This window comes from Grampus griseus (assembly GCF_964374135.1).
Source record: "Grampus griseus genome assembly, chromosome: 3".
NCBI lineage: Eukaryota > Metazoa > Chordata > Mammalia > Artiodactyla > Delphinidae > Grampus > Grampus griseus.
Window position 1 is genome coordinate 162,888,933 of NC_139019.1, and position 138,445 is coordinate 163,027,377.

Sequence of the window (138,445 nt, forward strand, 5' to 3'; positions counted from 1 at the left end):
ATGATGAAAAATCTGAAAGTGAAATTAAGAAAACGCTCCCATTTACCACTACAACAAAAAGAATAAAATATCTAGGAATAAACCTACCTAAGGAGACAAAAGAGCTGTATGCAGAAAATTATAAGACACTGATGAAAGAAATTAAAGATGATACAAATAGATGTAGAGATATACCATGTTCTTGGATTGGAAGAATCAACATTGTGAAAATGACTCTACTACCCAAAGCAATCTACAGATTCAATGCAATCCCTATCAAACTACCACTAGCATTTTTCACAGAGCTAGAGCAAATAATTTCACAATTTGTATGGAAACACAAAAGACCCCGAATAGACAAAGCAATCTTGAGAACGAAAAATGGAGCTGGAGGAATCAGGCTCTCTGACTTCAGTCTATACTACAAAGCTACAGTAATCAAGACGGTATGGTACTGGCACAAAAACAGAAATATAGATCAATGGAACAGGATAGAAACCCAGAGATAAACCCACGCACATATGGTCACCTTATCTTTGATAAAGGAGGCAAAAATATACAGTGGAGAAAAGACAGCCTCTTCAATAAGTGGTGCTGGGAAAACTGGACAGGTACATGTAAAAGTATGAGATTAGAACACTCCCTAACACCATATACAAAAATAAACTCAAAATGGATTAAAGACCTAAATGTAAGGCCAGACACTATCAAACTCTTAGTGGAAAACATAGGCAGAACATTCTATGACATTAATCACAGCAAGATCCTTTTTGACCCACCTCCTAGAGAAATGGAAATAAAAACAAAAATAAACAAATGGGACCTAATGAAACTTTAAAGCTTTTGCACAGCAAAGCAAACCATAAACAAGACTAAAAGACAACCCTCAGAATGGGAGAAAATATTTGCAAATGAAGCAACTGACAAAGGATTAATCTCCAAAATTTACAAGCAGCTCATGTAGCTCAATAACAAAAAGCAAACAACCCAATCCAAAAATGGGCAGAAGACCTAAATAGACATTTCTCCAAAGAAGATATACAGATTGCCAACAAACACATGAAAGAATGCTCAACATCATTAATCATTAGAGAAATGCAAATCAAAACTACAATGAGATATCATCTCACACCAGTCAGAATGGCCATCATCAAAATATCTACAAACAATAAATGCTGGAGAGGGTGTGGAGAAAAGAGAACACTCTTTGCACTGCTGGTGGGAATGTAAATTGATACAGCCACTATGGAGAACAGTATGGAGGTTCCTTAAAAAACTAAAAATAGAACTACCATAAGACCCAGCAATCCCACTGCTGGACATATACCCTGAGAAAACCGTAATTCAAAAAGAGTCATGTACCAAAACGTTCACTGCAGCTCTATTTACAATAGCCAGGACATGGAAGCAACCTAAGTGTCCAGCAAGAGATGAATGGATAAAGAAGATGTGGCACATATATGCAATGGAATATTACTCAGCCATAAAAGGAAATGAAATTGAGTTATTTGTAGTGAGGTGGATGGACCTAGATTCTTTCATACAGAGTGAAGTAAGTCAGAAAGAGAAAAACAAATACCATATGCTAACACAGATATGTGGAATCTAAGGGGAAAAAAAAGGTCATGAAGAACCTAGGGGTAAGATGGCAATAAAGACACAGACCTACTAGAGAATGGACTTGAGGATATGGGGAGGGGGAAGGGTAAGCTGTGACAAAGTGAGAAGTGGCATGGACATATATACACTACCAAACGTAAAATAAATAGCTAGTGGGAAGCAGCTGCATAGCACAGGGAGATCAGCTCGGTGGTTTGTGACCACCTAGACGGATGGGATAGGGAGGGTGGGAGGGAGGGAGACACAAGAGGGAAGAGATATGGAAACATATGTATATGTATAACTGATTCACTTTGTTATAAAGCAGAAACTAAAACACCATTGTAAAGCAATTATACTCCAATAAAAATGTTTTTTTAAAAAAAAGAACAGATTGGTAATGTAAACAGAGGTGAAAACCCTAAGAATCACAGGGGAATGCAATAAATAGAAAACACTGTAACAGAAATGAAGAGTGCCTTTGAGGGGTTCATCAGTAGACTGGAAATGTCTGAGGAAACAATCAGTGAGCTTGAAGAAATGCCAATAGAATCTTCTAATATGAAATGCAAAGGGAAAATAAAGATCAAAAAGAACAGACTCTGGAACAATTAACAAAAGGTGTAACATAAACATAATGGAAATATCTGAAGGAGAAGACAGAAAGGAACAGGAGAAATAACTGAAGATCTCAGTTAATTAATGAGATCTTCCCATAATTAATGATAGACACCAAAGGCACAGATTCAGGAAGCTCAGAGAATACCAAGCAGGATAAAACTTTTAAAGTGGGGACTTCCCTGGTGGTCCACTGGCTAAGACTCCACACTCCCAATGCAGGGGGCCTGGGTTCGATCCCTGGTCAGGGAACTAGATCCCACATGCATGCTGCAACTAAGAGTTCACATGCCACAACTAAAGATCCCTCATGCTGCAACTAAGACCTGGCGGAGCCAAAGTAAATAAAGAAATAGTAAGAAAATAGTAAAAAATATGGTAGATATTAATCCAACTGTATCAATCATTTTAAGCATCAGTGGTCTAAATACCACATGGAAAGACACAAACTGTCATAGTAGATAATAAAATAAGACCTAATTATATGTTGTCTACAAGAAGCACACTTTGAATATAAACACAGAGATAGATAAAAGTAAAAGGATGGAGAAACATATACCATGCCAACACCAAACAAAAGAAAACTGGCATGGCTATATTAATTTCAGACAAAGCAGACTGCAGAGCAATGAAAACTCACAGGAATGAGGAAGGGCAGTACATAATTATATAGGGGCCACGTCTCCAAGAAGACATAGCAATCCTTCACGTGTATGTGTGTAACAACAGAGGGGCAAAATATACAAGGCAAAAACGGACAGAGGGACTTCCCTGGTGGTCCACTGGGTAAGACTCTGCACTCTCAATGCAGGGGGCCCAGGTTCGATCCCTGGCTGGGGAACTAAGATCCCACATGCCACAACTAAAAGCCCTCATGCCGCAACTAATAGCCCAAATGCCGCAGCTAAGAAGTCTGTGTGCCACAACCACAAGATCCTGCATCCTGCAACCAAAAGATCCTGCATGCCTCAACAAAGATCCCACATGCCACAACTAAGATCTGGTGCAGCCAAAATAAATAAATCAATTATTTTTTTAAAAAACCGATAGACCTGCAAGGAGAAATGAATCCACTACTATAGCGGTAGACTTCAACACCCCCTTATCATGAATCATAAATTCCAGCAAGCAGAAAATCAGGAAGGACAAAGTTGAACTGAACAGCACGATGAAACAACTGGACTTAATTGTAATCTATGGAATACTTCAGGCAACAACAGCAGAATACACATTCTTCTCAAGTTCACATGGAACATTCACCAAGACAGACCACATTCTGGGACATAAAATGCACCTTAATAGATTTGAAAGAAAAAAAAAAGAAATCATACAAAATATGCTCAGACCACACTGGCATTAATCTAGAAATCAATCGCGGAAAGATAGTGGAAAACCCCCAAATACTTGGAGATTAAACAACACACTTCTAAATAACACATGAATCAAAGAAGTCTTGAGAACAATTAAACATTATTTTGAATTAAATAAAAATGAAAATACAACTTATCAAATTTTGTGGGATACAGCAAATTCAGTACCTAGAAGGAAATTTATACCACTGAATGCATACTGTAGAAAAGATCTATAATCAATAATGTAAGCGTCTAAATTATTAGAGAAATGCAAATCAAATCTACAGTGAGGTACCACCTCACACCAGTCAGAATGGCCATCATTAAAAAGTCTACAAATAACAAATGCTGGAGAGGGTGTAGAGAAAAGGGGACCCTCCTACACTGTTGGTGGGAATGTAAAGTGGTGCAGTCACTATGGAAAATAGTATGGAGGTTCCTCAAAAAACTAAAAATAGGGACTTCCCTGGTAGCCCAGTGGTTGGGACTCCGCGCTTCCACTGTGAGGGGCGAGGGTTCGATCCCTGGTTGTGTCACTAGGATCACGCATGCCGTGCGGCACTGCCAAAAAAAAACCCCAAAACTAAAAATAGAGTTGCTATATGACCAAGCAATCCTAATCCTGGGCATATAACCAGATAAAACTCTAATTCAAAAAGATACATGTACCCCTATGTTCATAGCAGCACTATTCACAATAGCCAAGACATGGAAACAACCTAAATGTCCAACGACAGATGAATAGATAAAGAAGATGTGGTACATATACACAGTGGAATACACTCAGGCATTAAAAAAGAATGAAATAATGCCATGTGCAGCTACATGGATGTACCTAGAGATTATCATACTAAGTGAAGTAAGTCAGAAAGAGAAAGACAAATACCATATGATATCACTTATATGTGGAATCTAAAATATGACACAAACTTATCTATGAAACAGAAACAAACTCACAGACATAGAGAACAGACTTGTGGTTGCCAAGCGGGAAGTGGGAGTAGAGGAGGGATGGATTGGGAGTTTGGGATTAGCAGATGCAAACTACTATATATAGAATGGATAAACAACGAAGTCCTACTGTATAGCACAGGGAACTATATTCAATATTCTGTGATAAACCATAATAGAAAATAATATGAAAAAGAATGTGTATATATATATATATATATATATATATGTATAACTAACTGCTGTACAGCAGAAATTAACACATTGTACATCAACTATACCTGAATAAAATAAATTTTAAAAATACAAGGTTGGATTTCCCTGGTGGCACAGTGGTTAAGAATCCACCTGACAGTGCAGGGGACACGGGTTCGAGCCCTGGTCCAGGAAGATCCCACATGCCGTGAAGCAACTAAGCCCATGTGCAACTACTGAGCCAGCGCTCTAGAGCCCGTGAGCCACAACTACTGAGCCCACGCACGTAGAGCCCATGCTCCGCAATGAGAGAAGCCACCGCAATGAGAAGCCTGTGCACCACAACAAAGAGTAGCCCCCACTCCCCACAACTAGAGAAAGCCCACGCTCAGCAACTAAGACCCAACACAGCCAAAAATAAATAAATGAATAAATTTATAAAAAAAAATGTAAGTGTCTACCTAAGGAAACTACAAAAAGAAAATGAATTAAATCTAAGTAAATGCAGGAAAAATAACAAAAATTGGAAAATGTAATTGTGGGAAACCAACAGAGATCATTTAAAACAGAAGCAACTTGCCAATTTATACATCTATTACAATATATCCTAACTTAATTTCAAATTTTTACACCTGTTTTAAGTAGAATAGTCTTTTGATTCATCCTCTTAGTTAACCTATGTAAGACTTTCCATTACATGTCAAGAATTAGAATAGAGTAAGGGTAAATATAGAGATAATAACAACATTTGAATAAAGTGCTTTCTTTCTCAAATATTTATTAACCCTTCTATTTTGTATATCAAGTGAATGCCAACAATATTTCTCAATTTTTCAAATTTATTCACATTGTTCACTTGTGAGTTCATTAATTACAGAAGGAATATACAGTTCTTTTTAGATCCCAATATAATTTATGAAGAATCCTATGTGGTATGATCCAAATTTCAATTAGAGACAAAATTAAGATTACCTAAGAGGTTTATAACTTCTTTGAAAATGGAGACAATCCAAAGAATCAATATGTTCTCTGGTTTACTCATCAGGAGCAGGAACATTAATTTAAATGACAGTCATATCATTTGTTAGTCTTCCTTTAATAAGATATATTGCATTTTTTTTTTATTATTTATGGCTGTGTTGGGTCTTCGTTGCAGTTTGCGGGCTTCTCATTGTGGTGGCTTCTCTTGTTGTGGAGCACGGCCTCTAGGTGCGCGGGCTTCAGTAGTTGTGGTTTGTGGAGTGCAGGCTCAGTACCTGTGGCACACAGGCTTGGTTGCTCCATGGCATGTGGGATCTTCCTGGACCAGGGCTCGAACCCGTATCCCCTGCATTTGCAGGCGGATTCTTAACCACTGCGCCACCAGGGAAGTCCCTATTGTATTATTATCTTAAGGAATCTTAATTATAAATAATAAAGGATGTGTATAAATACCACAATCATTTTCTTAGTATTAGACACAAACACCACCATGAATTTTAAATTCCAAACTACAATATGAATACTTAGATATTTTGTATATGTGTATCCATGTGTGTGTATCTATTAGTTAACCTGTGTAAAAATATATATACCCATATATATACTTGTTAGTATACTATATAGTATGTACATTATATAGATTATATGTATATATATATTAATACACATATACTCATTACTCTGGATATATACATATCTATATATACTTAGTATATCCATATATAGTATTGAATATATATATCCATATATAGTGAATATGGATAAATAATATGCCTTTATATTTGACATCTATCACATCAACTGCCTCCCCCCATGAACCTCCTCCATTCTTAAACCTACTCCATTCCTGGTCCCTTTGCTTGATTTTCACGTATACTCCTCAAGGTACACTAGGAAAATCATCACCTGGCAAGCCTTTGTGACCATCTCTCTCTGATTAAGGAATTCCTTTTAGATACTCTAGTATCTCCCTATGCTTAAGTATATCTGAGGACTGGCAGCTATGATATACATCAGTGACTTTCTGTCTCACCTCTTAGAGAAACACATTTCAAATATCATAGAACTGACAGCCCTGCTTTGTATCACTATTTGCCCATCTTGTAAAGCAGTGCTTCTCAAAGTTTAATGTTTACGCTGAACACTAGTGCCTTGTTAAAATGCAGATTCTGATTTAGTGGGTCTGGAATGTGGCTTGATATTCTGTATTTATCAAGTTTCCAAGTGATGGTGATGGTAATACTGATGACCCATGAACCACTCTTTGAGAAGCAAGGCTTTGAAGCTGTGATAACAGTGATTGGGATATTCACACCTATGGCCCCAGCATGTGTGCAGTATCTCCAACATGGTAGCACCTCAATAATGTTTGTTGGATGAATGGATAAATGAAATAGTAACAATATAACTAAAATAAGTATTTTTGATTCAATGAACCATATTAAATACTTCATACTCTGTGTTCTGATTTATTCTCACAACAGTCACATAAGGTAGGTTTCACTGTTTATAAATATTCAAGTGGTTTAGAGGGGTAAATTAAATATTTCATGGTATGTACAAAGAGCTAGGAAATGTGGGATTTCTTATCCTGAATGCACAATCAACCTTAGTTTTTTAATCTACAATATGTTACTACTGTACCTGCCTATTCTTCCTTCTTATAATCACCAAACAACATTTTCAGATAAATTTTTCAAAGAATATGTGTTCTGTGTATTTATATGTTGCTTTACCTTTCTACATGCCTCCGTTTCATCGTTTACCTAATTTTAATAATAATAATTCCATTTCATTGTGGTGGTGTAAGGATTCAGGTAGAAGGTCCATGTAAAGCTATGGGTAAAATGCCCAGAATGACATGCATTTAATAACTGTGTGACCTAATCACAGAGAGATGGGTCTGGATCCACAGGAGAATAGTCTCTGTTGAGGGGAGAAAATACAGCATAATTGAGATTTGGTTCTGTTTTTCTTTCATGGAAAATAGTAACTGGCATAAGATATAATGAAATATGACTGTGTTCAATTTATTGTGCAGTTTTTCTTAGAGTAGGTGTGTACAACCAAAGAATGGTGATTTATCTATGGAAAACAGTGCTCTCCATCTGCTAAAGAACTCAAAACATGTTGGCTGATAAAAGATAAACATGATGGCGTCTTTATATATATACTTTATATATATATATATATATACACACACATATATATATATAAAGTGGTTAAAAATATCATGAAACCCAAAGTAATAAAATTCATATACCAAAAAATTAGAAAACAGTGTAATTGAGGGAAATCAAAAAGCATAATTAATAAAACCAAAAGCTGGTTCTTTGAGGTTAATAATATTGATAAAAATCTAGTCAAGCTAACTGAGAAAAAAGAGGGAAGACAGAAATTACTAATCTTAGAAATGGAAGGGGGCGGTTAATGAAAATGAAAAAGTATTTTTAAAAACCAACATCCATTTATAAGAGCAAGGTAGGATAGAGGGGACTTTCTCTTCTTGAGGAGAAAGAAACATCCATAAGAAACTTGCAGCTAACATCATAGTTGATGAGAGACTAGAAGCTTTCTCCTGGTAGCATCAGAAAGAAGGCAAGGATGTGCCCCTTTTCCGAATATCTTTATGTTCTGAATGACTGTGAAACGAATGTCCTCAGAGGAGAACGTCATTAATGTAACATCACACCTCTGCTCCTGGAGCAGGTGTCTGCAGTTCAAGTCTTGCCTGCAGAGGCTATGTGCCGTCGTTGCAGTGGCGTTTAGGTTCCCTGAGGGTAACCAGATAAAGGTGTATCTAAGAGTCATTGAAATGGGCACTGAACAGAACACTGAGTCAAATCTGTGATAACAGGATATTTACCCGTTGCTGAGTGGATGGAGTCAGTAATTTCCATAATGCTGGGGACTGGGAATAGGGGCTTATTTGGTGAGATCAGAGCCTCGAGTTTGCAGCAATCCACTGCGAGGTGTCATTCATTCTTTCCAGGTTTAAGAAAAGGCCAAATCTGGCTGTTCAAAGGAGAAGCACTGGGGATAATGATAATTACTCCTTCACTAAGCAGATTTTGTACAATGGTTTCGTACTGTAAATAATTATAATTTCCTGTATATTATGATGTTTTGACATCAGTCTTTCTAGCTGGGGAGAGACTGACCCTTGGGGTCAGCCACTTCTTGAGATAGCAAAGGGTCCACCTGGAAGCATGCTTTTGATATGCAAGCCAACAAATCCAGAGCCAGACTTGGCTTTAACCCATCTTTATAAATACCCTACCTGGCCTTAACCCAACTTTATGAATTTTCAATCTTGCCCCCATTCCATAAGGCTGGAGGCCAGATCCAGGGCTCACATTCTCCTGGGACCCATCAACCATAAATTAACCAAGGGCCAGACAGTTACTCCTCTGGTATGGGAACCATTTGAGCCTAGACTTCACAAACAAACACAAAAAACCCTGTCAGGTGCAGCTGCACACCATTCTATGGACTATTAGTCTTATTACTACTGGTCTGGGTGCTTTCTCACTGGTTTACAATCTGCAGGTCCAGAGCCTACAACTGAATGTGGCCATTGTTTCAACTAAACATGGCAAATGTCAAGATACATAACAACTGGTGGGGATCCACTTGGAAGGGATACTCCAGTCCCATATCCCACACAACATCACCATAGCCCAGGAGTTGTGAAAGGAAAATAAAAATGGAGTTGGTATTGCTCTCTAAAATGGAAGCGGGAGGCCATTAAGGCACTGTGACTTATGCACATCTCAGTCTGGATGAAATCTGACCTTTTGACCACTTACTGTCCTAATGAAGTCACCAGCACATCTGCCAGAAACTCAAGATATTTATCAGACCCCTACCCTAAAATAACTAGTGATTCCTGCTGAGTAATATATCAACAGGACAAATATATCCTGACTCAGAAATTTCAAGTCAGAGTCAATCACAGTTCTCACCAGGAACTTTTAACAACCTCATGGCTTTTTGTGTTTGCAAGTCCCTGACTCTTTCTATTCTCCAGAACATTGTTTTGGGGTTACCCAAATCTGTGCTTCCTGAACTGCTTTTTTTGTTTGTTTTTGTTTGTTTGTTTTCAGCTGCATTGGGTCTTTGTTGCTGCACGCGGGCTTTCTCTAGTTGTGGCAAGCAGGGGCTACTCTTTGTTGTGGTGCACGGGCTTCTCACTGCGGTCGGGGGCTTCTCTTGTTGCGGAGCACAGGCTCTAGGCGCACGGGCTTCAGTAGTTGTGACTCATGGGCTCTAGAGCGCAGGCTCAGTAATTGTGGTGCACGGGCTGAGCTGCTCCGCGGCATGTGGGATCTTCCCAGACCAGGGCTCGAACCCGTGTCCCCTGCGTTGGCAGGCAGATTCTTAACCACTGTGCCACCAGGGAAGTCCCTGAACTGCAATTCTTAAGACACCAAATAAACTCTTTTCTTATTTGCAGCCTCCTGCATTATTTTTTGGTTGACAGAGGTCACCACTGGAGAGGACACTGCCTCAAATGACATTGCCCCTGTCCAAGACTTGCCTTTGGAAATGACTTCACCCCCTGCACTGGAGACAACTTCATCCCGACACTAAAACCTCTGCCTCAGTGACCCTATATACTGCCTCTCCTAAAGCACAGATCGGACACAGGACATTTATTGCTTTTTTTTTCGTTTAAGAATTGTGTCATGTTTCTGGGCTCACTGTCTGCTTAGTCCATGATCCTGGTATATTCCTTGCTCTCTGCTAAAATGGACACCCCTTACACGCCCATGCCTAAAGGGAAATCTGGCAAAGGTTACTACTATCTGCACCATCCTGAAAATTAATGGAGACCACTGCTTTCCCCAGGAGGCACCTGCCTCTTATCAGTCAACCCCTGGACCCCCCTGGTAAGAGAACCACTCACTCCTCAGTGCTTTCCTGTACTCCTCTCCTCCAGCTTTCCACCATGATCTCCACAACCACTCCTTTCCTATAATTACATACAAATACCACTAATCTTTACAGAAGTTACACGTACTAACTTATTTCATATCCTCTAATGGAAGAAAGTTTCACATACTGAGGTATAGGGAAGTCATTCTGGCTTATACATGATTTAACTTGAACTTCTTGCTAACTAAAATACTCTTATGGCCTGTCAAACATACACTGTACATCTGCTCTAGCTATTAAAGAAACTATTAAAGAATAAAGGATGAAGCATTTTGTGCTTTGGATATATGGCCTCCTAGATAGTAAAGATATGTACTAAGGAAGAGTTTCAATGACCCCAGATTCTTGCATCTCCCCACAGATGGAAAAACACTAAAACCATTAACTTGAGATATCTGTTCCTTGTGATGAGCAGTAATCTTTCACCAAGATGTATGCTTGTCTACATGTATTTCCCAGCCAAAACAATTCACATATATCCGGGCTCCTCCACTACCTCTTTGGGGTAGTCCCCGCAGAGCTACTGAGAGATGTTTCCTAGGCTATAGTCCTCAGTTTGGATTGAGTAAAACTCTTTTCTTTCTTTTTTTTTAAATGGAGGTTCACTTTTTAAATAAATTTATTTATTTTATTTATTTATTTTTGGCTGCATTGGGTCTTTCTTGCCACACATGGGCTTTCTCTAGTTGCAGCGAGCAGAGGCCACTCTTCATAGTGGTGCACAGCTTCTCACTGTGGTGGCTTCTCTTGTGGAGCACGGGCTCTAGGCATGTGGGCTTCAGTAGTTGTGGCACATGGGCTCAGTAGTTGTGGCTCGCAGGCTCTGGAGCGCAGGCTCAGTAGTTGTGGTGCACGGGCTGAGTTGCTCCGCGGCATGTGGGATCTTCCCAGACCAGGGATCAAACCCGTGTCCCCTGCATTGGCACGCAGATTCTTAACCACTGCACCACCAGGGAAGCCGCTTTTCTATTCTTATTATAGATTATTTATTATTTCCATCGACACCTCCAACAACATAATTTGACCTGAGCATATTCCTAACACAGTTCACAACTCCACCAAGATATATTAGAGCTCCCCACACACAATTTCAGATTGATTTTAGCTAATGCCATACAATGGGAACCTTAATTATGGGTCGGCCTGAGGTCACTCCTTGTACTTCTGTTGTATTCCTCCTTTACTCTCATAATAAATTATTTTCTATGCTGTTTAGGGCAACTTATGCCCTACTCTCTTAAAATCTTTACCAATCTATCATCACCCCAAACTTTCCTTAATATGTCAAAACATCAGAGGACCAACTGTATTGTAAATATCTAAAATATTCTGTGTATTATGATGTTTTGACATCTTACAAAACCTTTCTGTCTGGGGAGAAACTGTCCGTTCCAAGGCGAGGCAATTTAAGAGGCAGCAAAGGGCCCAGCTGGGAGCATGCCTTTGATATGCAAACTAACGAATTCAGAGCCAGACCTCCTCTGCCTCGCCTGTACCCACCCCCTCACCCTGTCCCCAGCAATATTCCCTTGCCTGCATCATCCCAGGGCCAGGTACCAGGCAACTAGGCACCACCCCTGTAGTCCAAAGCCCACCAAAATTATTCAAACTAGCCAATCCTAAGCTGTTCACTCTGCCCTGCTTTGCTTTTGCTGGAGAAACCCCCAAGAAAGCCTGTAGCCTAAATTCTATCCATTCCCACCCTCCAGACTTCTGCCTCCTGACTGCCCTGGTATCTTTCCCACCTGGCCCCGCACGGGATGGTGTGGCACGCCATGCCTCCTGTCTCTAGGGTGGGTGTAGTGCAACTGCCCGACACTACGGCACATTTTAAGCTTTTGACTGCTGAGGCATCCATTTCAAAGACATCCATCTTGCCAACTACACAACTAGATGGAGCCAGGCTGCACCATCCATGAATTCCCTGTCTAGAAAACCCTGGGTGACCCAGGCAACTGACTACTTGAGTCACCCAGCTTTTCCCACCCTGGGTTTTTCTGTTTTGTTTCTTTTTTTTTCAATATACTCAAGGTTTGTATGTATGTATGTATTTATTTACTTTGGGCTGCGATGGGTCTTTGTTGCTGCGCACGGGCTTTCCCTAGTTGTGGCGAGCGGGGGCTACTCTTCGTTGTGGTGCACGGGCTTCTCATTGCAGGGCAGGGGCTTCTCTTGTTGCAGAGCATGGGCTCTAGGCGTGCGGGCTTCAGTTGTTGTGGCACATGGGCTTCAGTAGTTGTGGCTTGTGGGCTCTAGAGCTCAGGCTCAGTAGTTTTGGCGCACGGGCTTAGTTGCTCCACGGCATGGGGGATCTTCCCGGACCAGGGCTCGAACCTGTGTCCCCTACCTTGGCAGGCAGATTCTTAACCACTGTGCTGCCAGGGAAGTCCCCCCACCCTGGGCTTTAATTCTCGCTCTTATGTTTTAAGTTCTCCAATAATGGGTGAACCCCAGAAACCCTAGCTACCTTGCCCTTGGACCCCAATAAAGTCTGAGTCTCCTGGTGTGCTCCCCACTACCACCCACAACCCTTGGGCCCAGAACTTGTTAGTAATTAATCTTGTTTTTTCCAATAACCCTGATGGTTGTTGCTGAGATTCATCTTACCATCATGATAGAACCACAAGGGCCTGTCCAGCAACCACACTGACTCAGGTGGGGAATTGTCTATCAGGGCTCGCCACAAGCAGTACAAGCCTAGGTGAGTATCTCAGGCATTCCTGGCTGATCAAATTTTGGCATCACTACCATAGGCTGAGACCAACATGAACAGTGTGAGTATAATAAAATGCTTTTTTTTTTTTTCCTGAGCCTCTCCTGTCTCCACCTGTGGCTGCACTTTGACCATCTCAAAGAATATAAATCATTCAAGGCCCTGTCAACTGAAAGAAAAATGCATAATGTAAAAGTTATGAGTTAACTTTTATTCGGGGGCCTTACTGAAGACTATAGCCCAGGAGACAGCCTCTCAGAGAGCTCTGAGGAACTGCTCTGAAGAGTAAGGGCGGAGCCAGGATATATATGAATTTTTTTTTGCTGGAAAAAACATGCAGTCAAACATAAAAAAATTACCGCCGGGAATTCCCTGGCGGTCTAGTGGTTAGGACTCCGCGCTTCCACTGCAGGGGCATGGCTACAATCCCTGGTCGGGGAACTAAGATCCTGCAAGATGTGCTGTATGGCCAAAGAAAAAAAAAAGATTACTGCTAATCACAAAGAACAGACATCTCAAGTTACTGATTTTAGTGCTTTTCTATGTATGGGAAGACGTAAGACTCTGGGGTCACTGAAAGTTTTCTTAGATATGCAACCTAACTATCCCAGGGTCAATATATCCAAAGCACAGAATGCTTCCTGTTTTTCTCCATCCTGAATTCCCCTTAGGATGCACTGTTGGTGGGTGACTCAAGCTAATGGCTTGATCCTTGCAGAACTGGAATCATGGGAAACATTTTTTCTTTACAATGCCCCTTGGGCATAGATCTTATCGAGGTTTGAGAGGCATTTCATGACCAATTTGACCCCTCGTGCTAGGAAGGCTCATTGCTAGGTCAGGTGAGGATCTCGGTGATAGGCTATTCATGTGCTATATCTGGATTAGACCCTGTTAATAACCTAAAATTCTCTGGATCATCCGTCTTACAAGTCTATTATCAACGAGGAAATGTTTTCCCTTGTTGCTTCTTCCCATATCTACAGTTGCACTATTACAATTAATTTTTTTTTAATTTATTAATTTATTTATTTTTGGCTGCATTGGGTCTTCATTGCTGCGCACGGACTTTCTCTAGTTGCGGCGAGCGCGGGCTACTCTTCCTTGCAGCGCGTGGCTTCTCACTGCAGTGGCTTCTCGTTGCAGAGCACGGGCTCTAGGCGCATGGGCTTCAGTAGTTGTGGCACATGGGCTTAGCTGCTCCGTGGCACGTGGGATCTTCCCGGACCAGGGCTCGAACCCATGTCCCTTGCATTGGCAGGCAGATTCTTAACCACTGTGCCACCAGGGAAGCCCATACAATTAATTTTATATAGAGCTATAAATGTGATCAATTGCCTCAAGATGTTTAGTCATCATTAATTTTGTCAGAGGCCTGGTTACACATTGGGTAATGCAAGAGACAACCATCCTATAAAACAGACAGGATGTAAGTAATATAGCTAGTAACATTAATAAGGTCATAGTACAACAAAAAGAGATACAAAGCATAAACAGCTTGAAAACAACCAAGAGAGAACAAATTAAAACAATGATTAGTATAGTATAACTAGTTGTAATCTGGATCACAAGAAGTCATCAAGTCCAGAGGGGAGCCAGCTGGAGAAGGCAAATTCTGGAGGGATCAGGTAAAGAGAAAAAGATAAATGTTTCATCTTCTTTTACAAAGGTATACTTTATCAACTTGCTGCAGGTCATAGTTAGCATAAGAGGAAAGGTTTTCCAGCTTAGTAGTATGATCTACAACTCATCAGAAACCTATATTTGTCAAAAAGTTCTCTTATGAATCTTCCTGAAGATCTTCACTTTATAAAAGCATCAGAGTAAAACGATGATTGTAAGTGACAAAAGACTTAAAATGGCTGTCTTAGGTCAGTCTCCCAAGGCAATAGAAATAAAAGCAAAAATAAACAAATGGGACCTAATCAAACTTACAAGCTTTTGTACAGAAAAAGAAACCATAAACAAAATGAAAAGACAATCTATGGACTAGGAGAAAATATTTGCAAATGATATGACCAACAAGGGCTTAATTTCCAAAATATACAAACAGCTCATACAACTCACTAACAAAAACAAATAACCCAATCAAAAAATGGACAGAAAACCTAAATAGACATTTCTCCAAAGAAGACATACAGATGGCCAACAGGCACACAAAAAGATGCTCAACATCACTAATTATTAGAGAAATGAACATCAAAACTGCAATAGGGGGGGCCTCCCTGGTGGTGCAGTGGTTAAGAATCCGCCTGCCAATGCAGGGGACACGGGTTCGAGCCCTGACCCGGGAAGATCCACATGCCACGGAGCAACTAAGCCTGTGCACCAAAACTTCTAAGCCTGCACGCCACAACTACTGAGGCCTTGTGCCACAACTACTGAAGCCCATGTGCCTAGAGCCCGTGCTCCGCAACAAGAGAATCCACCGCAAAGAGAAACCCATGCACTGCAATGAAGAGTAGCCCCTGCTCACTGCAACTAAAGAAAGCCTGCGCAGCAATGAAGACTCAACGCAGCCATAAATAAATAAATAAAAATAAAGTTCCCTTTAAAATATAATAAATAAATAAATTTTGAAAAGTGATTTTAAAAAAAATCCTACAATGGGGATGGACTTCCTTGGTGGTGCAGTGGCTAAGACTCTGCGCTCCCAATGCAGGGGGCCCGGGTTCGATCCCTGGTCAGGGAACTAGATCCCACACACATGCCACAACTAAGAGTTCGCATGCCGCAATTAAGGAGTCCACGAGTCGCAACTAAGGAGCACACCTGCTGCAAACAAGACCTGGCACAACCAAATAAATAAATAAACATTTTTAAAAAACTACAATGTATCACCTCACACCAGTCAGAATGGCCATCATTAAAAAGTCTATAAATAACAAATACTGGAGAGGGTGTTGAGAAAACGGAACCTTCCTACACTGTTGGTGGGAATGTAAATTGGTGCAGCCACTATGGAAAACAGTAGAGGTTCCTCAAAAAAGTAAAAATAGAGTTGCCATATGATCCTGCAATCCCACTCCTGGGCATATATCCAGAGAAAACTATAATTCAAAAAGATACATGCATCCCACCCGCTTTCATTGCAGCACTACTTACAACAGCCAAGACATGGGAACAACCTAAATGTCCATCAACAGATGAATAAAGAAGATGTGGTACATATATACAGTGGAATACTACTCAGTCATAAAAAAGAATGAAATAATGCTATTTGCAGCAACATGGATGGACCTAGAGATTATCACACTAAGTGAAGTAAGTCAGAAAGAGAAAGCAAAATACCGTATGATATCACTTATATGTGGAATCTAAAATATGACAAAAATGGGACTTCCCTGGTGGTCCAGTGGTAAAAACTCCACGCTTCCACTGTGGGTTCGATCCCTGGTCAGGGAAGTTTCACACATCTCACAGTGTGGCCAAAAAATAAATTTTTAAGATAAAATAAACTATGACGAACTTATCTACAAAACAGAAACCAACTCACAGACATAGAGAACAGACTTGTGGTTGCCGAGGGGGAGGGGGAGTGGGGGGAGGGATGGATTGGGAGTTTGGGATTAGCAGATGCAAACTATTATATATAGGATGGATAAACAACAAGGTCCTACTGTACAGCACAGGGAATTATATTCAATATCCTGTGATAAGCCATAATGGAAAATAATATGAAAAAGAATGTATATATGTATAACTGAATCACTGTGTTGTACAGTAGAAATTAATACATTATAAATCAACTATACGTCAATAAAATAAAAAAAATTTTAAAGACTTAAAATGGCATAAAGATCTGATTACAATGCAATTGACAAAGAAATTTGGTTATTTCTGTGACATACATTTTAAGGTAATAACTAGAATTATGACTGATAATATTATACTAAGACATATCAGATTTTTAGGATTTCCATATAATTTCTAGAATATCTATATTAATGACATTTACCCACACAATATAACCTAAGAAGGTTTATCACCACTTACTTGACAATGTTTCTCAGTAATTTAACATACCAAATAAACGTAATTAGTTTAATATCTCTCTTTGGGATGTTTCAGGGGCCCTCAAAAGCAGCCCAAGTTAGCTAGAGGTCAAAAGAACTTCACTTAGAATTCGACATGGGGAATTTTATCAAGGATATGAAAAGGTTTTAAAACACTTAGTCAAATAGGCTCACAGGTCACTGTGAAACAATACTTATTCACTCAACCAAAGTGACAATAAAAGATTTTAACGGCAAATACAGAAAGTTACAACAGATTACTTAAAAGGTAAAGAGGGCTTCCCTGGTGGCGCAGTGGTTGAGAGTCCGCCTGCCGATGCAGGGCACACGGGCTCGTGCCCCGGTCCTGGAAGATCCCACATGCCACGGAGCGGCTGGGCCTGTGAGCCATAGCCGCTGAGCCTGCGCGTCCGGAGCCTGTGCTCCGCAATGGGAGAGGCCACAACAGTGAGAGGCCCGCGTACCGCAGAAAAAGAAAAAGGTAAAGAAACTTTACAATTTGTTATCAAAAGCAGATCAATATTCCAAGAAAACTGTGTTCTCTTAAAACGGAAAGAAAAACAAATTCTAGTTTTGCTGAATCACTTTGCTGTACACCTGAAATTAACACAACATTGTATCAATAAATCAACTATACTTCAATTTTTTTAAAATTCTTGCTTTATACCACCTTTTTTTTTCTTTTTTATTTGATGCATCGGGTCTTAGTTGTGGTATGCGGATCTTTGTTGCAGCGTGCGGGCTTCTCTCTAGCTGTGGCATACGGGTTTTCTCTCTCTAGTTGTGGCGTGCGGGCTCCAGGGCGCATGGGCTCCGTAGTTTGCAGCAGGCGGGCTCTCTAGTTGAGGCGCCCGGACTCAGTAGTTGTGGCACGCAGGCTTAGTTGCCCCATGACATGTGGGATCTTAGTTCCCCAACCAGGGATCGAATCCTCATCCCCTGCATTGGAAGGCAGATTCTTTACCACTGGACCACCAGGGAAGTCCCTATATCAGCTTACTTTTAATATAAAAATTTATTTACTCAAATAAATTTAATTCTAATCTTAGCAAGTCCTAACCATGCACAAAATTCTTTTTTCAGGGTTTGGCCAACTAAAAAATGTCACTCGCGGGGGGCTTCCCTGGTGGCACAGTGGTTAAGAATCCGTCTGCCAACACAGGGGACACGGGTTCGAGCCCTGGTCTGGGAAGACCCCACATGCCGCAGAGCAACTAAGCCCGTGCGCCACAACTACTGAGCCTGTGCTCTAGAGCCCACGAGCTACAACTACTGAGCCCATGTGCCACAACTACTGAAGCCCGTGCGCCTACAGCCCGTGCTCCACAACAAGTCACCGCAATAAGAAGCCTGCGTACCACAACGAAGAGTAGCCCCTGCTCACTGCAACTAGAGAAAGCCTGTGTGCAGCAACAAAGGCCCAATGCAGTCAAAAATAAATAAATAAATTTATTTTTTTTAAATGTCACTCGCCATCTGGTTCTACAAGAATTAAGTCACTACAGTCACTGACCTTCAACACACCCTGAAAGTAATTCAGGGTCAAGATCAGGAATAAGGCACTCTGTGCTCTGGGAAAAGTGGCAAAACAGGCCTTCAGGGCTTCCCTGGTGGCGCAGCGGTTGGGAGCCCGCCTGCCGATGCAGGGGACGCGGGTTCGTGCCCCGATCCGGGAGGATCCCACATGCCGCGGAGCGGCTGGGCCCGTGAGCCATGGCCGCTGAGCCTGCCCGTCCGGAGCCTGTGCTCCGCAACGGGAGAGGCCACAGCAGTGAGAGGCCCACGTACCGCAAAAAAAAAAAAAAAAAAAAGGAAAAAAAAAAAAAAAACAGGCCTTCAGATAGATGTTTTCAGGAAAAAAATTTATGAACCCCAATTTTTGCATCTTCCCATTCTTAGAAAAGCACTAAAACCATTAACTAAGATATCTGTTCCTCATGAACAGCAACAACCTTCTACCAAGATGTGTGCCTGACTGCATGGACCCTTCTCCAAATCACATATATACTGATATCCCCACCTACTCTTTGGAGCAGTTCCTCAGAGCTGGGAGGCTATCTCCCGGGCTACAGTCCTCAGTAAGTCTCCAAATAAAACTGAAACACAGTTCTCACATTGTGGGGTTTTATTTCAGGCAACAGTTTCTTTCCTACAAACCTTTTATAACTTCCTTTTTTTTTTTGGTACGTGGGCCTCTCACTGCTGTGGCCTCTCCCGTTGTGGAGCACAGGCTCCGGACGCACAGGCTCAGTGGCCATGGCTCATGGGCCTAGCCGCTCCGCGGCATGTGGGATCTTCCTGGACCGGGGCACAAACCCGTGTCCCCTGCATCAGCAGGCGGACTCTCAACCACTGCGCCACCAGGGAAGCCCTATAACTTACTTTTTTACCTTCAGATTTTGTTCTGTGCTTTCCCCTTCTTTCTATGTCCCCAGGATAAAATTACTTTCTTTTCCCTTAAGAAAATGTATTTCCACTCCTTATACCTTTTTTTCCTTACAAAGATGTCTTCCTTATTAATTTTAGTAGTTTTAATTACATATATTAACTAGAATTCTTAATCTTTAAAAACCTTAATTTCTAGTCTAAACTAAGAAGTAAACAATTATGAACTGTCTTTCTTAATAAATTTATTTTTTTTAATTTTTGGCTGTGTTGGGTCTTCGTTGCTGTGCGCGGGCTTTTCCCTAGTTGTGGAGAGTGGGGGCTACTCTTCATTGTGGTGCGCAGGCTTCTCATTGTGGTGGCTTCTCTTGTTGCAGAGCATGGGCTCTAGGCATGTGGGCTTCAGTAGTTGTGGCACATGGGCTCAGTAGTTGTGGCTCGTGGGTTCTAGAGCGCAGGCTCAGCAGTTGTGGCTCACGGGCTTAGCTGCTCTGCGGCATGTGGGATCTTCCCAGACCAGGGCTCAAACCCGTGTCCTCTGCATTAGCAGGCATATTCTTAACCACTGTGCCACCAGGAAGCCCACGAACTGTCTTTTACATTAGCACTCTGCAGACTGGCAAACTTATAAATACTATCTATCTATCTATTTACTTATGGCTGCATTGGGTCTTCGTTGCTGCGCACGGGCTTTCTCTAGTTGCGGCGAGCCATGTCTACTCTTCGTTGCGGTGCATGGGCTTCTCCTTGTGGCAGCTTCTCTTGTTGTGGAGCACGGGCTCTAGGCACGTGGGCTTCAGTAGTTGTAGTGCACGGGCTCAGCAGTTGTGGCTCGTGGACTCTAGAGCGCAGGCTTAGTAGTTGTGGCGCATGGGCTTAGTTGCTCCACAGCATGTGGGATCTTCCCGGGCCAGGGCTCGAACATGTGTCCTCTGCATTGGCAGGTGGATTCTTAACCACTGTGCCACCAGGGAAGCCCTATAAATACTATTTATGATTTCTAAAAACATGTACTTTTGTTAGAAAAATTCTGTGTGACACCAAACATTTTTATTAATAGTCCTAAATATCCTTAATTTTTCTGTAAAAGGAAGTCTTTGTTCAGTAATTAACATTTCAGTATCTTGTTTGGGAATGACCTAGATATTTAATAAACTTCTGTCACTTAACTTAGCAAAATTCTATGGTTTCAACTTACCAAAAATCTGGAGAAACCATTTTTAAGCAGACATATCATAAAACATATTACTTTAAAGAGTTCACCTAAAAGCTCTTACCCCATTTATATCTATTTGTTCTCAACAATTATATTTAGATGACCCAAAAAAACTTCATGAGACAAAGTCAGTCATCTTCCCAAGCTATTTTTATTTTTGCTAATAAATTTTGTAACGGAGATAATATGATCTTATTTGACTTTTAGTAGACCTAGGTGTAATAAACCTAAGACATGTCTGTATTAAGTAAGCTAAGAAATTTAAACTTTAATATCAAATATTAATTTGAGTATTTCCTAGATCACATGAACTTGAGATTCATTTGGGTTAGTTTCTATTACACTTTAGAAATACTTAATTTGTATGTGCTTACTTTTTATTTTTTATTTTTTGCGGTACGCGGGCCTCTCACTGTTGTGGCCTCTCCCGTTGTGGAGCACAGGCTCCGGACGCGCAGGCTCAGTGGCCATGGCTCACGGGCCCAGCCGCTCCGCGGCATGTGGGATCTCCCGGACCGGGGCACGAACCCGTGTCCCCTGCATCGGCAGGCGGACTCTCAACCACTGCGCCACCAGGGAAGCCCTCTGCCCTATGATTATCGGGAGTACCTTGCTTAAATTTAGTGTGACTCCCAGATATAACTATAATTTGAGACCTTGTATTAATTAATTGCATAAGGGTTTGTGACTTAGTGCAGTACAGCAGATGGTAAAGTTAATTTAAAAACCATGTTGTAGAGGCCTGAAAGCCAAGTCCTTTATCTTTTTGGTTGTACAAATTCTTTTAGAATATTTCAGATTTCCAATTGGGTCAAATTGTGGACCTTTGTTTTAGTATTTTTCCTTCTTTTCCTCCCTCTCTTCCTTCCCTATTCTGTTTCCTTCACCAGTGGATATGCTTCGGTGGAGCGGGGTGACCTCTCTACCCTGGTATTTATAAATTTTTTCCTCCAGAGAGCCTCACATTAGTGCCATCAGAGTTAGGGACCTCTCCAGTGGGAGTTGTAGGGTTTAAAGACCTCGGGATTAGATTGGCTTTGCTGTGCTACAGGGATGCCATGGGTGTTTCCCCTAGAGCCCCAAGAGCCAGAATCTTACCTCAGAGGCGGGGCAGTAGCAGCAGCAGAGGTACTGAAGAGGCCTGATGAGCCCTCTGGTGTTAAGAGTGTAGATTCAGCCTGCCGCCTAAGGGCTGCCATTCCCCGTCTCACCTCGGTTTTGCTTTCTCTTTTTAAGGAACTACTCTTTCAGGAGTGACCGGCCAATGGAGCCAGCTCTTGCCCAGAGCATACCCGACCCCCCCATACCCTGTACTTTGAAGCCAAACAAGCACCACACTCAACAGATTCACTCTAAACACATGGTTCACCCTAAACACATAGGTGCCCACCAAGACATCGACCCAGGACCACTTTAAGAAGGGCCCCAATCCCGTACTTGCTCCCAAACAACAAGAAATTACCTGAATCCAGAACTGGTGGGGTCAATAATACAACACAGGGCAGGCAGCACAGCTCACAGCACGAGCTCCCCGACACCCAGCAGCCCACGGCACCGGCCGCCATCAGACAGCAGAGCAGGTGAGCGAGTCAGAGCAGAAGACAGACCCACGGGTGGTGGTCATGTGTGGATGCAGTGTGCCCCCCACACACACACACCAAGGGGGAAGGAAAAGGCTTATGAATCACATAACTGAGGTCTCAGGGAAGGGGCAGCCTCTCAAGCAGCACTGAAATGGCTTCAGAAAGCAAGGAAAGGAGCCTGGCCTGGGTGTTCACTGCAGTTAGGGCTGGGGCAATAGTTCCTGCACTGGCAGGGCTTGTGTGGCCGGAACCTCCTGCTCTAAAGGAGAGACCACTCAGGCTTCCTCATCAGTTTGCCCAGGTGGCGGCACAAGGGGAAGGGAAGGGAGGCTTAAGCTAGGGGCTGTCAAACATCAAAAAAAAACAACAAAAAAAAAACCAACAAGGACTTACTGTATAGCACAGGGAACTCTACCCAATATTCTGTGCTAACCTATATGAAAAAAGAATCTAAAGAAGAATGAATATAGGTTTAACTGAATCACTTTGCTGTACACCTAAAACTAACACATTGTAAATCAACTGTACTCCAATAAAATTAAAATATTTTTAAAATAATAAAAGAATAAGATTTAACAATTCAAAATATATACAAAAACTTTTTTTCAAAATGGGAACGACTCGTCATTACAAGGACAAAGGTGGGTCAAAAGACATGCGTTTGCAACTGTCTCTTTTCATATAAAGAGACACTAACAGGATGCTCAAGAAATGATCGACACTGGTTATTTGGGGGTGGCTGAAGCAAGAGCACTGGAGGGACCAGGATTTTCCAGTGATGAGTCTACTTCAGACCTTCTTATCTTTCAGATTTTTGCTAACCTTCTATGCATTTTTTTCTTAAGATTTTTTTTTGATGGGGACCATCTTCAAAGTGTTTATTGAATTTGTTACAATATTGCTTCTGTTTTGGGTTTTTGGCCACAACGCATGTGGGATCTTAGCTCGCTGACCAGGGATTGAACCTGCACCCCCTGCACCGGAAGACGAAGTCTTAACCACTGAACAGCCAGGGAAGTCCCCATGCATTTTTAATTTAAAATAAACTGAGTAATTTATAGAAACCCTCTTACCATTAAATAGTTTTTATTTATCTTGCTTTTTAAATTTGATTTTAACTTAATTTAATCTTAACTCTTCTACATAGGAAAACATCCAAAGATTTCATCCTTTACACACTAACAGTTATAAAACTGCAAATCATACAAAATGTTCATGAAATAAAATTTATATTTTAATGCAGGACAAGAGAATTTAAACATATTCTCTCTGCCCATTTGGGCCACTCCCCCCCCTTTTATGTGCAGTGTGCCTCTACGTTCTACATTAACCAGATCTCCTCAAAGACAGGAATGCCTCCTTGACCATAAAGAACAATTTTCTTCTGATTCCAGTAAGGATATGCCTTAAAAGATAACATTCCTCTCTCAGTCCTGTAAGGGGTCATGATGACCCATCACCTTGTGCCTGCAGATCTGGACTATGTAAAATGTCAATATGTCATTCTGATGAATACTTCTTTGCCTCAAAAACGTAGATAACTGTGCTTGGACTTCTAATAGGCTGAACAGTCCTCTGAGCTTTCTGAAAGACTGTCTCCTGCATATGAATCCTTGGGTGGGCTTGAATAAAATTCTCTATTTCTTTCTTAGATTAAGTATTGATTAATTTTTCACCAACATTTGCTTGGTGTATTACACCAAGCAGGATATCCGAGACATCCACCAGGGGATACCTCGAGTCTACTCCAAACTGGCACCTGGTACCAGCCTGGACCCTTTGAGCCCCGCCAGCTTCTCAGTACTCCTCAGGTGCTCCGGCGAGTTCTGATATCCAGATCTCATTCCTTTAAGTGACAGTCCTAAAATTTTATTTGAGCTGTTTTTACTTGAGACTTGGTATCTTAAGGGGCACTGGTGCATTTTCATAGGTAGGGGTCTAGGGCAGCAGTCCCCAACCTTTTTGGCACCAGGGGCCGGTTTCGTGGAAGACAATTTTTCTGTGGATGGGGGGGGGGGGGATAGTTTGGGGATGATTCAAGCACATTACATTTATTGTGCAGTTTATTTCTATTATTATTACATTGTAACATGTAATGAAATAATTATACAAGTCACCGTAATGCTGACAGGAGGCGGAGCTCAGGCAGTAATGTGAGCAATGGGGAGTGGCTGTAAATACAGATGAGCTCACCTCCTGCTGTGCGGCCCGGTTCCTAACAGGCCACGGACAGGTACCGGTTCATGACCTGGGAGTTGGGGACCCCTGATCTAGGGGGATCAGGGTAGGAGACACAGGGAAACACAGGTGGCTAGTTTTTGTTAGTTTGGTTAAATTGAAAAACAAGCTGATATACGGTTTGAAGAAACTGCTAGTGAAATGAAAGACTGAATTACTCAGCTCTGAGGAACAGGGACACTTTCTCCCTCTGGCCAGAAGGTGTCCTCAGGCGTCTGAGAACCTAGGGGAAGTGTCTTGAGTATTAATCCTCATGACGTGCAGGGGTCCCAACCATTAAATAAATTTTGCTTATCCGGGGGACGCACGATATAAAGGCGGATCACCTAGTGCTCTAAGCACCTGTGGCAGTTTTAGACTGTTGGAGGGAGAAACCAAGACATGTAAGAGCTGAACCGAGTCAAGGGTAACGCTTTGGGGAGCTGGACTTAGAAGCAGCACACAGTTGATTCATCACACTGTCCTCACAGAGTTGTTCAGATCATATCTGAATTAGGCTACCAAATCAAGAATGGGGAACCATGCCTCAAAGGCCAAAGAGCTCCTTGACAGACAGCCACCCATGGGAACCCCAGATACATTTATGTATAACACCTATGGAACTGACACTTGCAAGTATTTAACTAAGCAGCAAGGTCTGACCAACGATAACTTCTCCCTGAGATGGCCCAAATGGGGCACTTTTGATTTACCTAAATTGGTTTATCTGTGCACTCAATTAGAAACAGCTAACTATAAGATCAAACAGCCAGAATGGGAAGCATATTTTAATTGGTACCTAGAAACCTCAAAATGAGGGAATGATAGAATGGCTTCATTACAAGACACAAACCAAAAATTACTAGAAACAGTAGTTAATTAGAAAAGACCTCAGAAGCCATTGCTTCTCCTCCTTTCCCTCCTTCCCTTTCAGATTCTTTGTATCCCCTTCTGAGTTCCTCTGTCCTGACCTCCCTACTCTTCCACCTCCGATTTCAAAGGAAGAACCTGCTGAGTCTAACAAAAAGGATAAAGACAGCCCTAAAATAACAGCTGCCCCCTTTAAGGAGAAACCCACAGATAGAGGGGAACCTGCTCTTATCCATATCCCTTAGACTAGGACAGAACATAACTAAGGAATTTCCAGATCCTGTATAAGATCCCTTGCTTGGGGGGCTTCCCTGGTGGCGCAGTGGTTGAGAATCTGCCTGCTAATGCAGGGGACACTGGTTCGAGCCCTGGTCTGGGAAGATCCCACATGCCGCAGAGCAACTAGGCCCGTGAGCCACAACTACTGAGCCTGCGCGTCTGGAGCCTGTGCTCCGCAACAAGAGAGGCCGCGACAGTGAGAGGCCCGCGCACCGCGATGAAGAGTGGCCCCCGCTTGCCACAACTGAAGAAAGCCCTCGCACAGAAACGAAGACCCAACACAGCCAAAAATAAATAAATAAATATTTTTAAAAAAGATCCTTTGCTTGGGTTTTGCCACAGAATTTGATCTTACAGTAAGAACTTACAAGCCTGAATATTCAAACTTGTACCAGCTTGTACATTTACTAGTCTCTGAAAGTAAAGCAAAAGAATGGCTTCAAGAAATAAACTGGAAAATGCCTGTGGAAGGTCTTCATAAACATGAGGTGGCAGATCACCAGAAATGTAGAGAAATTACCCACAATCTGTATCAGGCTACTATAAAAATCTTCCCAAAGAAAATAGGTTGGGCAAAAATCCATCAATGCAAAGGTCAAGAGACACTATTATTTCAAAAGATTTGAAAAGACATTTCAAACAACACTCTGGCATGACTCCAGAGAGTTTTCTGGACCATGAGAATGATTCAGTACTACATTCTATTTTTTTTTAAGAAGGATTAGATGAAGAATTGGTGTGACTGTTTAAAAGATATGAACTTTATCGGGCTACTCTGCATTCTAATGCGCTTGTCACCGTTGGTGACAAGCTCTCCAAAACCTTACAGAAATGAGAAAAAGAAAGCTTCCAAGGTTATGAACAGCAGTTCAGTGGTCCCTTGAAACCACCTGGACCAAATTTCAGTCAGTTTTGAAAAAAACCGCACCCGTTTTTATTGCCCAAACCTGGGCATTTTAAAAGAAACGGCCACAGGTTTAAATTAGATTTAGAACACGGTAAGATTAATAAGGAACAGGGCTGCTCTAAGGATCATGAGAGGGCATTCCTCCTCCTCCTCACAAACACCTTAGGGGAAACTGAAATAAAAATCGGAGGGGTGACTTCTAAGGCACTTGTAGACGCGGGGGCTACCTTATCCATTCTCAACCCTACCCTCGTTCATTGCCCTCTCCCCCCAGAGTAAGCAGTCAATTCAAATGACAGGTGTTTCTAGTTTACCTGTGCCAGTTTTAAAATCAGAAACTGTAACTTTTCAGTTAGGAACTAATCACAGGAAGACAGGTGTTCCTTTTGGTGAAATGTGCTCCAACTCATTTGACAGGATGAGACCTGTTAGAGGCATATAATGCCCATATTGCCTGAAGGGCAAGATGATTTTAGAGTTAGTAAACTTGGACGCAGACCAGAACATAATTACCGAGAAACTGATGGTTGCGAAAACAAAAGTTCAGACAGATAAGGGGAAATTAACGATTCACTGTTCCAAGTGCCTGAGGAATTATGCTCATCCTCCTCCTCAGACACAGGGAAAATCAAGTCAGCCACTCCCATTAACATAACTACTGACAGGGCTTCCCTGGTGGTCCGCCTGCCGATGCAGGGGACACGGGTTCGTGCCCCGGTCCGGGAAGATCCCACATGCCGCGGAGCGGCTGGGCCCGTGAGCCATGGCCGCTGAGCCTGCGCGTCCGGAGCCTGTGCTCCGCAGCGGGAGAGGCCACAACAGTGAGAGGTCCGCGTACCGCAGAAAAATAAAGTAACTATTGATAATCCCAAGCCTCTACGCAGTATTTGACAGTACCCATTTAGACCAGAGGCATTCCTGTTATTCAGGAATTCCTTGAGAACGGACTTTCGATTCCTCGTACCAGTCCTCGCAATACCCCCATTTTGTTGGTAAGAAAGCCAAATGTAAAAGGCTGAAGGTTTTTCAGGACCTGAGAGCTATAAATAACACCGTGATCCCTCGCCACTCTGTGGTTCCTAATCCTCACGCCCTGCTCTCAGCCATCCAGAAGACACCTATTATTTTTCAGTAATAGACCTATGCAGTGTGTTATTTAATACTGGAAAAGGAAGCCAAGCCCTTTTTGCCTTTACATGGGGAGATCATCAGTATACCTGGACTGTTATGCCACAATCCTATACTAAAAGCCTTACTTATTTTTCTCAAACACTTAAAGCTGATTTGGCTGATGTACCCTTTCCTAATGACTGTTTTAATTCAATATGTAGACGATTTGCTTTTGTGGTCTAGAGCTGGACAGAGACACTGTTCATCTGTTACAACAGTTAGCCTCTAAGGGGCATAAGGTGTCCAAAGAAGAACTGTTAATTGACTCTGAAAGAATCAAGGGAATCCCTGGCTTTCTCGCTTCCCAGAACAAAGAAACAGCTGAGAGGATTTCTAGGTCTGACCGGATATTGTAGGAATTGGGTATCTAATTTTTCCTTCATGGCCCAATCCCTCTATGTGTTACTTAAGTCTAACTGACCAGACCCAACTGAATGCACAACAGAAGAAAACGTTATAGATTCCTTAAGATCTGCACTGATGTAGGCTTTGGAATTAGGCCATCCGAATCAAAAATTACCATTTTTTTCGGTTTGTGCATGAAGATAAAGGAAACGCCGTAGGTGTGTTAACTCAGAGGCATGGTGACAGGCATCAACCCACAGGATATCATAGTCAGCAGCTAGATTCAGTGGTGAAAGGGCTCCCACCCTTCATGAGGGCTCTTTCAACGACAGCTCTCTTGTGCAAAGCTAGGAAGAACTTATAATGGGGTCTCCTTTGACTACCCATGTTCCACATTCAGTTGAAATGCTTTTGAATTCTCATCATGCTCAGTACTATGCTGTGAGTCAACTCTCCTCTTACAAGGTATTGTTGCTTTCTTCACCTAATATTACTTTGGCTCAATGTAGTTATCTTAACCCTGCAACTTTACTTCCAGCAACCCAGGAATGATAATGACCATGACTGCATTATGTTAACATTATCTTCTTATGCCTAGGAATGACTTACAAGAAATTCCTGTTGATAATGCTAACCTAATTTGGTTTACAGATGAATTTTACTTAAAGGATGTAAAGGGACATTACCTAGCTAGATATGCAGTAATATCCACTGTGGACATAATTGAAAGCTCTTATTTACCAGATGCAAAGTTGGCACAACAAGCTGAATTAATTGCTCTAACCAGAGCTTGCCAGCTAGCTTAGGATCAAGCAGCAAATATTTATACTGATAGCTACTATGCTTTAGGAGTATCTCATGATTTTGGAATGCTCTGGAAGTGAAGGGGATTTCTTACTTCCTCAGGCCAACCCATAAAGAATGGGAAGATAGTGTCATAATTATTAGACTCTATACAATCACCTAAACAATTGGCAATTATTAAAATACCTGGACATTTCAAATTCCGTTCAATAAAGGCAAAAGGGAATTAATTCACTGACATAGCAGCTAAATGAGGTACTTTAAGTTCTATTTCTGTCCAACTTCAAGGATGTCTGCTGCTCAAACCCAATGTAACTGTTAAGAAGCTTCTTCTCCAGGCTCAAAAATCAGTACCAGAAGACGAAAAACAAAAACGGAAAAAGAAAGGAGGGTTCTTTGATCCCACCTCACAAATATGGTTCGGACCAAATAAGAGACCTATAGTGCCTATAGGGGCCCAGTTACCCTTACTCCAGCATGTGCATTCCCTGACCCATTTGGCTCCTGAAAAAATAATTTTATGGCGGAACATAAAATTATTCCACGCCTAGAGGCCATGCTCCACAAGAGAAGTCACCACAATGAGAAGCCCGCTCACTGCAACCAAGAGTAGCCCCCGCTAGCGGCAACTAGAGAAGGCCCGCACACAGCAACGAAGGCCCAACGCAGCCAAAAATAAATTAATTAATTAAAAAAACACACTAAGTGGGACCCTCTTACATGGCCAATTAGTAACACCTGTTCTGAACCCAGCCATAAATATTCGTTTTCACTAGATGTTACTCAGTCCCAACCAGAACAACGTGCTAGAGTTAAACCTAAAAATGTAACTACCCATCTCTTTGGTGGTGTTATCCCCCAGTTAGGGGATGGATTTATTTGCCAATCCCAGGATATGGCCACATAAATATGAGGGCCCCTCTTTGCTGGGAGCAAGCCAAGTATACCAAAGATAATCAACCTAACGGCATTCATTCATTCATTCACCCTAATTTAGGGTGAATACCACCTGAAAATTATCAACATACTATAACTTTAAGAACCAGTAATTCAGGGGGGAGAAGAAGGGGGGATGAATTGGGAGACTGGGATTGATATATATACACTATCAATACTACGTATAAAATAGATAACTAATGAGAACCTACTGTATAGCACAGGGAACTCTACTCAGTACTCTGTGGTGACCTAAATGGGAAGGAAATCTAAAAAAGAGGGGATATATGTATACATATAGCTGATTCACTTTGCTGTACAGTATAAACTAATACAATATTGTAAAGCAACTATACTCTAATAAAAATTAATTTAAAAAAAAAAAGAACCAGTGATTTGGGACTTCCCTGGTGGTCCAGCAGTTGGGACTCCGAGCTTCCACTGCAAGGGGCGCAGGTTCGATCCCTGGTCGGGAACTAAGATCCTGCATGTTGCGTGGCGTGGCCAAAAAAGAAAAACAGTGGTTGGTTTGGAACTGACTGGTTCAGACAGCCTAGAATATATTGGGTGGCTCCTAATGAAACCCAGTGGATCTGTGGAAAAAATTTATGGTCTTGGCTTCCCCCAGGTTGGCTACAGAAACGCATAATTGGTTTCCCTTGGGCCCAGGGTCAACTACAGGTAACCTTGGAAACAACCCCTGCCAATCTGCCTTTAATGTGAGCACGCTGGATTCAATCAGTTTTCCATTGGTATGATCATTTGGCTGAAATATTTGTTCCTTCACTTGGAGAAGAAAATGTTATTACTTATCACATAAAGGCTTTAACAAAATTTACCCAGCAAGCCTTGAATAATAGTAATCAAGCTATTAGTGTGCTCAATTCAGAAGTTTCCACGATGAAAAAATTCCTACAGAATCGTATGGCTCTCGATATTTTAACTGCTTCCAAATGGGAAACTTGTGCTATAATACATCCTGAATGTTGTGTTTTTATACCTGACGAGTTTTCTAACATAACCCATCTTATAACACATATGAAGAATCAAATTTCTGCTCTGAATGATCCTCTGCCCAGTTTAGGGGAAATACTAGGAAATGGTTTGGTTCTGGAGGATCTTGGCTTAAATCTTTACTGATGACATTGTTACTCCTATTGGCGATTCTGATTACTGTTTGTGTAACTTAGAAAGTGATTGTTTCTTGCCTTTTGTGCTGTGTTATCACCTACTCCTACTAAGATAATGATATCTAAACAACTTGAAACTACTGATCACATCTTTAGTTCTCTATAAAATAATGGACGTGCAACAATGCACATGCATGATAAAATAGCCCAAGTCCTCCTGGACAACTTTTCAGTGTCACACAACCAGGGAGGGGAAGTGCTGACAGGACAGATTAGCCATGAAAGTTTCCCAAGAGGAACTTACAACCACAGGACTTCCCATAGGGAAGATCTCAGAGGGAGGGCACAAGGATTTCATGTAATGTAGTTCCACGTGGTTATTCTCAGCTTTCTCTCATGTAAAATATCCACAGACAACAAATAAATCTTCTAAAAAGCTGTCCTTGTCTCTGTGGTAAAATGATAATTAAAACACGGCATCTATGGGACTTCCCTGGTGGTGCAGTGGTTAGGAATTCACCTGCCAATGCAGGGGACACGGGTTTGATCCCCGGTCCAGGAAGATCCCACATGCTGCAGAGCAACTAAGCCCGTGCACCACAACTACTGAAGCCCGCGCACTCTAGGGCCCATATGCCGCAACTACTGAAGACCACACGCCTAGAGTCCAGCTCCGAAAACTGGACTCCAGAAAACTCAGGAGAAAACGGGACTGAGGACCCCTCCCCCAGACCACAGCTTCTCCCACGCACGAACCACGAAGGCTGAGTCAGGATTGTCCCTTGTTGACCATCCTCGTGGTCACCGCACAATCTGGGGCAAACGACGGGCTGTGGGCGCAGAGCTGCCCAGAAAGGCTCTGGTCCTGGAACCGAAGATGCCGCCCGCAGTGACGGGACCAGACGCCCGGGGTCCCGACTGCCGGCCCCGCCCCCAGGCTGCGAGCCAGAGGGGACTGAGGTCTGAGCTGCGCCGGAGGCGGACTCGGCTCCGCAAACTCTGGGGTTGACCGAGGGGAAGCCCAGGTTCCGCCATGGCCAGTTTCGTCCAGTGCTTGTCTCTGGACGCCCAGTCTCGCGCACTCACCATTTCCCGGCTTCCGGCGTCCCCCGGAGTCGCCACTACGGCTTTCATGGCGGCTCCCGCGGCTGGTGAAGGTAACAACGCGACAGGCGGCACGGCAGAGCCACACGGAGCCCTCCGGGGTAAAGGAGACGCCAAGCCACAACCTGCACGATCTGAGAGAGTAAGAACGTCCACGCCGTTTACAGAGCGTCACCCCACCCACCTTCCCCAGCGGCGTCCCTGATTGGACAGTTCTTAAGGCTCCGCCCCTACGTGCCGAAGTGTCTGTGGGCTTGTTTGTTGCCACCAGCGATATTGGTATTTAACCAGAACTGGTCCTGGACCCCTGGTCGGACACTGCAGCTCCTTCTCAAAGCGAGAAACAAGTGTGCACAGGGAATTCAGTGTCACTTTCCAGATGGAGAAACGCCCTTGGCCAGGGCAAGAGGAGCCCCCAGGCCAGGTAGACTAGAACAGGAGCGCCTGATATCCTACCAGAGTCAGGGTCTTGGGATAATGCTTCGAGGCCATTCATGGAACTGTGACCCCCGTTTACAAGCACACTTAAAATTTACCTGACGAGGGACTTCCCTCGTGGCGCACTGGTTAAGAATCCGCCTGCCAGTACAGGGGACACGGTTTCCATCCCTGGTCCAGAAAGATCCCACATGCTGCGGAGCAACTAAGCCCATGCACCACAAGTACCTAAGCTCTAGAGTCCATGCGCCACAACTACCAAGCCTGTGCACCACAATACTGAAGCCCGCACGCCTAGAGCCGGAGCTCCGCAACAAGAGAAGCCACCACAATGAGAAGCCCGCGCACCGCAATGAAGGGTAGCCCCTGATTGCTGCAACTAGAGAAAACCCACACGCAGCGACGAAGACCCAACGCATCCAAAAATAAATAAATTTTAAAAAAAAGAATAGTCAAGTTTTTTTTTAAAAAATTACCTGACCATATGTAATAGAGTCTGGCTCCATTTGCATCCTTGACTGTTGACAGCGCTGAGGCATCCACTCATTCCTTCCCCACTCCCACACATTTGTTACTTTAAAGATCCCGAGGTCTCGAGAGAAGGTGGCTCTGGTGGGAAGTTTGAGCACACAGCCCTAGCCTGAGCATAGGGACTCCTCTCAGACCAACCACAAGCTATGAGATGTGCTCGATAAAACTTTCAAGAGTACATTTTACACTGGAAGGAAATTTATATCTGTTTTTTAGTGTTTCTCTAGAGAACCTTGAAATGCAAACAGGTATAATATCCATAAGGCAATCGAATTCTTATTTTTACTGATATAAAAACATAAATAAATAAAAGGTTATTTAAATTGGGATGTAGCTGGAAACCTTTTTTTTAATTCATGTTTGGCTGTGTGGGGTCTTAGTTGCAGTGGGCTCTCTAGTTGAGGCGCCTGGGCTTAGTTGCCCCATGGCATGTGGATCTTAGTTCCCCAACGAGGAATCAAACCCATGTCCCCTGCAGTGGAAGGCAGATTCTTAACCACTGGACCACCAGGGAAGTCCCCTGGAAAGTCTTAATATGCTTAGCAGATTGGATCAAAACTAATGTATGCATGCATTTGTTTATTTACTCATACAGCTTTACTGAGATATAATACACATATTATACAATGGACTCCCTTAAAGTTTAAATTCAATGGTTTCAGGGGAATTCCCTGGGGGTCCAGTGGTTATGACTCGTGGCTTTTACTGCGGTGGGTCAGGGTTCAATCCCTGGTCAGGGAACTAAGATCCCGCAAGCCACATGGCGCACCAAAAAAAACAGAAACAAAAAAACACCCTGTGGTTTCAGTATATTCACAGATACATGCAATCATCACCACAGTCAATTTTAGAACATTTTCATCACCTCAAAAGAAATTCCTCTCCGCTTTAGCTATCAGTTTCCTAACTTCCCATCTTCCACCTCCAAGCCCCAGCCCTAGGCGATTGCTAATCTATCAATACTTTCTGTTTCTGTAGATTTCCCTATTCTGGACTTTCATGTGAATGGAATTATATAATATGCGGTCTACGGGATCAACTTAAGTCACTTAGCATAATTTTTAAGGGACATCCATGCTGTAGCATGTATCAATAACTGATTCGTTTTTTAAATTTTATTATGGTAAAATACACCTATAATATTTAGTCTTAAGCATTTTAAGTATACACTTCAGTGATACGAAGTACATTTACACTGCTGTGCAGCCATCACCACCTATCCATGCACAGACCTCTTCATCTTGCAAAACTGAAATTCTGTATCCATTAACCAGTAACTCCCCATTTCCCTCTTCCTCCACCTCTGGCAATCCCCCTTCTACCTTTTGTCTTTATGATTTTGACTACTCTAAGTACTGCATACAAGTGAAGTCACACAGTATTTGTCCTTTTGTTACTGGCTTATTTCATCTTGAGCATGATATCCTCAAGGCTGATGCACGGTGTAGCATATGTCAGAATTTCCTTACTTGTTAAAGGCTTACTAATAAGGAAGGACTTAACTGCTGTCATTTTGCTAATTGGTTTTTGTTTTTTTTTTTATTTTAACATCTTTATTGGAGTATAACTGCTTTACAATGGTGTGTTAGTTTCTGCTTTATAACAAAGTGAATCAATTATACACTGCTATTTGTTTTTTATATGCCTTATAGGTTTCCTGTGCCATATTTACTGCATTACTCTCTTCTTTGTGTTTGTTTGTTTGTTTGTTTTGTTTTGTTTTGGTAGTGAAATCTCATTGGTAGTTCCTCTCTCATTGCCTTTTGTGTATATTCTATAGCTATTTTCATTGTAGTTACCATAGAGATTACATTTAAAATCCTAAAGTTATGGGAATTCCCTGGTGGTCCAGTGGTTAGGGCTCGGCATTTCACTGCCAGGCCCGGGTTCAATCCCTGGTTGAGGAACTAAGACCCCACAAGCTGTGCAGTGTGGACAAAAAAAAAAAAAGTTCTTTTAAATCCTGAAGTTATAATAACACTCTAATTTGAATTTATACCAGTTTAAAAACGTACAAACACTCTTATCCTTTACATTTCCACCCCCAATCCTTTCAGTTGCTGATGTTCCAAAATTATATCTTTATACATTTTGTGTCTAAAAACATAAACTAATAATTTTTAAAACTCATTAGTTTCTTAGATTATGTAGAAACTAACACGTGGAGTTACAAACCAAAGCTACGATAACATTAGCTTTAATTTTTTTTCAAAAAAATTATTTATTCATGGTTTCACCAGCTATTTGCTAAAAACAAAAGTTAATCTCAGTGAATTCTCCTTGTTATTTATTAAACTACTCCCCTCTAGTGTCTTATGTCTACCAGATATATTAACCCCCTTCTCTAGACACTGCCAGGTATATATCAAAATGTTATTAATATTCAATTATTTATTTTTGTGTTCTTCATGCAGGTCAACTCCCTAGTTTATTTTATTTTATTATTTTTTAAAATAAATTTATTTATGTATTTATTTTTGGCTGTGCTGGGTCTTAGTTGCTGGCTTTCTTTAGTTGTAGCGAGTGGGGGCTACTCTTCATCTGGTGTGCGGGCTTCTCATTGCAGTGGCTTTTCTTGTTGTGGAGCCCAAGCTCTAGGCACATGGTCTTCAGTAGTTGTGGCACATGGGCTCAGTAGTTGTGGTACATGGGCTTAGTTGCTCTGTGGCCTGTGGGATCTTCCCAGACCCGTGTCTTCTGCATTGGCAGGCGGATTCTTAACCCCTGCGCCACCAGGGAAGTCCCTCAACTCCCTACTTTAACTCATCATCATATTAGCAGGTAACAACACAGCTTCCTTCTCCCATGGTTAAATTGTAGCCCTGAGACATTTTGGTCACCTTAACTAGATTGAGGCACTCTAGTCTTTATTAAACATAAGAGACGACTTGCTGGTTTTGCAAAAGGCTTTCTGAGTGCCTCATTAATATCCCTCTCAGATACTAACTGAAAGGCAGCTTGGTGGGGAAGCTTCCACCAAGAAGCACAAGAGATCTGAATGTCTATGCACAAGAGATCTGAATGTCTCATGATGAGGAAAAGTATTTTAAAATCAAAACACACAAACACAGTTTCTCATTCTGCCCATCTGGATGGCACCAAAGGTTTGCATTTCTGTCAAGCTCCCATATGATGCTGATGCTGCTGATATAAGCACCACATTCTAAGAACCACTGCTCTAGTCTAAAGGTTAAAAGTAATTAAATATGATCATCTACCAGTGCTGTAAGGATTAAAGGAAATACTATATATTAAAGTGCTTGATAATCTTAAACATGCAACTTTTTAAATGTTGGTTGTTACTACTCATTTGTTATGTGAATCTCAAGGTGAATAATTATATTAATCTTTGTTGAGGTTTCAAGAGAAAAATATAAAGAAAGGATGGAATATAAGTCTGATTAGTTTAAATGTTAACGTCACTGACTTCACAAATTTCCTAATGATCATCTAGGTTTTTGCTAATGACTGTTGTTGATTCTTACTAGAGCTTCCAGAAAGACTGTGTAATCATATATTTAACTCAGTGACAAGGTTGTATCAGAAAGCTCACTCGTTGAAATATAACCTAATAAAATCAATGTAAAATGGATAGGTTCAGCCATCTATAAGATGGCACATTAATTTTTTAATGTATTAGTCTCATAAATCATGTAGAAAATAAAAAGTGGATTTACAAAGTGTTGTTACAATAATACCAGCTTTTATCATTGTCCCTGTATTTACGTTTACTGAGATCCTTATTTCTTCATATGGCTTTAAGTTATGCTCTCGTGTCCTTTCATTTCAACCTGTAGGACTCCTTTTAGCATTTCTTGCTGGGCAGGTCTAATGATAATAAAGTCCCTCCACTTTTGTTTATCTGAGAATGTCAATCTCTCCCTCACGTTTGAAAGACAGTTTTGCTGGGTATAGGATTCTCGGTTGACAAGTTTTTTCTTTTAGCACTTTGAGTATATCAGCCCACTGACTCCTGGCCATAGTTTCTAATGAGAATCTGCTGATTATCTCATTGATGATGCCTTGTATATGATGTGTTGCTTTTCTCTTGCTGCTTTCAACATCCTTGCTTTCTCTTTGGCTTTTGACCATTGGATTATGTGTCTTAATGTGGGTCTCTTTGAGTTCATCCTACTTGGAGTTAATTGAGCTTCTTGGATGTTTATATACACAGGTTTCATCAAATTTGGGAAGTTTTCAATTATTTCATTATTTCTTCAAATATTCTTTGCCCCTTCTTCTTTCACTTTTCCTTTTCTGGGTCTTCCAAAATGTGTACATTTGTCCACTTGATAGTTTTGCACAAGTTCCTTACACTCTGTTTACTTTTCTTTAATCTTTTTTCTTACCCTTCTTCAGCCTCAATAATTTCCAATGTCCTATCCTACAACCTTGCTGAACTTGATGAAAAAACATTCTAGGGCTTCCCTGGTGGCACAGTGGTTAAGAATCCACCTGCCAATGCAGGGAACATGGGTTCGAGCCCTGGTCCGGGAAGATCCCACATGCCGTGGAGCAACTAAGTCCATGCACCACAACTACTGAGCCTGCGCTCTAGAGCCTGCGAGCCACAACTGCTGAGCTGATGTGCCACAACTACTGAAGCCCACGTGCCTAGAGCCCATGCTCCACAACAAGAAAAGCCACAGCAATGAGAAGCCCACACACCGCAATGAAGAGTAGCCCCTGCTTGCCGCAACTAGAGAAATCTCACATGCAGCAACAAAGACCCAACAAGCCCAAAAATAATTAATTAATTAATTATTTTTAAAAACCATTCTAGTAGGGTTTTTTAGTGGATTCCTTAGGGTTTTATTTATACAATACATGTTATCTGTGTGTAGAGATAGGGTTACTTCTTACTATCCAATCTAGATGCATTTTACTTCCTTCCTTAATTGTTCTGGCTAAAACCTCTAGTACATTGTTGAACAGAAGTGGCAAGAATAGACATCCTTATTTCACTTTTGATATTTGAAGGGAAAGCATCCAGTCTTTCACCATTAAATATAATATTATGGGCTTCCCTGGTGGCACAGTGGTTGAGGGTCCGTCTGCCGATGCAGGGGACGCGGGTTCATGCCCCGGTCCGGGAAGATCCCACGTGCCACGGAGCGGCTGGGCCTGTGAGCCATGGCCGCTGAGCCTGCGCGTCCGGAGCCTGTGCTCCGCAACGGGAGGGAGAGGCCACAACAGTGAGAGGCCCGCATACCGCAAAAAAAAAAAATATATATATATATATATAATATTTTATGTGGGTTTTTCATAGATGCTCGTTATCAGATTGAGGAAATTTCCTTCCATTCTAGGTTTGCTGAGTGTTTTTATCATGAAATGATGTTGGATTTCCCCCAGTAATTTCTCTGAGCCTATTGAGATGCTTGTGTCATTTGGTTCTTTATTTATTTATTTTTTAAACTGTCTTTTTTTTTAAATTTAATTTATTTATTTTTGGCTGCGTTGGGTCTTCGTTGCTGTGCACGGGCTTTCTCTAGTTGCAGCAAGCGGGGGATGCTTCTCATTGCGGTGGCTTCTCTTGTTGTCGAGCACGGGCTCTAGGTGCACGGGCTTCAGTAGTTGTGGCACATAGGCTCAGTAGTTGTGGTGCATGGGCTTAGTTGCTCCGCGGTATGTGGGATCTTCCCGGACCACGGCTTGAACCCAGGTCCCTTGCATTGGCAGGGGGATTCTTAAGCATTGCACCACCAGGGAAGTCCCTTGGCCCTTTATTGATGTGATCTTTTACTACATTATTGATTTGGGGATGTTAACCCAACCTTCCATATGGAATAAATCCCACTTGCTTATGGTGTGTAATTCTTTTTATATACTGCTGGATTCATTTTGCTAGTATTTATTGAGGATTTTTGCATATATTTTAAGAGATTTGGGTCTGCAGTTTTTCATGATATTTTTGTATGATCTTGGAGTAAGAGTAATTACTGGTCTCAGTGTTGTTCCCATTCTACTTTTTGGAAGTTTTTGTGAAGAATTGGTATTATCCATTCTTCAGATGTGTTGGTGAGGGTTTCCCTGGTGGCACAGTGGTTAGGAATCCGCCTGCCAATGCAGGGGACAGGGGTTCGAGCCCTGGTCCGGGAAGATCCCACATGCCACAGAGCAACTAAGCCCATGCGCCACAAAAAATGAGCCCGCATGCCTAGAGCCCACGCTCCACAACAAAGAGGAGCCACGCAATGAGAAGCCTACACACCGCAACGAAGAGTAGACCCCGCTCACTGCAACTAGAGAAAGCCCGTGTGCAGCAACGAAGATCCAACACAGCCTAAAATAAATTTATTAAAAAAAATTTTTTTTAAATGTGTTGGTGAAAACATTTGGGGCTGGGCTTTTCCTTATGGATAGTATTTTTCATTACTAATTCAACTACTTTGCTTGTTTTTTGTTGTTGTTGTTTAATATTTATGTATTTAGTTGCACTGGGTCTTAGTTGCAGCAGGTGGGTTCCTTAGTTGTGGCTCACTGGCTCCTTAGTTGTGGTATGCGAATTCTTAGTTGTGGCATGCATTTAGGATCTAGTTCCCTGACCAGGGATCGAACTCAGGCCCCCTGCATTGGGAGCACAGAGTCTTACCCACTGTGCCACCAGGGAAGTCGCTACTTTGCTTGTTATAGATATATATAAATAGACATAGATATTCACATTTTAAATTTCATCTTGAGTTAGTTTCAGTAGATTTTTGTCTTTCTAGGAATTTGTCCATTTCACATAAGAGTTCTAATTTGTTGTCTTATGATTGTTCATTGTATTCCTTTATAATCTTTTTAATTTCTGTAGCATTCGAAGTAATGCCTCCTCTTGCTTTCTGATTCAAGGAATTTGAGTCTTCTTTATTCCTAGGTCAATCCAGCTCAAGATTTGTCAATTATGTTGATCATTTTGTCCAATGACAGATGAATGGATAAAGATGTGATACATATATACAATGGAATACTACTCAGCCATAAAAAAGAACAAAATAATGCCATTTGCAGCAACATGGATGCAACTAGAGATTATCATACTAAGTGAAGTAAGTCAGAAACAGAAAGACAAATACCATATGATATCACTTATATGTAGAATCTAAAATATGACACAAGCAAACCTATCTACGAAACAGAAACAGACTCACGGACATAGAGAATAGACTTGTGGTTGCCAAGGGGGAGGGGGTTGGGGAGGATAGAGTGGGAGGTTGGGGTTAGCAGATGGAAGATTTTATATGTGGAATGGATAAAAAACAAGGTCCTACTGTATAGCACAGAGAACAACATTCAGTATCCTATGATAAACCAAAATGGAAAAGAATGTAAAAGAAAAAGAATGTATATATATGTATAACTGAATCACTTTGCTGTACAGCAGAAATTAGCACATCATTGTAAATCAACTATACTTCAAATAAAAAAAGATTAAAAATTATGTTGATTATTTCATTGAGTTATTGGTGGCACCTTGCTAGTGTTGTCTACCTACATGCAGCAATCAACTGCTTTTTTTTTTTTTTTTTTTGGCCACACCACGTACCATGTGGGAGCTTAGTTTCCTGACCAGGAATAGAACCCGAGACCCCTGCAGTGGGAGCATAGAGTCTTAACCACTGGACCACCAGGGAAGTCCCAATCAGACACTTTTTAAGGGAACAGAACTCTCCCTGGCTGGCCAATAAACAGTCCAAAGCCGTGTGGACATCAGCTCCCATGGTTGCCAGGGAAAGTTTTCCTCCAGGAAAAACATCTGAAATATTAGTCTCCTGCTGCATGTGTTTTGGATGTTTCTTGACCGGCACCAATGGTAGGAGTTTGTTGAATGACATCATGTGTGTAGGGCAGTGCCAGTGACAAGTGAGTGCAATTGACAGGAAAATAGCACTTTTATTTTGAGACGGGCCAGAGGGTTCTGGGTTCCCAAATGAAATATTGGCACCCACGATACACAGAATGGGCTATAAGAGTGGTAGCTTTTGTCTCCCAGAATCTTTGGGGTTCTCTGGAGACTTCTTAAATAAGATCTGAAACGTACAGTTCTTTCAGTGCATTCCATTGTTATTAAACAGGAGCCCTCTTGATGTAGTGGTAGGTGTGGGTTGAGGGGGATTGTTCTGTACTCCTAGGATTCAGTCTCAGTCCTTCTCTTTCATTCTTGATACTAAAAACTTACATCATGGTTTTGTCAATGCCTTCTTGACAAACACTACCAGAATGACATCTGTAGTCAAAGAGAAGGGGTGTAAAGAATCATGGTAATAAGGAGGACTGCAAACCATAAGTGACAATGACTTGCATCAGTAAGAGGGTGCTCAAAAGGACTTCTTGTAGGCTTCGGGTTTGTGAGACTCTTTGGGAAATTAATACATTTAAAAACAGCCACAGGGCTTCCCTGGTGGCGCAGTGGTTGAGAGTCCGCCTGCCGATGCAGGGGACACGGGTTCGTGCCCCGATCCGGGAGGATCCCACATGCCGCGGAGCGGCTGGGCCCGTGAGCCATGGCCGCTGGGCCTGCGCGTCTGGAGCCTGTGCTCCGCAACGGGAGAGCCCACAACAGTGAGAGGACCGCGTACCGCAAAAAAAAAAAAAAACAGCTACATAGGGACTTCCCTGGTGGTGCAGTGGTTAAGAATCCGCCTGCCAATGCAGGCGACATGGGTGAGAGCCCTGGTCCCGGGAGAACCCACATGCTGCAGAGAAGTTAAGCCCGTGAACCACAACTACTGAGCCTGAGCTCTAGAGCCCACGAGCCACAACTACTGAAGCCCACGTGCCTAGAGTCCATGCTCCACAGCAAGAGAAGCCACCACGAAGAGAAGCCCGGGCACTGCAACGAAGAGTAGCCCCCACTCGCCACAACTAGAGAAAGCCTGTGTGCAGCAATGAAGACTCAACGCAGCCAAAAATAAATAAATAAATTTTTAAATAAATAAGTAAAAACAGCCATGTAGAACGGGAGAAAATATTTATAAATGAAGCAAATGACAAGGGATTAATCTCCAAAATATACAAACAGCTCATGCGGCTCAATATCAAAGAAACGAACAACCCAATCAAAAAAACGGACTGAAGACCTAAACAGACATTTCTCCAAAGAAGATATACAGATGGCCAAAAAGCACATGAAAAGATGTTCAATACCACTAATTATTAGAGAAATGCAAATGAAAACTATCAATACAATGAGGTATCAGCTCACACCAGTGAGAATGGCCATCATCAAAAAATCTACAAACAATAAATGCTGGAGAGGGTGTGGAGAAAAGGGAACACTCCTACACTGTTGGTGGGAATGTAAATTTGTACAACCACTACACTGTTGGTGGGAATGTATATTTGTACAATCATTATGGAGAACAGTATGGAAGTTCCTTAAAAAACAAAAATAGAGTTACCATATCATCCTGCAATCCCACTCCTGGGCATATACCCAGAGAAAGCCGTAATTCAAAAACATACATGCACCCCAATGTTCATTGCTGCGCTGTTTACAATAGCCAGGACATGGAAGCAACCTAAATGTCCATCGACAGGTGAATGGATAAAGATATGGTACATATATACAATGGAATATTACTCAGCCACAAAAAGGAACGAAATAATGCCATTTGCAGCAACGTGGATGGATCTAGAGATTGTCATACTGAGTGAAATAAGTCAGACAAAGACAAATATGATATCGCTTATATGTGGAATCTAAAAAAATGGTACAAATGAACTTATTTACAAAACAGAAATAGAGTCACAGATGTAGAAAACAAACTTATGGTTACCAGGGGGTAAGGCAGGGGGAGGGATAAGTTGGGAGATTGAGATTGCCATATACACACTACTACATATAAAATAGATAACTAATAAGGACCTACTGTATAGGACAGGGAACTCTTCTCAGTACTCTGTAATGACCTATATGGAAAAAGAATCTAAAAAAGAGTGGATATATTGGGTTGGCCAAAAGGTTCGTTTGTTTGTTTTTCCATAAGATGGCTCTAGTAGCACTTAGTTGTCTTTAACTTCATTAGAAACAATTTCGTTAGATTGTATGTGACAGCTATCATATTAGTGTGCATTTAAAAAAAAGACTTATCAAAGTTGGTGAATTTTTGTGTAGCCATTTTAATATTGAAGATGGAAGAAAAAAAGCAACATTTTCGGCATATTATGCTTTATTATTTCAAGAAAGGTAAAAACGCAACCGAAACGCAAAAAAACGATTTGTGTAGTATATAGAGAAGGTGCTGTGACTGATTGAACGTGTCAAAAGTGGTTTGCGAAGTTTCGTGCTGGAGATTTCTCGCTGGATGTTGCTCCACAGTCGGGTAGACCAGTTGAAGTTGATAGTGATCAAATTGAGACATTAACTGAAAACAATCAACGTTATAGCATGCAGGAGATAGCCGACATACTCAAAATATACAAATCAAGCATTGAAAATCATTTGCACCAGCTTGGTTACGTTAATCACTTTGATGTTTGGGTTCCACATAAGTTAAGCGAAAAACACCTTCTTGACCGTATTTCTGCATGCGATTCTCTACTTTAAAGTAATGAGGACTTCCCTGGTGGTGCAGTGGTTAAGAATCCGCCTGCCACTGCGAGGGGACGTGAGTTCAATCCCTGGTCTGGGAAGATCCCACATGCCGCGGAGCAACTAAGCCCGTGCGCCACAACCACTGAGCCTGCGCTCTACAGCCCGTGTGCCACAACTACTGAAGCCCGCGCGCCTAGAGCCCGTGCTCCAAAACAAGAGAAGCCACCGCAATGAGAAGCCCATGCACCAAAACAAAGAGTAGCCCCCCGCTCGCCGCAACTAGAGAAAGCCCGCGCACAGCAACGAAGACCCAACGCAGCCAAAAATAAATATAATTAATTAATTAATTAGTTTTTTTTAAAAAGTAATGAAAATGTTCCGTTTTTAAAACAAATTGTGACAGGCAGTGAAAAGTGGATACTGTAAAATAACGTGGAACGAAAGAGATCGTGGGGCAAGCGAAATGAACCACCACCAACCACACCAAAGGCCAGTCTTCATCCAAAGGTGATGTTGTGTATATGGTGAGATTGGAAGGGAGTTCTCTATTATGAGCTCCTTCCAGAAAAAGCAAATGATTAATTGCAACAAGTACTGCTCCCAGTTAGACCAACTGAAAGCAGCACTCAACATAAAGCATCTGGAATTAGTCAACAGAAAACGCATAATCTTCCATCAGGATAATGCAAGACCACATGTATCCTTGATGACCAGGCAAAAACTGTTACAGCTTGGCTGGGAAGTTCTGATCATCCGCCGTATTCATCAGACATTGCACCTTTGGATTTCCATTTATTTCGGTCTTTACAAACTTCTCTTAATGGAATAAAATTCAATTCCCTGGAAGACTGTAAAAGGCACCTGGAACAGTTCTTTGCTCAAAAAGATAAGAAGTTTTGGGAAGATGGAATTATGAAGTTGCCTGAAAAATGGCAGAAGGTAGTGGAACAAAAGGGTGAATATGTTGTTCAATAAAGTTCTTGGTTGAAAATGAAAAGTGTCTTTTATTTTTACTTAAAAAGCTAAGGCACTTTTTGGCCAACCCAATATATATATGTATAACATTCACTTTGCTGTACACCTAAAACTAACACAACACTTTAAATCAACTATACGCCAATAAAAATTTTTAAAAAAAACAAACAGCAATGTATACAGGGTAATTGTAATTGAGAAAAAGCACACACACAGAAGTCTCATGCTCCAGAGTCTGATCCAGTTTAATTCCTGCCCCTTTGTAGAGGTAGTTTTGGGGCAAGCGTTTGAGGTTTGTTTTGATCCCACGAGGGCTTTCCTTATCTCTTTCCCTAGGTCTCTGGTAAACTAGCTGACCTGTTTCCTTTATTGTTCTCATTAAGCTACTAGCCTCCTCTTCATTGCTTACAACCAAAATCTCCATTGTTTTTGAGAACACCCTTAGTTTTGAACTTTCACATATGTTTCAAATAAAGTTAGCTACCTAGAGTTTGGAGCTATCTCTTCTTAGGAATTGCCTCTGCCTATGAGCAAAATCTTTGAGCCACAGCTCTGGAATTGTGGGTGAGGACATCGACCTGCATCTCTCTGAGTTACGCTTTGCTTTATAAGCAGGACATCAGTGTGGTTGGCAGCTTCTCATCTTCCTAGCTTGCCTCTCATAGCATAGAACCTCCACCCTATGAACAAGCTAGGGCAAGGGCAATTGGCGTTGTATTCTCAACATGGCATGCCTGAGGTAGAGTCTCTATCAATGGCAGCCAGGTGGAAAAGATGAGCCTCTGAATTTCTTGCTTCACTCACCTGGAAGGAGCCTCTGCAACATGTTGCTGGAAGGGATAAGAAATGCTGTTGGACTGCCCCTCCCAGAGAGATACCACAGTCCTCCACTGAGCAGAGGGTAGAAGACTTGTGTTTTTGGCTGCCCCTGCCTGGAGTGGAGTTTCTATCACACTGAACTGGGAGGAGCAGAGAGCAAGTTGTGGTTCAGATGTCCTAGACTCTCACTTAGTAGATTTTATTGAATCAATGTTTCTTCATTTGTAGTATGCCATTATGACACTCCTAGAGACTTTAAATAACTGGGTTTTTAAAAATAATTTATACCACTTATACTCTTTTTCTAGAAAGAGCGTCCATTGAGCTCCTCATGCTGCCATTTCTGGAATAGCATTTATTCTTTTGATGCTATGGTGAATGGAATTTTCTTAATTTCAGTTTTGGATTTTTCATGGCTAATATATAGCAATGCAATGGATTCTTGTATATTGATCTTGCATCCTATGACCTTGCTATTAGTTCTAGTAGTCTTTTTTTCCTTTTTGATTCAATAGGAATTTCTACAAACAAGATCATGTCATCTGCAAATAAATATAGTTTTACTTTTTTCTTTCTAATCTTTATGCCTTTTTCTTTCTTGTCCTGAATTAAGTAGGTATTCTAGGACAAATTTCTAATAGAAGTGGTGAAAGGGGACATGTGCTGTATTTCCAGTTTGAGGGGGAATGCATTCAGTCTTACACCACTAGGTAAAATGTTACCTGTAGGTTTTCCATACGTTTCATCAGATTGAGGTTGTTTCCTCCTATATATAATTTGATGAGAATTTTTATCATGAATGCATGTTGGTTTTTTCTCACACGTTCTTTTCTGCATATGGAGAGATTATCCCATGCTTTTTCTTAAGCTTTTTAATATTGTGCCTTACACTGATTTTCAGATGTAAAGTCCACCCTTGCATTTTTTAATACTATGCTTCATTATAGTGTACAAATCTTTTGTGTATTGCTGTATTTCATTTCCAAATATTTTGTTAAAAGTTTTTATATTTGTGAGTGTCATTCACCTGGTGGTTGTTTTTTTGTTTTCTCACAGTCTACCCAAACCCAATACTGTTCCAGTGTTGTTGTTGGGTTTTTTTTCAGCTTTATTGAAGTATAGTTGACAAATAAAATTGTAAAATATTTAAAATGTACAGCTGACCCTTGAACAACACACGTTTGAACTGCATGGGTCCACTTACAGATTTTTTTCAATAAATATAGTACCTGTATTTTCATTTTACAGATCTTTAAGCGTGGGGAAAAGTTTGTGTTCAATTAGAGATCAGAATGTGTGGAATCAAAAGAACTAGGTTTTGAGTCCTGATTCTGTCCAATTCTATCCTGTTTCAGCTTCCTGTCCTTGGGTGAGTCATTTATCAATTCCTTTGTTTTTGAGGCAGAGATAGCAGTACGTGGATTTTTTACTGCATTGGGGGTTGGAGCCCCTAACCACCGTGTTGTTCAAGGGTCAACTGTACATCATGGTGATTTGACACAAGTATACAATGTGAAAGGATTCCTGCCATTTTTTTTCCTTGTGATGTCTTCGTCTAGCGTTGATAAAATAATTTATGATGCAGTTCCTCCTCTTTTATTTGTGTTGTTTTGGTATTATTTCTTCTTTGAATGTATGTTAGAATTCCAAGAGTGAAGCTATCTGGTCCATGGCTTTTCTTTGTGGGAAGATTTTGAACTACAAATTCAATTTCTTTACTTGATATAGGCCTATTCAGATTTTCTGTCACTATTTCTACTTGAGTCTAGGTGTGTGTATTGCTAGGAATTGTCCATTTCAAATAAATTATTCAATATGTTGGCATAATGTAGTTCATATGATTCCCTTATAGCTTTTAAAATCTCAGGTATGTGTGTAGTGATGACTTTTTTTTTTCCCCTTTTTTGGTAATTTGTGTATTCTGTTTTTCTTGGTTGGCCCTGCTTTGATTTTATCCATTTTCCTGATTTGTCAGAGACCCAACTTTTGGTTTTATTAATTTTTCTCTATTGGTTTTCTGGCTTTCTAGTTCATTGATTTCTGCTTTTTCTTAATATTTATTTTTTCCTTTGATTTGATATGCTTTTCCTTTTCTAGCTTCCTGAAGTTGGAACTTAGTGATTTTAGATCTTCTTTTCTAATGTATTTAAAACTATAAATTTGACCCTAAAACTTCTCTGTGTGTATTCCATAAACTTTGATGTTCTATGTTTGTATTTATTTACTTTGAGATATTTTTACAATTTTTCTTCTGATTACTTCGATTTTTTTCAAACTTCTTTTTTGTGATTTGAATTATGTGATTCCTTCTACGATCCAAGGCAATTTTTTACGGTTAAATTCTTGAATTCCTATACAGTTAACATCTTTTCCCATTAAAATGACTTAGCATCCACTCATATTAGTAAAAACTTATATCTTGCTTTCATTGATACCCTGCAGCCAAAGATCACTAGGCACACAGTTGTAGTGGAAGAGAGTTGAGTTACTGATTCATTGTAATGATGGAAACCACACGCCATGAGGAACCATGATGCAATTCAGTATAGGGTGACTTATTGTATGATTTGAAGCTTGCACTGGATGTTTGGGGGGGAAGTTCAGGAATCAGAGCTTTGGATTAATAGTATCAGGAAATAAATATAATTCTATGATTGGAATCATTTCTGGAATCATTCTTATCCAGAAAGCAGAAAGAATGGAATGGGGCTAAAAAGAGATCAAGAAGCAACAATCAGTCATCTGTGACAGAATACTGAGAGATTTGGTCATTTTTGTGGTTTGGATAATTTTCTTATATAATCCAGGTACAGACATATAGTGGCCTCGTATTAGTCTTGTTCCATCACAGTCAGCGAGTAAACCTGTGTGATGCTGATTGTCTGTAAAATAGTTTATGTTCAGGAATTCCCTGGTGATCCAGTGGTTAGGACTCCATGCTTTCACTGCCAACGGCGCGGGTTCAATCCCTGGACAGGGAACCAAGATCCTGCAAGCCGTGTGGCATGGCCAAAATAACAATAATAATAATTTATGTTCAACAGTAGAACAACATAGCCTTGCTGTGAGTGCCAGGCCAGCAGCTAGACACACCAAGGCCTATCTGGGACTATCTGTTCAACTACCACTTTGCAGAGTGTGTTTACTGTCTATGAGATACCATTTCCAATGTTTTATGGAAGTGAACTCAGTACACATAGATTAATTCAGTAAACCCTCAGCAAATTCTATAAAGTAGATTTTTTTCATATCTTTATAAAAAAGAAGTGAGGCAAGAAATTTCAGTAAACTTCCAGAGGTCACAAAAGCTAGTAAATGACAAAAGATTGAATTCAAACCCATACCATTTGATCATTTGGCTCAGAGATCGTGCTTTTTTTTTTTTTTTTTTGGCCATGCAGCTTGCGGAATCCTAGTTCCCTGACCGGGGATCAAACCCATGCCCCCTGCAGTGGAAGCACAGAGTCTTAACCACTGGACGGCCAGGCAAGTCCCTCAGAGATCATGCTCTTAATGCAGCTCTAATTTAGGAGCATTTCCTCTGTGCCAGGTGTTCTAAGTCAGAAGTTGGCAAAATTTTTCTGCAAAAGAGCCAGAGAGTAGATTTTCTCATCTTGGCAGTCTATATGGTCTCTGGCGCAACTACTCAATTTTGCCTTTGTTCTCCTAATAGGCAACTATAAATATAATGTAAACACACCTGTAAACAAATATATGTGTTCCAATTAAATTTGACATACAAATGCTGGTGGAGGGCTAGATTTGGCATGTGGGTCACATGGGATGCTGACCTTTGCTATAAACTAATTGTACTCAAAAGTAACCAAAGCACCCTAGGGTTTTGGTGTAGAGGCATGAAAGAGGAGGTCTAAGTGTCTTCTTCCTCCTGCTTGAGATCAATGTGTTGTCTGTCTCCATGAATAAGACACAGGACAAAGAAAGTAACAAAATATTATGCACAGAATGATGTCAGCAAAAAGGTGGGCTAGAAAGCTCCAAGTTCTTGTTCCCCCACAGAAATATTGGCAGGGGGAGCAGGAACTGTCTGAGCCAACTTTGCAAAACTCTGGAAAACAATCAAAGGTTTACAGCAACCAAGTGAATGCCCAATCAAGAAAAAAAACATCTTCACAAATGAACCTATCTACAAAACAGAAACAGACTCGCAGACATAGAGAACAGACTTGTTGTTTGCTGAGGGGGAGACGGGTGGGGGAAGGATGGAGTGGGAGTTTGGGGTGAGTAGATGCAAACTATTACATATAGAATGGATAAACAACAAGGTCCTACTGTATAGCACAGCGAACTATATACAATCTCCTGGGATAAACCATAATGGAAAAGAATATTTTTTAAAAAAAGAATGTATGGGGCTTCCCTGGTGGTGCAGTGGTTAAGAGTCCGCCTGCCGATGCAGGGGACACGGGTTCGTGCCCCGGTCCGGGAAGATCCCACATGCCGCGGAGCGGCTGGACCCGTGAGCCATGGCCGCTGAGCCTGCGCGTCCAGCGCCTGTGCTCCACAACGGGAGAGGCCACAACAGTGAGAGGCCCGCGTACCGGAAAAAAAAAAAAAAAAAAAAAAAAAGAATGTATGTATGTGTTAAAAAAATAAATAAAAAAGAAAAGAAAGAAAGAAAGAAGAGGCCTTCTTCAAATAGTAGGAACATTTTATGCCTCTTTTATTCATCCTTTCCTGACCCTCTCCCTGGCATGGTGGTGCCCGTAGTATGGAAGCAATGGCAGCCTGGTTCCCAGTTCCCTCCCTGGAACCCAAAGGAGCAGAGCAGACCTTAACTGCAAATTATTATGCATCTCTGCTCTAACCTGTCTGGAGGACCCCTGAAGGACTGACACAGGCACTTGTCTCTGTTTCACCTAACTAGGAACCGCAGTGGGAAAAGCAGCCTGAATGGCTTATAAAGGTGACCACAGACCTGCAGATGACCGGGGCAAGAGAATGTGGGTAGAGACATACGACATACCATCTGAGGCCTGAGAAGATGGAGTGAAACTCTTCAGGAAATTAGGACATTTAAAAGCAGCTGTGGGGTTTCCCTTGTGGCACAGTGGTTAAGAATCCACCTGCTAAGGTGGGGAACACAGGTTCAAGCCCTGGTCCAGGAAGATCCCACATGCTGCGGAGCAACTAAGCCCCTTGCACCACAACTACTGAGCCTGCACTCTAGAGCCCGCGAGCCACAACTACTGAAGCCCGCGCACCTAGAGCCCGTGCTCTGCAACAAGAGAAGCCACCGCAATGAGAAGCCCGCTCAACGCAACGAAGACCCAACACAGCCAAAAAATAAAAACAAATAAATAAATAAATTTATAAAAAAGTAAATGAAAGCAGCTGTGGGCGGGGTGGTAGGGATGAATTGGGAGACTGGGACTGACATCTACACACTACTACATATAAAACAGATAACTAATAAGAACCTCCTGTACAGCACAGGGAACTCTACTCAATACTCTGTAACGACCTATGAGGGAAAAGAATCTAAAACAGAGTGGATATTGGGCTTCCCTGGTGGCGCAGTGGTTGAGAATCTGCCTGCTAATGCAGGGGACACCGGTTCGAGCCCTGGTCTGGGAGGATCCCACATGCCGTGGAGCAACTAGGCCCGTGAGCCACAACTACTGAGCCTGCGCATCTGGAGCCTGTGCTCTGCAACAAGAGAGGTCGCGATAGTGAGAGGCCCACGCACCACGATGAAGAGTGGCCCCCGCTTGCCATAACTAGAGAAAGCCGTCGCACAGAAACGAAGACCCAACACAGCAAAAGTAAATAAATAAACTCCTACCCCCAACATCTAATAAATAAATAAATAAGAGTGGATATATGTATAACTGATTCACTTTGTTGTACAGCAGAAACTGACATATTATAAATCAACTATGCTCTGGGACTTCCCTGGCAGTCCAGTGGTTGAGACTCCACACTTCTACTGCAGGGGTCATGGTGGGTTCGATCCCTGGTCGGGGAACTAAGATCCCACCTGCTGCGTGGTGTGGCAAAAAATAATAAATAAATAAAGTAAATCAACCATACGCCAATAAAAAATTAATTTAAAAAAAAGCAGCGATATACAGGGCAATTTAGAAGGCCATGTGCACACCCAGACAAGATGCACACTCTGAAAAAAGCTAAGACCTCAAAGTTCTCACCCCAGGTTCAGAGCAAGTCCAGCTAAGTGTTGAACGAGTGGCCCAGAGCAGATCCAAACTGCAAAGACCAGCAGTGCTCCTGACAGTCATGAAATACTGTCAAATGATCATACTAAGGGAGGTAAGTCAGACAGAGAAAGACAAATACCATATGCTATCACTTACATGTGGAATCTAAAAAAAACAAAAAAAAAGTACAAATGAACTTATTTGCAAAACAGAAATAGGCTCACTGATATAGAAAACAAACTTATGGGTACCAAAGGGGAAAGCAGGAGAAGGGATAAACTAGGAGTTTGGGATTGACATATATACACTACTATATACAAAATAGATAAACAACAAGGACCTACTGTATAGCACAGGGAACTATATTCAATATCTTGTAATGACCTATAACAAAAAAGAATCTGAAAAAGAATATATATATATGTATATCTGAATCCCTTTTCTGTACACTTGAAACTAACACAACATTGTAAATCAACTATACTTCAATTTTAAAAAATAAAAATTTAAAATAAATTTAAAAATTTTTTTTTAATTTTAAAAAAGAAACACTGTCAAAACATTAAACACAAGCTAAAGAAACACAGACTTCAGTAATCACAGACAAGGAATGGTGTTTGCAACAACAGTTTGGAAAAGTCTCAAAATAGGCTACTGCAGATTTCTACAATTAAAAAAAAAAAAACTACAAACCTTAGGTAAGGGAAAGAATTTAACTTCCAGAGTTATCACATTAAAACAGTCATATCGGCACTTCCCTGGTGGCTCAGTGGTTAACAATCCGCCTGTCAATGCAGGGGACACGGGTTCGAGCTCTGGTGCAGGAAGATCCCACATGCCGCAGAGCAACTAAGCCCGCCAGTCACAACTACTGAGCCCCCATGCCACAACTACTGAAACCTGAGCACCTAGAGCCTGTGCTCTGCAACAAGAGAAGCCACCACAATGAGAAGCCCGCGCACTGCAACGAAGAGTAGCCCCCGCTCGCCACAACTAGAGAAAGCCCGCGTGCAGCAACAAAGACCCAATGCAGCCAAAAATAAATAAATAAATAAATTTTCAAAAATAAAATAGTTAAATCCCCAATTTTTAACAACAACAACAAAAAGAGGACATGCAAAGAAACCGAAAAACATGGCCCACTCAAGGAAACAAAATAAACTGACAGAAACTCTTCCTGAAGAAGTCAAGACATCAGACTTACTAGACAAAGAGGTTTTTTTTTAACAGAGAAAAGAAAAACGATGGAGAAAATCAATGACACCAAGTTTGGGTCTTTGAAAAGATCAACAAAACTGACAAACATTTAGCTAGATTGAGAGAAGATGCAGACTACTAAAATTAAAAAATGGAAGAGTGTATGTTACTACTGATCTTACATTAAAAGGATTACAAGAGAATATAATGAATAATTTTACACAAGTAAATTGGGTAATTTAGATGAAATGGACAAATTCCTAGAAGTACACTATACACCAAAACTGAATCATGAAGAAACAGAAAAACTGAATAGACTTACAACTAGTAAGGAGAACAAATCATTAATCAAAAATCTCCCAACATAGAAAAGACCAGGACCAGATAGTTTGACTGGTAAATTCTAGCAAACATTTAAAGAAGAATTAACACCAATACTTCTCAAATTCTTCAAAAAAAATTTAAAAGGAGAGAATATTTCCTAACTTATTCACTGAGGCCAGCATTACCCAGATTCCAACGTCAGATAAAGACACCACAAGAAAAGAAAACTACAGACCAATATCTCTGATGAATATTGATTCAAAAATCCTCAAAAAAATTAGCAAACCAGGGACTGGTGGCACAGTGGTTAAGAATCCGCCTGCCAATGCAGGGGACATGGGTTCCATCCCTGGTCTGGGAAGATCCCACATGCTGTGGAACAACTAAGCCCGTGAGCCACAACTACTGAGCCTTCATGCCACAACTACTGAAGCCCATGCACCTAGAGCCTGTGGTCTGCAACAAGAGAAGCCACCACAATGAGAAGCCTGCACACCTGAAACTAACACATTTTAAATCAACTATACTCCAATAAAAATTAATAAAGTAAAATAAAAATTTGGTAAGGCGTGTTTGTCAAGGCCCCATATGTGACTACAGCCAGGCCCAGGCATGCTCTTCAGGTGTCCCTCACCAGCCCACACTGGTGACCCCTTCTTGAGGGGAACTTGGAAACATTTTCAAGGGACGAATATGACAACTGGGGCTATGTGAGCCCACGACCAAGACAGGGATGCTCTCTCCAGACTCCAGGTCCAGCCAGGGCTGGTCACAGCCTGGGTGGGGGAACTTAGAAATGTTTTGGGGGACACCTCCAAGTACCAGGCCTGATCTGGGCTGTGGACAGGATCCGGGCATCCTCCCACAGCAGCTGGAGGGCCTCTCTGGCTGGCTCACTGGTGACTACAGAGAGACTTAGAAAATGTTTCAGGTGGTGGATTCAGCGAACAGGACCCACATGTGACTGTAGTTCTCCTGGTATAGGGACCTGACCTGGGGCCTTCCTCCCCTCAGGAAACATTTTCAGGAGGTACAGGTGGTGAGTGGGTCCCGCTGAGGACAGCTGACCCCAAGAGCAACCTCCTCAGGCCTCCCTTGCAGTCCCCTAAGGATTCAGCCATCTGAGGAAGACAGAAACTTTTTGGAGATTGGGATTGACATATATACACTAATATGCATAAAATAGGTAACTAATGAGAACCTGCCGTGTAGCACAGGGGACTCTACTTAATGCTCTGTGGTGACCTAAATGGGAAGGAAGTCCAAAAAAGAGGGGATATATGTATACATATAGCTGATTCACTTCGTTGTACAGCAGAAACTAACACATTGTAAAGCAACTATACCCCAATAAAAAAGAAAAAAAAAAAGAAACTTTTTGGAAGGCCCACATGGGAATGAAGCCCCGACGGCATCTAACTGGAACCTCCTTCACCTGCCAGGGCCAGTACCACACCCTCACCCCAGGCAGAATTGGAACCGATTCCAGCAACTTCAGATGACCAAGCATCTCCTGGGGACCCTGTCCATGGTACCTACCCCTGCACCCCACTGGTTGGCCTGGGATGGTCCCTGCCACTGGAGGGAGGCTTGCAAAGGTTCGGGGACAGGGGGAGTGTCCAAGAACAGGCCCCCCGTGTAACTGCAGTTGGACATTGGGTGCCCTCTCTCGGCCTCCCTGTCCCCTCTTCAGAAGGGAAAATTTTCTGGACGCACATCATGCAACAGTACACCGCGCGATCCTGGCCCCAAGAGGGGGACCTAGAAAAATTCTCAGGAGGCACTCCAGACAAGCAGGCACGAGATGGGAATGCAGCCGAGTCCGGGGCGCCCTACCCCGGTCACTTGCAACAACACCTCGTCAGTCCTCGCTGGTGGAGGGGACTTCCATGCGCCAGCCATGCAGTTCCCAGATGCCCCTCTCCTTTAATACAGCAGAGACAACCTCAGAGGAGCCCGTGTTCGGAGGCAGAGAGTGTCGCATCCCAGAAGACGGCGCTGCCGGCCTTATGGAACTCGCCCTTGGGCTCGGCAGTCGGATGCCACTTCAGTGGAGCTCCGGGGACTATATATATTTAAAAAAAAAAAAAAAAAGCCACCAGGTGGCGCCCGACAACCAGCGCGACCTGGACGGACCTGGACCCCCAGACACCACCTCTCCTGGGTCTCACTCAAACAGTGTACCTCAGCTCAGCATCCGGGGTTGGCCTGGTGGGCCCGGGACACCGTCCACGGAACATCCTGGACGACCGGGGCTGATCTCAGCCTCCAAAGGGGGACTTAGCCATTTTTTAGGAGGCACCCCCAATGACCCGGCCCCACTTGGGACTGTGGCGGGACTGGGGACTGTGACGGGGCTGGGGGCTGTGACTCAGCCTTCTCCACGCGCCTCCAGGGCCATCTCAGTTCAGTCTCCCCTCCCAAGAGGGCTTAAAAATATTTGGGGGGGGCTTCCCTGGTGGCGCAGTGGTTGACAGTCCGCCTGCTGATGCAGGGGACACGGGTTCGTGCCCCGGTCCGGGAAGATCCCACATGCCGCGGAGCGGCTGGGCCCGTGAGCCATGGCCGCTGAGCCTGCGCATCTGAAGCCTGTGCTCCACAATGGGAGAGGCCACAACAGTGAGAGGCCCGCGTATCACAAAATATATATATATATATATATATATATATATATGTATATATATTTGGGGGAAGCACATCTGGTGACCCATCCCCACGTGGGACTTCCCCCAAGCCCTGGACAACCTCGGAAGTGGTCCTTTACCCTCCTGGTCACTGCCTCTCTGCAGAGGAGGAGTTGGAAACATTTTCCAGAAGCATATGTGATGAATAGGGCCCACCTGTGACTATGGCTAGGCCCAGAACATCCTCCCTGGGGCCTCCCTGGATGGCTAGGACCAGTTGTCTCCTCCAAAGAGAGATTTAGAAAAATGAAGCAGGGGAGAAGCGCATCCACCAACTGGACCACACAGGTGTCTGCAGGTAGAAGTGGGGAGCCCTCTAAGCCCAGACCAGTGGCCCTCATCCAGAGGGGGACTTGGAAACTCTTGAGAGGCACGATGCCAACACATGACCACAGTCATGTCTGGGTACCTGCCCCCCTGGCTGACTTCCTGGCTCCAACTAGTTCCCACCAACAAAGGGGGAACCTCTGAAAATGGGACCCTTAAGCAGGACCATATAGCAGGCCTCTAGCCGCCCCCCTCAGCCTCCATGGCTGGCACAGCTGGTCCAGTATTCTAAAGGGGACTTACGTTTTTAGGGATTGTCTCCAGTGACCAGGCCCTAAGTGGGTCATTGGGTGCACCTGGGACACCCTCCCTGGTTGGCCCAGGCACATCTTCAATCCAGGCCCCAGACAGGCCATGGGCATTCCCACCCAGCCTGGGTTGGCCCTAGCCTAGTGAGGAGGACGCAGAGATCTTTTCAGAAGGTGATCTTAAAAGTTGGCACCCAAGCAGGACCACTATGGGCCAGTGTGCCCTGACCCAGCCTCTCTGCCAGCCTGGACCTGTGCCCCTGCTCAGGACAGAAGAATGCAATGATCAGGGCACAAGAGGATGACAGCCAGGCCACGGTCACACTCCCCAGGACACACTGGTCCATCCAGCCCTGTCTATACCACCAGAGGGGACTAGACATGTTTTCAGTCATGCCACACAAGACCACTGGCATGCTAAGGTCTCCACACAGAACTCCCTGACTATCCCGGAGCCTGTCCACACTGGATCAGGACTTAGAAATGTATTAGGGGCACGTTTCTGCCAACAGGGACCCACAATGGATAGTAAGTGGGTTGCCGTGCCCTCGGGCCTCCATGTCTGGCCCAGACCAGTCCTCCCCTCCGCAAAAGGTCACATAAACTTTTCAGGAGGGGCTCTCAATGACCATGACCAAAGAGTGATAGCACCTGAGCCCGTGGCACACGCAATGGGCCAGTAGGTCCAGCCCAGGTCATTGCCTCTTTGAACGGGGATGTGGGTGTGTTTTCAGGAGGCACCACCAGGTGCCATGGGTCCGATACCAGGACCTGTGCAGAACCACAGGCTGGCTCAGGCACCCACCCTGAGTCTTTCTGGCTAGGCTGTGCCTGTGCCCACTACCAAGGACACCTTAGCGAGGTTTACAGGATGCATCGGTGATTGGGCTCCATGCACAACTGAGGGAGGACCCAGGGCAACCTCCATGGGTCTCCTGGGATAATGCCCTGGATTTGGATACATTTTCAGAAGGCACATGGATGACCGGACACGCGATGCCACTCCTGGGGCACACTGCCTGGCCCAGCCTGATCCCTGCCACCAGAGGAATATTTACAAGCAGTTTTGGTGGGCACTTCCTACGACAGGACCCGATGCAGGACAGCAGGCAGCCCTGGGGCACATGCCCCAGACTGTCCTAGTCAGCTCTGCTGCCTTCCCCTTCTGGAATAAAATTTTTAAAAGTCTGGGGATGGGAGTTCCCTGGTGGTGCAGTGGTTAGGACTTGGCACTTTCACTGCCATGGCCCCGGGTTCAGTCCCTGGTCAGCAGAACTAAGATCCTGTAACCCACACAGCATGGGTGATTGGACCCCATGCAGGACGGCAAATAGACTGGGGTGCCCTCCTTGGGCCTCTCTGGTCTATCTCTCTAGGGGGAGACTTAGAAAACTTTTCAAGAGGCACATCTGCCACCTAGACCCCATGTGTGTTCTGCCCGGGGGTTCCAAGCCAGCCCAGGCTCATGCCTGTTCCCCCACCAAGGGGGATGTAGAAATATTTTCTGAAGGCACATCTGAGAATCAGGGGCCCGAGCATCCGAACACTGTTCTCTACATGGCCTACAGGTGGGCTCGACATGCCCTCCCAGCCTCCAGACGCCTTCAAGGGGACCACACAAGACTGTATCAACTGGAGGGCAAGTTACTTCCTTTCAACTCTAAACCTCAGGTTTCATCCCAAGGCCTCCTTTCTCTGTAACAGACTCCAGAACACACCAGAACCAGGGTATACCAGGCTCTCTACCTGTCTCCTGGGAGGCCCAAAGCTCCAGCCCACCTGTCCAAGGCCCCACTTTGGGACCTGCCTCTAAGTCTTTCTCCACCCCAAGACGTCCCAGATTCCCCACCTTCAGGGCCCCAAAGTAGAGTATGGGAGGCCCTGGGGTATGTCTGGCTTCCAGGACCCAGGACAAGCCAGCACAAGCCTGCCCTTAGTGGCTTCTCAAAACAGCTGTGTCAGGGACTTCCCTGGCGGTCCAGTGGTTAGGACCCGGCGCTTTCACTACCATGGCCCCGGGTTCAATCCCTGGTCTGGGAACTAAGATCTCACAAGCCGCAGGGCACGGCAAAAAACAAAACAAAACAAAAATACAGCTGTGTCACAGCCCTAGTGGACGGAGGAGTGAAGCAGGAGTGGCGGACAGAGTGGTAGGTGAGGTGGGGTGTGAATCGTGTAGACTCTGGTGAGAGGATTCAAACCAGCAAGTGGTCTTCCTGCAAGGCCTTGGGTCAAGGGTCAGCTAAGGTTTGCTGACCTTTCTGGGTCATAAATTCCACTGCCTTCAAAAAAAAAAAAAAAAACCCACGCTCAGTTACACCTTGACCTGAGTCTTTTCTTGGTAGTGGCATTTTAATGGCTTTCCTTGGTGGTAGCAGCAGCAGCAAGAGAAGGGGGAGAGTTTGCCCTGCCCCTGGAGGACCCGGCTCAGGCTCTGGGGGAATCTTGCCTCCACCAGGTCTAGCTGTCCTCTTCCCATTGGACTGAGGCCAAGAAGGTGCGGATTTCCATGGGCTGTAGCGTGATGGTGGTGGAGAGCAGCCGGGAAGGAGAAGGATGGGGTGTGGGGCCTGTGGAGGTGGAGGGGAGAAGGAGTGAGGGACGTAGACTTCCTTTGCCTTAACACCTATATGCCACCCCACACCACCCCTGTGCTCCCTATCCTGAACGCAGACATACCACCTTAAATCCGTCCCCAGGGCCTCACTCACAGACCCTTCAACTGCTTCCCAGGGCCTAGATACCACCCCCAGATCCCCAAATCCCTCCCCAGTGCCTGGTCACCATCCTCACACCCACAAGCCCCACCCCAAGGACCGTCAAGCCAACGCCTGCCTCTGGAACTAGACACCGACGGAGATTCTCAAATCTTGTTCTTGGGACTGCACTCCATTCTCAAACCCTCAAGAACTACCACTAATTTGCTGGACCCACCTCAGTCCCTTAAACCCCTAACCTAGATCTGAACACCGACCGACTCAGGCCCTCGAGCTCTATACCTGGACCTGGTCAACATTCCCACACTTCCCACCCGGCCCCCAGCTCCAGGCAGGCCCCCACCCGTGTTTGGTGTCCACTGGAGCCTGGAGGCGTGGGCCCGGAGCTGGTTGGCCGCCAGCGTGGTCTCGCGCAGGTCGGTGATGGTGAAGGCGGAGAACAGGTCCTGCGGGCAGTGGATGGGCCGGGCTGTGTTGGGACAAAGCTGGGGTTTCCCCTCCCGCCTCTCTCCTGTCTCCTTCCCACCTCTGCCCTCCTCACCGTCAAGTCCAAGGTCACCGGCGAGCTCAGGTTGCTGCCCGAGTCCTCCCCTACGGCGAACTGGTGCTCTAAGCGCAGCAGCAGCGTCTCCGGTCCCCAGCGGGCTAATGTTAGTAGATGCACGGAAGGCGGCAGCTCTCGGCGTAGCCCCGAAAACTGCGGGAGAGTGGCGCGGGTCTGAGCCACGAGGGGCGGGACTGAATGGCGGTCAGGAGGCGGAGACCCGGCGTGGAGGGACTGGCCTTGGCCGCGGTGAGGGGGCGGGGCTTACCGGTGAGTGGCGGGGCTCACCCAGGACAGAGCCAATGAGGGAACGGGGCGGTGTCAGGTTGGGGGCACAAAGGATTTGGTCTGAGATTGAGTTAGGACGGGGAGGAAGAGTGGAGAGACCCGGCTAGAGGAGGTGAATAGACGAGAGGGCCGGGCCGAGGCTGCCGGGATGACGGGGCTGAGCTAAGGGTACTGGACTAGCATACGTCCTCCCCAGGACGGGTAGGGGCAGGCGAGGTGGGTCCCAGTTAAGCCTAGGTAAATCCGCCCTCAACCCCGCCCCTCCCCCGCAGGCTTCCTTCGGGTCCTCTTTCTGCCGGCCCCACCGCCCCTCACCTGCGTGCGAGGGGCGACCTCGAGGCGGTAGGGGGCGCCGCCACCTCGGGCCAGCACCACCTGCGGGGCCAGGACCTCCTTCTCCGCCTGTAACCGGTGCCCGGCGGCCGCGGTCCGGGCCTTGTCCAGCAGCACGAGGTGGCGCCCTCGCACCCAAAGCCCCGACCCCTCCTCCAGCAACGGCTCCCCTACGCCGCGTGCATCGTCTCTCAGCAGCCTTCTGTGCACCTGCGGGGAGAGTGGCCAGGAGAGGGTGAGGGTCCTTCTAGCCAATTTCTGGGCCAGAAATTGGGCAAAAGCAAGTGGGAATTTCAAGAAAAATTGAAGATTGGGGTAGAACGGATGAGGACGAATGTCTGGTAGGAGGTCCCCAGTAGAAGTGGGGATCCGACCTAACAAGGTACTAGGACAGCGGGAGGTAAGGATCTAATGGGGGCGTGGATAGGGCAAATCAGGGCCTGGAGGGGAGGCTTGGGTAAGGGTTGGATAAAAGCACGGAGTAAATGTCTCACATAGGAATGGAGGGCTCCGCTTAGCGGGGACCACAAACGGAGGGGTGCACCTAGCAACAGAAACTGGCTTCAAGGTCCTGCAGGGGGCCAGGGAGGGAACTGGTAGGAGGACCCTGACTTAGATGGGGCTCGGACCACTCACCATGAGCTCTAAGGAGCCGTCACTCAGGCTACTGCCCCCCTGGGAGCGGTCAGTCAACACAGTCAGCTGCACGTTCCCATCCTGGGGGGCAAGGGGTGAGTGAGGGGCTGCACTGCCGGCCAGCCCTGGCCCCCAGGCAGGCCCCACAAGGATGGTGGAGACTGCTGAGAACAGTTGGGAGATGTTAAGAATGAGAGATAACCCCTGCTCTGTAAAGGGGTGTCAGGAAGATGTGGGGAGCAGGATGGGGGATGGGTACCGTGATGTAAATGCGACTGTTAACTGGATAGTAGTTTCCCGCCACTGGCTCAGTCTGGTTCAGCTTCCAGGTGAGTCGATAATCCCGCCTGGGGTGGGGTGGGATTTGATCAGGCCCGGGGTCTGGCTCCCCTTCCCCACTCACCCACTCCTCACTCCCCCTTCACCCTCTCCCTCCCACACTCATTAGGATCAGCAGGTGCCCCCACTGGCCCTGGGCCCCAAAAGACCACAGACCACCCCTCAGTGCCCCCAATCACCCCACCTCCTCTCCAGGATCTCCCGGCCATTGCTGTCAGTGTAGAAGAGTCCGTCTGTCTCCAGCACAGTGTCAAAGCGACTGATGACCTCCTTCCCCCAGCCATCACTATACCCAATGGGATGGCAAGGTGGTGAGCCTCACTTTAACTCCACTCTGCCCTTCACTCAGCCCCCACTCCCAGCCTCCACCACTCACCCCACAGGTATTGGCCCCACCGTCCACTCCAGCTCCAGGTGCCGCTGTCCCGGGTACAGACGAACCACCTGGGAACACCAGGCTGAGAAGTTCTGGTGCACTTCCTGCACCAAGGCTGTCTGCAAGCACATGGGGGTGAAGGGCAGGTGTCAGCGTGCAGCTGAGCAGAGGTAAGCCCTGCAAATGTCCACCCCTGCTGTGAAGCTCATAAAGGCCTACATCAGGGTCAACCCCACTGATAGCTTGGGAGCCCCACCCACCTCCCCCACCTGCCTAGGTGTGATGCCCACACTTTGTACCGCAGTCATAGCCATGTAAATTTTGAGTTTGGCATACATGCTTGCTGCCCATCATTACCCTATCTCCCCTCCTTAGAACAGGATTCTAGCTTAGCACATGGCTACTGGGAATAGATTGTACTGTTTCGTCTTCCCTGAGGTTCTGAGTAGCTGCGTGACCATGTTTGGCTCAGTTAAAGTGGTGTGAACAATGTTCCTTGCCCCTTTCCCTCTTCTACTGGCTCAAATGCAAATGTGATGGCTGGAGCTTGAGCAGCCATCTTGGGCCATGAGGTGGAAGCTGAATGCTAAGGAGGGTAGAGCAATAAGATAGAAGACTAGGGCTTCCCTGGTGGCACAGTGGTTAAGAATCTGCCTGCCAATTCAGGGGACATGGGTTCGAGCCCTGGTCCAGGAAGATCCCACATGCCACAGAGCAACTAAGCCCGTGTGCCACAACTACTGAGCCTGTGTTCTAGAGCCCGCAAGCCACAACTACTGAGCCCGAGTGCCACAACTACTGAAGCCCGTGCGCCTAGAGTCCATGCTCCACAACAAGAGAAGCCGCCACAATGAGAAGCCTGTGCGCCGTAATGAAGAGTAGCCCCCGCTCTCCGCAACTAGAGAAAAAGCCCGCATGCAGCAATGAAGACCCAAAGCAGCCAAAAATTTTTAAAAATTAAAAAATAAAAAATGATAGAAGACTAGATGACTACTGAACCATCCCACCTGCCCGGACTTTCCGTTAGATGGAAAGAAACTTCCATCTTGTTTTAGGCATGGTTAATTTGGGTAACCCTGTTACAGGAAGCAAAACTATATCCTCATACAGTGACCCAGGTATGCAGGTGTTCACCTCAAGGAGAATCATGTCAAGTGTGAGGCTTTCCGTTACCTGCCCCATTCCCACCCTAAGAGGAAACGTCAACGAAAGGCCCCAGGAAACCCCACAAGCCTGAGCCCCTGTTCCCAGCCAGATGCACCCTCAAATATCCACCCTAAGTTAGAATCACCCAAGCCCTATCCAAGTGTGAACCTTTAAATGTCCACCCCAGATAAAATCCCCTCCTACCACAGATCCTTGGTGAAATCTGCAAGCAGTTACCCCTGGCTCTCCCTATCTGTTGGCCAAATGGGAGCATCCCACCCCCAATTTCAAAAGCTAAGTATAATCTTGACATTCACAACAGATGTGAATGCCTTTCTATGTGCTTCCATGGCGTGACTGTCACACAACCAGCCATGAATATCAACCCTGTGGGAGGATCCTCAAGTATTCCCCTCGGGTCTTAGCCTTCTTATTTGTTGGAGATGTAAATCCTCCCCTCACTGCACGCATGGCACACCACCCTCCACACACACACCCCTCACATGCCCCATCCCCAAGTGCCCACTCATCAGTCTTAACCCCTTACCTTCACAAGGTGGGTTTGAGCCCAGTGGCTCACAAGCAGTGGTTGCTGTCGGTTGGGTCTGAAGATGTAGGCACCTGAGACCTGGGAGCTTAGACCGTTGCCTGTACTGGCGTTGTACCTGGGGCCAGGGCAGGTGAGAGTCAGGCAAGGGACCCCAGCTCTGCTCACACCTGTTCCTTGACCTGGTGGTCCTCCCTCACCAGTAGAAGGCTTGGCGAACAGGCAGCCGGAGGTTCTGGTCCAGGTTCTCCAACTCCATCAAGAGCCCTGAGTCAGGGTCAAACCTAGCCCGGATGTACTGGGGAGAAATGGGTGGACAGACATTAATGACCACCGCTTCAGCCAACGACAGCTTCATCCTTCCTGGGGCTCAGGAGAAAACCCTGGAGTCCCCCACCCTTCCCTCCTCTCTCTCTCTTACTCCTCACCTCTGACTCTTTTAGCAAATCTGAACAGCTCCACTTTCTACCTTACCCTCAATCTGACCACTTCTCACCACCTCAATGGCCTTCCTGGACTGCAGCCAACCCCTTCCTGATCTCCCACCTTCCATGCTCGCTCCCCAGTCTTTTCCCCCCATAACTGCCAAAAGGTGCCTGTAACACCAGAAGTAAGATCACAGCCCATCTGCTCGGGACCCAGGCTGCTTATGCAACTGACAGAGGAACCACAGTGCCAGGACCCACAAGATTTTTAGGGCCCATGGAAAGGTATAAATCTCAATTTCTTTTAGGTTCAGAAGAAAACCTGAATGAAATAATAATGAATACATTATATTGAATTCTGCATGGTTAATATTCATGTTAATATCCATACTATCATGAAATATAATTAACATATTTTTATGGAAGGAGGGACCCACAAAGGCCAAAGTGCTAGGACCCACAAGAGTCTTAATGCAACCCTGTTTCTCCCGTGGTTCCTTCACAGTAAAAGCCAGAGTCCTCCCCTCAGCCTTCCCTTAAGGCTCACATGATCTGACCTATCACCTCCACCCCAACACCCTGTTTCAGCCACACTGAGTGTTCTTTGAACACCCATCACCCGCCTACTTGAGGGCTTTTGTGTCTGCTGCTCCCTACCTGACTGGATCCTTCTTCCCTGAAAATGGCCACACGGCTCCCTCCCCCAAGTCTCTGACATGCCTCACTTAATTTGCAAAACCCTACCTCCATCAGCTCTGACATTTCTGTCAAGTGTCACCCATGATTACATTGGGTCCTCATAACAGCCCCAGGAGAGGACACTGAGGCTCAAAGGAAGACGGTCACTAACTTGAGGACACACAATGGGGGGCTGATGATGCTAGACCATGAACCTAAGACCCACTGACCCAGGGTCCATGGGGCTTACTGCCACATCTCAAATTTGTCACCCAGGAATGGAAGGGGATATGAATAGGGTCTCACCTCATTCTGGATGACCAAGACACGAGACCAGGGCTTCTGGGATCTGGGATGGTGGATGTGGGCCTGGGGGCTTTGGCCAGGCACCTGGGTTACTGAGTAGATGCTGAAGCCCAAGGCAGGCACTGAGGCTGAGAAAAGCAGCTCTTGACTGTCTGAGCTGGGAATCATCACCACCTTGGGTAAGGGAGGAAGGAAACCAAGTCAAGAAGCTGTTGAGTACACATATAAAGCCACACTACACATACAGGGAGGGGTCAAACTTGAGGAGGGGAAAGAGTTCCAGGATGGGGAGAGGAAATTTAGGAGTTGGGCAGAAGGGATGCGAGTGTCAGAAATGCTGAGTTAAAGATTGCAAAGAGGGAATTCCCTGGCAGTCTAGTGGTTAGGACTCTGTGCTTCCACTGCAGAGGGCACATGGGTTCGATCTGTGATTGGGGAACGAAGATCCTGCAAGCTGCATGGCCAAAAAAAAAATGATTGCAAAGATTCATAAGGTGGGAAAAATCCACTAGGAGGGTGGAGCTACTGTGGGAAGTGGGAGAAGTGAGGGAGTAAATTCAGGAAGAGATCCTTGACACAGGGGAGGGAGGGAAAGACAGATTCTTGGGGGAGGAAGAGGTTAGTGGGAAGAGGCCTTCCAGGATGAGGGGAATATTCATAAACAGGAAGCTTTTTAACGGGGAGATATTTAAAAGGGGAAGAGGGCTTCCCTGGTGGCGCAGTGGTTAAGAATCTGCCTGCCTAATGCAGGGGACACGGGTTCAAGCCCTGGTCCGGGAAGATCCCACATGCTGCGGAGCAACTAAGCCTGTGCGCCACAACTACTGAGCCCGCGTGCCACAACTACTTTAGCCCACGCGCCTAGAGCCTGTGTTCCGCAACGAGAAACCACCGCAATGAGAAGCCCCCACACCACAACAAAGAATAGCCCCCGTTCTCAGCAACTAGAGAAAGCCCACGTGCAGCAACAAAGACCCAACGCAGCCAAAAATAAATAAATAAAATACATTTTTAAAAAGGGGGGGAAGATACTCATGAGATGGGGTAATGTTCCCAAGGGGGTGTGATATTAAGGGGTAGAGGGGGAAGATATTCAGAAGAAGAGACAGTAATGAGCAGAAGGTATCCATGGAGGGGGAGGTATCCAAGAGAGGGAGGTGTCCATGGAAGGAGAGATCCATGGAGGGAAATAAACCTGGGGGAAGTGTCCATGGGGCGAAGGGAGAAATGCTCATGGCGGGAGGTTTCCAAGGGGTTAGGTATTCTTGGGTTGTGGTATTCAGGGAAAAATATTTGTCGAGTGGCCTTACATCGCTGGGCACAACTGTGCCACTGGGGTCCCTCACGAGAAAAACGTGTTTGCTGACAGGCAGCCGCACCATCCAATCCACCTTCCGCCCCAAGGGGTTATAAATGGTCACCTGGAACTGGGGTGGGAGGATCAGAGCAGGCATGGGTCACAATACGCCTTCTGCAAACCCACTCACCATGTGCAGCAACGTCCCTGGGTGATTCAAACCCCCAAGTGGTACACTGGTCTCCGTCCTGCCGCCACTTCACTGAGCCCCCAGTGATCTCGCCCCAGAGTGATTAGCAACCCGTTGAGGCCTCGAGAGCCCATCAGCCCCGCCTCCTTTCCGCGCTGCCGTCCCACCCACCACCCACGGGATGGTCCCCCGGCCCCGCCCCTCCCCGTCCAAGCCGCCTCACGCTCTCTGAGGTCTGGGTGAGCGGACAAACGCTGATGTTGAGCTTGCGACAGAACATGAAGTCCTCCTTGGAGCCACTGAGCCGCGCCAGCGCATTGCTCAAGAGAACCTGGGGAGGCGCGTAAAGAGGAAGGTATGTTCCGGCCACCAAGCGCGTCTCCTCCTCGCCGCCCCGCCCCCAGCCTCGCCCCTGCCTTCTCCGCCCCTCCCATCCCAGGACCCGCCCCTCCTTCCACAAGCCCCGCCCCAAGAGCCCTTCCAGACACCACTCCGCTGTTTTCGACCACGCCCCGTGCTGGCCCCGCCCCTTCTGCTCCAGGGCCTGCCCCTTCCTGTCTCCGCCTCTCCCAGGCTCCGCCCTCGCACCTCGCAGGGCCCCCAGCCTTCTGCAAGTTGGCGAGCGTAGTCATTGGCCACGTGCTGGCGGGAGGTGCCGCTGACCGCATCGTGGTGCTGGAGGACGGCCATCGCCTCATCTGCAGGCAGACGGTGAGCCGGGTGGGGTCTCCGCAGGACTCTTGGCCCCCGACCCCAAGGAGACGTGAAAAGTCATGTGCTGGCAGGCTGGGTTCTTAGGGGCTTTAAGAAGGGACTCGAAAAAAAAAAAAAAGAAGGGACTCGAGGGGGCAGTGGAGGTCTGGAGTCCAGCTTCAGCCTCGCCCCCGTCCCCTCACCCGCTGGACACCTACTGAGGGGTGCACTGTCTCCGGAACCATAGGGTCCCACGTTGGCTGCCGGACCCGCCAGCGCCTCCAGCTGGTTGCACACCTGTAGAGCAGGGGGTATGTTGGGGCACCAGGTCTGTCAGGACCCCTGAGCCACCCCCTTGAGCCTGGCGCCCACCTACCTGCAGGAAGTTGTAGCTGAGGCGCTCATAGCGTTTGAGGGCAGGCCGGCTGGAAAAGTAACCGGTCCAGAACATGTGGGGGCCGTCGGCGTAAGGGAAGAAGTCATCCTCTTTCAGCGACCTGCAACAGCAGCAGCATTGAGGGCAGGGTCATGACCCACAGGGCATGCCACCCATCCCCAGGCTCCCCAGTCCCCCCAAATACCAGGTGAGGTTGGCCTTGTTCAGCTGCCAGAGATAACAGGCTGGAGTGGAGTAGAGAACATTGACGCGGCTCCCGTTGGCCTGTTGCTGCGGGGAGGTGTCTGTGTGAGCTCAGGAGCCCGGGGAGGGGGGGACCCACAAGTGTGCACAAACTTACACACACACGTGCACACATTCATGCATCCAGTCGGTTCAGATTCTCTTTCTTAATACACAGTTTGAGTGCAAACCAATGGCCAAGTGTGAAAATGAATGTTGGCCGAAGCTAAATATTACCAGCCTGGAAAGAATTTCAGGGATGCAAGAATAAACCTAAGATTTTACTAAACTTTAAATAATTCCAATTTTATTATTTAAAACTTTCATGGAAAAACTAAATATGACATTATAGGACAGGAATAATAACTCCTCAGCACTGTAAGGTTATTGCCAGATGACACAACTGTTATAATGAATGGAGGCTCACTTTCAACTGAGGGAGGTGGAGGAACAAGAAGGTGACCTCCGTGAGTTAAAGGATGTTTGTTCTGCTCGAGTTGTGTCCCCAGTGCCTCGTACACAGTAGGTGCTCAATAAACACTTGAATGACCTAGAGAATATTATACTTAGTGAAGTCAGAGAAAGACAGATACTATATGATATTACTTATATGTGGAATCTGAAAAATAATACAAATGAATCTATGTACAAAACAGAAACAGACTCACGGACATAGAGAACAAACTTATGGTTACCTAAGGGGAAAGGGAGGGGAGGAGAGATAAATTAGGAGTATAGGATTGACAGATATAATCTACTATACATAAAGTACATAAGCAATAAGGATTTACTGTATAACACAGGGAATTATATTCGACATCTTATAATAACCTATAATAGAAAATAACCTGAAAAATTATATATAACTGAATCACTTTGCTGTACACCTGAAACTAATACAATATTTGTAATACAATACAATATTGTAAATCAACTATAATTTAAAAAATAAACAAAACAAACACTTGAGTGAATGAAGAGAAGTGCATAGGACTACATGCCTTTATGTGCAAACACACATTTACACCCCTGAACACACACTCACGTACAGATTTACATACACACACACTGTGTTCACTGAGCAAACAATCACTTGATTCTGCAGCATGCTCAGGACTGTGGACACAACTTACAACCAAAGGCTAACCCTGCTCTCACGGTATTCACAGCCAAGTGCAGAGGAGAGAAACTGAACAGATAGTCAGTTGGTTACAGTCAGCCTAGATGTATCATCACAGGTATTTGTGGGGACTCCTGTGAGCACAGAGGAAAGAGCAAGAGCTCGGCTGGGGCCTGGTGAAGGCTTCCTAGAGAAGCAACACCAGTTGCAACTGGTGTCTTAAGCAGCAGCAGATTTTCAGCCCCAAATAATAATAAACAACCATAATACTTATTATTCACCTGGCACTGGTCTACTGGTCTATGCAAATGAACTCATTAAACTTTCATCAATAGCCCTGTCAGCTGGGAACCACCATTATGCCCATTTCCTAGATAAGAAAATTGAGGCACTGACTGCTTAAGAACATTCCTCAAGGTCACAGAGCCAGTAAGTGGCAAAACCAGGATTTGAACCAAGGAACTCCATTTCCAGTAAAATGGAGTGTGTGAAGGAGCAGGCAGGAGAAAAACCAAAAGAGTGTGATCTTCTGGCAGCCCAGGAACGTGGTATTTGCAGGAGGAAGTAGTCAAGGTGTTGAAGCCTCCTCAGGGACCAGGGGCTTGGGGAGGATTGGGAAATGTCTTCTGGAAGGCCCTTGATTACGTTACTGAGAGCTGTTTTTGGTGAAACAGCAATGTAGGGAGTGCGTGGAAGGTGAGGACATTAAAGACTGCCAGGGCTTCCCTGGTGGCACAGTGGTTAAGAATCTGCCTGCCAATGCAGGGGACACAGGTTCGATCCCTGGTCCGGGAAGATCCCACATGCCGCGGAGTAGCTAAGCCCGTGCGCCACAACTACTGAGCCTGAGCTCTAGAGCCTGCAAGCCACAACTACTGAGTCCATGTGCCACAACTACTGAAGCCTGCGCGCCTAGAGCCCATGCTCCGCAGCAAGAGAAGCCACGACAATGAGAAGCCCGAGCACCACAACGAGTAGCCCCCACTCGCCGCAACTAGAGAAAGTCCGCGCATGGCAACGAAGACGCAACATAGCCAAAAATAAATTAATAAATAAATAATTAAGAAAAAATAAAAATAAAAAAGACTGTGCCAGTAGGCAACTCTGGGGATGAAATGATGGGGGAGGGGAGACGAGGTTCTGTGCTGATGGGAGAGTGAATGCCTGCCCACACAGCCACAGACCATTTACAGAGGCCACATCAATACATCCACGGTAGACAGAATAATGGCCACCAAAAGATGTCCATGTCCTAATCCCCAGAACCTGTGACTATGTTAGGTTACATGGCAAAAGGGAATTAAGCCTGCAGAATTAAGGCTGTTAATCAGCTGACCTTAAACTAGAGAGATTATCCTGGATTATCTAGTGTGTCCAATGTAATCACAAGGGTCTCTAAAAGTTGAAGAGGGAGGAGAAAGAAGTGAGAGTGAGAAAAAGAGATGTAACACCAGAGGCAGGCTCAGAGAGCTGCTGTGTTGCTGGCTTTGAAGATGGAGGAGGGGGCCATGAGCCAAGGAAAGTGGGCAGCCTCTAGAAGCTGGACAAGGCAAGGAGACTTTTCCCTAGAGCTTTCAGAAGGAACGCAGCCCTGCTGACATCTTGATTTTAGCCCAGTGAGACCCATGTCAGACTTGTGACCTACAGAACTGTAAGATAACATGATTTCTGTTGTTTTAAGCCACTAAGTTTGTGGTAATTTGTTAAAGCAGCCATAGAAAACTAAGATAGCACCCATAGATAATGTACGTGACCCAAGGCCCAGGGATACAAGCACAGGTGCCCACGGGGTAGGCACACTCACCTGGGCGTTGACCAGCTGGATGAGCTTGTCAAGGTTCTTGAACCACATGTTGGCATTCTCATACTGGAAGTCTGAGCCCATGGTCATCACAGTGTGGTTGGTGCGGTAGTGCTGGCCCTGTAGGTGGGATGGGGGGGTGTCCTCAGGCCAGGGTCTCCTGGGCCACCCCTGTGGACAGCTGTGTCTCGATATATACGTGGTCAAGAATGTGGGTGCACAGAGGCATGGGGGGGCAGGGGTGGAAGTGTGTCACGTGAGAGCAGAGGGACATAACAGAAAAATAGCCACAAGCTGTTGGGTAATTCTCTTGGGCTCACCACCCAGACATGGGTACTGAGGCACCGTGCCATGCTGTCTCATGATCATGGTGGAGGTGTGCAGTGGTGAAGGGGTCCACATTTCTAGTCAGGAACACACACAAATCCAGGAGGAGGGCATAGTGATGGTGAAAGGAACACTACCTTCCTCCGAGGATGGTGAGGAGGTGCTAGGGATTGCCTGGGCCGGTGGAAGGGCCCCGTGCATGTACACCAGAGGCACAGGTTCTGGGTACCAGGTTACCTGGGCAGTGGCCAACTGCAGGAAGTAATGGACCAGGTCCTTGGCGTTGTACTCAGGGCTGAGTGGGTCCTCCACAAAGGGCCTGTCGGCACACAGCGTGTCCCAGCACAGACCATCCGGTGGGTTGTAAATGTTGGGGAGCACACCTGTGGGCCGCACCAGGCTCAGGGGTGGCCCCACCCCCTAGACCTGCCAGGCCCCACAGGGGACGGACTTCAGAATTTGCAGGGCCCAGTGCAAAGTGCAAATGCCGGGCCCTTGTTCCTAAATTATTAAGAATTTCAAGACAATGACAGCTGGCTATAAAACCAAGCCCAGGGCCCTTCTGAGCGTGGGGGCAGCCCTCTCCCCACTCCACCCCCTTACTGGTGAAGAGGTCCGCGGCGGGGGGCTTCAGGCTGGCGCTGGCCCGCCACACCTGCTCCATTTCCATCTTCTCCTTCCGCGCGCTCTTGTCTTGATAATCCAGGCGTCCGAAGAAGAAGCCGTCAAAACCCATCTGGAGGTGGGGCAGGATGAAGAGTGGGATGGGAGAGCAGGACAGGGCAGGATAAATAAGGGCCTAGCCCTCGCCTCACCAACCGCCACCCCTTCAGAGCACGGATAGAAAAACCAGGTCTAAAACCAGGGAGGCCCTCCAGTTCATTTTGAACTTGGGGAGGGTCGGAAGTCCTGCGGGGAGCGCCGGGAGGGAGCTGGTCCAACGCTAGAACCCACCTCCACCTTCCGCAGCCTAAGCACGGGAAGGGGGCGGGGTCATGGCACAGGTAATGAAGCCGGCTGCAAAACAGCAGGCCATCGCCTGCCACCCCACTTGGGGAGGAGCCAGGATCAGAGCAGACGGGGTGGGGTCGGGGAGGGTGGGGAGGGGCCAGCTGGACGTGAGCGTGCGGTGGCGGGGGGGCGGTCAGCCTAGGCTGGGGCAGAGAAGGGTCAAGGCCAGAGCAGAAAAGGAATGGGATTCACAGGTCACCCAAGAGGCAGGGTCTCAAGGGGCCAGAGGGCCAGGGGCAGGGCCTGGTCTGAGTGAACTTTCAGGGAAGGGAGGGGCTTGAGTGACCGGGGGAGGAGTCAGAGGGAATGAAGGGGCTGGCCCAAGAGGCCAGGAAAAGACCTGCGCGAACAGCGAGGCCTGCTCCCTAGAGTGGCCGAAGGGGTCGATGTGCCAGGCCACACGGGGGCGCCCGTCGCTGCCAAACGTGTCCTCCAGGAAGCGCAGCCCGAGTGTCATCTGGTCGATGATGGCTCCATAGTGGGTGGCCGCCTCATCGTTCATCACCCAGCCACCATTGGCAAACTCTAGGCGTCCTGTGCCGGGAGGGGCAAAGTCCAAGTCAGCTGTCAGGGCCAGGAGTGGGGCCGGGGTTGGTGATGCCGGGGACGAGAAGACCTGCCTGCATGCCCAGGCCTGAGAGGCGAAGAGGGGTCACTCCCAGGCCAGTGTAGAGAGATACTGAACAGAAGCCCTCCTGGCATGGCAGGCTTTCCAGAGGATTCACTGGAGGTGGGGCCTTAGAGGACGCACAGGAGTTCTCCAAATACAGAGAAATTCCAGGCAGGTGCAGCCACATACAGGCAGCACTTGGTATGATAAAAATCTCAGAAGCCAGAGTAGTGGAAACAGAAGCTGGGCTGGGTTTCCTCTTTTCACTTCCTTAGGGCAGCCTCACCCTGTCGCACCAGGTCCCGCACGATTTCCTGTGTTGCATTTGTCTGCTGTCGCCACCAACGGGAGAAGAAAGCGATTTCCACATAGATGAAGCGGCGGGTGGGCTCCGCCAGCAGGGAAGAGATGACCGAGTCTAGGATGTACTGCACGCCCGCGTGCTGGACATCATTCTTGACTATGGGAATAGGGGTCAGGCAGTCAGGGACCAGCAAGCCAAGGGGCATAATCCTAGACACAGAAGCCCAAGCTGGGTATTGCCCCCACCCTAATGTCCAGGGCTGAAAAAGAATTCGAGGGGCTCCGAGGGGCCATGGGAGTCCTAGGGGTCAGTCCCCACCCTCTACTCACTGCCGTAGAAGTACTGGTCCACCGTCTTGAGCCAGCCCACGTCATCATGTGTGTGGGCCACCAGGTGCACATTCAGCATGTCCGGCTCCACCTTGGGGCATGTCTGCACAGGGACCCCAAACACAAACACACATACCCTGTCAGTAACCCCAAGGTTAAGAGGCAGGCTGCAGTGGGGCGTTGGGGAGGGCATAAGGTGAGCCTTGATTTAGAGGCAAGTGGCTCAGGTGGGGCCAGCCCCTCCCAGGGAGGACACACATAGTTGTGTCACAGATGCAACTCCCACCTGACACAACTTCTCAGAGCACCTCTCATTCACACCCTGTAGAAATAATAGTAGTAGCTAATGTTTATTAAGCATTTGCAAATACCAAGCAGTCAGCCTGCGGGGTGGGGGCGACATTATCTCCAGTTTTCAGATGAGGACACTGAGGATCAGAGAGGTGAAGTGACTTGGCCAAGATCACGCAGCCAGGAAGTGGAGGAGCCAAGCTAGAACTTCAGGCAGCTGACTCCCAGCTCTCCACCAGTCCTCGCCACACATACAGCTGCTGGCCCGCTCACATCCAGCCACACAGGTAAATGCGTGCAAAGTCCAGAAGCAAGGGAAGCAGCCACAGACAGCCCCATTCTCAGACACGCACAGCCAGACTTCTCAATGACACAAAGCATGCACTCAGACCACACTGTCATATTAGCAACCATTCACTAGGCGCCCACAAAACAGACCCACCCACACCTCCGGACCCTACTGGAGGCTTCACTCTGGCTCTTGTACATTTCCGCTCGCTGGCCGCGCTCACCTGGTATCCCGCGGCCCAAGCGCTGGGCGTCGCCAGCAACAACAAAAAGAGAAAGGAGAGAGGCGGGAGCGGTGGCCACAGCGACCAGGAGCTCGTCCGGGACGCCGCCGCGCCCCGGCCGCCGCCAGCGCGGACCCCTGAAGACCGCGCATCAGCGGCCATGGCTCTAACACCGCCGCCGCCGCCGCAGGCGCCGCCGCCTCCGCCTCCGCCTCCGCCTCCCGGGGGTTCCCGGGCCTGCCTGGGGCCGGGTAAACGCCCCGCCTCCAGAACCCGGCTTGGCCAATGGGCACAGGAGGGGCGGGGCTAGGGAGTGGCCGGCGCGTCACGAGACCAAGGCGGTAGTTCTGGGTACCGCTGGGGACAATGCGGGCGCTAGGAGCGCAAGGAGGCGCTGAGCGCGTCCCACTCTCGGGGTGCTGGTTCGGCCAGACGAGCCTTTAGCCTCTCGTGGCCTCTGTGTGGCCTCCATGTGGACTTCGAGTGCCCTTTTGTTCCCCCTGGGCGCAGAGGTCTCAGATTTTCCTACGGATGCTGTGTTTGCCTTGGAGGTAGAGTATATGCCTAGGATCCTAGGGTATTCCGTTGACTTTCTGGGCTAGGGTCCGCGAGGGACCTAGCTTGGCTAGGAACAGAGGTTAATGGGAGCTCTGTTCTGTCCTATGCATGGAGATGTAAAGTAACCGCCGTTACGGTGCTGGGGAGGGGAGGCATCCAGCCTTGTTCGAGAGATACCGGTGTCCTCTGATGAGGAGTGAGAACATGGCAGGTGGGGGAGAACTCAGTCTTTCATGCCTTCCCCCAGTCCCTACCAGTCCATCCGATTTGCTGACAGTACCCCCATTCCTCTGATAAGAAAAACAAAGCACAGATTCCTTAGATCAGCAGGGCTGTCTGCTGAGTTGCCAGAGGGCAGGGATCACTGTTCAGTCTCTGGCAGCTGACTTAAGGCTCGAGTCTTGTGAAATAAGCAAGTGAACTAACCAAAAGGCTCCAGACTGGGGACCCCACCCCCAGCCTGACTTAAGTGGAGGAACTAGAGCCCTTCCCCCTGTTATGACAATGCATAGAAGGAGAGAGAGGTCTCAGAGAACAACCAGAATGCAAAAATTTATTATTAACTGGTTTCAACAAGAAAATAAGTGGATACACCTAGAAACACGGATAGTATCTCCCCCAACAGCAGGCAGGGTGGGGAAGGAAGGCAGGAGGGGTAGACCCAGGAGATTCCCCTCTCTGCTCCAGCGAAGTGGGATCCCAAGGACAGGGCCAGGTTCCCTCCATCCAGCTGCAGGCCCCAAGACTACCTCACCCAGGGAAGCCCAGGACTGCAGCTGAGGGCAGGAGGCTGAGCAGCCATGGGCCAGGCCTAGGGCGTAAGGTAGATAGAGGGGTCCAGGATGTGACCCCTCTAGGCTGACATCACCAGGGGGGCGTCATGGGCTGAGGGTTCTGCAGATATGACATCACCACGGCAGAGATGGACAGCCTGAGATGGGAGAGAGGTGTCAGTCCAGGATGGATAGGCTTGGGGTCCCCTTCCCCTCACCCAGGAGTCCCTCCCTCTCCAGATCCAGCCTCACATGAAGCTACTCATCATCTGCTTAGTGTCCTCAGAGCTCCGGGAGTTGGCAAAGCTGATGAAGGAGCAGTAGACAGCGACCCAAGCACACCACTTCAGCTGGAAGAGGTAGGTGGGTGGGTGGGTTAGGTCGGTGAGAGGCACCCCAGTGAGCCCCCACAAGGGCCATTCCCAGGCACCAGTTCCAACCCCAGTTCCACCTGATACAGCTCAAACCCTGAGCCCCAGGAGTCTCTCAGTTCCAGACCCCCATAGTTAACTCCAGGTACCCAAGTTCTGGTCCTACTCCCTGTCCTGCATCTCTGACCCCACCATGTCCCCTCAGGCCTAAGGAGCCTGGCCTTTGACATCCCCCATCGTGCTACGGACCCCACATTTTCTCCACCAGTCCCCACCAAGTTGCATTAAAGCCTGGCCCCACCCTCAGACTGACGTCCTATGTGCCACCCTGACCCGGACACCTGGCTTCCCCGACAGCTCTAGCCTTCTTCACCCAGCATCACCACAGCCCTGCCCCCTCAGCACTGGTCCTGCTTTATTCTGAATCCATGCCTTCCCCACTGTCAGGCAGAGCTACGGGAAGGAAACTCAGCCCTGCCCACCTTGAGCATGAGGCCACACATGCTGAAGATCATGCCGAGCAGGTTCATGTAGTCTGGTGTTGGGTCATCCAAGGCTGGGTTACACTCGCTCGGTGGGGGCTTGTACCTGCAGCAGGGTTGGGGTGCTCAAGCTCTGCCCCCAGGATGGGCAGGTGCTCCCCTGGGCCTCCAACCCACAACGCGAGGCCCATTCCCATTGTTAAAAATAAAACCACAGGCCCAAAATGGAGTCACTTATGCTAGGCCTTCCACTAAACTGGGGCTTAGTACCTCACCTAATTGGAGCTTCAGCCTCCCCCAGAAATGTAGTCTTAACCAGTCAGTCAGGAATTTTCTGGTCAGTACCAATGAGGTAGTGTCACATGGGCCCCTCTCCCCTCTCCATCAGCCAAAGGAAGAGGTAACCCACCTAATAAGACCCTTTTTTCCCAAAAAGGAGGTGACTTAATCTGAAATAATCCTTTTTTCTGTTTATGACTTCCTTGTCCTGTCTTTAAAAACCTTTCCCTTTCTGTAGCCTTTAGAGCTCCCCTCTACTTGCTAGATGAGATGTTGCCTGATCCATGAAGCCTTCAATAAGGTCAATTAGATCTTTAAAATTTACTCAGTTGAATTTTGTTTTTTCAACAGATCTGGTGGCAGCGACAGGATCCAAAGTGAACCTCTGACAGCATTCGGGGACGAGAAACATAAGCATGGTACCCATGAACCCCTTTTTGAGTCCACTGTCTTTCTTGCCATTTCTGGGGGCCATGGGTAAGTTCCTCTCAGTTCTGACCTCTGCTCTCTTTGTGTCACTCCCAGTCTAATTGGCTTTCCAGCCAGTTCCCCATTTGTCTGGAATCACTAGTTCCACGTTGGGAGCTGCTGGTAGTTCGGACCACAGTTCTTCATTTGGTTGGAAACCCCCAGCCTTGGTTCTGTTCCCAGATTCCATGTTAGGAACTGCTGGCGGTATGGTCTGCTGTTCCCCATTTATTTGGGATCCTTTCCCAGATTCCACGGTGGGCACTGCTGGTGGCAGCTGCAGTTCCCCATTCGTTTGGAATCAGCCCACAATCCCCATTTGGGGTCTGCTGGTTCAATCCTTTCCCCCAGCCCCAGGTTCTGTGTAGGCAGTTGGTGGTGGTGCGCCCAGGGCCTTTTTCTTGGCCAGGCCGCAGTAACTGGTTACAGGTGGAATGTTAAGGTATTCATGTTTGTCTGTCTTGCTTTGTGTAGATAAAGCCAGCTAAGAGAGGCTAAGAGAGATGGGAGCTTTCACCTTTAATGAATCAAGCATGCCACCCATCAGCACACCTGCCTTTTTTATGTCTAAGAACTATAATCCCAAAAGCTGTAAATATCTACAAAAATGGCAAAATATTACTAAAAACAACCTAGAATTACAGTGGCCACTGTGGGGAATGTGTCAGTGAGACAAGATTGTTTATTTCAGAAGTGCTCTTGAGGGACTTCCCTGGTGGCACAATGGTTAAGAATCCGCCTGCCAATGCAGGGGACACGGGTTTGAGCCCTGGTCCGGGAAGATCCCACATGCCGCAGAGCAACTAAGCCCGTGCACCACAACTAGTGAGCCTGAGCTCTAGAGCCCGCGAGCCACAACTACTGAGTCCACGCACTGCAACTACTGAAGCCCGGGGGCCTAGAGCCCATGCTCCACAACAGGAGAAGCCACCGCAATGAGAAGCCCACACACTGCAATGAAGAGCAGCCCCCTGTCCACAGTTAGAGAAAGCACGCACGCAGCAACGAAGATCCAACACAGCCAAAAAACAAATAAATAAATTTATTTTTTAAAAAAAGTGGGCTTCCCTGGTGGTGCAATGGTTGAGAGTCCGCCTGCCGATGCAGGGGACACGGGTTCGTGCCCCGGTCCGGGAAGATCCCGCATGCAGCGGAGCGGCTGGGCCCGTGAGCCATGGCTGCTGAGGCCACAGCAGTGAGAGGCCCACGTACCGCAAAAAAAAAGAAAAAAAAAAAAACAGTGCCCTTGAAAGTGAGGGTTTCCAAATTAAGCAAACAGAATGGGATACCTATTTTCATTGGTATATGGAAGCTTCCAAAAGCCTTCAAGTTTCCAAAATAGTTTCATTAAAAGATGGGTTACAAAAAGGCTAATGAAAAATCAAAAACACAAGAAGTACCTAAAACAAAAAAGGAAGGGCTGACATGACTCCTACTGCTCTCCTTTCTCCTTTTTTTTTTTTTTTTGGCTGCGTTGGGTTTTCGTTGCTGCACGCGGGCTTTCTCTAGTTGCAGAGAGCAGGGGCTACTCTTCATTGCGGTGGCTTCTCTTGTTTTGGAGCACGGACTCTAGGCGTGTGGGCTTCAGTAGTTGTGGCATGCAGGCTCAGTAGTTGTGGCGCACGGGCTTAGTTGCTCCGCGGCATGTGGGATCTTCCTGGACCAGAGCTCGAACCCGTGTCCCCCGCATTGGCAGGCGGATTCTTAACCACTGCGCCACCAGGGAAGCCCTGGCAGGCAGATTCTTAACCACTGCGCCACCATGGAAGCCCCTCTCTCCTTCTTTACCTGAGTACTCATGTTTGGTTTTGTTTTTGTTTTTGTTTTTGTTTTTGCGGTACGCGGGCCTCTCACTGTTGTGGCCTCTCCCGTTGCAGAGCACAGGCTCCGGACGCGCAGGCTCAGCGGCCATGTCTCACGGGCCCAGCCGCTCTGCGGCATGTGGGATCTTCCCGGACCGGGGCACGAACCCGTGTTCCCTGCATCGGCAGGCGGACTCTCAACCACTGCGCCACCAGGGAAGCCCCTGAGTACTCATGTTTTACTGATTTTCTTTCTGAACTGCTTTTCCACTCTGAAGGGACTATTCAACAGTTACCATGTAAGAGAGAACTACCCAAGGTTGCAGACGAACCTCCTCGGGTATCTTTCACTCTTTGGTCAAAGATGGAACTAAGGGCCATAGTTAAGGCATTTCCTAAACCTAGGGAGGAACCCCAAAAGTTCTTTGAAGAATCTGGAGTCATTATCAGGGCCTCGATCCCAGGCTGCAAAATCTTTATCAGCTCGTGCACATGCAGGTAGGACCTGATGAAGCACCAAATGGACACAGGAAGCAAAATGGCAAAACCCGGAGGATGATCTTCAAGATCCTCAACCAGAGAAAGCTGGCAAAACAGCACCTGACCTTTTATAAGCCATTCCTAGGATCTTCCCTACCCCAACTGATCGGTCGGTTATTCAAACATGCAAACCAAAGAAAGATGAATTGGGCCAACTTTAAGGCACGCTTGGAAGCACTGCTCCTATGGCGTTCCGGTCCCATATAAAAGAGTCACTCAACCTGCTCTTAGCTGCCCTATTTGCAAGTAGATTATCTCCTGAGATTAGTGCATTGATAAAAAGACAGGAAATAGGATGGGAGACCACCAGTCTGATGGAGCCAGTGACCATAGCTGAGCACTTTGAAATGACCTTAGAGCAAGACCACAAGCAAAAATTTTCCAAGTTGTTGGCCTTACAGCTACAAAAGCTCCAAGGCCAGAGACCTAACATAACACCTTCCTAGGGGTCCACCATCAAAACGCTGGCCCGAGACCCAATGTCTCACATGTAATCAACTGGGACACTGGAAAAAAAGATTGTCCTCAAAGGTCTTATGCAAATTCTTCAACTTGAGTGCCCCACATCTACCCCCTCAGTATTCCGAGGGATTCTCCAGTAAGCTGTTATCAGTAATTCCCTTAAACAGCCAAGGGGAAACTAAAATTAAAATTAATGGGAAACCGTGCCAAATTCCAGTCGATAATGGAGCTACACTTTCTACTTTTATTTATTTATTTATTTTTTAGTTGCAGCAGGCGGGCTTCTTAGTTGCGGCACGCATGCAGGATCTAGTTCCCCGACCGGGGATCAAACGCAGGCTCCCTGCATTGGGAGCGTGGAGTTACCCACTGGACCACCAGGGAAGTCCCTACACTTTCTACTTTAAACCCCACTCCCATAGGACGACAAATCCCTCAGAGTGAAAAAGAGGTTTCCTTAGTAGAAGTATCTAATAAACGTTCAGAGAGAATTTCTACCTCAACCAATACAAATGACTCTGGGACTTTTGACTGAAAAGCATTCTTTTTTGCTATGTGACATAGCCCCGGTCAATCTGTTAGGTAGAGATCTGCTTTCTAAGTTAAAAGGGCTAATACATTTTGTTTCCAATGGGGACCTCACCGTAAAATTTCCTGACCAAACTGAACCTGATGTTCTCTTACGTTCTTACAATCTGTCCTTGACGTAGAAGAGGAAGGATTCCAACAGAAGTCCCCTAATTTAATTGAGGTGCCCAAAAACCTGTGGGCTATTTCTAATACTGACACTGGGACAATAAAAAGTACAGAGCCTATAAAGATTCAGAGACACATAACTAAACCTCTTCCTCAATTACCTCAATATCCACTAAAGCCTCACACCCGCAACAAAAGATCTCATCTCCCAGCGGGTAATCGTGCCCTGTATTAGCCCCCATGACACACAGATCCTGCCAGCCTGGAAACCTAATGGGTGAGGATGGAGATTTGTCCAGAACTTGAGGTTTTTCCTTTTTCCCCCCAGGGAAAGGTTTTGTTTGTTTTAGTTTTTATTGGAGTAGAGTTGATTTACAATGTTGTGTTAGTTTCTGCTGTACAGCAAAGTAAATCAGTTATATATATTCATATATCCATTCTTTTTTAGATTCTTTTCCCATTTAAGTCTTTACAGAGTATTGAGTAGAGTTCCCTGTGCTACACAGGAGGTTCTTATTATTAGTTATCTATTTTATATATAGTAGTGTGTATTTGTCAATTCCAGTCTCCCAATTTATCCCTTCCCTCAGGACTTAAGAGCTATTAACGAGACAGTTATTCCCCATTTCCCAGTTGTTGCAAACCCAGAACACCCTTTTGTCATGAGTGACACCAGACTCAAAATGGTTCACTGTTGCAGACCTTGGTTCAGCCTTTTTCAGCACCCCTGTAGACCCCAACGGCTGATATCTGTTTGCCTTAACTTGGAACAATCAGCAATACACCTGGACAGTCATGCCTCAAAGGCTCATTGAGGCCCCTTCTTATTTCTCCCAAGTGCTCCACCAAAATGTAAGGACCCGCCAGTCCCGGGGATATCAACTCTTTTACAATAGGCAGACGACTTCTTGCTGTGCTCAGTAACCAAAGAGGCATCCATAAAAGACTCCATGTATCTGCTGCAACAGTTAGCTGAGAAGTGATGGAAGAAATTTTCACATATTGAGGTATGGGGAAGTCATCCTAGCTCATACATGACTGGGCTTGAACTTTTTTTTATTATTGTTTATTTATTTATTTATTTTGGCTGCACCGCGTCTTAGTTGCAGGATGCATGTGGGATCTAGTTCCCCAACCAGGGATCAAACCTGGGCCCCCTGTATTGGGAGCTTGGAGTCTTACCCACTAGACCACCAGGGAAGTCCCCTGGGCTTGAACTTTTTGCTAATTAGAGCAGACCGTCTTGTGGCCTGTCAAACAGACATTGTACATCTGCTTTAACCATTAAAACAAACAGACAAAAAATGGAATACAGTTATCAGACTGTTCAGAATGTCCACTTTGAAGATAGGGATAAATGTCCATTCACGCCATCCCTAAGATGCCAATGCATCAACTCCTTTGAAGATGAGGTTCCCTTCCCCAAAACTAAGGTCATGCTGACTCACTGTGTATGTGCTAATCTGTCTCTTGAAACCTCGAAGGAATGTATTATGTTTGATGTTTGTTCTTTGTTCTGACAAGACAGAACTGTGCTTCAGGCATCGAAATGGAGCCGGGTGGTCATTGTGGATGTGGATATATTCCTGCATCACCGAGAACTTGAATTTTCTGAACTGTATCAAACTTAACTACACCACTATTCTCAAGACAATATCTGCTAGCAGCTGCCAGCTGCAACCTTATGGTCTCAAGATCTCCCACTGTAACTATACAACCACTTCAGACCCCAACCAATCCTTGCTTGACAGGCACCCTTACTTCTTGCCAGTTCCAGTTATAATTCCTTTTTTTTTTTTTGCTGCACCTCGTGGCATGCGGTACTTCCCTGACCAGGGATCAAACCGGTGCCCCTTGCAGTGGAAGCGTGGCGTCTTAACCACTGGACCACCAGGGAAGCCCCAATTATAATTCTTGACAAACAAGTTATGTAACTGCAGTTTTTGCCTATATAAGCCTCTGCCATTTTGTAGTCTGGCAAAACACAATTCAAGGGCTTCTTGAATCTGTGTTTCCTGGGCTACAGTCCTCAGGTCGGCTTGAATAAAATCCTTTTTTAAAAAAATAAATTTATTTATTTGGGGTTTTTTTGGCTGTGTTGGGTCTTCGTTGCTGTGCGCGGGCTTTCTCTAGTTGCGGCGAGCAGGAGCTACTCTTTGTTGCGGTATGTGGGCTTCTCATCGTCGTGGCTTCTCTTGTTGTGGAGCACGGGCTCTAGGCGCGTGGGATTCAGTAGTTGTGGCACGTGGGCTCAGTAGTTGTGGCACATGGGCTTAGTTGCTCTGCGGCATGTGGGATCTTCCCAGGCCAGGGATCAAACCCATGTCCCCTGCATTGGCAGGCAGATTCTTAACCACTGCGCCACCAGGGAAGCCCTAAAATTCTTATTATAGGTTGGTTGTTGATTATTTCCACTGACAAAAGGGACATAAACTCTCCAAGGAAAAATTACAATTATCTCTATATACTGTTCATTACCTAGTGCTGAAGGAACCCAGCTATCTCCAAAAAGGATTAGGCTAAACCAAGAATGTCCTATGCCTATAACTAAGCGACAGCTTTGTGGATTTCTAGACTTGATTGGCTACTGTAGACTATGGGTTCCTAATTTTTCTCTATTGGCTTTCCTACTCTATGAACTTACTAAACTTTTAGTCCCTGAGCCCCTTCCTAGGGAAGATAAACATAAGCAGGCTTTTCTAAGACTAAAACCAGTGCTGTAAGAACCGCCAGCCCTAGGCCTACCTAATTACTCAAAACCTTTCACCTTATGCGTGCATGAAAGAGATAAGCAAGCCCTGGCAATGCACACACAAGAGCATAGCAATAAACATAGCCTGTTTCCTATCACAGCATATAACTGGATTCAGTTGCCAGTCCCTATACCAAGTGTCTTAAGGCTATAGCTGCAGCTGCAAAGTTAGTAGGAGCCTCAGCAGATCTAACCCTAGGTAATGGCATTTATTTACAAACTCCTCAGGCTGTCCAAAATCTTCTTAACTCTGAAATGACTCAACATTTCTCTGCAAGCAGATTAACCTCCTATGAGATCCTTCTGCTTTCTACCTACTCAACATCTTAAATGTTGCAACGTCCTTAACCCTGCTACATCACCACCCCTGCCTGACAAAGGTGAGCCCCATGACTGCCAGGTAAGAACATACTGATCTAATCTTGCTGATGGGTCCTACTCTAAAAATGAAAAGGGATACTTTGTTTCCAAGCTGGTTATGATATTACTAACCAATATGAATAACTTGAAAGGGAAACTTCCCACAAACTAAAGCAGCAAGTTATCAAATGACAGACTGTTAATATTTATACCAATAGCTGGTATGCCTTTGGGGTCATCCATGATTTGGGGATATTATGGAAACAAAGGAGTTTTCTTATGTCCTCTGGGCTCCCAATCAAAAATGCAGGGCTTCCCTTGTGGTGCAGTGGTTAAGAATCCACCTGCCAATGCAGGGAACACAGGTTCAAGCCCTGGTCTGGGCGAACATGCCTTGGAGCAACTAAGCCCATGCACCACAACTACTGAGCCTGCGCTCTAGAGCCCACGCCCCTAAAGCCTGTGCTCTGCAACAAGAGAAGCCACTACAGTGAGAAGCCCGCGCACCGCAACGAAGACCAGACCCCACTCGCCACAACTAGAGAAAGCCCGTGCACAGCAACGAAGACCCAATACAGCCAAAAATAAATCAATAAATAATTGTGTTTTTTGTTTTTGTTTTTTTCGGTACGCAGGCCTCTCACTGTTGTGGCCTCTCCCGTTGCGGAGCACAGGCTCCGGACGCGCAGGCTCAGCAGCCATGGCTCACGGGCCCAGCCGCTCCGCAGCATGTGAGATCTTCCCGGACCAGGGCACGAACCCGTGTCCCCTGCATTGGCAGGCAGACTCTCAACCACTGCGCCACCAGGGAAGCCCAATAATTGTTTTTAAAAATGCTGAAAAAAATCCATTTATTTAAAAAGAAAAAGGGCAACAAATAAGCTACCTTCTTATTGCTATTCTCTTACCTTCTGAAATTGCTATCATTAAAATTGAGGTTCAGGGCTTCCCCGGTGGCGCAGTGGTTGGGAGTCCGCCTGCCAATGCAGGGGACACGGGTTCGTGCCCCGGTCCGGGAAGATCCCACATGCCACGGAGCGGCTGGGCCCGTGAGCCATGGCCGCTGGGCCTGCGCGTCCGGAGCCTGTGCTCCGCAACAGGAGAGGCCAAGGCAGTGAGAGGCCCGCGTACCGCAAAGAAAAAAAAAAAAAAAATTGAGGTTCAGACCAAAAGGACTGAACCTGAGTTCCAGGAATGCCCTAGCTGACTTTCATGCAGACAGCAGCAACAGAGTATAAATATTATGGCACTGGGAATTCCCTGGTGGTCCAATGGTTAAGACTGGGTGCTTTCACTGTGGTGGCCCAGGTTCAGTCCCTGGTAGGGGAACTAAGATCTCGCAAGCCGCACGGGGCAGCCAGTAAATAAATAAATAAGGCACATATGGATGAAGACCATTCTGCTTCAGCAAAAAATGACCCCTCATTGCCTGACTGGCCATCCTGATGTCCTTGTAACATGGCACCAGCCTGCTCCTGAACAGACATTTTTTTTTTAATTTTTTTTTTTCTTTTTTGGCAACACCATGGGCGGCTTGTGAGATCTCAGTTCCCCCGCCAGGGATTGAATCCTGGCCCTCGGCAATGAAAGCACAGAGTCCCAACCACTGGTCTGCCAGGGAATTCCCTGAACAGAGGAATTAAGGTGCACAAACAATGGTTGTAAATTAAATGAACAACTGGGGCTATGGGAAACCCAGGATGGCCACTTCCAGCTCCACGGCAAACCCCATTTTTCAGTTTTTGCATCCCTTCACCCATCACAGTGCAGTTTGTTTTTGTTTTTGTTTTTGTTTTTTGCGGTACGCAGGCCTCTCACTGTTGTGGCCTCTCCCGTTGCGGAGCACAGGCTCTGGACACGCAGGCTCAGCGGCCATGGCTCACAGGCCTAGCGGCTCTGCGGCATGTGGGATCTTCCCGGACCAGGGCACGAACCCGTGTCCCCTGCATCGGCAGGCGGACTCTCCACCACTGAGCCACCAGGGAAGCCCCACAGTGCATTTAAGATGACTCAAATGATGAATAGACATTGGTGGGGAGGCACAAAATTACAAAAACAGTTTACCACCAATGTTTGACCTGTCAGGTCCATAACCCTGGAAAAACTATTTTTGTTCCCAGAGGCCTCAGACCTCCTCCCTCTGGACCCTCTGAGCACCTACAGCTGGATTTCATTCAACTGCCACCTAGTATCGGTTATCAGTAAGTTCTTGTTATTGTATGTATATTTTCAGGATGGGTTGAAGCCTTCCCTTGCCACAAGGCTGATGCCCTCACAATGGCAAAGAAGCTGTTAGAAAATGTGTTTACCAGGCGAGGTATACCTTCCACAATCTCCAGTGATTGAGGCACCGACTTCACTGGGCAAACCAGACAAGGCTTAATGAAAACCGTGCAAACTTCTTGGAATTATCACTTTCCCTATCACCCTCAATCATCAGGCAAGGTAGAGAGAACAAATGGGATCCTCAAAAATCTCTAAACTTGCTAAAACTAGTGGACTCCCTTGGCCTAAGGTATTGCCTCTGGCCATGCCAACTGTTCCCAGTACCCCCTGTGGAAAACATAGACTCACTGCACATGGAACAGTCACCAGGAGACCAGTGTCAATTGGTATACACCTTTCTGCTGATCCCTTATTATCTCATGTTAGTATGACCACCTACTATAAGTCTTTCATGTCTTAGGCCTATCATCGACAGGTTAAAGAAGCCTTCCAAGATCCCAGTTCAAAGGATTGTGTTGGTCACAGTCTGGAGCCTGGTGACTGGGTATTATGGAAACGTCATCAGAGGAAGACAGCCCTCAAGCCCATTGGAAGAGACCACACCAAGTGCTCCTAACCACTGACACTGCTGCAAAACTAGAAGGCATTGAGCCTTGGGTACACATCTCACAGCTAAGGAAGGCTCCACCAGACATCTAGTCCTGTACAGACGCTGGAGACCTCTGAATGTAACTGATAAGGAAGAGAAGCAGCTGACATCAAGGTGGACTGCTTCTGTCCCAGACGCCAGCTATAGACCATACTTGAACTAAACGTGAAACCCTTCCTCCTTTTTCTTTTCTTTACTCTGGTATTGACCTGGAAAGATGTTTTCACCCTTCTCTCCCAGACCATTGCTAAGGAAGGTAAGCTTTCAGACTGCTGGATTTGTCAACAAAGATTCCAATCTATCCATGATGCCAGAGACCCCCTGGTCCTTCCTGTGACCAATTTCTCTTCTATTCTCAAAGTCACAGAAAACTACAATCGAACCCCCTAAAAATTTCTTATGCGGTTCAACTTGTACAGCCAGAACAACCTATGCCTTGTTGTTGCCTTTCTCCCATCATAACTTACTCAGTTAGACACAATTACCTAGTAAATCTTAGTGCATTTGCACCCCCATGTTCCCATGATAATCTAGATCAGATTTGCCCCCAATCACTAAGAGATCTCACTAGCAGCAACCATGTTTGCAAGGCATTTAGAACAACACTTTATTTCAGGATGGGAGATTCTCTTCCCATACGTGCTGAAAACCTAACTGACACCTGGTTGGAATGGGTAAACGCAGTAATTCCTGTGACTCAATCCATTAACAGTACCTCTTAACGGGAATGGTTTGTGTCCCCATAGGGTCTTTGTCCATGGTGGTTATCATTCTCTTTGGGCCTCTGAATGCCTAGATAGCCAGTGCACAGGGGGCAATACCTCTTAGGTTATGTAACTGGGCCCCTGACATTCCACAAGGGAACTAAGACACCTCATTAGTCAAATCCCCTGGATTTACATCATCAAGTTAAAAAATAACGATGAGCGGGACTTCCCTGGTGGTCCAGTCGCTAAGACTCCACACTGCCAAGGCAGGGGGCCCGGGTTTGATCCCTGGTCAGGGAACTGGGAACTAGATCCCACATGCTACATGCTACAAGGAAGATCCCACATGCCGCAACTAAGACCCACCGCAGCCAAATAAGTAAATAAATATTTTTTTAAAAATAACGATGAGGATTTCATGACTCAGGATTCATTTCCTTCGGCAGGGCCATCAGCCCAAGAAAGATCCTTAGATTCTCTGGCCAAAGTTGTTCTTTATAATAGAATAGCCCTTGATTATCTTTTAGCTGAGCAAGGAGTGTCTATGCTGTGGTCAATACCACCAGCTGCACCTGGATTAACCCTTCTGGATTAGCTGAAACTCTATTATATAAAATCACTGAACAAGCCAGTTGGCTTAAGAAGGTGACTCCTTCAACGGGAACTTTCTTTTTTTAGGAGGGATCGAACCCGTGCCCACTGCATTGGAAGCGTGGAGTCCTAACCACTGGACCCCCAGGGAATTCCCAATGGGAACTTTCTTTGACGTATTTGATTTTGCCTGGTCTGGATCCTGGGGACCATGGCTCTGAAGTGCACTCCAAACATTGTGAATTATCCTGTTTATTATAATAATCTCCCTGGTGCACTTAATCTCTCAAAAGCTTTAAATGCATACTCACTGCCACTAACACCAAGCAAAAGATCTCCTTAAGACTCGAACATCAGAAGAGTAACAAAAAAGTGACCAACTTAAAAACTGTGAACCTGAAGCCAGCCAGGACCTGTGACTATCACAGGGGTTAAGCAAAAATATCATAACCTCTGGTTAGCACACAAAGGAACAAGAAAAACTACGAGAACCTCAGAGCAGTAGCTGAGAGTGGCCCTCATGCCTTAAGTTTTGCTCACATCTCTCAGTTAAGCTGAGAGTCTGATTAAGGTGGGGAGGGTGGGAGGAGGGGGCATTGTTAAAGAGAAAACCACAGGCCAAAAATGGAGTCCCTTATGCTAGGCCAAGCAACCAAAGCAGGGCTCAATACCTAACCTAACCGAAGCTTCAACCTCCTCCAAAAATGTAGTCTTAACCGGTCAGTCAGGAATTTTCTGGTCAGCACCAATGAGGTAGTCGGTCACATGGGTCCTCTCCCCTCTCCATCCTCCAAAAGGAAGACGAGGTAACCCCACCTAATAAGACGCTTTTTCCCCCAAAAGGTAAATGACCTAATCTGAAATCACCCGTTTTTCTGATTATGACTTCCTCGCCTTGCCTTTAAAAAACCTTTCCCTTTCTGTAGCCCTTTAGCGCTCCCCTCTACTTGCTAGATGGGATGCTGCCCAATTCATGAATCATTTGATAAATCCAATTATATCTTTAAATTTTAAAGATGAATTTTGTTTTTTTTGCTTTTTAACACCATGACAACTAGGATCCTCACCTCAGCACTTTGTTGGGCCTCCGTGGGTCCGACATATTGTTCGCGGACATAGCGAGTCGCGCCTCTTCCGCTGCGGGAGTCTCAGCTTCCGGCGGCTTCCAGCAGGGAAACGGAGGATGGCTTTTAGAGTAACACCCTCAGCCCTCGCGCTTCCGTTCCTGCCGGCGGGAGCTGGAACTCCCCCCATCCAGGGGACAGAGAATTCGAAGAAGCCAAAAATGTTCCAAGAAAACAGGACGTGGGGAAAGAAACCGAGACGCTGGAAACAAGCTTCAGTGTTTCCAGCGCTTTCTCCAAAAAGCCTAAACGTTGAACCAGGAAGTGAGAAATAGGCAGTAGACTATGGAGGACAATAATAAGGTTACACCAAAGCGTGGGTTCCCAGGGCAGAAAGCCCCGGTGCAGGCTACTGTACGGTGGTGAGGAAGGGAGGGCGGAGCAATGGCTTTCCCGGAGCCAAAACCGCGGGCCCCGGAGCTGCCTCGGAAGCTGTTGAAGACGTTGGACTGCGGGCAGAGGGCGGTGCGAGCCGTGCGATTTAATGGTGAGCACCCTTATCGTCATTCCGGGTCCTACCTCCGCCTTCTGAAGTCGGCGGCCCAGTAACCCCCTCGTGGTGTTCCCCAGTGGATGGCAATTACTGTCTGACTTGCGGCAGCGACAAGACCCTGAAGCTGTGGAGCCCGCTGCGAGGGACGCTACTGCGGACGTACAGCGGCCACGGCTACGAGGTGCTGGACGCGGCAGGGTGAGCCGGGGGCCAGAGCGGGATCGAGGCGCTGAGGCCGGGGTCAGAGGTAGACGCTGATCTTCCCTGCTCTGCTCTCTAGCTCCTTTGACAACAGCAGTCTCTGCTCCGGCGGCGGGGACAAGGCAGTGGTGCTGTGGGATGTGGCATCGGGGCAGGTCGTGCGCAAATTCCGGGGCCACGCGGGGGTGAGTGCAAGCAAGAAAGGGCCTCGTTAGAAAGGACCGGAATTGCGTGTAGGTGGTGACAGCACCCACCCCTCCCCACGCAATTACAGCGCAAGGATCCTTCCCCACGGCCCCGCCTTCACCAAGCCCTGTCCTTGCAGTTCCTCCAAAAACTTTCACCTCCCCTACCCCTAGCCTTTTCCCTTGCTTTAACTTGCACTGGGAACCCTGCTTTTATCCCCATCCAAAGTCCAGCCTTCTCTAAGCTGCTGTTCCTGTTTTGCAGAAGGTGAACACAGTGCAGTTTAATGAAGAGGCCACAGTTATCCTGTCTGGTGAGTCCGGGGCCTAGGCAGGTGGGCGCAGGGGGCTGCCCCGGCCCCCCCAAACCTGATCCACTTTCATGCTGACCTCACAGGCTCTATCGATTCCACCATCCGCTGCTGGGACTGCCGCTCACGGAGACCTGAGCCCATACAGACGCTGGACGAAGCCAAGGATGGCATATCCAGCGTGAAGGTGTCAGACCATGAGGTCCTCGCAGGGTGAGTGGGACCAGGACCTTGCCCCTCCCCAGGTGCCACTGGGGATCATAGCTGTCTCTGTACTTAGATTAAAATCTACTCTCAAAAAAAAAAAAAAAAATCTACTCTCCTCACTGCACTCACAAGGCCTTGCATGGTCTGGTCTCTGTTGTGCTCTCAGTTTTTATTCATTCCCCGGCTCATTTCTGTTAAATATGCCACACATGCTCCCACCCCAGGACCGACTTTTGCAATTGCTCTTCCTCTGCCTGGGCTACCCTTCTACTACTTATTCCGAGTGTGTTTGAGCACCACCTGCAGGTCACGTTTTCAGTCAATGAGCATACAGGAGTGAAAAGATAGGAAAACAAGGAAAAACCCCACTTACATAGAGTTGATGTTCTACCTGCAGGAGACAATTAAAAAAAAAATATTCCCATGCAGGGCTGCCCAAATGTTGCCACAACCTGAGGGAGTGCCGATACCACCACTGGGGGCATTTGGGCTGCATGGCGTGGTGGCCTACCCAGTTCCCACACATCCCCCCTTGGACTGCATATGGCTGGCTCCTTCTCATCTTTAAGTACCAATTCAAACGTCACCTCCTCGGGGACCTGATTACCCTCAGTCAGCAAGGCTCCACGTTGGCAGCAAGTGCTCCTGGCTTGGTAGCAGCTGTGTCCCAAGCTCCCACACAGGGTGTAGCCCAGAGAAGGAGCTCAGTATAAATCAGAAACAGATGCAGTGGCACCTGATTGGCCCCTGGGGCTGAGTCTCAAAGCCAGTGCCTCAGAATTCCACTCATGAATTCACTTCAATGCATGTTTTCTGTGGCCAGTCCTGAACATGACATGACAGTGAAGGGCAGGCACCCAGCCTTGCTCTCAGGGCCCTGGCCAGGTGAGAGGGTACAGGAACACCAAAGCTGGAGCCCTGGACCTGCTGGCCCCTGTGATGCTTCAGCTGGATCCATCCTCTCTTGCAGCTCCGTAGATGGCCGGGTAAGGCGCTATGACCTGAGGATGGGGCAACTCTTCTCAGACTACGTGGGCAGTGAGTGTGGCTGGGGCTGTGAGGCAGGCAGGGAAGGTGGGGGCAGCACGGGAGACCCCAGCCTGACCTGCTTGCCCACCCCTCCCCTTCCCCCAGGCCCCATCACCTGCACCTGCTTCAGCCGGGACGGGCAGTGCACCCTGGTGTCCAGCCTGGACTCCACGTTGCGGCTTCTAGACAAGGACACAGGGGAGCTGCTGGGCGAGTGAGTTCTCAGGGCTGTGGGGCCCCTCCCCCACTCCCAGTAAGGCCCCAAACCCCCACTGATGCCACTCACACCCAGGTACACGGGCCATAAGAACCAGGAGTACAAGCTGGACTGCTGCCTGAGCGAGCGCGACACGCACGTGGTCAGCTGCTCCGAGGACGGGAAGGTGTTCTTCTGGGACCTGGTGGAGGTGAGCCTGTGCACCGGGGGGCCTGCCCACTCCTTACCTGAGTCACTCCCAGGCCTTTATAAGGGAGTGCTGTTAGAACTGGGGGCTGGAAGGAGGAGTGAGTGAGGGGATGAGGCGAGAACATTCCTGGCAAAGGGCACAGCATGTGATAAGCCTCGGGGTTGTGGCACACACACACTGGTCAGGAGATAGAAGCACTTTGGATGGCACTGGCGGTAGCAGAATCCAGGTCAGGCAGGGCTACTGGGACTGACCCTGGGGTAGGAGGAGCGGATAGTGGCATCTGACCTCAGGGGAGACAGGGCTATAGTTTTCAGGAAATCTGAGCTACCCCTGAGCATCCCTGTGGTATCCAGCCCCCAAGCCCTGTGGGCCCTGTCCTGATGTGTCTCAGCCTGTTGGGGGTGTCAGGATGCGAACTGACCAGCCAGGCGTAGTGGGGTCAGAGCTGGGGCTTGGCCAGAGAAGTAAGCCTCCTAAGAGGATGGAGGGGACCAGGGGGCCCTGGAGAGTCCAGGGGCCAGCTCTCCCTCTGGGAACTAAGAAGGTGCCAACGTTCTGCCTACTTCTCGAGGTTCCTGTAGACCGGAAGTCACCCTGAAGGGGAGGGCACATGAAGGGACACTTTCCAGGTGGAAAGAGGAATGGTGGCCTCCTTGAAGAACTGTGTTTGTTGAGCTGTGTCTGCAGGGTGATGAAGGGAGCGGGCATTGAGGCTATCAAGTGGGCGGGTGAAGCCCAGATGGCGGCAGAGGGGGAGGGAAGCTGGGACCCACATGTGACCGGCCGTGGAGGAGGGTAGTGGCTGTGAAGGTGGAGAGAATCAGCAATCTCTGGGCATGGTCTAAAGGTAGAACCAAGAGGATTTACCGACAAAGGGATGTGAGATGTAAGAGAAAGATTCAAGATGTTTGACCTGAGCACCTAGAAGGACGGAGTGACTGAGGGGCTCAGTTTGTGGCTGGTTCAATTTACAGTGTCTCGGAAGCACTTAGACACATGTGGCTGAGAGCGGGGGGAAAAGCAGCTGAGGGGAGGGAGACACACTGGTGACACTCCCAACCCCCTCACTCCACAGGGTGCCCTGGCGCTGGCCCTGCCTGTAGGTCCCAGTGTGGTACAGTCGCTGGCCTACCACCCCACGGAGCCCTGCCTGCTGACCGCCATGGGGGGCAGCATCCAATGCTGGCGGGAAGAGACCTACAAGGCTGAGGATGGCACAGGCTGAAGCCAGGGGACCCACGACCAAGGACAGAGAGAGACAGCCTGAGGAGGACCACTGAGACCATGTATTCTAGACATGCTGCTGACCAAGGAGTTGGGAGGAGCTGGGTCTGCAAACTAATAAATAGAGGAGGTGGTGAGGCCTCCCTGGGGCTGCACCGTCCAGTGTTCAGTCCTCGTTCTTCTCGGGCGTGAAGGCATCTACCTTCTGGGCAAAGGTTTCAGCCACGAGCAGTGGAAAGACCAGGGAGGCATCAGCATAGACCTGTGGAGGGGACTCAGGTGAGCCACGGGACCCAAGGCCGTACCCCAGGAGACCCTGTGCCCCAGCTGGCTGGCCGGCCCTCACCTTGACAGGCTGTGCGTCCACCCGGATCTTGCCCCAAGAGACAGCTTCATCTGGCCGGGCGCCTGAGTCAGAGCCATCAAATTCCTGGGCTGTGTTGATGTAGACAGCGTAGTCAGCCCCATTCCGCTGTAGGGAGGGGCAGAGTGGGCTGTCAGCCACACAGACTCCAAGGCAGGGCACTGTAGCTAGAGGCTGAGGGACGTGTTCCAGATGAAGGAAGCCCTTGGCTGCCCCTCATTCCAAGGGAAGGGCCCCACGTCAACATCTGGGCAGAGTGAGGGGTCACGGGATGCTGGGCAGACAGTGGGCAGCGTTGCTCCAGACTCGCCTGCTAGGTAGCAAGAGCCCTCCCACATCTGCCACCAGCTCTGTAGAAGACCTCCAAATCCAACTTACCTCTCCCCTCTCTATGGCCCCCACCCTGGGCCCCTCATTTGTTCCCCCCAGAGCAGCCAGAGAGCGCCTGAGAGCACCTGAGTGGCTCTCAAGGCCCTGCACTTTCTGCCTGTCACCTCCTGCCTCACCTCCTCCTCCCACTCTCGCCTTCGCCAGCCTCCTAGCTGTTCCCTGACCTACATCAGGCACCTCAGAACCTTTGCACTGACTGGTTCCACTGCTGGGAATTCTATCTCGCCCCCACCCCCCAAGACAACCACATGGCTCATGGGACCACCCCCTGAAAAACCTCTGCTGGCAGGTCACATTTCCCAGGAAGCTTTCCCTTTTATGAACAGCCCCCCTTTCACTTGCCATCTTGTCATCCTCCCTTATTTTTCTCCATAGCAATTACTACCACCTGATACTCATGTCACCTGTTTGCTATCTCGCCCCACTAGAACATCAGTGCCAGGAGGGCAGGGATCTTGGCCTGTCTAGTCCACAGCTGTCTACCCAGCACATGGCATAGGCCTAGTACACAGGCCTGTCTGCATGACGGGCCTGAGTGCCACCCCCTACTAGGGAGCACACACACTCCATCCCTGCTCACCATGAGGTTGGCGTTGGCAATGTGGTGCTTGACCATGCCACCGCCCAGGATGATCATCCCAGTGCGCCTGGCGAAGATGGCCTGTGTGTTGATGAGCCTGAGGTCTGGGAAAGAGGGCTGTGTCAGGCCGCGGGCCCAGGCAGCCCTCCTCCCCCGCTCCTCTGGAGCCCCAGCACCTTACCTTCAACGATGTCCAGGACCAGGCCTGGGTTCTTATAGGAATGGAAGAAGATCATGTCACCCAGCGAGCCATCTGTGAGTGCCGGGCTCAACACAGGGATGTGGTTCTGGGAAACAGCAAGGCAGGAGAGCGGTTAGAGCTCAGAGCCCTGCAGGGGCAGTCTGGGAGCACTCCCTCCTCTTTGCCTGATTCTGGGCAGGGAGCTTAACTTCACTTGTGCCTGGAACATAAAGAATGGTAGCTCTTGTTTTTCTGATTGCTGGGCCCCATAGCCTCTGAGGAGCATGGGACCCTACACCAGGCCCCATGGGGGCTGCTAAGCACTGCCCCCAACTGCTTCCCAGTAGTCTAGGAGTAGAGCCAGAATACAAGGACCACACTCAACAGCTGTGGGACCTCAGGCAAATTGCCTAACCTCTCTGTTTCTGAGGTTCCTCTCCTAGGAGTGGGAATAAGAATAGTACCAACTCCCCAGGTGGCTGTAAAGATGAAACAACACATGCCAAAGCCTGGCAACTTTGCCCCCACCCAGCCCCTCACCTTCTGGGCCCAGTAATACACTGACTCTGGGTTGTTTATCTCCTTGCCAAGCCGGGCGATCATCTTGGAAGGCGTCCACTTCACACCCTAGGAGGAGACATCAGCTTCAGCCAGCGGCACCTCCCCTGACACCCACCGTGCCACCCGCCCCCCCCCCCAGGTTCCTCCAGCCTCACCTCCGTGTTCTGCTCCAGCACCATCTGGTCCAAAATGGGCATCAGCCAGTCCTCAAACTTGCAGTAATTGTCATTGGGCACCAGCAGGTTTCCGATCCTGGGGACAGGAGGCATGTGGGCATCAGGGTCCAGGACCCTCAGCCTGGCTCCCCTACCCAGCACCACTCAGGGCCCCCCACCTGTTGATTCCGTTCTCACGTAGCTCCTTCCCCCTGAGGCTGAACTCGCCCAGGTATGTGGGTGCCAGACACTTGATGAAATCCTCCTCCACACCCCCAGCCGTGGTCACCAAGACGTCCACCTGCAGTCACAAGGCAGTGAGGTTGGCCAAGGAAGGGAGGCTCTGCTTTCGTACCAGGCAGGACTCCTAACTCCCAACTCTCATCCAGTGACCCTTGTGGGGAGCTCTGCTGCAAAACAAAACTGACCCATAGTTCCCTATCTCACTTCAATGACCAGTAATCTTATTGCCCATTAAGACCCAGAGAGGGCAAGGCCACAACCCCACCAGGTCCCCACCATGTTGTGCTGCACGAGGTAACGGATGGTCTCACGGATGCCCGAACTGATGAGGTTGGATGTGTAGCCCAGAAAAATGGTGCAGCCGGTGAGTGGGCGGCAGCTCTGGGTCAGGTCTGCATGTTGGTCTTCATCCTGAGCCAGCGGCTCTAGTTTCTTCTCTATCTAGGTGTGTAAGGGCAGGGTCGAGTTAACCTCTGGCCCCAAACTCCAGCCCAAGGACCCCAGGTGGGTTTCAGAGACAGACTCCGCGCCCAGGCCCTGCCCACTGAGGGATATGGGACCACTTCTACCTGGAACCAGGGAGTGAACGCCCCTGTGCAGGCTCCGCCCTTTCCACAGCCCAAGTCTCAGGTCACACACTCAGGCTTTGCCTCTTTTCAGGAATCACTTTTGCAGTCCCGAACCCTCTCCCCACTGGGAAAAGCAAATCCAACCTCAGGTCCCGCCCTGCCTTAGGCTCCTCCTTCAATCCCTCCCTCAACTGCGCGGTCTGGCCCCAGACTCCGCGCATTCCAGAATACCTGCACATGTTGCCTATAACGCGCCTCCTACCTAGAATCAGTCCCAACCCACTCCCCAGCACAAAAACTCGCGCCCAGGAGGGGGTCCCCGTCTCTCTCCAACTATCGGACGAAAAACACACCTCCTCCCAAGGAAGTCCCGCCCCCAAGTACCCCACAGTGCTACTGGAGGCCACGCCCCCTCAACCCAGGAAGTCCCACGCAGGCCTCACCATGGCGTTGACTTGCTGCACCGCGCGCCGGAAGTTGGTGGCCTGGAAACCAGTGGTGCCGAAGGCCTCCAGCAGCGCGCGGTAGTTCACGCCACGGTCGAAGTCGTAGCCCCGGACCTGGGCGCTCTCGGACGGCAGTGCCGAGCTGTGCTTCAACACGGCGGCCAGCGCCGCCGCGGGCGCCTCCCTCTCCAGGGGACCCTCCATGCTCCTGCGGCCGCACTGTCAAATCAGAGCCGCCCCAGGCCAGGCCTCCGGCGGCCTCGAACACCTCTAAGCCCCAGCACGCACAACCTGCGGAGGGCCGGAAGTTGTGCATGTCACATGAACCGCCGACGCCCGGAATCCAGGATGCCGCCTTCTTTGCTTGTGTATTCCGTAGTACGGAAGCCTCAAGGAGCCATTATTTCCAGTTTCTCGTGTTCTCAGTCTCAGATGAATGAGGACCCCGCTGGAGACCCACCGCGTTGCGTGGCGCTTGCCCATTCGTTTCTGTCCTCTCAGAGAGAGAGGATGGCTTCTTAGACGTCGCCCTTGGACAGAATTCGAATCACCAGGAAGTATCAGATAGTTTCTGCCGCTGAGCGTCTCTCGTCAAATGGGATGGTGATCCCTGTTCGTGTCTTGCAAGTCTCCAGAGCCTCCACATGCTGCGTAACCTTCTGGTCTTCCTTCCCCTGGCAGCTGCAGCTGTCACCTCCTCTGGGAAGCCTTCCCTGACCTTTTTCTGGGTAAGAGACCTCCTCTGAGATCCAGGGCTGACATCTATTTCCCTCCAGCAAGACTGAGCTCCTGGAGGGTGGTGTCTGTATCTCATGGGTCCTCCAAACCATGCATAGGGTCTGGTCCAGACCTCTTTAATCACTCTCACTCTGCAGTTTATGGAGTCTACACTATACACTGGGCTTTGTGCTGGGTGCTGCATATTTATCAGTGAACAAAATGCAGACCCTGCCCTTCTGGAGCCCACAGTTTGGGGAGCTAGAAGGGTAACAACAGTGGTAAGTGCTATGTAGAATTAAACGGGCTGATGTGAGAGTCCATGGGGTTGGGGGTGGGTGGAAGAGTTGGTGGTTTTATTTGGAGGGAGAGGTGGTTGGGGAAGGATGCCAAGGAGGTGATATTTCAGCCAAGGTCAGAAGAGGCCCCATATGTGAAGATCTGGGGGGGGGGGGCATTCCCACTGGGAGAGAGAACAGCCAGTGCAAAGGCCCTGAGGTTAAAAAGGAGCCTATTTAATTAGAGGAACAGAACATCCTCCTTGACAGCCCCACTTGGATCTCAAACTCCTGGCCTCAGTTCCCTCGCCACCTAACCCTGATCTTCCTGCAGTCTGCCACATCTCTGCAAACAGCCCTACCTTCCACTCATCTAGTAGGCTGAAAACTGGGGAATTGAGCCTGATGTTTCCCCTTTTTCACACCCCACATCCATCCCTCCACACGTCTGCCAAATTCTACCTACAAAATAGGTGCTTTTCTTTGTTATTTATTTTTGGCTGCATTGGGTCTTCGTTGCTGCACATAGGCTTTCTCTAGTTGCGGCGAGCGGGGGCTAGCTACTCTTGGTTGCAGTGCGTGGGCTTCTCACTGCGGTGGCTTCTCTTGTTGTGGAGCATGGGCTCTAGGCCTGTGGCCTTAAGTAGCTGTGGCTCGCGGGCTCTAGAGCGCAGGCTCGGTAGTTGGGGCGCATGGGCTTAGTCGCTCCGCAGCACATGGATCCAGATCCCTGGACCAGGGATCAAACCTGTGTCCCCTGCATTGGCAGGCGGATTCTTAACCACTGCGCCACCAGGGAAGCCCTATTTTTCTCCAATTTTTAAAATTGTGGTAAAATACACATAAAATTCACCATTGTAACCATTTTTAAGTGCATTGTTCAGAAGCATTAAGTACATTCACATTGTTGTTCAACCGTCACCACCATTCATCTTCAGAACTTACCCATCAAACACTAACTCCCCATTCCCTCTCTCTCCTCAGCCCCCAGCAACCCCCATTCTGCTTTCTGTCGCTATGGATTTGGCTACTCTAGGGACCTCACATAAGTGGAATCATACATTATCTGTCATTTTGTGACTGGCTTATTTCACTTAGCATAATGTCCTCAAGGTGCATCCGTGTTGTAGTGTGATTTATTTAACAGATCCCACTGGCTGACTTGAGGAGAACGGGGTCGGGGCTGTGCAGGGCAGGGGAGACCAGGCAACTGCGCTGGTCCAGGCACACTGAGCTGGGGGCACCAGGACCCGGATGCTACCAACAGGGTGGAGAGAAGTGACCAGTTTGACAACTTGGAAGTTGATCTGTGAATAGCACAGGGAACCCTATTCAGTACTCTGTAATGACCTATATGGGAATAGAATCTTAAAAAGAGTGGATATATGTGTATGTATAACTGACTCACTTTGCTGTACAGCAGAAACTAACACAACATTGTAAATCAACTACAGCCGATTAAAAACAATTAATTAAAACAAAAGAAAGTTGATCTGATGGCTCTTGAGGAAGGATCAAATGTGGGAATACTGGAAGAAAGGAATGAAGGAGTTAAAGATTTGAGCCAGAGAAGTTGGATGGATGGTGGTGAATTTGGGGGCTGGAGGTTTCGGGGGAAGATGATCCAGAGTCCACCTTTGGCCAAGTTAGGTGGGAGACAACAGAGAGATGGGTGTGATGGACCGAGGAGGGAGGAGGGTCCTCAGGTGGGTCTGAGGTCAGGGAAGGGGCTGGGATGAGGCAGGGGAAGCCATCAGCATGAGTGAGTGGATTGAGTCATCTGTGGATCCCTGGGCCATGAGTGCAGTTGGAGAGAGGAGAGACGGGGCTGCACCTGAACCAGGTTACACTTTGCACCTCCGCCCATCGGAGTAGGGCCGGAGCCTGGCAAAGAAGGTCTGTAGGGGGCAGTTAGCAGGGGATCAAACAGGTCAGTGAGAGCCCAGGGCCCCTACACTCCCCCAGCCAAGGTGACACATGACACCAGGGCAGCCACTGGGCCTCTTGGAGCAGGGACACCCCCCACACACACTCAGCCTCAGCAGCTAATGCTGCCGCTGGTGACATTACACTCCATGAGTGTCCTGGCTTCAACGTCTCTGCAGGGGTTGGGGAGGGGAGAGGAGGGGGTTGGAGAGGCCAGGGTGGTGGGGGCGGGAGCCAGAGCGGTGCTGCAGGAGGAGGACTGACAAGCCAGGAGTCAGCCGGAGTCCTCAGCTGAGGTATGTGGTCCTGACAGGGGTTGGGGAGCAGCTAATCCCATCCCTCAGTCCCCAGGGGACACAGGAGGATGTGTGGGAGCTCAGGGTTTGGGGTCCAGCCTGCTGTCTGTGGCTCTGCTCACGACTCCCCCAGATGCCCGGCAAGGTGACCACTGGCAACGACATCGGGCAGGCCCGCTGGGCCGTGGAGCAGCTGCAGATGGAGGTGGGCATCAACCGTGTAAAGGTGAGGCCAGGGCAAGGCGGGTGCATCTCAGCAAGGGGGCAGGTGGACAGCCCAGCCCAGGTCTGGCTAACCGGGCTGGCCTGCAGGTATCCAAGGCGGCCGCTGACCTGCTGCAGTTCTGTACGGAGCAGGCCGAGAGTGACCCCTTCCTCGTGGGCATCCCAGCTGCCACCAACCCTTTCAAGGAGAAGAAGCCCTGCACCATCCTATGACCCTGTAGCCTGGACCACCCAGAGGGCCTCAATAAACATGAAGTGAATGCTCCTCAGGGCATGGCTTGGCCAGGTTGCGATGGGGGGCAAAGGGGGACTTCGGGCTTGCAGGGACCAGTGTGGTGTGCAACTGGCCCAGCCTCCCTCCCCGCCCACTCCAGGGTCATGGCCACAGGGGCCCACACACACCCTGGACCCTGGACAGAGAAGCACGCCCCTCCCTCACCCCTACCTGCTACCCACCCTCCAGCCTATGGGGTAGCATTAGCAGATCCCCTGTCCCACTGCACAAACACACCCGGGATTAGAGTCCCAATCTACATGCCAGCGCGTGCCACACACATATACACGCCCACATGGCGCACACACACACACAGGTGCCATCATACAGGTGCCACATTCTCAAGGGCCTCCCTCTTCCACACAGACATACACAGACAGGAATACTATAACAACACACACAGCCAGACTGGCCTCCCCGGGGACACTCAGACGCACGTGATCCCTGAAATGCACCCCCCCCCCCCACACACACACACACACACAGCAGTGGCTGTCGCTGAGGCTTTCATACACCAACTCACAGACACACGCACATCCCTGGCATCCCAGCGCCAAGCAGCCTCGGGCGGATCCCTCAGGTGACACCAAGCTCACAGTCCAGGCCGGAGCACCAGTACATCAGGTTTATTTCTCCTTTGCTCTCCAGGGAGAGCAGGCATCCAAATCATAACAAAAACAAGGGCCCGAGGGTGGGGAGCAGCCCCCTGGGTTGGCCGAAACACAAACCTCACCTCCCCTGGCATGGGCCCCAGCCCAGGGACCCCCACCCACCCACCCACCATGGCCAGGACTCCTTGTGCCCTAGTCCTGTGGGGGCGGGGCAAAGGCAGCACCAGCGTGGGGGAAGGTCCCCCCTGAGAACGGAGGCCCCAGCCCAGCCTGCCAGCCGGCAGATCCACATCCACATCTGCCTGCTCAGGCCTGCAGCCTCCAGACCTCCAGCGACAGGCCCCCAGAGGCGGCCACCACCAGGTTGCCCTCAGCGCAGATCTGCCAGGGCGGGGACATGAGGAGTCAGGGGTGCTCTGAGCAGCCAGGCAGGGCGCATGGGACAGGGCCTTACCCCATTCAGCACGTTGTGGTGGCTTCGAGTGCAGATGGTCCTTGGTGGGTCTGTGGGCACGTGCACCTGGTGAGGGGCAATGGGCAAAGGTCACGAGGTGTGCTCCTGGCAAGTGAGGGTGGGTAGAGAGGGGGGACTGTCGCAGGGCCTCACCCGGATGGTCTTGTCGGTGGACGTGGTGTATAAGGCCCCCAGGGAGTGTTTGATCCCTGTGATCTGAGACCTGTGGCCCACATCAAAGGACTGCGGAAGGGAGGGACAGGTGACACTCAGGTGTGGCTCTCCCAAGGCCAGTCCCCCACTGCCACCCAGGGATTAAGAGGTAGGGAGGCAGCCCAGGGCAGATCGTGCGCGGGCAAGAGCCTTGGCAGACCCTGACGAGCTGGAAGCAGCCATCCCGGTTGGCGAAGACATGCAGCAGACCCTGGTTATCGCCGGCCCAGAGCTGAGGCTCCTGGTAGGACATGCAGAGCAGGTAGGAGTCCAGCTGTGGGAGGGACACGGGACGGAGCAGCTCAGGCCAGTCCGGGCCCGCCGCAGCCCTGGTCCCTCCAGCCCCCTGGGGAGCGCCCACCTGCAGCCGCTGTAGGACGCTGTTGGCTCGGCGGTCAAACACCACCAGCGTGTGGTCCTCGCTGCCTGAAATGATGTGCCGGTCGTCCGCCAGCAGCGCCAGCACCGCGCTTGAGTGCAGCCGCCGGCTCTTCAGCAGGGTCGGGCCAACTGCATGGGCGATGGGCCAGGGAGGAGGGGGACATCAGAGCCCCTTGGAGGCCCCCTGGCCCGCCCCAGGACCCTGGGTCTCCATCCTTCCTGGCAAAATACTACTCTGTCTGCTCCCCCAACCCCCATCCCACAGGTAGCCCTGTTGTTCCTCTGCCACCCCAGCTGGATCCAGGCCTCACAGGACCACCAGACCCCCCCCAACCCATCTCCATCCCCGCTCCTTCCTCCAGTCCCATCTGCTCTCAGTACAGAATGGACCTCAGCCAAGTCCCAGCATAAAATGCTTCCCTCCTCCTGCAGGTCAGCCTGAGACTTGCCCCCACCCCATCCCGGCTCTGGCTCTGCCTGGAAAAGTTACACTGGGCCCTTGAATTAAAATAAGAATGAATAAATAAATAAACAATGGAAAAGGCTTATGGGCTGGGCCAAGTTCATTCTAGGCATTTTAATGTAAACATTTAATCTACCAAAGTTCTTATTGTCACCTCCTCCCATTAGCCCTAGGCGGCTGGAGTTGTTATTATCTGGATTTGACAAATGGGGAAACTGAGGTTCAAACCTGACTGGGGTCACACAGCTAGGAGGTGGGGGAGCCAGAATTCTCAAGGACTGTCCTGCCTCCTGCGGGACTCAGGCTCAGAGGCCCCTCCTCTGGGAGCCCTCCAGTACTTGACCCCACCCCACATGGAGGCGGGGCTTCCTCTGCCCCCAATACCCACCCCCACCTGTCACCTTTGTGGCCCCCAGCACAACACAGGCCACTCTGAGTGGTCAGCCTCTCGTTATGTGACTGTCACCCCAGTTAGACTGTGAGGCCCAAGTGTCTCCTTCCCCAGGATGACCCTGGAGACACCAGGCAGCCCTGCTCTCCCACCTAGGCTTCAGGGTCCCCAGCCCACCTCTGGGGTCGTAGACGGTCACCTTCTTGTCATAGGTGCCAGTCACCAGGATATCAGGCCGGTAGGACAGGCACAGCACAGCTGCCTTGGCCCTGGGGACACACAGACCACAGGGCTGGGGCTGTGGCCAGACAGACCTCTGCCCACCCAGGCCCCCCTGCCCAGGACCCCTCACACTTTATCTCGCCAAACTGCTGCCCATCAGCCGCCATGTCCCAGAGCTTCACCGTGCTGTCCCAGGAACCAGAGCACACTCGGTGGTCCAGCGCCGCCAGTGACCACACCCAGCCCTGTGGGACCAGACCCGTGTGATCTTCCCCATTTCACGGAACCCAGAGTGAGTCAGCACTGAGTAGAGATTAGAGCCTAGGTCTGTGGGTCTGACCTCAGAGCCCAGGACATGCGCACCCCAACCTAATAATATTCCTAAATCAAGTTCTGCAGAGCCTCAGCTGCAGCAGTGGTTTGAGGCCACATGACAGTGTGACTAAGAATGGGGCCTCCATGGGAATTTCCTGGCAGTCCAGTGGTTAGGACTCCGAGCTCTCACTGCCAAAGGCCCAGGTTCTATCCCTGGTCAGGGAACCAAGATCCCACAAGCCACGTGGCACACACAAAAATGGGACCTCCAGGGAGTTCCCTGGTGGCCTAGTGTTTAGGATTCTGGGCTTTCGTTGTTGTGGCCCGGGTTCAATCCCTGATCAGGGAACTAATATCCCGCAAGCTGCTTGGTATGGGGGAAAAAAAAAAGAATGGGGCCTCTACTCCATGACCTGGGTGAATGAAGTACCATCCCTCAGTTTCTTCATTGGGAAAATGAGCATAAAAAAAGGTCCCTGTGTCAGGAGCTAAAATGCACAGAACGCAGCTAGCTCCCCACTGACTCATTCGTCACCAAACCCTCTGAGGATAGTACTATGATGTGTCCCGTTCCACAGATTATGAAACTGGTGCACAGAGAGGTTGAGTCCCTCACCCAAGGTCACACAGCCAGGAAGTAGCAGAGTGGGGATTTGAACCCAGCAGCCTGGCTCCGAGACCAAGCTCTTGGCCACCAGCCTAGACCACCTCAATGGCTGGTGGACGTGCCCCTCCATGACCACCTCTCATGAGATGACAGTCAGGCTCAGAGCTGTCTGATCCCCAGGGGTGGCCTCATAACTGCCCTACCTGGGGCCACTCAAGGTATACCTGACACCTCCTAAGCACCTACTGTATATGAGCCTGAGCAACGCTCTTAATGCATATTCATTTCATTCGTCCTCATCCTAATTGACCTCTGGACAGAAGCAGAAACTAAGGCCCAGATAAGTCATACATCTCACTTAAAGTCACACTGACAATAGCAGAGCAAGATTTAAATCTGTGAGGCCTGGTGCCAAAACCTGTGCCCTTAGCCACGGTACCCTACCCAGGCCGCACGCCTCCTACCTCTGCCTGGCCTCCTACCCCCTCACCTTGTGAGTGCTGTTCTTCTGGGTGCCCAGGGCCTTGACCAGAACCCGGCTGGGCTCCACCCCCAGCTGTTGCAGGTCCCACAGGTTGACATTGCGATCTCGGGAGCCTGACAGGCAGAGTGTCCCGCCCTGGGAGAGGAGTGAGGTGATGTTGTTGGGGTCACCCTGGCCCACCACTGCCTGGCCTTCCACCGACCCCCGTCTCACCTGGAGCAGCAGCACTGAGTCAATGGAAGCAAAGTGCCCATCGGCCAGGCAGAAGTACTCAGTCCTGCGCCCATCCTCTGCCCAGCGCGACAGGTGCTGCTCCAGCTCAATGCAGGCTGCTGGCCAGTCAAAGTCCTCCTCTGTGGGACGCAAAAGCAGGGTCCCCAGTGGGGAGGAACCCTGCCACCACCCACACCAGCTGTCCAAGCTCACTGCGCTGGCTTCCGGGGAGCACAACCTGAACCAGACTTGGAGAGAACCCACCTGGATCCCTTACCCCACCCAAGGAGGCCGAGGCTCTAGCTTTGGGACCACCAGCCCACGCACCTGCCAAGCAGGTCTAGGATTGCTCCTTACCCAGTTTCCAGAAATTGGGTAACTGGAGCCTCAGGATCACCTTCCCGGGCCTCATCCCCCAACCCAAGTTTGGGGGATAGCAGCCTCAGGACGTTAAGGCCCTGCCTCACCCCTGGCTAAGGTCCAACCTCAGCCCTCCCAACCCTCAGGCTGGGCACAAGAGCTAGGACTTCATAACTAACACTTCCTGCCTCGGCCATCTGAACCGGACCCATGGAAGTGTTTCCCAAACCAGCATCCCAAACCTGGGAGCTTTGTCAAGATGCAGAATCCAAGCCCTTGACCCAACCAAACATCTATGTTTTATCAAGCTGTTCAGTAAAGTCCCATCAATTCAAGATCACCAAGCTGCCTTATTCTCTAGGGACCAAAGACCTTGGAGGCAGGAGAAATTACCACCAGCCCCTGCCTAAGATCCCAGGTTAGAACCTGGACTCGAGGGTCTGTGATTGCTAATATCAGGGATCCCAACCTCTAAATCCTAGCTTAATAAGTTCAAGGGTTGCAGGCTCTGGACCTGAGTCCTGCCGCACCCTCACCTAGGCCAAGACTCTAGAGGTAAGGGGATTTGGCATCACCAGTTACTGCCTTAGCACCTAGACCCAGAACCTGGGGATTCTTGGGCTTACTCTGAGCCCCAAGGAGATTCTGACAGCCTAAGACTTCAAGTCCCTGTGTCAACCCCAAGCCTGAGGATCGCTGGATTCCGAGTTCAGGGACCCCAGCTACCCAAGTAGATTTCCACAGCCTCAGGACCCCAAGTATCTGTCTCATAGTTCACCCAGAGGTCAGGGGCTTTGGTACCACCAGTAAGTACCTCAGCCACCGCTGAGCCAGGACAGCCAGGTAGTCTGCTCCAGTGACTGTACTTACAGCACCCTGGACCCTCCCCCCGCCTCAAGCTTGACCTGGGCGGGCCACCCTGGCCCCCGGGCGCGCGCACCTTCCACCACTGGGTAGGGCGCGCGTACGCGGCGCTGCGCGCGTAGCCTCCAGGTGACATGGTCACGCACGAGGTCGCGCAGCGCGTGGCACACGCGCGGCAGGACGTGGAGCACGAGGCGCGCGTCCAGGTAGGCGCATATCTCGAGCAGTAGCTCCGGAGGAAGGCTCAGCAGGCCCGGAACCGCCACCGCCGGGCCCTTGGACGCGGCCCGCGGCTCCAGAGCGCCAAGGGACACAGCGGGCGCAGGCAGCGGAGGGGCGCGCGGGGGCGCCAGCCCGAATTTCGGAGGACTGAGCACGCGGGCCACGTAAGCCTCGGCCTGTGCGTCGGGGTCAGGCTCCGGCTCCGGCTCCGAGTCATCGTCCCAGGCGCAGGGATCATCGCGCGGCCCTGGAGGCAGCTCCATGGCGACCGGGTGGGCGCGGCCGGCCCGGCCCTGTCAGCAGCCGAGCCCGCGTCCTGTCTCCTAGGCAGCGCAAGGGTACTTCCGGCGCTGCCTGATGACGTTAGGGCGCCAACCGGAAGCGAGCGGGTCGTGGGGAAACTGGCCGCAGACTGAAAGCCAACTCACTGGAAGGGTCTCGTTCTTCAGCCGCGTCGGCCCCGAGCTGGAAAATGCAGATTCCTGGTTCCTGCGTTTTTTAAACTAGCATCTCTGATGGTGCTGATGCAGAGGGCCAGCGGACTCTGGTTTGAAAAACACGGCCCTGTCGAAGGCACTTCTCACAGGTGACACTGACCTTACAGATAGAAAACCCCTTTTTCCTGGTTCGCAGTCTGGGCATGCTAGTGACTCGAACTCCTGTTCTTTTCTTCCGGAGCCAGAAACAAGCAGTTACACTGCAGAGACCTCGGTGAAAGTTAACTCTGAGTTACCCAAAATCCTACTGATAGAAACAGCATCTCATTTACCGACAGCCTCTTTTGAGCCAGGCAGTGTTAACACACAAATTCTAAGCAGCACTAGCTGTTCCCTCCCCTTTTTTTCTTTTTTAATTTAATTTTATTTATTTTTGGCTGTGTTGGGTTTTCATTGCTGCGCACAGGCTTTCTCTAGTTGCAGCAAGCGGGGGTTACTCTTCGTTGCAGTGCGCGGGCTTCTCCTTGCAGTGGTTTCTCTTGTTGCAGAGCACAGGCTCTAGGCGCGCGGGTTTTAGTAGTTGCGGCTCACAGGCTCTACAGCCCAGGCCCAGTAGTTGTGGCACACGGGCTTAGTTGCTCCGCGGCATGTGGGATCTTCCCGGACCAGGGCTCGAATGTGTTTCCCCGTCATTGGCAGGCAGATTCTTATCCACTGCGCCACCAGGGAAGTCCCAGAGTACCCTACTGTCAAGACTGTGACCATTTTCCATAACGTTCTTTCTCCTCTCCCCGCTGTATTTTTCTCTATGGGACATATCGCTGTTTCACTGATTAGCTTTCCTCTCACTAAAATGCACACACTTGTTAAACGAAAGTTGGTTGTGTGTCAGCATTTCAAAAGATTTTCCCAGTTTGATGCAGGTGATGCTTGGGCTGTACTGAGGTTGCAACAAGATTTTATCCTGAGGCCTGTGCGTCCCCAGATGAGCAGTTTCTCATTTGCCTTTAACTGTTGCACATATTTACCTATGTCCCACAGGCTTGGCGCTGAGCTGAGCATTCTACAAAAATGTCTAACCTGCCCAGCAATCCAGAGTTGTGAAGTCAAAGATTATAAGAATGCTGCAAGGTCTTGCTCCTTGCCACTCAGTTTAGTCTTTAGTAGATGGGGATCTTGAATCTGGGCTGTAACACTAATGGGTCCCCTTTAGTGAGCTCAGGCTCTAGTGAGCTGTAATTATGTCCCAAAGACTGCACTGCATGTGTTACGTTACCACATTTAATCTTTAACCTTACTTACTTCCCCACTCCCACAATTATTTCCTGACCTGATTCCTGTGCATCCCTATTTCTAAAACTTCCCAGGCCCCCCTCCACATCTCTTCTCTACTGCCAAAGCCCAGGACACAAGAGGCCAGATGGAGACCAAGGGTTTCACAAGAAACTGATCTTTACTCAACAAAGTTCTACACAAGTGGAATCTCACGCCACCTTGGCGCCAGTCCCCAGCACAGCACGGTAACAAATGGACAGACCCTGGGAGCCCGCAGGAAGAAGAGGATGAGGGGGAAGGAGGGATGTGGGAACGAGAGGGACTGCAGATCGAGGCCAGTCAGGGTCCGCAGCCCTGCGCAGGGGAAAAGGTTGAGAAGCTGAAACTTCGTTGTGCAAAAATCAACAAAAAAATAAATTAAAAAATTAAATAGTTTCCTTAATTAAAAAAAAGAAAAGAAGAAAAAGATAACTAGAACCAGGCTCCCCTTCCCTGAAGGTGGTTGGAGGCCCCCCATCCTGGATGGAGAAGGGGTTACCAATCCCATCAGACAGCCAATCCACACACCCCAAGACCCAGCAGAGGATGCTCCAAAGAACTGGAATTACCAGAAAATTAAATGGTATTTAATTTTTTTTTCTTTTCTTTTTTTTACAAATGGCTTCCAGAGACCTGCTGGAGTTTCACAGCGGGGGAACCAGCTGAGTTTATGGAATGTGCACCAAGTGCCCCTTGGAAGAGAGGTGGGGCCTGACCCTGTCTGATAGGAGACACAGGGCTGTGATGAGGGTGTGATCCAGTGCTCGAGAGGGATGCATGGAGCAGGACCCAGAATGCAGGAATCCAGTCAAACCCCCAAAACCGCAAAAAGAGGCCCCCAGAGAAGTAGAAAGGGAAGAGGAAAACAACATTAAGGGGGCTTCAAGGCTTGGTTTCAGTTTTGAGGCCAACTGGGAAGCAACCACACCTCCTCTCTCTAGGGGAGCCTCTCCCACTGTGCCTGCATCCCCAACCAATCCCAGAAGTTTCCCTAGGATCGCTACCCCAATCTGGTGGGGTCTTGGGGCCTACTGGGAGCTGTGATGATCAGGAAGTCCCAGGGCCAGAGTCGGGTAAGGGAATACAGCACCCTTCCCTTCCTCCAAGCCTTTGGTTTCCCTCTTGCTGGCAAAGCATAAGCCTTGGTTTTCTATCACCATCAATTAAATGCCTCAGCCTCGGCCCTTGTGTTAAAACCCAGGCCTGGAAGAGGGCTCTCGGAAGCAGAGAAACGGACTGCCTTTGAAACAGACTTGCTTATGGAGAGACACAGGGGTAGATGTCAGCAGCTCTGGCTGCCCCCAACTCTCCTCAGGGGGAAAAAGTTCCAGCCCAGCATCTTCGAAAGTCACTGGAGCACAGGGGAGGGAGAAAAGGGCGACCTCTGGCCAGCCCCGGCCACTTCGGTGGTCCCCACTCTTCTGGCTGGGACGGGACAAGGAGGGAGACACACTGGCTGAGGCTGCCACAGAGCTGGCAAGAAGTGTGCGGAGCAGGTCCAAAGCGTGTGCGTGCTGATTGGGCGGCCCCAAGGTGGCCGTCCTCTTCCCCCCCACCCGCCCCAGGGTCCCAGCGGAGGTCCCCAACCCACCCAGCCCTCCCTAATCACCGCCAATTCCGGCAAAACAGCAGAAGCTTCTTAAACTCTAGATGCAGGTTACACGGAAGGCCTTACGAGTTAACTCAGGGGTTCACTAATTCTACTGTCTCCATGCAGTCGGGGAAATGGTGGGGCGGCTGGCCCAGCCTGGCTGGCTGCAGCGCCCGCACATGCGTGTAGCCACGTGTGTACGTGTGAGTGTACGTGTCTCTACAAGGACCCCCCTCCCCACCTGCTTTTCCCTTGCCTCATCCTAAGCCGGATTTGGTCGGCCGTGTTGATTCTTCCCTCCCACACGTGGCTGGCCCAAGTAGGCTGCCTGAGGTGACCCCAATTAGAGCAAGGGGCCCTTGCTGCCAAGAAGTCCCACCCCCCTCCCATTTATAGGATGAACGTGGAGGCCCCACCCACCTGCCCACCCGCTGACCGGCCTATGGCCGGGTATGGCAGGTAGATGGACGGGGAGGGCGTCTGGATTTGGGTCCCACTCACTCCTCCCTAACCCCCCTCGACCAGGGCACGGCGACTTCTGGACGCAGCGCGCTCCCCAGCAACCCCTCTGACGACGACGCAGACAGAAACCTGTGAGGAGAGGAGAGGGTCAGGGCCTGCGCCCCTTTGGCTCCCACAACAGCGCCAGCCCTCTCTGCACACGGCCTCCTCACCTGGCAGTCGCAGTACTCATCTAGACCCCGTAGAAGGCAGCTAGCCTCTCCTTAAGCAGCGGCGGGAACTGCTCTGAGAACTGCTGCCAGTTTTCTTCCCCAACTTGGTCTTTGAAGCCATGGAGAATCTGTAGCGAGGGAGGGGGTGAGGGGCGCCCCGGAGCGGAGCAAGATGAAGATGAACTCAGTCTCTCCCCACCCTGCCGCCTTCCGAGACTAGATCAGGGCCAAGCGGGAGCCCTACCTTATAAAACATGTCCCGAAGGTCATCCTTCGGGCTCACCCAGGAGGCTACAGCGTCGCAGAAGAAAATAAAGTCCTGAAACGTGACGGATCCCACGTGAGGGGCCGTCCAAGCCCAGCCCCAGCAACTTCCCTCAGAGCCCAGCTGCCCCAACCTGCACAACACCCCCGGGGTTGACGCCTATCATCATGCAGATGCCTCGGAAGGCCGAGTCCTTCTCCTCATTGTCCCTGATGTTCCTGAGGGATGTGCACCTGTGGGGAAGGTAAGCAGTGGGGAATCAGCCAGTGGGCCTGGGGCAGGATGGACATCTGTGGGGGACAGCAGGGAGCGGTGGGCCAGTGGGTGGTGGGGCTGGGATGGGACATGTATCTGTGAGGCGTGGGGGAAGCAGGAGATCAGGGCTCGGTGGGGCTGGGTCGGGCATCCACGGGTGGGCAGGGTAGGGCTGGGTGGGCACAGGCGAGGGACTGGGTCGGGCCTGTCCCACCCTCCCCCCACCGCCCAGCCCACCGTACGGCAGGCCCCACACAGGTGGGCACACACCAAGGCCGGATGAACTGCTGCAGCATGGGTGCCACCTCCTGTGGGCACACGTAGCCCAGGCGGCCGATGGTGATGGCTGGAATGGCAGAGGGACTCGTCAGGCGACCTGCAACCCCGAGCGGCCCCGGTACGTGGCAGGGCCTCGAGCACGAGGCACCAGCCCCGCCCCACGGGCCCCAAGAGAATAGCTCCTGCCAGCTCCCTGGGCCCCCACGCTTGGCCCGGTCAGGGTCTCCTCCCCACCCCACTTGGGTCTCTCCCAGGTCTCCCCCGAGGCCAACATCTTTCTTAGGCCTCCTCCCATAGCCCCATTCCAGGTCCTTCCAGTCACCCTCCCTGGTTCTTTCCCAAGGCCTCTTGTCAGCTACCCTCCCAGCCAGGATACCCCACCTCCAGGAGGCGGGCAAGGGGGTGGCAAGGGCCCAGGCCTGGGGCCCACCTGTGTTTTCCAGCAACGTCTTGGGCGTGTTGGGCCGGTTAATGATCTCCACCAGGTTGTTGAGGACCATCTGCACGTAGGGCTGCATCTCTGCCCCTGGGGGACAGGCCAGTCAGAGCCCCACACAGCCCACGCCACCCACACTGACCCGAGTTGTATCCAGACACTGGCCAACCAGTGAGGAAGCAAGCAACCTTCTCTGGCTATCTGCTGCCCAGGCGCCATGGCCAACCAGAGACAGACCTACACCCTCCCAACACCAGAAGGTTCCCTGGCATCACTGCTGGACACCAGGGTGAGACCACACCACCCAGCCTCCCTGTGGGGTTAGGCAGAGAGCAGAGAAGCAGTGACAGTCTCCCAGCCAATCCCAGGGGGCCTTTCAGCCAATTGCTTGGAGGGGAGGGAGGTGACAAGTAGTCCAATAAGTACAGGCCTCCTGTCCTGTGCCTCTTTGGAAAAGCCAATTACAGATGGCCTTTCAGCCATGTGTCCCCATCTCGGATGAAAATGCTCAGAGGTGTCCCCTTGTCCCTGGCCAATCGGAGCCTTCCTCAAGGAGCACCAGGGCCCTCTAGAGGGAACCTGTCAGTTAGAGCCAGACTCCTGGCCCCAGGCTGGGAACAAGCCAATGGGGAGGGACAGGGCCTGCCCAGCTGTGGGGCACTTACCCATCTGCATGCAGATCTCGCCAATGGCCCAGGTGGCATTGTTGCAGACAGAGATGAACTCGGGGTTCAGGTTGGTGCCCAGGATGGGCATGAACTCAGCTGGCAGGGAGAAAGAAGGGTGCTGAGCAAGAGGGCCAGCCAGGGTAAGCTTCTGACACTTGCGAAGCAGGCCCCGTCAGACAGTACGAATACATCCCAGTGCGGTCACAGTCCTCCCAGGTCATCTCTCCATCACTTGAGGCCAGGGCTGGGGTCATGGGGTAAGGACGAAATGGGGGTCGTACCGATACAGGGCTTGACATGGATGAAGCAGGCTTTGGTGAGGTCTCCCAGGAGGGCGAAGGAGCTCTGCCGGACCTCAGGCATCGAGTCCTGGGGGTTGGAGCAGGGTCAGCGTGGCCGGGCTCCCCTTCCCCCAACCAGCCGGGATCCCAACTAACCCCTCAGAGCAGGGCAGCTAAGGGAACAGTTCCTGGAGCATGACCTGACCCTGCCACTTCCCAGTGCCAAGGCTACAGGCCCCATCTGTACATCTGGGACTCGGGGCATGTGAACGAGAATGCCCAGCTCGGTACCACTACAGAAGAGAGCACTTGGAACTGCTGCCCATCCTCAATACGCTGGGGGGTGGGGGCGTCATATTGGAGGGGCTTGTGCTTTCACATTTCCTATTTTCTACTTTTTAATTTTCTACATTGTTAGGTTTTTCAATGAGATTTTACATGTTTTATTTGAATCACTTTTAAAAATAATTACAAGCTTTTTTTTTTTAATGGGTCCTTTCTCCCTGATGTCCTCAGGGCATAACCAAGGCCCTGAGTCCACCCAAGGCAGCCCACAAAGGCTGCTGGGTGTCACCATTGTCCACTTAGAGGCCCGCGAGGGGCCCACCCACCTGCATGCACTGAAAGAGCAGTGTCATGATGTTGCTGCGGGCTACCAGCTGCTCCACGTGCCCGCCCAGGCCCTCAGCCAGGCCGCTGAGCAGGTCCAGCGCCACGATCATGAAGTCCTTGTCAGGGGCCTCGTACTGCTCAGGGTGCTGGGTGTACATCTGGGCACAGAAGGGGGCAGGCAGGTGAAGGGAGTGGGCCCAGGCTGGGGCAGCAGCAGAGGAGCGGGTGATGGGGTGGTGCTGGAGGGATGCTCACCATGGCCTGGGCCAGCGTCTTCTGCACCAGGGTAACACAGCGCTGGTAGACGGGCTCACAGTAGGGCAGGAAGCCACTCTGCAGGGCAGTGGCCACTGATGACAGGCACTGGCAAGGAGGAGGGCAGGAGAGGTGAGCTCAGGTGGGTGGGACGGGGCCTCGGGAGAGGGCCTGGAGCTCACCCACCTCCAGCAGAGGGAAGAGGTCCTTGTCTTCATCCTTGAGCTCGTTCCACTTCTGGATCAGCGGAGGCATCAGCTTCTGGATGTATTCCTGGAAGGGGAGCAGGAAGTTGGGGCTCCCTGGGTGTGGGTGGTGGCCTGGGAACCAGCAGGGTTCCCTGTGACTCAGAGGTGCCCGTCATCTGAGCAATGAGGTCTAGGCTCCTCGCTTTGGTTCATGGGGCCCTGCGAGGCCTCGCCATCCAGCCAGACCTCCAGGCCCTTCTAATTTACTCCCTTCTCACCCATCCCGAGCCCCACCCCCACCCCCCCTCCTGCCCCTTGGAGCCTGAGTCAGCGCTTCCTGCTTCCTGCAGGCCCCTGAGCTCCCCCGGCACAGCACTTACCACGCTGTCTCATAACTGTCTGTCTCCCCCACTAGACTGGGAACAGGGCGAGGGCTGGGGCCGGGTCTGTCTGTCTGCCTGTCGAGGTCATGGCCACGTCCCTGGCGTGCGACACGGGTCGCCGCCAGGTCACCGGATGCCAAGGGGCACAGGGATCGGGAGGAGGGAACCGCTGTGGGGTCTCACCGGCTGGTTGAGGTGGTGGCCCACAGAGTCGGCCAGGGTGCCGATGGCATCGTAGAGGATGAGCAGGTTCTTGTGCTGGTACTTGCCAAAGGCAAAAACGAGGGTGTCCAGGATATAGCTGAGGTAAGGGACCAGCTCCGTGCAGGCCTCCTCCTCCAGGGTGGCGAAGGCACTGGAAGGGGGAAGGGGTTTAGCAGGCAGCCACAGGCAGGGCTAGGCTCTGAGTCGGGTCAGGGAGGGTGCACTCGGGATCAGCCAGTACGAATACGTGAGAAATCAGTACAATGTCAGGGGTCATGAGTATCATCACTTCCCAGAGAGCAGCCAGTGGGGCCAGGTGAGGTGAGGGCTGTGGGGCCAGGGGTCAAGGTTCACCTGCAGGCCGCCTCCTGTACCCTCTTGTTGCCATCCAGAATGCGCTTGAGCAGCTCTGTCATCAGAGGCTTGAGGTGCATGTCAGGGGGCTGGCTGACCACCCAGTGGGCATAGCGGCTCAGGGTCCAGCAGGCGATGGAGCGGACCAGGGCCTTCTTGTCTGATAAGCACTGGATGAGGTGCGGGATCAGCTCTGGCAGGTAGGGCACCATGCCCTGCATGCAGCCTGCAAGGAGCCGGCACAGAGGCAAGGCTGAGCCCAACTGGGCCGGGTCACATCCACCCTCCTGGGGAGAGGATCAGCCGCACCTGACAGATGGGGAAACTGAGGCTTGGAAGTTAAATAACTGGCTCAGAGTCACAGAGCCAGTGAAAGGCAGGATGGGGATGGGAAACGGCATCAGAGCAAGACTTTCCTCTCCATCAGCTCCACCCCATTCCAGGGCTTGTGATGTTTTTATCTGGTCACTAGTTCATTCATAGATGGCCAAGCTGCACACTGACTTGGGCTTTATGGGCAGTAACAACGCAGGTGGACAGAAAGGACCTTTCCTTTGAAACCTTTCTTGGAGGTTTGTGATTTTTCTTTTTCTACTTTACATCTTCTCTTTTTAAAAACCCTTAACTGTGTCTCTCTTTTCATTACAGAACACGGGTAATAAATAGCACACCCTCTGATAATCCCAAGCCATGAGATCTATTTTTACCAGTTTAGGGTCAGTTCCTTGAGATCTTTTCCCATTATATATGCAGAACACTTCACATAGTCTATTAAAATACATATGTGCATTGTGGAACGTGTTATGTGTCCTGTTAACATAAGACCCATTACTTATTATATGAGGAAACATTTCCTTAGACAACTTTGAAAAGCTCTCCAGGGTGAGGGCTCCTGCTGCCCTCTCTGCTTGTTCTAGCAGGCCTGGATGCTGAGGGGGTCGTGTGTGCTGCCTGTAACAGTTCTGCAAAGCCCTCTGGTAGTTCACGCTGTACACCCCATCCATCGGGACAAGGGGAACCTGGAAACCGTGTCAGTACAGCACAAGCACACCGTGTGAAGTTTAAGGAAACACCACTGTACACTTCTGATTCTGGCAGGCCAGCCTCGCAGCCAGAGCAGGTTTGAGGCCCAGCTTCACTCTGGGTGACGAGGGAAGTGCCGTTGATTCTCTCTGCACCTTAGTTCCCCCATCTAAGAAACCCACCTCCTCAGGTGGTAGTGAGCCCGCAGGACAGGGCTGCCTGCTGTGGGGCAAGCACTGCAGAAGTGCCTGTTATTATTGTTGCTGTTATTATGCTTATGGCCTGTCCATGAGAATTAAGGAAAGAGCTTGCTTTCGGGGGTCCCTTTCAGGCCCACGGGCTGAAGGGAAGATTCAAATCCCAGAGCTGTTTGGAGTGGGGTGAGCAGGCCTCTGGAGAGAACCTGGGGATGGCGTCGCCCCCCACAAGCCTGCCTGGGCCAGCCCCAGTCTCGCACCAGCGTGGGGATCAGAGGTCAGGCGCAGCCAGGCTGGCAGGTCACTTACCCTCAGCAATGGCGCCCAGCACCAGGATGCCCGACTCCTTGACCACCCACTCGGGGTGGAAGAGGAGGCCCTTGAGCAGGGGGAGTAGGTGGGGCAGCAGTTCCTCCCGGAAGACGTTAGCCAGGACGTCCAGTGCAGCCGCCGAGCACTTCCCTGGGGTGGGAGGGGAGATGGGGGGGGAGGGGTGGCGGGCTCAGGGAGGCACATCAGGCAGGCCACCAGCCCTCCTCTCTGTGCCCCCCAGGATCAGAGATCATGATTAGAATCTTCATGATCTGCTCCATATAGGCTTCTGATTCCCTCCTAAGAGGGGAGCCCAGGGCTTGCTGCCCCCTACTTCCCCCTTCTCACCCCAGGCCCGGCCACTTACTCAGATTCCAGTCGGACAAAGCATCATCGTCATCATCATCCTCTGCATCCTCAGAGCCATCAGGCCGCTCAGCCTCATGGGGCAGCGTCACCGTGCGTGACTTGTGGAAGCGTGGCTTGATATCCTGCTCGCTGTCAGGGACGGCCTCATCCTCCTCCACATCCCCCTGTGGAGCCAGGCAGATGGCTAAGCACCACAGAGGCCCCCATCCCCAGTGCCCCAGCCTTCATCCTCCTGCCTGTGCCTGGTGGTCAGCCCTAACTAACCTTGAGCAGGATGATGTCGATTTCTGAGTACTTCATCCCGTTTACCAGGATAGGGATCAACCTGTTGGAAGAGAGGCTGTTAATCAGGATGCAGGGGCCCCAGAGGGGGCTTACAGCCTGGGGGAGAGGGAAGAAGCAGGGAGGGGAGGAGGTCAGGGAGCCAAGGGGCCGACTGCACATGCTGATCCTGGTTATGCTACATCCACTCATTTCCCTTAGTGGGTACTATCTCAGCCGAGTCTCAGCCACTGTGACTGGGTCAGAGCTGACACTACTCCTAGCTCCACAGGAAGGTTCTGGACCCAGACCCCTGGCCACTCAGTGAATTCCCGACCCCTGAATACACTGAGAAGCTTGGAATAGTGCCTGACCCCTAGCACACCATAAAGCAGGGACATGTGGCCCTGTCACCAGGCACTTCCCTAGGATGGGGCCTGGTTAGGGGACCAAACAGGCAGGGCAGCCTGCCCCCTCAGCTGGAGCCCATGCACGTCAGGATCGGAGATTTTGGTTAGAGCCCTCACTGACTCGGGGATAGAAAAGTAATCCAAGTTGGTCCAGGAGGATCAGCCCTAGGACTTTTGCAGAGATACTGGTTGAGAGAGAATTTCTTTACTGAGACTCCTGAGCTGGAAGGCTGCAGAAGGCCACAGTACTACGACGAGGGAAGGCTGTGCCTGAGAACAAAGCCAACATAGAGGAAGTAGATCTGAGACCAGACAGGCGCCTTTCACATCCTTTGAGCACCTGGATCCAGCTATGCCTAAAGCCTCTGTTGAGTCTTCACTTTTTTCCACCTATAACTTAACCTAATTTTTAAGTCATTAAAGCTACATACTTACCGTTTGCAAAATAAACGTGCACAGGAATAAAAGTAAACCAAGATACAAGATGTGGACTGAGGCTAGCGCAGGAGCTGACCAGAAGGAAAGGCATAGGCATGGCAAGAGGTGGAGGCTGGGGTGGGACAGAGGGCAGAAGCAGCACTCACTGGACCAGGTGGGAGGCCAGGACTTCCTTGCAGATGGGCTGCTCGGCCAGTGTCAGCCAGAACTCGCAGGCCTCAAGGGCCACGTTCTCATCATGGTCCTGGGTCCTCTGCAGCATGTACTGGGGTGGGATGGGAGAAAGGCTAAGGCTTGGCCCGGCTAGGGGTGGCTCCCCACCTGCCTCCCACCCCTCAGCGCACACGCGGGCTGGCCCTGGCCAGGCATACCTGGATGATGCTGTGCATGTGGGGGATGAGCCTGTCGATCCGCACTTCCAGCAGCATCACCAGTGCACGGCACACGTTCTTCCGCACCTCAGGGTCATCATCCACGGCCAGGGCGAACAGATGCTGCAGGGAAGCCGGGGTCAGCTGTGGCTGGGCCCTCGGCCCTCCCCCTGCTCCCCTCCCCAGCCCAGTGGCCCACCTCGATGAAGGTGTCGATGTTGTCCATCAGTGCCTGGGCCCGGTCCATGATAAACTGATTCACACAGGCGATGGCATGGGACCTGGCAGGGGGCAGGCGCACATGGGTCACTCCTGACCCCACCCATCCCACCTGCTCCAGGCCCCCTGCAGACCCCTGGGGAGCCGCACCCACCGGATCTTGGGGCTGCAGTGCTTGAAGAACTGTAGGAACTTGGGAATCATGATGTTGAGGGGCCTGTTGAGGGCATCGCTGTCCAGAAGTTCGGATGAGTCTTCGCAGATCTTCTGCAGGGCTCCGAAGGCTCCCTGAGTGGAGGGGAGCAGGCACATGGGTGTGGGTCCCGGTCTGGCCCCAGCTCCCGCTTAGGCAGGCAGGCCATGGCTCATCCCCTACCTCACAAGTGTTGTAATCCTCCGAGTTGAGTAGGTTGCACAGCTGGGGCAGCAGCTCGGGCCACATCTGCAGCTCGCCCTTGGAAGCGATGGTGGTGATGAGAATGCCTGGGGCGGCCAGGAAAGGACGCTGCCTCAGGCTGGGTGCGGGCCTGCCTGGCGCCCCAGCCCTCCTTGCTGCGCACTCACTCCAGCACACTTTCTGTGCGCTACCCCCTGTAACCCTACACACTCTTTGAGATCCTCTGAGTCTTACCGTGAGCCAGCCCTGTTTCAGGCCCTGGGATGCAGTACATAACTAAACACAAAATCCCTGCCCTTAGGACCTGACTATCTAGTGAGGGAGGCTGTGAGGTAAAGATAAATCAGCAAAAGACCTCGGTGGCTAGATGCCAAGAGATAAGGGAGGAAATAAAGCAGAGAAGATGGCTAGCAAGTGCTGAGGATGAGGGTAGCAATTTTTAATTGGGTGGCTAGAGAAGGCCTTACTAGGTGACACCTTGATATCTGAGCAAAGACCTGAGGAGGTGAGGGAGAAGCCATCTACGTTCTGTTCTCAGAAATGAGAACAGCTGTTTCAGGAGGCGGTGGTTCAGAGCATGGACCTGACCTAGTCACTTCTGAGCTCTGTTACTTGCCAGGCAAATCCCTTAACATCTATGTGTCTCAGTTTTCTCATCTGTAAAATGGCAGTAATAACAGTACTACACTACCATCCACGGTGCTGGAACATTCTGTGAATCAATATCCTTAACACACTGAGAAGTTTCTTGGCCAAGAGGGACAGCTCAGGGCATCATCACAGGCTGACTCCCGCTGCACCCTCTTACCTATGGTGGCCCGGATGAGCGAGGAGGCATCGCCGATGTTGTTGAGACATTCCTGTTTGATGAAGTCGGCCACAGGTGGTGGAAAGCTCTGGTAGTGTGCCTTCACGTTGTTCTTGAGGATGAGGCCACTGAGAGAGCGAGTTGGCTCATCTGGGGGAAGAGGGCTGAGGCTTAGGGAACCACAAGGGAGAAAGTGGGGTCAGGCTTGTGTGGAGGGACACCAAGGGCATACCTTCCGACTTGAGTCTGGTCAGGACGAATATCAGGTAGTTGTTGAAGTCGGGAAACTGGTTCAGTTGTTTGAGTTTCTGCTAGGTTGTTAAGGGTCTTGGGAGACAGAGGTCTTCCCCAGGCAGAGCCCCCTTACTGCCATATAGTTGATACTACTTCTGACTATGGGGACGAGGCAACCAGCTCCTGGAACCCCACCTGTCAACCCCCATGCCCAGAATAACACAGCATTTCAGGCACATGAGATTGATACAGCGGGTGGGGGAGCATGTCTGAGCTTCCCACCACTCCTGAAGATCTGGCCAGAGCAGGAGAGGGTTAGCAAACTCAGCTCTCTCTGATGTCGGCAGCTCCACTCACTAGCAATCCAATGTGGCATGTTTTTTTTTTTTTAAAAAAAGAAGGGAACTCACACTTTCAAGTGAAACTTGCTAATGGTTTAAATAATTTAAAAGTTTAACTTATAGCATTTTAAATGACCAATTGAAAAAAGGAAATTTTACCCATGAAACTCAACTAAAGCCAAGCACCAGCTAAAAGTGCCCCCTTCTCCTGCCGGGCCACATTTCCTCTGGGAATGGGACCCAGTAATCCTAATCCTTAATTCTCTGCCAAGGCCTGCTCCTGCCACAGCAGAAAGAGTCTAAGAATTAGGGAGTAGACCCCTTCCTCTCTGGCCTTCAGGAGCTGCAGATGTCTGCCCCGTCCCCCCAGACCCGGAAGGAAGGAAGGATACATCCTGCACAATGCGCTGCGTGGCTGTGTTGGGCGACTGCGAGTCTTTGAGCAGCTGCAGGACCTGCTGCAGGCCCTGCTCGTCTGGCTGCCAGTCCATGGTGCAAGGTGAACTGCGGGGGTAGGGGCCAGGATCAGCGCTGGATCCCAGGGGCTCCGTGTGAGTCCCGGGCTGAGCCCCCACAGAGGTGGTGGCGGCGGTAGCAGGGCGGGAGCGTCCTCGGCGGACAGACGGAGGCCGCCGATCCACGCCCGCCCAAGTGCGGGGTCCCCGCCAGCTGCGCCATCCACGGCCGCGCAGTCGCGGGCTCGGGAGCGCGGGCGCGGGTATGTGGAAGCGGGCCATGCGAGGTGGCGACGGGACCCGGCGGATCCTCATCCCACCCAACACTGGGCCTTCAGCCCACCGCGGCCCATACCGCCGCCCTCGGCTCCGGGCCCTAAGACTTCCACTTCCCTCGAAGCTGCTAGGCGAGGGCCCAGCCACCTCCCCATCCAGGGACCCTGCCCCAGAACACGATAGTGCCCCAGCCCCCGTGGTCTCTCCCGTGCCGGCACGCAGTCCAGCGATTCCCCTTAATCAGACCCAAAGCAGTCTCCAGACAGGTCCCTGATGCCTCTCCGCAGGAGAGTCAACCAAGCCCACCTATCCGGCGACAGAAGGCCCCTGGACGGGTCCCTGTCGCTTCCTCAGTCAGGTCTGGCAAAGCCTCCCCACACAGCGCTCCAACCCCCCGCCCCAGTCAGCATTAACTCCTGCTAACGGGTCACTGCTGCTTCCCCCAATCAAGTTCGACCAAGCCTCCCACCACCTCGAACCGAAAACCCTCTTCGTCCGATCCCTGCGGCTACCCCCAATTAGACCTGGCCGAACACTCCCCAGGGCATTTCTTCCAACTGATCCCAGCGACGCCTCGCAGTCAGACCCAGAAAAGCCCTCCAGGCCGAAGTCTGAAGCCCTTTCCCTATCAGGGTCCAACAAGCACCCCCCCAACTTTTCAATGCGGCCTCCCCCAACCAGACCCAACCATGCCCCACCGAAACAGCCCCCTACACACACCCGATCCTCGCGACGTCCCCCAATCAGTCCCTAAGCAGTCCCCATACGATTCCCCCAATCAGAGCCCCTCCAGCCCGACCCCAGACGTCCCACTGGCCCGATTCTCGCGGCACCGGGACCTGGCCCGGTTCCGAGGCCCCACCCCCTAAGCCCGGCTCGGTTCCCCCCTCCCCCGCCCCGGCCCATTCTCGCTGCCTCCTCAATCGGGCCCAACCGGGTTCTCGGCCTTTCTCGGTCAGGCGCGGCCCCGACGCCCGGGCCGCGCGCCGCGCAGGCCTGAAGCCCTGCGGGGGTCGACGCAAGCCGGGGCCCAGCCGGTTAGGGTCCGGGTGAGGCTCACTTACCCGGCCTCGGGCAGCAGCAGCGGGGCCTTAAGCCGCGGCTTCTCCTGAGACTCGCGAGGAAGGAGGGAGCCAAAGACAGGGAGCAAAAAAAAAAAAAAAAGAAAAAAAAAAACGCGGCCGTATATGAACTGCGGAGGCTTCCGTACGCCGTTCAAACTGGCCTAGAAGAACCAATCAGGAGAAACAGCCGTCGCACGTGGCCTGGCACCGGGAGACCTAGGCCCAGCAGAGGCTGGGTCACGTGACCGAAGAGATGAAGGCTCTCTAGGCCTCTCTGGCCGGCCGGTCCTCCCACCATCTCGTTTTCTCAGCCTGCCTCAACGCCGGCCTGACAGGAGCTCTTTTCTGGAACTAGGAGTTTGGTGGCGCGTGGGACTTTTTGGTGTATGGTGGACCTGTAAACCCTTCAGTCAGAGCCACCTGCGCCTTTGTCACCCCCCTCCTCTAAGAATTTAACTGTGCCTTCCTCCCTCCATCCAGACGGTACTTGGGAGGAGTACATGTGCGTGCAGAGAAAGAGTGGAGGGGACTGAGCCTGGGGTGGACTTTATACCCGAGACAAAGGAGGGAAAGTCAGACAAAGGGAGTGCCTGAGACGGGCTGGGTTCCTGAAGAAGCCTCTGCCATATTTTGCGTTATTTATTTTCCAGTACTGTTTGACAACTTTTAAAAGGATATAAAAAAATAAACCCACGAGGATATAAAATTTTAAATGAAATGAACTAATAAAATAAACGCTAGAGCAAAAGGCCTATCTCCTTTCGTTCCCTGAGGCTGAATGAGGTGAAACAGTTAAGGAAATTTAGGTAAGGGAAGGAAGATGAAAAAAGACATTCCGTGATTCTTGTGCCGTCTGAGGACAAAGTAGGGCACCCCTTTTCTTTCTCTTAAGAGTAAAGCGGAGTAGGGAGGAGCATGAGCGTCCCCGTTCCCCCCTCCCCACGTCTCCGCCCTCCTGACAAAAAGTTGGGCGACCTTATGCCCCTCGGAGCTTTAGTGTCCCCATTTGTGGAATGGGTATAAGAATAGTTTGCTGGGTTTGAGATAATCCAAGTTAAGCATTACAAGATATGCAGTAAATTGTTCTTCAAAAACGTGGCTTTTACTCCGAGGCTCAAGGCCGTCCTTTTACCGTATTTGGCTCCTCCCTAAACCAATATTTACTGAATTCACTGAATCAACTAGGGCTCTAATCCCAAAGAACAACCCAGCCCTGCCCTGAGGGACGTTTTGGCCTCGGGAGACGCACAGGTCAATTCTTGCCCCAGCCTGGAGGAGGGGGACAATTTTCTCAGTCCACTTGCCATTGGCAAAGTCAGTCCTGGCTCCGTTCATTCATGAAAAACAGGTACCTAAGCCCTCACTTGCCGAATACTGGGGCCGCCAGGGTTTTGGGAAGGGTCAGCTGGCGCCAAACTCCACTTCAGGAGTTGGGATCCCTAAAGTAGCGGACTGGATTCCCACCTCAGCCGGCTCCGCTAGACAGGAAACCGGTTTGAGGGACACGTGCGGAAAGCCGCCGCCTTCGCATGCGCAATGGTCTTCCCTCGCGCATCGTGAGGACTTAGAACTACAAATCCCATCTTGCCGTGCGCCCGCGTCGCCGCGCTTACGGTCTCTGGCTGAGACTCGAATCTGAGGGGTTGGAGAGCTCCCCAGAGTTGGGCGTTGAGCAGAAGGAAGAATAAGGCTGAGGGGCTGGGACGGGATCTGGGGGTTTCGGGAGAGGATGCGAACCGTAGTTTTCTGCTCACGGTTGGGGGTTGCCTCAGACAAGGGTCAGGTGGGGAGCGAGTTGGAGATGCAGGAGAAAATTTGTTAATGCTCACTCCCTACTTTTAATATGTCTGGTGTCCAACGGCCCCGAGCAGGCCTCGGGGGAGCGAGGAGTTAGGGCAGAATAATGTGACCCCTGCTGCCTGTATAGTCCACAGTATTGGCCCTCGTGTGATCACAGATCTTTCTTCCTCTCCCCTGATGGTGAATTTCAGTACTGAATAGAAAATCAAAAAAAAATTTTTTTCCCCGTATTTATTATGCACCTACTGCCTTTCAGTGTACAAATGGTATTCTCACAACAGCGCTGTGCACGGCAAACTTACTTCAACTAGAAGCGCTCAGTGCAAAAAGGAAACTCAAAGAACTGATGCCCAACCGTGAATCTGAGATGGGAGACAAACACCTCTCAGTTTACAACAGCCTCCCTGCCTGAGCATCTCATCACACTGCACCTTCCTATCAAGGTATTTCTCAAACACGGTCCCCAAACACAAGCCAATTGCTTCACCTAGAGAAGCAATAGCAGCCACTTTGTCAGAGTTAACGATGGCTGTATGAACAGTGCCCTTACTTTAGAACTTCACTCTACAAGGAGCTTCAGTATTTTCTCTCTACTTTATAGATGAAGAACCTGAACCACAGAAAGGCTAAATGACTTGCCCAAGATCACACAGCAAACAGACACCAGAATAGTTCGAAGCTGGGACTGTGTGACTCACCAAAACCTGAATTTGATTCTCCTCCCTCTTCAGACTTTCCCCAGGTCAGGGTAGGTGAGCTCAGTGAAAGGAGGTGCTGGGACGCCATCAGCTCCCTCTGCCTCCTGATACTCCAGAATAGAGGCTGAGCTGCTGCAGGGGCGACCTACTTCTCCCACTTATGTTTCTTTTTAAAGATCCAGAGGCTGTGGGTGGCTTTGAGGGAGGAGGAGGTAGAGTTGGCTCCATTGGCTTCCTATGTCCTCTCCCCCACACTACATCCCCAAGGTTAAAGTCACACTTGGGCCAGCTCAGCATCCTGAAAGTAGGAGGGAGACCATTGAGGTGATGTGGAAAATAAACCAGACAAGCCTTACAGTGTGTTAGCAGGAAGTGAGGGGGGACATGTTGCCTGTTCCAAAGGCTGTTTGCTCACTCTTCAAGCCGGGCGTGGTTTCAGCTCAGGGTCTTTGCACCTGCTGTTCCTTTAGCCTGAACACTCTTCCAAGAACCATCTTCACTGCCTGCCCCACCTCCTTCGGGACTTGGAACAAATGGTGTGGCCATTCCCGACCAATTTAAAGTTATCATCTCTCCCACTCTCATCAGTCCCCCTTTCATGCTTTTTTCCCCCGCCACAGAATGTATAAACATGTGGTGTTCTGTATTTTGTTTCTTGTCTGTTTCCCCCAACCAGAATGTTCGCTCCACTAGGACAGAGAGTTTGGTGTTTTCGTGCTCAGTATTTGGGATGCCCCACGCTCCACAGGCTGAATCTGGCAGTGTGAGGCTGGGTAGGTGCTACCTCAGCCCTCCTCCCCCTGCCTCTACGGGTGGTGGAGGGCCAAGCACATGGTTACCACCTGATCCTCAGAGTCATGATGCTCCCCTGTTGTAAGAGGGTTGGGAGCCTGGCCCTAGGATGGGCAGGAGTGCCAAGCTGCTCAGCATTCGTGCCTGGGAAGGCCTGGGAGATGGGCCCACAGCTGGGGGGCCTAGATGTTGCTCCAGGTCTAATAGGTTTGAAAAGGGGTCAGGAGGCAAGGGCATCTTAAAATATTTGTGGGCTCCAGGGAAAGCAGGCAGCCAGGCAGCCTTCAGCTCCAGCAGGATGAGCAATGAGGCCAGGAAGACACAAAAGTACAAGGAGTACTAGAGGGGCACTAGGGGCATCAGGTTTCCTTTAGGATACCTTGTCCCCTGATATATCAACTGTCATGTTCTGCAAGGTGGGACAAACAAGCCCCTTCCCTGGAAGGGCTACAGGTAGCTGGCAGGACAGAGCAGCCCCACGGGAATCCAGATCCTAGCCCTCTTTACTTCCTCCACTGCCAACACCCCATCACCTCCCCTTGCCTGATCATGGCCTGGCCTCCTCCATCTCCCAGGTTCTGCCCAGACCCCTTCAGCCAGAGGGATCCTGTTAAGACATACTGAATAAAACACATCATGTTGCTCCTTACCTCACAACCCCCCCAAAGGTTTCTCACCCTAGCACACAAGGCTCTGCATATAATCCACCCATGCTCCTCACTCAGCCGGCTCCAGTCATAGGGGCCTCCTCAAAGCTGCCCATAAGGGCCAGGCACTCTCCCTGTCTTTATGCTGGCTGTTCACTACCCCTGGGACAGGCTTTCTCACCTCCCTCAGGACTCTGGTCAGATGTGTCAACTAAAATAGACCCCTCCCTGCAGCCTCTATCCTGTCCTTCGCAGTCACCTCCCAGAACGGCTTCCCCCTTTCATCTGTGTCTGTTTTCTTCCACAATGGCAGGGAGCATGCATGGTCTGTTCTGTTCACTGCAGCAGCCGCAGGGCCCAGAAAAACCCAGGCACACCAGAGGTGCTCAGTGTCTTCTGATTTGAACAAACTGACAGCTTTGGCCCAGCCCAAATGGGACTGTGAAGGGACACTGAACAAGAACACCCAACAGTGGGGGGGAAGGTCAGGGGTGAGACCTGAGGAGAGTTCAGGCCTACAGGAGGTGATGCACCCTCGTTCTCCCCCCACACCCTCCCAAATCCCTCCCTCACTGGGCCAGATCCAGGCTTTGGTGGGTGCAGTGCCAGCCATGAGGGGAGGGCTTAGGTTGGAGAACAGCAAAGAAGGCAAACCAAGCACACAGCTCCAGCACTAGGTCAAGTTCTTTACTTCCCAGAAGTGATGGCTAAAGGGAGGGAGGAGAGGATGAGAAGAGGAAGACAGAAAGAGCCAGAGAGAGGGAGGAGCTGGGAAGACAGGGGACAGTAAACCACTGTTCTATGAAGTCTCAGGAGACAAGTGCTCAAGGTAAAAAAGAGTCCTGGAGAATCGTCCGCAGCTGCGGCAGCTGCAGGAAGCATCTCGGTTTCCTTCTGTATATAAGTCCTTGGGGGAAAAAGGCTGCCGCGCTGCCGCTGCATTAAATAGTTATGTACATCGCAGAGTCCCAGGCCGTGGGCAGGCAGGGAGGGGGGTCATTTCACCAGGGGCCGAGTTTTATCATCATCGCCGCACTGGTGGGCTTTGTACTTTTTCACCTCTGCCATGTACTTGGCCCATGCATCACCTTTACTTGTTAATACCTGTTGGGGGGAGGGGAGGGACACACGGGGGTTGGGAAGGAGATGCCAAGGAGGCCAGGAACCAGGGTCAGGACTGTCCTGAGACAGCTGACCCACCCACAGAGTCACCGCAAAGGTCTTGGGTGTGAGGTAAAGATATGGAGAATCAAGTTATCTGGGAACCTTGTTGAAAGCCCTCCTCCCCCACCCAGTACACCCATCCAAGGGCTAGATACTGAGGAGGGAGGGACAGGGCACCTGGGCCAGGAACTGAGGCTGGAAGGAAAAGGCAACGTGGGCAGCCCCCCACACCCAGCCTGCTCACCTCATCCTCCGTCTTCTGCTTCTTGGCTACTATTCCCGTCTTGAGGGCTAGTTTGTTCCCGCCTCTGCGCTTGCCCACCTGGGTGAAGGGACAGAAGACTGCAACGGTTACAGGAGCCGGGGCCCGCCCTTGGCGGCGCTGAGGCCCACTACACCTTCCTAGCCCGGCCCGGTGGCCCGTCCCGACGCCGCGCCCAGCTCCACCAGCCGGCCGACCTGCGCAGCAATCAGAGAGGAGCACACGCGACTCAGCGCCTGCCCTGGGCCCATGATGCCCAGGCAGTCCTGGGCCCCCAGGCTGCCCTCCCAGGGAGAGAAAAGAATTCCCACATCGGTGGGGACGAGCACTGTCCTCACCCTCCCCTAGTAGAAACCACACAGACAGCAACAGTTCCCTTTATTGAGCACTTACTGTATGCTAAGCCCTGTGCCAAGTGCTTTGGATATACTATCTCCTTCCACTTTCACAGTCACCTTACGATGAAGGTTACCATCCCCATTGTAAAGATGAGGAAACATCTCTGAAAAGGAGAAGCCTGTACCATGGATCATGCCAACAGCAAACAGTGGAGCTGGATTCTGGGTCAGGTGTGTCTAGGCCAGAGCAGCATTCTTAACCACCAAGCGACACTGTTCCCCTACACGTAACCGGGCCTGGCCTCTTTGCAGGTGCTCCTGCAAACGGCCCCTTGATGAACAAATGAAACAGGCAGCGACAACTACTGCTATTCTCACTCACAGAGGGGCACTCGGCCTCCACCCAGTTCTCACACCAGCCCAGGTCCTGCCACTTCCCCTTCCTCAAACATAAGTCTTACTCTGAACTTTCATCCTGGTCTTCTGTTTTCTCCCACACACTTGAGGGTTTCTTGTGCCCCAGGGGCTGCAACAGGCTTTACAGACATCCCATCCCTATCCCTCAGCCAGGCATTAAGTGACCTGCGCTGTTGGGACTATTCTCACACTCATTATTGACGGATGAAGAAACTTGACCCCCAGTTCGTTACTCTCACACCACACTTTTTTCTCCATACCACAGGAACTTGCTCTCAACACCAGAGACAAAGCAAGCTCAGAGTTGACAATCAAGGTAGGTATCATTTCTGTGGCCTAGAGTTTCTCAATCGCATATACTAGTGACATTTTGAACTGGATCATTTTTGTTCGGGAGGGGGAGACAGTTGTTCTGCGCATTGTAGGATGTTGAGCACCATTCCTGCCCTCTACTCATAAATGTCAATAGCACTCCCTCCCCCAGTTCTGACAACCAAAATATCTCCAGACTTTGGCAAATGTGGGGATGAGGTGAGGGGAATCGTCCCCAGTTGAGAACCACTGGTTTAGCCCTTCCTATAAGAAAGGCCCAGTGCTAATCACATCAGAAGATGCGATGATGCCCATTTTTACAAGCAGGGAAAATGAGGTTAGACCAGATCAGATGCCCCAGGAAAGCAGAGATGCCTGTCATAATCAACACAGCATACCCATCACCTAGCACACTGCCCAGCACAAGGTAAGGTGCTCAATAAATGGACACTGGACGAATGAGACTCAGGGAACTCAAGCAAATCTGCTAGGGTCACACAGTAAGCAGTCTGAGTCTCTCATCCACACAGCTCAGAGTCCAGACTTGACTATGCCCCCCATCCCCATAGTGGGAGATGGTCCCAGTATCCAAAGTTCGGGATTCCACTCAAACAGGAATCCTGGTATCCTGGTTTCCCCATTCTCGGAGCGCTGTTTCCAATGGAATTCCCCCCAACTCCCAGTTCTTGCGGGCATACTGCGGGGGTCCCCACCTCCGCCCCCAGACCTCTCTCGTCGAGAATCCAGTTTCCGAATCCTCAGCGGGTGACCCGGACGGCTCCCTCATCGGGGTCGGAGGGTGGACCTGGATCCCGCTCCCCTTTCTCGAGCCCGATTCCCCCTGCCAAGGAAGGCCCTGGTGCCCGCCCCCACCCCCGCGGCTCCTTACGAAGCTGAGCGTGGGGCCCGGGCCGCCCTTCCTCTTCGGATCCCCGGGACCCGCGGCGGCGGCGGTGGCCGGCTGGTCGGGTCGCTGCGGGCCCGGGGGCGGCTCTTCCTGCCGCTGCCGCTGCTCCTCCTCCATCTTCCGCTTGAACAGCTCCAGGAAGCTGCCGTCGTTGGCGAACAAGTTCACGCCGCCCGACACCGGGCTCGAACCCGCGCCCGACACTTCATCATCCCCGCTCTCGGGCGACGTCCCGGGCCCGGACTCAGCCCATCGGCTCCCGCCGCCGCCGCCGCCCGCGGGGCCCGGCGCCTCCCGGCCCGGAGGTTCCGCCCGTCTCCCTCGGGCAGCCATTTTGTCGCCAGGTACCTCGCAAAGGATTCCGGGAAGGCCGCTCCGGGCCCGCGCTTGGCGCCAGACTTGCCTCGTCCCGGGCAATGCATGCCGGGAAGACCGGTCTGGCCCTCAGGCATCCGCAGTGGAGGCGGGGCATGAGGGGCGGGGTGAATGATGAGTAAGGTTTGACGCTACGCGCCGGCGGGCAGACGCCCCGCCCCGCCCCGCCCCCGCCTCCGCCCCGCGGATGGTTATAGCCCTGCTAGACTCCCGCAGGCGTTACGCAGAGATAGTCTCTTCCGCAATGAGACTATTGTCTGCGCCTGGGGCTGTAGCGGGCTCTCGGAGTGAGGTTCCCGCTTGGGACTTAGGGGCGTATTAGCTTTTCGGGGCTAGAATCCACTTCTGGCACCAGGGATAATCTCAGTGAGGGGTGGGACCTCGCCTGAGGCTGTGTGCTCAGCTGACATCTCGGAAGCTGGGTCCCTAACTAGGACTAACTAGAGGGCATATCTAGCCTGGGCCCCCAGAATAGAAATAGGGGTGTCTCTGGATTGGGTACCTGTCTCTGGGGTGGAGCTTTTATTTGGGAATAGAGACACAGCTGACTCCAAGGAGCGGGGATCCCCATTTGAACGTCAGGGTATTATTTTATGTGCTAGAGTACTCATGAAACCGCGGATATTTCTAGGCTGGAGTCTCCACCTAAGAGTATCCGCTAAGGGCCTGGGACCCAGCCTGTATTCCTGCCCAGGGCAGAGTTTCAGAGAATTGGCTGAACTGGAGTTTCCCCTCGGACAGAGAGCAAACTGGAAGGAGGTTTTCGGGAACAGGGTCCCTTCTACGACAAGGAGCGCAGTTGCAAGTGTTGTCCCTGCCCTGTCCTGTCCTGCATGGGGGCTCAGGGCTCACTGGACAAGGATCTGCGGACCTCGCCCACAGCAGCCCCAGGACCGTCTCCAGCCAACTAATCGGTTCGTTTATGATTGGTTTGCGTCAGGAGCCCGGTGGTTCCCAGCCAATTGAATAACAGAAGAGACGGGCCTGAGGCGGTGTTGGAACCCAGGTTGGAGAATAGGGGGGGAATGATCGACATGAAGTTGAGCCTATGGGGTCAGGTCAGGGTGGACCTCGGATCTAACTTCTTCAAAAAGGTATGCAGTGGGTGTTTGGCCGGTTGCTAAGGAGAGGTTGGCGGCTACCGGGACCTGAGAGTGATTGGTAAAAGTAAGAAAAGATGTAGCCAATGAAAGGAGTGCTGCAAGACTTAGGGGCCAATCAGTAAAGGGGAGTAACCTGGGATGTACCAATATGTTAATTAGGAAGGGGGAGTCTTTGAAGAAAATATAGACAAGAGGCTGACAAGCTGAACCTTGGAAGGGGAAGACGTTGGAAATATAGCTTCTATTAGCTCCTAAGAGTTAGGCCATGAGAAAATTGGTTCAATCTTCTAGCCTTGATGGGGTTGTGATAGGAAATTTCCCCTGTAGGTGCTTTGCATGGTGCGCTCCGCTTGATCACGTGAGCCGTTTCCAAGATGGCGGCAGGGGTGGCCGGGTGGGGGGTTGAGGCAGAGGAGTTCGAAGATGCCCCTGATGTGGAGCCGCTGGAGCCCACGCTTAGCAACATTATCGAGCAGCGCAGCCTTAAGTGGATCTTCGTCGGGGGCAAGGGTGGTGTTGGAAAGACCACCTGCAGGTAAGGAGGCTGCGGTGGTGGCCAGGAAAACGGGTGGGATGTACCACAGGGCGAAGGGGAGGCCAAGGACCGGGTCTTCCACCACCAGCCGGGCAGGAGGGCTGGGCTGGGGCCTTCTGGGTTGTACTCTTCGGAAGTTATCGGGAGCAAATGGAAGCTACCTCCTGAATGCAGGCCTGTTCAAGGGCTGAACCACATTGGATCCAGCGCACGGGAGCCTGGAGAGCGTTTAAATGTCCCAATCAGCTAGACTGTACCAGAGTGAGCCCAGAGTAGGGGGAGGGGCACCGGGGCGAACTATCCTAGTCTGGTGAACCTTGCCATTCTATGCCCACGTGGGGGTGGGGGTGGAAGGCGGGAGAGAGGGCACATGATCAGACTACCCATTCAGCTGGGAAGAGGGGGAGGGGTCCCCGGGGCAAATTACCCTGGACAAGTGGACTGAACTATCGAATTTAGCAGGAGGTGCAAAGGACCCCTTAGTTTAGAGTTGAGGGAGGGGACACAGGGTCGAGTTGGCTGGATAGCTGGACCATGTTACTTTGTGCCAGCAAGGAAGCAGGCATCAGGCGGGACGGACACATTCAGCTGAACCTTACCACTATATAGCCAGCTGGAGGGCTCAGTAGGTGAGGTCTGATAGGGTCCCTCTGCAGGGATTGAGGCTTGATCCCACAGTCATCCGTACTCTTCTCTCAAGGCCCTTGCTGATCCAGGTCCCCTGCTCCTGGGACCCTTCTTCTCCCCATGCAGACCTAAGGAGCAGAGCCTAACCCTTCACTTCCCACCTTTTGGCCTTTCCCTTGCCCAGCTGCAGCTTAGCAGTCCAGCTATCCAAGGGGCGGGAGAGTGTTCTGATCATCTCCACTGACCCAGCCCACAACATCTCCGATGCATTTGACCAGAAGTTCTCCAAGGTGCCTACCAAGGTCAAAGGCTATGACAACCTCTTCGCCATGGTGAGTGCAGCAGGGCTTAGCCCCACCCCCCCGCCCCAACTCTGGCAAAGTCACCTTCAGGCCTTTCCTGTGAACACCCACCATCAGTTACCATGTCCTGCCCATTCTCCATCCTCTGTCTCTCCACTTTCACTCCTTCTTCAGCATACCCACAGGGGAACGAGTGAGGAACGTTTGTGGAGCAGAAAGGAAGCCAGAGTGACTGGCGCTTAGTGAGCAAGGGAAGGGAGGGAGACATCAATCAGGACCACATGGTGTAGGACCTTGCAGCCCACTGAGATCAGTTTAGCTTTGCTTCCAAGTTAATGGGAAGCTGTTTGTTTTAAGCAGAGTAATGTCATGGCCAAATTTGTTTTCCAGAAAGTTCCCTGTAGCTCTCATGCAGAAATTGGATTGTAAGTCAAGGATGGAAACAAGGAGACTGGGACAGTGACCAGGCTAGGAATGATGGCAGCCCAAAATTGGGAGGAGGGGTGAGAAGTGGTCAAATTTGGGATGTATTTTGGAATTAAAGCAATTTAACTGCTTGTTTGTAATGGGTGAGAGAAAAAAATGAATTAAGCATAAGTACATGTCTTGGTTATCTCCCTGGGCAGCTGAGGTGGGGAAGACTGGGAGAGGAGCAGGTTTAGAAGACCAAACGTCAGGAATTTTATTTGGCCACAGTGAGACCAAGGTGCCCACTGGTCATCCAAGTGGAGACATCAGGACAGCAGCTTAGTTATGTGAACCTAGAGCTCAGAGGAGGTTGGCATTGATTTGAGAGTCATTGTCCCAAGGGTGGTATTTAAAGCTGTGTGAGTGGAGGAGCACGTGAAAGAATAGAGAGGCCCAGAAACAACCCCGGGGGCACATCAGCATTTAGGGTCCAGCAGAGGAGGAGGAAGAACCATTGAAAGAGGCCGAGAAGGAGCCACAGGTGAGGTGGGAGGAAAGCCAGAGAGTGTGGGCTCCTAAGCTCCAGGAGGACAAAGGGACTAGGGCAGAAAGGTTGTCGGCTCTAGCAGGCACATGAGTTTTAAGCAGATCACCCTGGGAATGGGGGCAGAAGCCTGCCTGGAATGGGTGAGCTGAGGTGGACACAATGATCACCATGATGGGAGCAGAGAAATGAGCATGGCCATCCCTGGAGGGAGAAGGGAATGAGGGTTAAGGAAGGCTTTTCTGAGGAAGGAGATGCTAGAGCATGTTTGTTTGCTGCTGCACATGCTTCAGGGAATTCCTCGGTGGTCCAGTGGTTAGGACCCTGGGCTGTCACTGCCAAGGGCCCAGGTTCAACCCCTGGTCAGGGAACTTAAGATCCCACAAGCTGCGCGGTGCAGCCGAGGGGGTGGGGGGAAGCTTCAACTGGGAGGGACAAGTGATATTGCAGGAAGGAGTGAGGATGCCGGCTGAGGACGGGCCTCAGGCAGGTGTGAGCTCACTCCAGCGCACAGACCCAGGACTTGGGCTCTGCCAGGACCAGGGGCTTAGAAGGAATGTGGGGGGACTGGGGCGTTTCCTGGGAGGAAATGAGGGTGTAGGCAGCCAGTGGCTTCGCTTTCTCATTGAGACACAGGCGAGGCACAGGCCTCAGCAGAGGGTGAGGGACACACGGGCCAGAAGGGGTTTGAGCAGGGAGAAGATATGGCATTAACATTCCCATGGGTGGATTTTCTGGCTCGTCGAGTGCCTGTTGGAGACTTGTGATCAGGAATGGGGAGCAAGGTTGAGTTCTTCGTCTGGGATGTTCCCCTGATGTTCACCTTGGTGTAGCCATGCCAGCGAGCTGTGAATAAACAGGATGGGGCTTTTGCCAACCACAGAGGGAGAAGGGAGTGTTTGCAGAGGCATCTTGTGGAGACTGGGCTGGATAAGAGTGCCGCCCAAGAGGGACACTGACGGTGAAAAAGCGGGCAGAGGTGCGGGGATGAGGTGGCCCAGGAAGGTCTAGAATAACAGGAAGTGAGAAGGCTGGGGTCAGAGAGTGGCCTGGTGACTAGGAACAACCCATCAAGGGTGTGACTGTAGGGGGGTGATGTGTGGACAAGCTCCCTGCAGGGAAATGACCTCTGAGGCCAGGGAGTGGAGGGCTTCGCCACAGGAAACATGAATTCAAGTAGAAGAGGTGACAGGCGGGAGATAGAGAGGCAATGAGTGCAGGACGGGCCAGGGACCCCAGGCTTGGTCATCCCCTTCATGGAATCTGCATCCATGTTGAGGACCTACTCTGTGCCAGACACTTCCAGGCACTGGGGACACAGCAGTAAACAAGACAGAAAAACCCCTGCCCTTGTGGGGCCAGCATTCTGGTTGGGGAGACAGGCGAAAAACATGCTAAGTAAACCATGTGAGGAGAGGCCAGATGTTAAGAAGAAAGGAAGGCAGGGCAGAGGGGGCTAGGGCTGCACTGTTAGATTGGGCGGTCAGGGATGACTCATGTTAGAGGAATGATCTGGAAGAGGCCACAGGCCCGGGTGGGGGAACAGCCCGTGAGAAGGCACTGCAACGCACTCTGGCTTCCCTCTGGGACACTGAGCACAGTTGGCGATTTTCCATCTGCTTGTGAAAGACTTTAACAATCTGTGCCACCACCCGAGACCTTAAGCGCCTAAGGGAAGGGCCAGGGCACCTCAGAGGTCTCCCCAGCTGTGACCTGGTGAAGGGCTGTGCTCAGGGCACCCCACAGGCTCCCTCGGGCTCCGTGCCCAGGTGGGAAGGCTCCAGCAACAGCAGCCTGAGTCTTGACCCTCTCGGCCCCCAGGAGATTGACCCCAGCCTGGGTGTGGCGGAGCTGCCGGACGAGTTCTTTGAGGAGGACAACATGCTGAGCATGGGCAAGAAGATGATGCAGGAAGCCATGAGCGCCTTCCCAGGCATCGATGAGGCCATGAGCTATGCAGAGGTCATGAGGTCAGGCCCGGCGGGGACTCTGGGTGCCCGGTGCTGCCTGGGGCTAGGGTGGAAGAGGGGGCAGAGCGGGCCTGATCCTCATCTCCCCACAGGCTGGTGAAGGGCATGAACTTCTCGGTGGTGGTGTTCGACACAGCGCCCACAGGCCACACGCTAAGACTGCTCAACTTCCCCACCATCGTCGAGCGGGGACTAGGCCGCCTCATGCAGATCAAGAACCAGATCAGCCCCTTCATCTCACAGGCAGGCAGAGCCCCAGGGCATCCAGGAGTCCCCTGAATCAGAGTGGGCCCCCGGACCCCAAGATGTGCAGAAACAAAGGCATTTCCCACATATGCTCTCAGTCAGCGCTTCCCAATGGATGGGATGGATCTTCACTGCGGGGGAACCGTCCCCCCTACTCCACAGCACCCAGTGTCCCTGCCTCCACCCGCTGAGTGCCCCAGACAGAGCTTGAAAGCACATATCCCAGAGCCAGATGGCCCGGGTTCAAACGCTTTGCACTCTGGTGTGACACAGCTGTGTGACCTCCAGTCACTTCCCCTCTCTGGGCCTTATCTGTCAAATGGAGAGCATGCGAATCCCCCCATGGGTTACTATTAGCACAACATGACAACCCTGATGCCGTCACACTTTTGTACTCCACTGACACCTCCTTGGTTGTGTGTGGTCCCCCGGCGGGGACCTGTGCCTCAGTCACATTTGTGGGGCCCTTACTGTGTGCCAGACACCGTTCCAAGCACGTGACATGTCATACAGCACAACAGCTCTACACATGAGGAAACTGAGGCTCTGGGAGGTCAAGCTAACCTGGCCACAGTCCCGCAGAAATGGCAGAGCTAGGGTTGGACCCCTGCGATCTGCTCAAGGGCCCACACCTTTAACCACTGGGAGGTGTCAGGAGTCGTCCCCCGGGTATCTAGTGAGCCCAACCCAGGGAGTATAATGTGCCCCAGGTAAACCATGAGCCCTCTCACATCGTCCCCACAGATGTGCAACATGCTGGGCCTCGGGGACATGAACGCAGACCAGCTGGCCTCCAAGCTGGAGGAGACACTGCCTGTCATCCGCTCCGTCAGTGAGCAGTTCAAGGACCCTGTGAGTTGCGGTCCAGGCGGGCGGCGAGAAGCTCAGGGGAAAGAGACAGGGCTGAAATCTGCCCCTCCCTGTCCTGTCTTGGATCCTGCAGGAGCAAACCACCTTCATCTGTGTGTGCATTGCTGAGTTCCTGTCCCTGTATGAAACGGAGCGGCTGATCCAGGAGCTGGCCAAGTGCAAGATCGACACGCACAACATCATTGTCAACCAACTCGTCTTCCCTGATCCCGAGAAGCCCTGCAAGATGTGTGAGGCCCGCCACAAGATCCAGGCCAAGTACCTGGACCAGGTGCGCACACCCACCCTCCCGCCCAGCCCTCGTAGCTCTGACTCTGGAAGCTGGGGTCCGTCCCAGCCCAGCCAAGGCACTGCTGACCTTTTACTGTATTCTCTGACCTTTTGCTCCAGCCCACCTTCTGTTCCTCGCCCCAAACCCCTGCCCTTCACGCACTGCTTCAGACCTTCTGATTCTGGCCTTCATAGACTGGCTGGCCTGGCCTAGATACCTCTCACCCTGGGGAGTGGGAGGTCCAGCCCAGTGGTCTCTGACCTCACTGGCGCCACTCCCACCTATGTCCCTGTGAAGCCCTTGCTCATATTCTCTCCCTGACTCTGGGAGACCCTTAGCCTGACCCTTTACGTTGATCACATTCTGTCCCTGCCCTGTGGCCCTGCTGCCTTCTGCCCTCTACCCCTGCCGCAGATGGAGGACCTATATGAAGACTTCCACATTGTGAAGCTGCCACTGCTGCCCCATGAGGTTCGGGGGGCGGACAAGGTCAACACCTTCTCTGCTCTTCTCCTGGAGCCCTACAAGCCCCCCAGTGCCCAGTAGCACCACCACCAGCCCCAGCTGCTGCCATTTCACACTCAGCCGCCACCCACCGGGGCAGAGTTTGCACAAAGTTCCCCCATAATACAGGGGAACCACTTGGGGGAAGGGAGGCGGGGAGGGGGTCTTTTCCCCCTGGTGGGGCTGGGGGAGCTGTAGCTGCCCCCGCACCTCTCCCCGCCTCTCCTCCCTCAATAAAATGATCTTAAACTACTGTGGATGTTGACATGGTGGGGTTGGGGCCTAGTACCTCCATGTACAGTTGCAAAGGTTGTACACTGCACAAAGATGTCACATCCAGAGAGGCATAGATGTATGTTTAGGTCCCTCACAACAGAGACCTAATAGAGATGTGTGTTTATTGTGGTAATTTTGGAAGGAGGGTTCTTCTGTAAAGGGGTGCCTTTTTCTAGCTCTATATGGGTAAGGGTGTCCTCTGGGGCTGTAAAGCCTGGAGTAGAAGAAAGGGGCATCTGCCCACTTCCTTCAAGGCTCAGAGCGTGGGAACGGGGAGGCCCCTTGGCCAGCTCCAGGCTGGTGGGGAGCGGATTAGGTCGGCAGCGGGCCCAGCACTGCCTGCTGTTTGGTTTGGGAATTAGTGGGCACCCTGGGCAGAGGCTGGGCCTGCCAGACTGCGGATTAACAGTTTCCACCCCCACCTCCCAATTCCTGTTACATGGAATGGCCTCAGCCCCTCCCAGCACAGGGCTGCAACAGGGGGGCTGATTAAGGGGCAGGATGACAAAGGACTCAGGCTGGACGGGCCCTGAAGTCCTGTCCTGCCCCCAGAGCAGCCTCACTGAGTGGCCTGCTGCCTGTTTCCTGAAGTTTGAGCTTCAGTCCCCGTATTCCTAAAATGGAGACAGAAGTGTGGCCATTCATAGGGCCATGGCACAAATTCACCTGACCCTGGAAGGGTTAGCAAACCAGCCGGAAAGGCATAAAGCAGCACCCCTTCTCTCCTTCACTCCTCCCTCTGCCACTGCCTGGACAGTCACGGTCATCCCCAAGACCCAGGACTGGCATGACCTTGGGCGTTTGCAAGTTCCAAGCTGGAGCTGGATGGGGATGGCGGGAGAAAGGGGGTGACTAAGGATATGCATGAGTCAGGAAGTGGTGTTCAGACAGTGCACACCCAGGGTCTAGGCGTGCCAGGGTGTGTGTGTGAGGGGAATGCAACCACGAGCCTAGACGTGTCCCCCCAGTTCAGTCAGGTGTACACAAACCCATGTGGGCACGCCCACATTGAGGAGGTGCTTGTAAACGAACATGGCAGTGCAGCCCACGGCAGGACCCCAGGCTCCGAACCAAACTGCCTGGGTTCAGATCCTAGCTGTGCCATGGACAGACTGTGCGCCCTCTGAGCCTCAGTTTCCCTACCTTGATAGCGGGAATAAGGAGCACAAACTCACATTTCCTGCTTTTGAGGACACAATGAAATGAAATGGGTAACGCCTGTACAGTGGCCCCAGGCATGTGCCTGCCAAGGTCTACTTGTTACTATTCACTGTAACAATTAGTAAGCACGTGAACTAGCCTGGGCAACCCGCCTCTGCCCCAGCCCGGGTTAAGCAGTCAGAAGTATGTGGGGACAGTGAGCTGGAGGAGGGGAGATGCGCACAGGGGTCGATGGGGGCTGTGGAGGGGAGGGCTGGCTGCAGCATGTGAGGATACATCCAAGGGAATAGGGGCCTCTGGTCAGGTATGGAGCCCATCAACCTGAAGCCTGTCCCCTCCCCAGTTCCCGTAGCTAGCAGCATCACCCCTCATCCTCTTTTATGTGCCGTCCAGCAGCTGGACGGCAGAGGCACAGGTCCGAGTACAGCCAGCCCGAGCTGGTTCCTAACTACCCCGGGCTGGGCAGACACCTGCCAGGTTAGGAACACTGCGTCCTGGCTGGCCAGACCTTCGGGTGCAGGGTCGAGTGGAGCCATGTGCACTCCTGGTGCTGGGGTGGACTTGAGAGGCTCAGGGGCGCCCCAGGGCACCCCTCTTGGAGCTGAAACCCTGAGCAACTGCCCCTCCCACACTGGGCTATGCATTCAATGGTGAAGATGGAGGGTTGTTTGT

General features: G+C 49.7%; 10 protein-coding genes and 1 long non-coding RNA gene across 23 annotated transcripts in view; 5 read left to right on the plus strand and 6 right to left on the minus strand.

The window, feature by feature from the left end:
* LOC309819963 (uncharacterized protein) overlaps positions 1–23,890 on the plus strand; it is a gene marked incomplete at its 3' end in the record, with an annotated part of 91,147 nt that extends 67,257 nt beyond the window's left edge. Inside the window, exon 6 of the mRNA XM_082650392.1 lies at positions 23,834–23,890. Coding sequence (XP_082506518.1) covers positions 23,834–23,890 — 57 coding nt within the window. The remainder of the gene's footprint in view (positions 1–23,833) is intronic.
* Positions 23,891–58,861: 34,971 nt separating this feature from the next.
* MAN2B1 (mannosidase alpha class 2B member 1) lies at positions 58,862–74,178 on the minus strand. 2 transcript variants are annotated; one of them, XM_082649757.1, is made up of 24 exons: positions 73,969–74,178; positions 73,166–73,268; positions 72,819–72,992; positions 72,263–72,456; positions 71,515–71,647; positions 71,149–71,294; positions 70,588–70,704; positions 67,626–67,711; positions 67,421–67,541; positions 67,263–67,341; positions 66,940–67,049; positions 66,575–66,682; positions 66,175–66,291; positions 64,865–65,038; positions 63,656–63,753; positions 63,456–63,573; positions 61,763–61,881; positions 61,571–61,672; positions 61,307–61,394; positions 61,048–61,128; positions 60,394–60,621; positions 59,788–59,943; positions 59,590–59,692; positions 58,862–59,099 (listed from the first exon to the last, which is right to left on the minus strand). In XM_082649757.1, exons 1-24 carry the CDS (start codon positions 74,128–74,130, stop codon positions 58,990–58,992), a joined length of 3,027 nt encoding a protein of 1,008 aa, XP_082505883.1. In that variant the 5' UTR covers positions 74,131–74,178; the 3' UTR covers positions 58,862–58,989. The 2 variants fall into 2 exon arrangements, with proteins under 2 accessions (XP_082505883.1, XP_082505882.1); XM_082649756.1 differs by lacking the exon at positions 66,175–66,291 and having other exon boundaries at positions 73,969–74,169.
* Positions 60,529–62,744, plus strand: LOC309819540. 3 transcript variants are annotated; one of them, XR_014296436.1, is made up of 4 exons: positions 60,529–60,646; positions 61,582–61,694; positions 61,795–61,932; positions 62,429–62,744. It is a non-coding gene; the product is annotated as an uncharacterized lncRNA (long non-coding RNA). The 3 variants fall into 3 exon arrangements; XR_014296437.1 differs by having other exon boundaries at positions 62,520–62,744; XR_014296438.1 differs by lacking the exon at positions 60,529–60,646 and adding an exon at positions 60,743–60,811.
* Positions 74,179–75,065: 887 nt separating the features above from the next.
* On the minus strand, positions 75,066–88,898 carry WDR83OS (WD repeat domain 83 opposite strand). Its single transcript, XM_082649787.1, has 4 exons — positions 88,752–88,898; positions 76,153–76,258; positions 75,552–75,649; positions 75,066–75,457 (listed from the first exon to the last, which is right to left on the minus strand). Exons 1-4 carry the CDS (start codon positions 88,799–88,801, stop codon positions 75,391–75,393), a joined length of 321 nt encoding a protein of 106 aa, XP_082505913.1. The 5' UTR covers positions 88,802–88,898; the 3' UTR covers positions 75,066–75,390.
* Positions 88,899–89,072: 174 nt separating this feature from the next.
* WDR83 (WD repeat domain 83) lies at positions 89,073–92,869 on the plus strand (the record flags this gene model as incomplete). 2 transcript variants are annotated; one of them, XM_082649778.1, is made up of 9 exons in its annotated part: positions 89,073–89,295; positions 89,379–89,499; positions 89,582–89,687; positions 89,953–90,001; positions 90,085–90,211; positions 91,176–91,243; positions 91,340–91,448; positions 91,527–91,641; positions 92,720–92,869. In XM_082649778.1, exons 1-9 carry the CDS (start codon positions 89,193–89,195, stop codon positions 92,867–92,869), a joined length of 948 nt encoding a protein of 315 aa, XP_082505904.1. In that variant the 5' UTR covers positions 89,073–89,192. The 2 variants fall into 2 exon arrangements, with proteins under 2 accessions (XP_082505904.1, XP_082505903.1); XM_082649777.1 differs by having other exon boundaries at positions 91,176–91,448.
* Positions 92,870–92,915: 46 nt separating this feature from the next.
* DHPS (deoxyhypusine synthase) lies at positions 92,916–96,724 on the minus strand. 3 transcript variants are annotated; one of them, XM_082649773.1, is made up of 9 exons: positions 96,355–96,724; positions 95,619–95,783; positions 95,279–95,400; positions 95,100–95,196; positions 94,924–95,010; positions 94,384–94,489; positions 94,203–94,306; positions 93,215–93,340; positions 92,916–93,130 (listed from the first exon to the last, which is right to left on the minus strand). In XM_082649773.1, the coding sequence occupies exons 1-9, from the start codon at positions 96,559–96,561 to the stop codon at positions 93,035–93,037; spliced, it is 1,110 nt and encodes a 369-aa protein (XP_082505899.1). In that variant the 5' UTR covers positions 96,562–96,724; the 3' UTR covers positions 92,916–93,034. The 3 variants fall into 3 exon arrangements, with proteins under 3 accessions (XP_082505899.1, XP_082505900.1, XP_082505901.1); XM_082649774.1 differs by lacking the exon at positions 96,355–96,724 and adding an exon at positions 96,143–96,260; XM_082649775.1 differs by lacking the exon at positions 96,355–96,724 and adding an exon at positions 96,174–96,241.
* Positions 96,725–99,707: 2,983 nt separating this feature from the next.
* Positions 99,708–100,012, plus strand: GNG14 (G protein subunit gamma 14; the record flags this gene model as incomplete). The annotated part of the gene is made up of 2 exons (XM_082649788.1): positions 99,708–99,800; positions 99,887–100,012. 2 exons carry the CDS (start codon positions 99,708–99,710, stop codon positions 100,010–100,012), a joined length of 219 nt encoding a protein of 72 aa, XP_082505914.1.
* Positions 100,013–100,873: 861 nt separating this feature from the next.
* On the minus strand, positions 100,874–106,167 carry FBXW9 (F-box and WD repeat domain containing 9; the record flags this gene model as incomplete). Of its 4 annotated transcripts, XM_082649770.1 has the most annotated exons (10): positions 105,728–106,167; positions 104,428–104,567; positions 104,221–104,349; positions 102,941–103,053; positions 102,764–102,855; positions 101,713–101,861; positions 101,512–101,625; positions 101,292–101,381; positions 101,139–101,204; positions 100,874–101,065 (listed from the first exon to the last, which is right to left on the minus strand). In XM_082649770.1, exons 1-10 carry the CDS (start codon positions 106,134–106,136, stop codon positions 100,991–100,993), a joined length of 1,377 nt encoding a protein of 458 aa, XP_082505896.1. In that variant the 5' UTR covers positions 106,137–106,167. The 4 variants fall into 4 exon arrangements, with proteins under 4 accessions (XP_082505896.1, XP_082505897.1, XP_082505894.1 ...); XM_082649771.1 differs by lacking the exon at positions 101,512–101,625; XM_082649768.1 differs by having other exon boundaries at positions 101,512–101,861.
* A 1,558-nt stretch (positions 106,168–107,725) lies between these two features.
* On the minus strand, positions 107,726–121,337 carry TNPO2 (transportin 2). Of its 3 annotated transcripts, none has more exons than XM_082649760.1 (26): positions 121,245–121,337; positions 119,842–119,953; positions 119,107–119,182; positions 118,875–119,024; positions 118,046–118,152; positions 117,824–117,957; positions 117,650–117,731; positions 117,451–117,573; positions 117,226–117,344; positions 116,235–116,295; positions 115,969–116,134; positions 115,599–115,751; positions 114,070–114,295; positions 113,695–113,866; positions 113,127–113,213; positions 112,941–113,048; positions 112,685–112,843; positions 112,074–112,161; positions 111,790–111,888; positions 111,119–111,214; positions 110,680–110,755; positions 110,288–110,387; positions 110,134–110,208; positions 109,890–110,017; positions 109,636–109,806; positions 107,726–107,939 (listed from the first exon to the last, which is right to left on the minus strand). In XM_082649760.1, the coding sequence occupies exons 2-24, from the start codon at positions 119,938–119,940 to the stop codon at positions 109,910–109,912; spliced, it is 2,664 nt and encodes an 887-aa protein (XP_082505886.1). In that variant the 5' UTR covers positions 119,941–119,953; positions 121,245–121,337; the 3' UTR covers positions 107,726–107,939; positions 109,636–109,806; positions 109,890–109,909. The 3 variants fall into 3 exon arrangements, with proteins under 3 accessions (XP_082505886.1, XP_082505884.1, XP_082505885.1); XM_082649758.1 differs by having other exon boundaries at positions 110,680–110,785; XM_082649759.1 differs by lacking the exon at positions 121,245–121,337 and adding an exon at positions 120,901–120,984 and having other exon boundaries at positions 110,680–110,785.
* Positions 121,338–125,847: 4,510 nt separating this feature from the next.
* Positions 125,848–128,988, minus strand: TRIR (telomerase RNA component interacting RNase; the record flags this gene model as incomplete). Of its 2 annotated transcripts, XM_082649784.1 has the most annotated exons (3): positions 128,564–128,988; positions 126,590–126,667; positions 125,848–126,285 (listed from the first exon to the last, which is right to left on the minus strand). In XM_082649784.1, the coding sequence occupies exons 1-3, from the start codon at positions 128,912–128,914 to the stop codon at positions 126,178–126,180; spliced, it is 537 nt and encodes a 178-aa protein (XP_082505910.1). In that variant the 5' UTR covers positions 128,915–128,988. The 2 variants fall into 2 exon arrangements, with proteins under 2 accessions (XP_082505910.1, XP_082505911.1); XM_082649785.1 differs by lacking the exon at positions 125,848–126,285 and having other exon boundaries at positions 126,591–126,667; positions 128,587–128,988.
* Positions 128,989–130,271: 1,283 nt separating this feature from the next.
* On the plus strand, positions 130,272–136,583 carry GET3 (guided entry of tail-anchored proteins factor 3, ATPase). The gene is made up of 7 exons (XM_082649776.1): positions 130,272–130,594; positions 131,406–131,553; positions 134,297–134,445; positions 134,538–134,688; positions 135,436–135,543; positions 135,635–135,832; positions 136,247–136,583. Exons 1-7 carry the CDS (start codon positions 130,434–130,436, stop codon positions 136,376–136,378), a joined length of 1,047 nt encoding a protein of 348 aa, XP_082505902.1. The 5' UTR covers positions 130,272–130,433; the 3' UTR covers positions 136,379–136,583.
* Positions 136,584–138,445: the final 1,862 nt, after the last annotated feature.

Coding starts and splice junctions, on each gene's coding strand:
- WDR83OS (XM_082649787.1), bottom strand. CDS start 88,801: ATGTCCGCGAACAATATGTCGGACCCACGGAGGCCCAACAAAGTGCTG. Junction 76,259..88,751: donor AGGCCCAACAAAGTGCTGAG/GTGAGGATCCTA, acceptor ACCCTGCTGCAG/GTACAAGCCCCCACCGAGCG. Junction 75,650..76,152: donor TGTGTGGCCTCATGCTCAAG/GTGGGCAGGGCT, acceptor TACCTCTTCCAG/CTGAAGTGGTGTGCTTGGGT.
- DHPS (XM_082649773.1), bottom strand. CDS start 96,561: ATGGAGGGTCCCCTGGAGAGGGAGGCGCCCGCGGCGGCGCTGGCCGCC. Junction 94,307..94,383: donor GGTCCTGGACATCGTTGAAG/GTAAGGTGCTGG, acceptor CCTCTTTCCCAG/ACCTCAGGCTCATCAACACA. Junction 93,131..93,214: donor TGGACGCACAGCCTGTCAAG/GTGAGGGCCGGC, acceptor TCCCCTCCACAG/GTCTATGCTGATGCCTCCCT.
- GET3 (XM_082649776.1), top strand. CDS start 130,434: ATGGCGGCAGGGGTGGCCGGGTGGGGGGTTGAGGCAGAGGAGTTCGAA. Junction 134,689..135,435: donor TCAGCCCCTTCATCTCACAG/GCAGGCAGAGCC, acceptor TCGTCCCCACAG/ATGTGCAACATGCTGGGCCT. Junction 135,833..136,246: donor AGGCCAAGTACCTGGACCAG/GTGCGCACACCC, acceptor CCCCTGCCGCAG/ATGGAGGACCTATATGAAGA.
- TNPO2 (XM_082649758.1), bottom strand. CDS start 119,940: ATGGACTGGCAGCCAGACGAGCAGGGCCTGCAGCAGGTCCTGCAGCTG. Junction 113,867..114,069: donor GTACAGGAGGCGGCCTGCAG/GTGAACCTTGAC, acceptor TCCCCCTTCCAG/TGCCTTCGCCACCCTGGAGG. Junction 112,162..112,684: donor TGCTCTTTCAGTGCATGCAG/GTGGGTGGGCCC, acceptor TCCAACCCCCAG/GACTCGATGCCTGAGGTCCG.
- MAN2B1 (XM_082649757.1), bottom strand. CDS start 74,130: ATGGCCGCTGATGCGCGGTCTTCAGGGGTCCGCGCTGGCGGCGGCCGG. Junction 71,648..72,262: donor AGGCCTCGCTGTTCGCGCAG/GTCTTTTCCTGG, acceptor CCCCACCTCCAG/ATGGGTTTTGACGGCTTCTT. Junction 67,050..67,262: donor CGGAGACAGTGCACCCCTCA/GTAGGTGTCCAG, acceptor GTCTGCCTGCAG/ATGAGGCGATGGCCGTCCTC.